Consider the following 106017-nt stretch of genomic DNA (forward strand, 5'->3'; position numbering starts at 1 on the left):
AAAATTTTTAAGATGTTTAACTAAAGTTGCGTTATTATTATTATTATTATTATTATTATAAGACAAATCAGTGTAAATAGGGTCCACAAAACCGATTCAGAAGAGCATCGAATGAGACCAACACACTTAAAAAGGCATTATGAGAAATTCATAAATGTTTATTCTACATGCCAAAGGTCCTTTTATACTAGTGTCATCTTTGTGCACTTATATTTGGTGAATACTCATAACCAACCCTTAGTCCAAGTTCGAAAAATAAGATGCACCATGCAATTCATAAAAAAATCATCAATATCTTATTCACCACCTTCTTCTCCATTTTTTCTTCTAAAAAATGGGCATATTGATAGAGTTGAATGATTCAGCTTTGCGATAAACATAAACAAATTTACTTGTTCTTCTATTGGAGTCGAGTGCCTGGTTAAAATCTGGCTACTTAGCAAGGTCACATGCCACATGAGCATATTCCGCAGCTTAGGAATCAATAAGAGACAAGTCCATACCCTCCTGTTGTTAGCTATGGGGAAGGATTCTCTTTCGACACGAAAAAGGGGAAGGAGACGGAGACTAATTCTTAACAACTAGCTTTTGTGGGACAACAAGGAGGGAGGGAGACCCTTCACCTTGTTTTGGAATATGATAGGGGAGGGCTAAGAGCACCAAACTTTTAATTTAATAATTTATTTTAAATTAAATAACTTAAAATTTTATTTTATTATTTATTTATATATTATTTCTGTGATGAATATGTTGATTTAACCTTTTTTTAATTAATTTAAATAATAAATAAATATATTAATAATAAGAAATTGAGTGATTTGGTTGGACTTGAAACAACTCCCTTCCATCAATTATATTTTAAAGAAAAAAAAGTAAAAAAAGAGGTGCAGCGTGCGAGCTGTTAATTATGGTAGTTTCTCGTTTACCAAAAAAACAAACGGCATCGGCGTCGTTCTTTGACGGAAGCCTGAGGCTTGACCGACCGCCGACAATTCTCCCTTCGTTGCTCTTCTGAGTTGCGCCCTTCTTGGGGGGGATTCAGAGAGAGAACTGACGAAAATACATTTCCAGCTTTTCCTTATTTTGTTGCTTTTATTTATTATTATTTTTTATTTGTTTTGGGGACGACGAGAAGGATAAATGACTTCAAATTTTGATTCGTGGGAGAAGGATCCGTTTTTCCCCGCCGCAGAGGAAGTTCAGGATTCGGCTGACAGGTAGGACGGTTTTGAGGCATATTGTTTATCAAATTCCGTGCAGTGGCTTCATCAATTTTCGTTTTTTCTTTTTCTTTTCTGCTCTTTTTATTAGCTTTCATTGTTTTCCGAAATTTGATTTTAGGATCTTGTGTCGTTTATTTTCTTAATCTTTTGAGTTTTTCCGGCGTTACTTTCTCTTATTTATTTCGTTTGGGGTTTTCTCTGCGGATTTGCTGATTAAGACGGGGTTTGTTTATCTGCTTGTTGCAGGATGGAATCTGTTTATAGAAAGTGGATTCACGATAGGAAAGCTGGGGATTCTGAAGAGCTTCGGACGGAGCTTCACACGGTGCTTGGCACGGCAAAATGGCAGGTAAATTTTCTTTGTCACAATCGGCTATCGTTTCATGATTACGCATATATAGAATCATGACGTAAAGGTATTGAATTTTTGTGTATATTGATCTTTAATGTAGTTGGAGGACTTTCAGAAGGCTGTGGAGTTGTGCTCGGCGAAGGAGGCAAGAGTACGACACCAGCAGTTCGTAGTTGCCATTGACAATCTGATATCGAGGGCCGAAAATTCATTAAAGGATAGGACTCTCACGGAGGGGAATACGGAAGTGCCTTGGGTGAAATTAAATGAAGGAGAAAGAGATGAGCTTGCCCTGTTCCTCACTGGCTCATTGCCATATGGCAGTAGCAGGAAGGACGAAGAAGAAGGTAGCTCAGGGCATTCGCCCGCCGAAAAAAATCTCGATTCTGGTAAAAATTCATTTCATTCGGTTGACTTGGGTCCCCAAGAACCGAGAGAGGAGAGGGATGGACATCGGCGGACGGTAAGTGCCTCTGCAGATTTTGGTAGCTGGAATATTGCAATTGCTGATGCTGAACAGACACACCGTCTCCCTCCAAGGATTCCCAGTTTATCCTGTTTAATGAGAACCGCTGAATCCTCGTCTAAACTGAAGTGGGCGAAGAACGGGTTCAGAAAATGGAAGGTTTCAGATCGCCTGCAAGCAGCAGAATCTGAGGTTTTACAATCTCTTCAACCAAGTGAGGTGAGTGTCATTTCTTTCCAGTACCATTTTTTCTTGGCTGCTAAAAAAACAAGTACTTTTTGACGATCTGTTACCACTTTTTTTTTTAAGGACACCAATGCTTGCTGTGAAAGAGGTAAAAGCTGCTGCCTGGATACCTACAATGATGAGTCCTACAATAAGCAGCTCCATGGTTGGCTCGGATCAGTTCAGAGGCAGATTCAGAGGTCGCAGTATCAAATTCAATACAGTCGACCGACTCAAATGACCTTTTGGATTGTTCTTGTTGTTTTCTTAATTGGTAACCCTCCTAATTCACATGTTGTTGCAAATCTTTTGTTTTCTTAAATGTTTACATGTTGTCTAGATTAGTTAAGTTTCTGAACGGTAGTATATACTACTTTTCAAGTAATGTGAGGTTGATCAATGACATGGTAGAGGCATTCTTCTTTCTTTTTGCAAAGATAGAAATTAAGATTTGCTTTAGATTCCATGTCTTGGTAATGTACACGATCTAGAAAAGCATTTGTTCATCAGTGTAGGTCTGTGGAAACACAGCCATGTATCCTAGATCTATCTGGAAAGTTTGGAAACTTCCCGATGGAACAATGAAATTTGTAAAATGTAAGTAGCTGCCACTTGAAGCCAGTCCATCCATACCTTGTCTACTGATGATTTCCATTTAGAAACCTAGGAAACTCACGATAGCAAGCAGTTTGACAGTCTAGGAAATAGAAAGGGCACTATAGTTGCCAAATTGAGGTCAAATGCTTGGTTGTCAAAAGATACATTAATGGCTTAAAACAATTTTTAGGTCGTTTATAACTTAAAAAATTAAATAATTTTCTTACGTGTTTAGAAATAAGTGATACATCAGAATGAATGAGCAATAACCTTGTTAAATTCAAAATAGGACAATGCTTTGATAATAGTGATTGAAGTGTTCATTAGATGGCTTTTAGTTAGTAGACTGTCCACCTTCTTTTGTATTGGTGGTCTGATGAGAAAAACACAAACATATTATTTCTAGTTTAGTTTTTTTGCTTTGTTTTATATTTTTTTTAAAAGCTTTCATATCTCTCATAGTACTGCAGTTCTTGCTTGAATCTGGGTTCAGGAATTGCAGATTGATGGATTGAGCCTTTCAGGAATTGTCTGGCATTGCGTGCTAGCTGATTGTATGGTCTTGTGTGCTTTGATCCCATTTTTCATGCAATTGAACTAAGCCTTTAGGGACGTTTCTGTCTTGCATTTGATGCTGGAGTAGTGAAAAGTTGGGCAGCACTTTGGTACAGCATGCTAGTGAGCTGAAGCATTCATGTTATACCCCCACGGTTCAAGGGTGGTGAACCAAAGTAGGGGACAATTCAGTCTGAATTAAACATGCTAGTAGAGTGAAGCGCTAGGGAATGCTAGCAAGCTGAAGCATTTCATGATATGGTTCTGGCTTTCTTGCAATGTTCATTAAATGTCTACATGATTGTCTCTTTAAGGGTTATTGCCACACTACAATTGTTGCATGTATGTCATACAAAGAGCATGTGAAGAGTGATGCATTGCTCTGTCATGTGTGTTGTAGAGAAAATTCCGGGACCTTGTTGTGAAAAATCCAAAGTGCTCCATAGTACATGCTATTGTATGTTGGAGCATGTAACCTGAAGGGCATCTTTGTCACTTTACTTAGGTCATTTTTGGTACTTTTTTGTCCTTGTTATGAGTCTTTATGTACTTAGTTTTCTCTTGCTTTATTCGTTTATACACTGTTTTTTTGTAATTTAGGGAGAGGGGTTCTTTGGTCTATTTACTGTAATCTTCACTTAAGTGATATATAAGAGAGATTAGGGGTTGAGCTTGACCATGGGCTTTCTGTCAATCTCCTGCTCTCCGTAATTAGTCATCTCTGCTCTCTTTCCTATACTCTCTGTTTCTCCTTATCTTCTTTCAATTTCACATAGTACCAGAGAGGATTTTGATTGTCTGTTAAACTTTTATGGATTTTGTTCTTATACTCTCCTTGTGTCAACATTTTTTTGGGAAAGATTCAATCCTTGTTGTGCTGAGATTTTTTAAGGTATTGTTCTTCCTTATTTCTGTGACACAAACTATAGGTTGATGGTTTAGGGGGGATTTTTAATTCATATATGAGCAGTTGGTGCCCTGTGTTGGGTTAAATTTGAGTTTTTGTGCCCCTTTCAACCATGAGGGTTCTGCACAGAGTTACAGGTTTCATGTGTTGGGGCACATTGCTGTTTTTTGTTGTGTTGGTTGCTGATTATTGGTATATTGAAGCAATTTCTGTGGAGTGAAGATCCTTGGTTACTGGGGTTGCTGTTTATATATCATTTATGAGCTGTTCTTTTCTTAAGTCATTATGTGCTCTTCACAGTTTTAGGAGTTGATTTGATTGAACACTCTGAAAGTTGATGTTTTTCTAGAAAAAAAAAAAGTTGAACACTCTGAAAAATAAAAGTTGGTTTTATGAATTCATTGACTTATTGTGTTGTATATTCAAGAATTAAAGTGCTGATCGTATGATTTGATGTTTTTCTACTGGCTATTGGTAGCACTTTAAAAAAACAAACGTATTCTATTTTGTACTCTTTAAGTTTTCAATGTTTAATTAATAAAAGCTAATTGTCATTTAAAAAGACAATTAAGTTATTGCAAAAAGGGTATATTTGGCCTACCCTTGTCCTTGTGCAGTACCTTCTTTGTTAGTCCCAAAGAAATATGGTACTTGGAGAATGTATTTTAATAGTTGAGCTATAATATTATTGTGAAATATAGATTGTGTGGCAGCTTTGATGAAGTGTTAGATCAAATATGTGGGGCACAAATTGTTTCTAAAATAAATTAAAAAAGTGGATATCATCTAATAAGGGTCAAACTAGGTGATGACTTTCAAAACAAAGGAAGTTTTGTTTGAGCTATTAGCTATGCCATTGGACTTTTTAGATACTCCCTCAACTTTGTGTGAGCCACGGCAGAACTTCTACAACCCCTTATTGGGAGGTTTGTTGATGTATATTTTGATGATATTTTGGTGTTTAGTGCTTCTATTAATGAACTCTCACAACCTATCTGAGTTGTTTTTTATTTTATGCAAGGTGGAATATGTTGGAAACCCCAACAGTTAAGGCTCTTATCGAATGTTGTATACCAAAAATAATTACTGAAATGTTAAGTTTCCATGACTTCACTTCCTTCTATTGCTGATTCATCAATGATTTTAGTACCATCCTGGTAATTTTAACCAATTATTTTAAGACGTAAGGCAAGTTTTTATGGACTTCAGAGGCTCAACGAGCATTTGAAACAATCAAGGCCCAGTTAATGGCTGCACCATTTACGGGCATTCTCTAACTTTGATCTTCTTCTCGAAGTAAATGTGATGTTTCTAAGGTAGAAATAGATGTCCTCATAACACAGCTAAAAAAGTCCATATCTTAGTTGAGTGAGAAGTTTTGAATTACAACACTATGAGATAGTGTTAATGGCTGTAGGAAGATTCTGAAGCATTGGCCCTTTGCTATTTCTGTTAACGAGCAAGATTTACTTCTCTCATGTAGAGGAGATAAAAATGTTTACAGATTATTTGCTCCTGTTTATTTTGATTGTGTGGCAGGTTTTTGCAACTAGTTCATGTAATCATATATTTATATTTTTGCAGTTTTTTTTGTGCTACGTGCAATTTGAAGGAGTAGCCGATTCATTCTTTGAAGGGACAAGAGTTGCAGCTTCCTTTATGTGGCTTCTAACGGAGGCATCCACAATCTTTCTTCCAAAATTTTATCTAAGAGACGTGAAGCCAATTTCGGTCTTGTAAGCTACAGATGATTAAGAAATCATATGTCAATTATCAGATGTTTAGTAGGCATTTGCTCGTCCCATAGGCACCATCAACAATTCCCAAATCCCAACTGTACAAATTAGTGTCTTGAAATGCTCTCGTTGTGTTCTAATGAATTGCTGAGTGGAGAGCTTGTGATAGTAGAATGTTCAATTCATGTATTAGTACCAGTGGCTGGATATATCCATCTTGCTGATGGGTGTTATGTTAATGTTGGCTAAGGGCTAAATTCTGTATTTGCAGGTGTCTTTCTCTTTGCATCCGAGCGTCTGTGTTTGGACATTTTGTGATGTAAATCAGGTCAAGATATCTAATGGTGGCGGCTACACCCTTCTGAGACGGTTTGCATCTGCTGTCAACCTTAAAAATTAATTGTCAATAGAGAGATTTTCTAGGGTACTTATTATTTGTTTATTTTACTCTCTCACTCTTGAATTCAGAGCAAGTAAATTGGCGATTACAATGCTGAAAAACCCTTATTAATCGAACTAGGGTTCAATTTGTGTCTCCAGGAGGGAGTTGCCCTTCGCCTTCTTTTCTACTCAAGGCATTGTTGAGCTTCCTATGGATAATGGAAGGGAGGGGGATCCTCCCTCCACCTTATGTGCTCAACAACTAATAGGGTTGAATATGAAAATATGACCAATTATATTTTATAATTTTGAGTAAGACCTTGTAATTAAAATCTAATAAAAAATTAAGATAACACCTTTACTAGATCTTAATAAAAAAAAACTACTTAAATTAATTTTAAGTAATTTATTTACTTATATATTATAATAAAATAATAATTACCGAAAAATACCACTCATGTTCTCTCTTGCATCCAAGGAGAAATAAATAGGAGGGGTTGATAGCGGAGCCAATACACCCAAAAGATCGATCTATTAGGTGCGGAAAGTTACTGTTTATAAGAGTGGACGGAATCACTCTGATACCCACGTCGCCCATTTTTAACCGTCTCTCACGGGATTCGAACGTAGGACGTGGTGTGCCTAGCTCTGATACCATGACAAACGCCTAGCCAATACAACCCAACAGACTGGTATATTAGGTGCGGAAAACTACCGCCTATAAGAGTAGACGGAACCACTCTGACAGTTCTGATACCATGACAGTGGCTAGCTAATACACCCAAAATACCGATTTGTTAGGAGCGAAAAGCTATCGCCTACAAGAGTGGACGAAACCACTTTGACAGGGGTAGCTCCTCCCCCTCTCTTTTATGAATAAAGGGTAAGGTGGTGATAACACCTCTTTTTGTATAAGAAAACTAGGAAACTAAAAAAAGAAAGAGGAGGGGTACCCTACCCCCTTCTACCCTCTTCTTTGCCCGGCAAGATTTTTTTTTTAAATATTAAATAATTTAAAATTTTAAGTAATATTTTAACTTAAAATTTGACTAAATTGATCATCTTTAAAATTACAGCATTTAAAATGGTTACATTTAGGGAAAAATGAGACGTACTCCATTGCCTTAAAAATAACCTAGTCCACATGACCCACCAACCCACACCTAGCTGGGCCTAACCCTCTAATGAGCCCACAGGGATGGACACCCATTTGGAGTATCTTCCTCGTCGTATCTTCCCGCTTGACCCGTACCTTCATCATGGGTTCCGACCACTTTCCTCTTCGTCTTCCAATTCAGTTTCCCCGGGTGCCTCGACGTAGATAGATTTCGCGAGATTTCAGCTAGGAATAGCACCTTCTTTTGCATGACGAGTGCTTCCGAGCTTTTCCACAGTAGGAGGTCCCGTGTGGGCAGGAACGTCGGGTCGGAGCTTGCTTCTGCACTCGATCGAAATCTTCACCTCCATAGCAGTCATCGCCATCATGGTGACTATCATCATCAGCGTCGTATTCGTCCTGAGGATGATCCCGATCCACTTCGCAGACCGCGGCTACACTCGCGGCATCTTTGCCACAGGGTCTCTCAAACGGTAAATTTGATTGCTCTCTTCAGAATAGGGGGTGGAAACCCCAATATCATGCGCCTGATTAAATGGTAGTTATAAATTTTCAAATTTGGAAGTTAAGTTGGAAAATGGCTGTAATTTTGGATGCGGTTCGGTGTTTTCTCAGTTGAATCAAGAGGCTTTGTTACTACCACATCTGGTTCTTGAGATGATATTGTTTGGGTCAAAATCTCATTATGTGGAGTTTTTTTTTTTTTTTACTGTTATCATCTCAAAGGAAAAAGAACAAGAAAACATAACTAGTGCCTCCATGTCCTTGAGCACTGCTTTGCTATGGTCAATTTTGCTTCTTGTACTTTTGGTCGTTGCGACTGAGGTGTGAGGTATCTGTCCACCTCAAAAAGGATACCATTGCTGAAGGCAAAGGTGTTTGTATGGACCTCCACGGTCTTGGCGTAATTTAGGTCTCCACAGAACTGATTTTTCCATTTTCCCTTGCTTAAGGTCTTTGAATGTGACTAGATGAACAAAGCCCTATTGATTCCCTTTTTTTTTTTTCCAGACGGCCATCCAAAGAATTACCATTCCTTCGAATGTGAAACAGAAAAACTCATACATTGAATGACATAGTAAAGTTTCCAAACTTGTACTGATTTGGGTTTCTGATGATACTCTTCTTCATTTAGTAGTAAAATAAGTGTTTTTAGAAATATAGTTATATGATGCCTGTAGGAAAATTGCTGACCTAAAGTCACTGTCAAGTAACTAGTATTTCAAATTAATACTCAAGTCTCAGTCCAAAGTTCGATAAAGGTACTGATTACAGAGGACTGGTCACTGGATTTGAAGGAGCTGGGTTATTTTGTGCAGTTGTTTTTTTTCCGAAGATGTGGCTCAAGAGTCCAGTATTTTTCATTGTTCTTGTGAAAGAGCTTACTTTAAAGCAATCTAGGCAAGGACATTCATAGCATCTGGATTGTCTTGAGAAGGCAGAAATCTATCAGTTTTAGACTTGTTGAAGTGGTTTTTATGTATGCATTTGGGAAATCATAAATTATATTGAGATGTTGCATTTCAGAGTATATTTTAGTGCTTATGAATTTTTTTTTGGAGGGGAAGGAGGGGGTATATTTTTGTTAGAATCACACTGTCACTGGCCTTATATTGCTGGGATACAGTTTTCCAGAATGAAATGTTCTAAAAATAATTTGGAATTTCAGAGTTATATGATCTTTAGCTTTTCATGTTTTCAAATAATGGAATTTCACTGTTAGTTGGTTACTTGCAATTGCTAAAGGAATAGTCATTAGAGGACTTAATTTTGTTTAGCAAAACCAAAATAATTATTTATTTAGTTATATGAAAAACTTATTATTGTATGTTTGTCAATATCTATGACAAATATGAAAGGTACTTAGTTATAGGTCATGCGTTCATATTCATTATTTGACATAACATGTCAAAAATAAGCTAAAAAGAGTATTTTTCCATTTCATGTCAACAGTATTGAAGAAGTAGGATATTTCTTTGATTGCTTATGATATGTAAAAAATTAGGTTAATAAGGTTTTTTTGGCTATTTACTGTGAAAATTATAAAGACAGGTTTTTCGTTCTTCTGTACGAAATGCATGAAAGGTTAGGACAAACAATATTTGACATTACTTTATGAAAAAGATGAAAAGAAATAGGTCAAAGAAGTAATTTCGTTGTTTATGAGGTATGTATGAGAAAATGCTGATTTATATTTTATTATATTATGAAAAAATGTGTTAGAAGGGAGATTTTGTTATTTTACTTGGGATGAAAAAGGTTAGTCAAATGGGTGTTTTAGTTATTTTTTGTCAGAGAGGGCAAAAAAAATTTGAAGGGCAGGGGAACAGTAGGTTTCTCAGCCTTAAATTATTTCATTCCATTCTTGAAGAAAAGAAATTGAATTCCACAACTAAAAATGGTGTTCGAGTAATTTCAATTGAACAGTAATACCACTTATACTACTTCTGGTTTGTAGTATTCCAATTCCTCATCAATTCTTTGTTTTTTTTTTTGAATTTGAATTTGAATTCCTCTTCAATTCTTAACACACTAACCCTGCCCAGCCCCCCAAGATTTAAAAATACAGAGAGAATGCCCATGTACATGTTTCAGCTTAGTCTGTCGAAGGAGGCAGACAGGGAAACCAACTATTAGATCGTAATTTGTTATTTAATCTCTCATGTTGCATTGACTTTTCATTTTGAATGTCCCTTTTTTTTATATGGTATGGAAATCTCTAGCCAAAAGAAGCATGGACACTCCTCAAGTGTTCCTACCTTCCATTTGTCTGCAAATTGTTTGCTTCTTCTGGGAATTAGCATTTAGTTTCTCTTCTTGCTTTGGAAAATAACCTGATCAGCCTTCTAAAGTCTGATACTGTTTCCCAGTCCCAAATAAACGTTCTTGCTGTGCATTATAGTTCATAGTGCTTCAAACTTCAAGCTTAACCAATTCCTTGTTCTCAAATTCATGGAGTCATCTGTTATTCATGTATTGCTTGAATTTTTAGAATTAAGCTTTTTGCTCTTCTGGTCAAAAGATTCGGAATACACACACACACACACACACACACACACACACACACACACACACATATATATATATATATATTTATTTACGTGTATATATGTATGTATGTATATTTTTGTATATGTATGTAATGTATATATGTATTTATATATGTATGTGTTTTTATATACGTGTATGCAGATTTGCTTCTTCTTATTTGAAAATTGATCAATATGTATGAGGTGTCAGTTTTGATTAAAAAAAAAAAAAATCAGCCTTGGTGGACAAAGGTTATATGGCAAAGAGGAACAATAAAAAAGATAAAATGAGTTTCAGAGAAATGGTACTTCAGGAAGAAAGAACAATGTCAGAATCTTATGCAACAAAATTGATTATACATGGTGAGATAATTTTATTAAAGAAAGCTAAAAACGTTCACTAACACTTTGTACTTTTACTTCTGGCTATAAGATGTGGAGAAAGAAGCATAATCCTGCTCTCTTTGCCTATAATTTCTAATGAAGGTGTTATTTATTTCCCTTTTTCTCTATCAATTTATAATGACTAGAAATTTAATATGACTTTGAGAAGATAGTGGAAGCTTTGTTGAGTGGCTAACCGTATACTGTGGATGCACCACATTCCAACTCGTTGTTGTTGTATTACTCATTTGAAAATAAATTATTCATATACAACACAGTTCTTTATTTTCAATCTATGTAGGGTCACTTGATTGTTATTTATTCTTTTTTTTTTTTTGTATCATCAAGTGAAATTCTGTGTTCTATTTTTTCATATCATCGGATACTATTTCACCTTCTTGCATTCTATCTTGTCATGTTTACCTAGACACAGGTGGGCCCTGAATTTCTCTTGTTAAGAAATGCAGTTTGGGCTCCTCAAATGGTTCTGGTGATTAAACTCTATTAAGTTGGGTCCAAGGCCCATCCCAAAATGACTAACCAATTTAGGAAACCTCTTTACCAACTAATAAACGCAAGATCTTTGTACTCACTAATCTATGTGGGATTATTCCCTAACACTCCCCCTCACGTGTAGACCCTCTTTTGTGGCTCTACAAGTGGATAATTTAGGAGTAGGTAGTTTAGGTGTAGGCTCTCTTTTGTGGCTCTATAACTGGATAGTTTAGGTGTAGGCTCTCTTTTGTGGCTCTATAACTGGATAGTTTAGGTGTAGGCCCTCTTTTGTGGCTCTACAAGTAGATAGTTTAGGTGCAGGCCCACATATGAGAACCTGACTCTAATACCATGTTAAGTTGGTCCAAGGCCCATCCCAAAATAACTAGCCAACTTAGGAAATCTCTTTACCAACTAATAAACTCAAAATCTTTGTACTCACTAATCTATGTGGGACTATTCTTTAACAAACTCAACATAAACCTCATAAGGAGTCATGTCTTTTGGTCCTGAAGCTCATATACTGACTTAAACATTCCTCTTCTGCTTATTTTCTTCTAATGTTTCAGCTACATAATCTGTCAATAAGCATAAGCCTTTGTTCCCCTTTTTGTCCTTACATATTACTCTTTTTTAACACCTTGAACAGTATCGGATGTTTGATGATTTAAGTCATAGATGGAAACCTTTTTCACTTCTTGATTGTTGAGCTATATAATTTTGTCTTGATGATTGGTTGATGAACCACATAATAATGTCATCTTGCAATCACTTATACTTGTTCTACTTGTACAGGTTGCTTTGATATAAAAAACAGATTGAAAACAATTGATTACTGATCTTAGGCTTAAATTTGACATTTTCAGGAACGTGAATCTATTAGAATGGGGCTAGGTCCAACTGAACCTGCCACTGACAACTTTGGCAACTTGGAAACTTCTAGTAATCGAGCCAACAATCCAAGACTCACTATGAATAACCGACTCCCTGGAGCAGTGCTTCAGGCAAGGGCAAGGCTTCTTGAGAGATTGCGAGGTCTTACAGCAAATAGGTTGGTGCTGATATGTTTTACTCTTCCCCCGAGTTGTATTGTACTTATCTTGTTTGAGTACATTCTATGGTACAGTAGACGTTTACTAAGGGCACTGTAGAGTACGTAGAATAGGTACAGTGCTTCTTTTGGTTGAAAAATCGGAGCACTTTGAGTGGCATATCTAAAAATTTACGAGTAATTGAACATTCCAGGTGAAGATCTCATAAGAGCGAATGATATTCCAAAAGACCAACCAAATAATTCTTGATTCTTGACAGACTGGGTGACTATTCGTCAAGCAAACAGGATCAAAGTCATAGTAACTTGATTGGGCCTTAAAGACCATATTCTTTTTCAGGAAAAAAATAAAAAGTAAAAGTAAAAAGAACCATGTTGGGTATCTTTTAGTCAGTAGGTCTGGGTTCTATTTGAAATTTGTGGTTAATCTAGCTTCTATATCTTGAAATCATGGATGATGCATGTATTGATGGTACAATGTTTTTTACTAAATTATCTTCCACAGCAAATTGGAATAACGTTTAAGTTTTTCTGCTTATATTATCCAGGGAAATCAACACAGTTTCAGGCTTTCCTTGGCATGAGTTTGCAATGAATGATGATCCCAGGGTTGTTGATGGGGAAACAATTGTCTGGGAGAGAGAAACTCCAAGGGAGGCCTTATCATCTGCCCCTTATATCGCAAACTCTGTTTTCCAAGAAGAGCAATCCTTGGACCAGACGCACCTAAATCAAAAGAAACCCCCAGGACTCAGCCGGGCTGCCATCAGTGCTCTGCCTCGTGAAGTTTTCGACATAGCTCAAGTGGATGGGCTAGCTGAGGAGTGCTGTATATGTCTAGAGAGATTTTGGGAAGGTGATGGACTGATTTGTCTTCCATGTGGACACAGGTTTCATCCGTTGTGTGTAGATCCGTGGGTTCGTGCCTGTGGCGATTGCCCCTATTGCCGAACTGCTATTGTGGTCAATTGTGGAGCGAGCAATGCTAAGACGTAGTGTTGTGGTACTTGCAGGGTAGAGGTTTTTTTGTTTGAACTTAGGGTATATTTGGAACCCCTAGAAATAGAAAAGAAAAATTAAAATTTGACCATTATTATTCTCCAAAATAATTAATGAAAATGAGACAATGATCAAATTCTTGTTTTTATTAACTATTTTTTACAATAATAATGATCAAATTTTTATTTTATTTTCTTTTCCATGGGGATCCAAACAACCCCTTAAAGAATGTCTCCCCAGTGCACAATGTATATCAGTTTTTCCGAGCTTTGACAGTGGCTAACAATGTGTGGTGCATGTAGTCTTGACGGTGGCTAACAATGTGTGGTGCATGTAGTCTCCCGCCAGTTCTGCATAACTGGAAAGGTGCTAATTTCAGACTCATCCCATGGTTTGTTTATGTTGTATTGCTGAATTTTTTGTATTGCCAAATTAAATTTTTTGCTGAATGGAACTTTGCAGTCCCATGCGTTCCTCTTTCACTTCCTTGTCGAACTGGTTTAATTCTTCTCTAAATAGGTAATAGTTGTACTAAAGTTGCATTTTTAGTCCATCCAAAATGTCTAAGCAACGTTAGAAGGCTTTTTTTCTGAAGTAATAAACAACTGCAAAAGAAGTATGTTAGATTAAAAACTCTTTACGGACAAATCTTTTAACAAGAACACAAACCCTTCCAAAATGAAATAAAAAACTAAGGAAAATATGATCTCAAGGAAAGCTGAGTCTTTTAAGTTCAAACAGTTGATTTCCTACCCCTCTTCTTTTGATGAATTTGTTATTCAAATACCACTTTGAGCCGAGTATGACCCTGTCTCAACAACAAAAAGAGGAAAAAAAAAAAAAATCAGATCATTCGCTGGAGGCACGTGCACGCGCCGACAAATCGTCATTGTACAGCGACCACATGTTATGGTCATAAAGAAAGCCTGAGCGCAGAAGGTAGCCAGAAACAGAGAAAAGCAGGCGCAGGCGGGAGAAACAGAGGGTGGCATGCCGACGCTTGCCTCTCTCGCCCCCCCGCCGCCGCTGCCTCCTCTTCTCCTTGGACGGCCTCACCTTCGCTTTGTTTCTTTCCCTCGCGCTCGTCCTCTCAAAATAACACATAATCGGCTTTGCAAGCCTCTACTCGTCGCTGCTGGTTCTTTCGATGGATTCAGTGCTAACCGGAAATCACTGTCCGAGGTGAGATTTCTATTTTCTTAATATTTTTCTATCTTTTTTTCTTATTCTGTGGAACTTTGGCTTCCTTGCGTTTTTATTTTAGCTTCTAGAGTAAATGGGGATTTAATTTAGTCATTGTCCTAATATTCTCTTCCTGTAAAACAAACCCTTCTTAAGGATGCCAGAAGCTCCAGAGGCCCTTTAGTGTCTTAGTTACTTCCAAAGTAAAATACTAAAAGATAAGTATTAGGACAATTGAACAATTGAACATAAATAAAATACTAATATAACTAAAACACTAACTGAGACTTTTCCGTAGACCTTCTTCCATGAGACTCTTCTATAAGATTTCATTATATTAATTCTAACTCTGTGAGATTTATTGTTGTTAGAGTTATGTAAGACTCTTTTATACCTACCCATCAACACTTTCCCTCAAATTGAAGTTTATAACTTTAGCTTGCAATAGAAAATGATTCTTGGTCTTCAATAAAAAAATTTCATAGATGTAAAATCTTTTTCTTTTTTTCTCTCCCTTTCTTGAACATTTTGGTTACATAAAAATTACCACAACATGTAGAACAAAATACCTCTTTCTTATATTTTTTTTTACTTTTCCCCGTCAAGCTTGGGATAAAAAAAACATAGAGACCCAACTTGGACAACATAAAATATAAGAGAGTAAATTATTCCTAGCCGTATGACAAAACTCTGTACACTAGTCAAAATGGTCATAGTCCAAAACACACTCCGCTCAATTTTAAAAGTGGAAAAATGATCTAACTTTAGGGCACACCAAAGAGACTACTCACATTGTAAGGGTAATTCAAACACAAATCACCTCTTGGGTGAAGAATAAAAGACTTGGCACGAACTGGATGTTGGGCACACGTATATTTTTTAGGTAGTGGGTCTAGACATTGCTTTGAAGTGATGAAAACACAAGATGACAAACTGAATAAATACTAGTGAAAAATAACTTTAACTGGAAGGAGGCGATTATGTAACTCTCATACTTCCAAACAAGTCTAGAATGTGACCTTCTTGTTTTTTTCTTTAGAAAAAACTAAGGGAAATTATAACAATAGAGCTGTAAACATAACAAACAAGTTAGACCAAGTATGACCTCAAAGAAATTTCTAGGGAGTGAGCATAGTTTTTGGAGATAACAATGCGGAAGATACATAACCAAGTAACAAAAACGCAAAAAAAATGAAAACAACATCGAAGCAAGATATCGCATACTTTAGACAAACACATCATGAAGTTATCACGTCAAAGGATGGAGAGACAATAGGAAAAGAAGACTTATAAAAAAGGGATGAAATTCATAAAGGAGACTAAATTTTGACAATTTTGATAACCAAAAAAAGGGGAAAGACATTGATCTCGACATAAGTGGTGATGGAACATCCCTGTAACTGATGTCCCCTCCGATGGATAAAGAAACAACTTTTGCCTTTGATCAAGTATTTTTTGAGGCTCTAGAAATGCCATTTAGCTCAATACCATTATGAAATTTAGAGCCTCATAGATGATGAGAGTGACGAGATGGAAAGAATAATGAGGGAGAAGAGACGAACAAAAAAAAGGAAGAGGGTAATAAGGAGATTGAGCATACCTCCTTGTCTCCTTATTCATAATTTATAGAAGGGATTAGATTGAAACTTCACACTTATTTAAATCTACTAGACTCTGTATTACAGATTCTATTACATCCAAGCTTTATGTATTGTAGTAACAACCAGACTTTACTCAAACAGTGTACTTTCTAGTAAAACTTCAAACCTTGGCCGATGCTCAAGGTTAACTGGTTTCCTTTCGATTGTTTTCTAATGTAAAGATAGAAGAGTTCCGGATCTAATTCGTTTAATCGTTGGTTTTTCAGGAATCAGTTCTCTCAAATCTTATACAAGAGATCGAACCTTTGGATGTAAGTGTTATCCAAAAAGATGTTCCAGCTGATACGGTGGATGCCATCAAACGGACCATATCAGGAATGCTGGGTTTGCTTCCTTCTGATCACTTCCATGTCTCAATTGAGGCCTTCTGGGAACCGCTTTCCAAGCTGTTGATCTCATCCATGATGACAGGGTATTGTTTACATAAGCTTAATATATCTACTTCGTATAATCTGCTTTGCAAGAGGTGAAATTTTTATGTTTATTTATTTATTGTGATGTCCAGCTTAGTGAACATCTTGTTCCCCTCTTTTACACAACTACTGGCAAATTCGAAGCACAAGGTTTTACATAACTCCCAGAGGGTAATCATTTTAAAAAATTAAATAAAGAATCATTTTGCAAAAGAGGACCTCAGAGGCTTGTACTTCTTTTATCTCTTACTGTGATGGAATGCTAAAAAATTCAGTGTGTCTATTCTATATATATATATAATGGATAGCTCATATATGTGGGGTGAATGTTGTCTAGTATGATGGACCAGTAAATAGCTGACGCATCAAGTCCATGTGGAGGTTAGGGAGTATATAGAAGTAATTGTATGTCCAACCAAGTGATTCTGCCAATTGCATAATTCGCTTCATGCAAATTCAAGGTGTTCAGTGAATAATGATTTTTATTGCAAGCATTAGATGGTCATCTTTCATAATTTTTGGTCCAGGAAATCCATAGTCGGATGGATGCATGGGTTGGCACGTTCAATTAAAGTGGTTTGCATCTATGTTTGTGCGATATTGATTCTGTAAATTGTTCCTTGCTTCACATGGTTGCCGTTAATCTCTGGGACTCAGACTAGCCTATTCTTTCTGTAAAATATACGGGCGAGCTAATTCCAGGTGAAGCCATTATTTGATGAAATCAAGACCCATTTGATGAAAAAGACCCTACAAACTGTACTATACGTCTCAAACTAATGACTCTTTCTCTTCATTAATATTTTATTTGTCCTTCCATTACTCATTCTTGTTTTCTGTGAATCGTGAAGATTTCTTTCAAAAGAGAAGGAGAAAGGATTTACAAGACCAAAGCTAGCCTAAAACTAGGGTCAGCAAAAAAACCCCAAAGGCTAAAAACAGCTGAAGAAGAACAAAAGATAAACAAAATAACTGAAGAAATGATTATCCCAGAGTTATTTGACTAGTGTTGCTCTCAATAAGTTGCTGCACCTATCCTTGTGAATGAACCAACTATCCAATTTGCACATCTAAGAGTGTGAAACCACGTCAACTGAAGCTTTTCACAGGTTGCTACAGTTCATCAAGAAAATGGCAAAAGCTCCTAGGAGCCCGAGTGGCACTCAGCCAATGATCACTTGGGAATCAACCTCTAAAACAAGAGGAGACAGATAATTCTGAGGAGAAGTATAATTCTGCCTAAAAATGCTCATTCCATAGAGCAGAGCTTGAAGTTCTAAACCCCAAAGGAGCAGTATACATACTTAAAACCTGCCCTAAATAATCATGAAAAATAACAATGTCATGTGGAACCTGGATTTTTCTAGAGATCCCATCAAAGTTTAATTTGATCCACCCTTCTAGGGGAAGGGTTCAAGAAAGGACCAACTACTTATAGAGTCAATAAAGCAACCACATCTCTCCAATGAGATCTTATGACAACACTAGTTTGGAAGGAGAATTTTCCTAATATAAATTGCATATAGACTATTCCAAAAAAAAAAAAAAAAAACTGTGTATACTGTAACTCACTCTCTACTACCCTGCCAATAGACTGAGAATGATTCTCAATAGTTCTACAATTTATTTCTTTCCGTAAAGCACAGAAAGTTGTGTACAAAGCTGCCATTGACAAGACTTTCCTTTGTTTTGAAAACTTCTAGCAAAATCTTGAAGAAGCAAGTCAGGAAAAGAGGCATGAAAACATAAATTAAAGTCGAATCTTGTGCTGCATGACGCTCCAAGGGTCAAAGGCAAAAGGGCAATGCATAAAAATATGATTTTTTGTTTTATCTACGGAATTTACATCTATTATCCTGAATAAGTTGACCATAATGAACAAACTAGTCAGGTGGGAGGATCTTATCTTGAGACTCACAACACAAAAAGTTCTTCACGTTAGGGTGTGCTGGGCTACTAGCTAGAGCAAAAGCTGGGTGGCTTTGAACTACAGGAGAGAAAAATGGGTATAGAATGAGGCCATAGTGTTAGATCTTGATGTACTACATATCCAAAGAAGCTGGTCCTTCCAACTTCTCAACATGAATCTAGTATCAACAATGAAAAGTGCAGAATTTGAGTCTTAGTTGCATTGTCTGAATGAATTTGGACAATCACCTGATGATCTCTGGCTATGCTAAACTGAGAAAAAGGAAGAGGACAAAGATGCAATATTAATTGAAGTGTTGAACCAAAACCTGACCCTATTCCTATGTCTCACATGAAATTGAATGCTTTGCATGAACATATGTTCTAACCCAAGGGAACCAAGAATCAATGGGGTATCGGTACTTTGCTAAAAGGATTCTTCTGCAGAGGGAATTGTCCTCAATGAATTGCCACTACCATTCACAAAAAAGAGTCTGATGCATTAAGTGAATGGAATTAATGCCCAAGCCTCCCAATAGCTTCAGAAGGCAGACCTTTAGCCAGTTTAAGTAAATGATGATAATTTGGAATCCCAACATTTGCAGCTTTTGTGAGCGTTGTCTTGTTGCAGGGTTTAGAATTTTACCATTTCATGTAGAGAGGCACCTTTCCATTTTTTCAACTACTGTGTACCAACCATATCATATGACCAAGGAACAAAGGAAGCTCTAAGTACTGAACCGGTGAAGTCACAATTTTACAACCTAAAGCCTTTGCAAGACAAGTCTGATCTCTAATTACTATTTTGTGTCTATTAAGAGTAAGTCTACTGGAAGGACATATGTGAATAATAATTTTGTATGAGTAAACTTTTCGAACTTAAAGAGTGGAATATAAACAACTTGGTGTAAAAAAGAAACAGGAGGGTCAATAGAAGAAAAAAAGCTCTTTTTTGGAATGTAGATCACTTTTCCCTTTTCTGCATCACTCTTTATTAGCTGAGTAAAATGTGTTTCTGTTCTTTATGCAGCTACACCCTTCGGAATGCTGAATATAGGCTCTGTCTTGAAAGAAACCTTGATATACAGGAAATGCATTTTGAGAAACAGAGAGGAGCATGTGCAGAACATGATGATCAAGAAGTTTTACAGGAAGGAAAAGGAATAGGCTCCAATTATGCTGAAAGGAAAATTTTATTACCTGAACATGAAAGATTTGAAAAAGATCTTCTTTTATTTGAGAGCCTTAGTGCTCAAGGACTTGGAGAAATGTGTTCTGAGGCTCAGGAATATATCCATCAGCTGCAAGCTCGTTTATCTTCTGCCAAAAATGTATGTGCCAGTTTTGGAGTTTAATTTCTTGGTTTATGTTGTTGATTATAAAAAAAATTTAATACTATCTGTTCTTTATGAATGTATTATGTTTTCAGAGGAACATTTCTTCCCATAATTTATACATTGATCATAGATGCTGTGAACCTTGACGTTCTTGTTTGTTTCTCAATAATTTCTGTATTTATAGTCATATTCCTTCTCTTTTTTTTTGCATTGTTTTTTGTTTTTGCTTTTTTTAATTTTTTTAAAACTTATTGGGTTTTATGGCAACTAGTGTCAAGGACATTTATTTTTTATGGAGTGTTGGTTGTAGTGTTTAATCAAGGCCTGCAAGTTTGACTATGTCATACCTTGTCTTATCTGTAAAAACTCTCACTTGCTATATATCCTACCTTGTCATTGGGAAAGGAAATTTTTTTCCATTGAAATGGATCCTTTGATGTATGTTTAACTCTATGTAAAAAAAACTACTCATCCACATTCTCGTGTTTATTGAGCCTAAAAAACCACCTTTTTAGTGGAAGGTGGACTAGTGTCAAGGTGGCTTCAATTCCAGTTTATTCAGATCATTCTAGAGCTCATTTGAAGTGGATGGGGGTAAAGTCAGCTAAATAGAAGATAAAAAAGAGATTATGAAAATGTCTGATAAAGATGAACTTGGATCCATCTAACAGTTGGATCTAAATATTAAGTCTAGTCCGGTTCCGGCCATTGGGTAAAGTCCACCCTCAGCTTTTGAACCTTAACTCAGAAATTTGAAGGCGTGTATGCGTGGGCTGATGAGACAATTAGTATTATCTTATTATAGTTCTCAAACTCATTTTTAGGAACAACTCCAGTTTGGGACTAGTACATTTCTTGTATGAATTGTTGATCCTCATCCCATTTTTCTTATTCTTGCAACATGCTCAATGTATTTTGCTGAAGAAATCACTACTGATTTTTGTTTTCTTTTCTTCTGTCTTTTGTGGCTACTGTTCATAAAAGTGCCTAAGTCTTAGATTTCAACCAGGATCTATATACCAATGTTCACTTTGCATGTTATACAAAAGCCTCTATGAGGACGTACATAATGTGAGATACCATACCTGCCTTTTTTGCCTAACGGGTATCTTTAGATGGTGTTTTATGCATGTACTGTTCGCTTGGTTATTCTTGTGCTGTAGATCGAGTCTTGCGATAATATTGCTCTTGCAAAATATTTGAAATTTAGATGATGTTTCAATCATGTTGTAATTGTTGACTTGCATTATTCTTTTTTATGTAAACTAATCAAATCTTCTTTTGGCATTAGGAATTGCATGACTTGAAGAGGAAAAATGCTGCACTGCAAATGCAACAGTTTGTTGGAGAAGAGAAGAATGACTTATTGGACTATCTGAGATCCCTAGAGCCAGAAAAGGTCCTTCGTGCTGTTTTGACGTTAAAACTATGGGTTATTTACACATTAGAGAAAATAGGATTTTGATATACATCTTAGAAGGTAGCCATTAACCCAGAAAATTGTGCACTCATTAGCCGTCAAACCATATGAGATAACCTGACATTAAAAGATGAAAAATACCGCCAGCCATGATATCTTTTGCATGATTTTAGGCTTCTTTTTTTTAATTAGTTTTGCATAATTTGCATTTGTATGCTTGTTTTTTTAAAAGCAGGCCCATACATGTGACATGGGACAAATTCCACTTTGGAGCAGCAGTCCCACAACCACTAATCAAGCCTCACAATAGTGAGGATTCACAATTCTTCATTATTAGGGACAACAGCAATGGGTTTTGAGACAGATTTTGCAAAACCTTTCTCCAATTGAACACAACAACTAATTGAACTTGGTCCTTTGTCCGGGTCAGCCATGAGATGAGTCTAAACTAATCTGGGTTGGCCATTTCAACCAATGAACTGACTGACCTAGCCCGATCAATTGGGTTGCTCATTGTGCAAGGGAACTCTCCTGCCCAATATAGCAGGGGCACCTCTCTCATCTGTCTCAGGCAGGGAAGGAAGGTGAGGGCTTCCTTGCCACGCAGAAAAAGGTATGAGAGATGCAGCAGTCCCCCTCCCTCTCCTGTTACCCTCACTCTGCAAGAATCAAAGATAGGGGAAAGAGGGAAGGGGGCTGTTACCCTTCTGCTCCCTTTTTCCTCTTATTGTAGATGATAGGGGAGGGATCTCCTGCCCTCCCTCACTGTCACACGATGTCTGGGAGGACTGGAGATCCCTCTCCTGTTGAGAAAATTTAGCAAGGGAAGTGGGAGTGGAGACCCAACCCTCCTATTGGCTAGGAGAGGATTGTTACCCTCTATACCATGCAGTATCCACACGGAGAGGGCAACAACCCTCTCCTTGTCGGCAAGAGGGGCGAGGATTGGCATTCTGTCTCCTCCCTTCTGTTGATTGGGGGAGAGACATCCCCACCAGATATAAGTTTTTTTATATATTTTTAAAGAAAAAACATGTTTAACATCATACCTCCCTCCCCAATTTAAGCGGGAAAGATGTGGTATGTTCCCGTTCCACCTTGCATCCCTAAATGTTATTGTAAAGACAGTTTTTAGTGGAGTGTTTCATTCTACGTGTCTTTGTTTGATTTAATTAACAGAAAAAGATGGTTAAGAGTGTGTATATGTGTGAGCCCAAGCACGCGTGTGTGTGTTCTTGATTTTCCATGTCAATAATCTAGGACTCTGGCACGACTTTCATTTACAGGTAGCTGAACTGTCAGAACCAACATCTTCAGAAGTGCAAGAGATAGTTCATTCTGTGGTTCATGGTCTCCTAGCCACTCTTTCACCAAAAATGCATTCAAAGGCTGCTCCTCAATCTGATAATCCAGAGCGTGCAACACTGGATACAGCAAAAGAAGACATTGCTGAACTTGTTGAGGATGCTTCCCTTCACTTCCAGCCACTTATTTCAGTTACGCGTGATTACCTGGCCCGTCTTTTATTCTGGTGAGTGTTGGACTCCTGAATACATCTGGTTTCTCTTGCATAAAATGGCTTTTTTAAGTTGGGAAGTTCTGAGACTCATATACCATGCTTTCAGGTGTATGTTATTGGGTCACTACCTTAGAGGTCTGGAGTATCGGCTCAATCTTATGAAGCTGTTGTCATTATCCAGAGGAGATAAATTGCAGTCTCAAGATAGTGGACAGGGTGCTTGAGTGCTGGTAAGCGTTGTTCTTGCAGTAACTGATGCTTGCTGTGTGTTGCTCATGAATTGGGGTTTTCCAGCTTCCCTTTATCCACTGTTGACAATAGCTCTTACCTCACTGATTCTTATGTTTCGTTTCGACCATACCCAACTGTTCTTTATAATTGCAACTATCTAATTTATTTGTACAGACATTGAGCAGTAGTGGAGTCATTCTGGTGGAGTAGATGCACCAAAATTCCTTGGATTTGTATTTTATGTGTCAATTGTCATCCAAAGTTTCCATGCTAAATGTGTCAAATTGTGGTGCATTGGCGTGTGGAAAAGGGTAGAAAAGGACAGACCTAGTGTTTATGTCTGAGTCAAATGTTATAAAAGTCATCCAAAACACTGATCTTTGCCTAGATCCAATGCCAACATTTATGTTCCAACCATAACTTTCAAGAACAGTTATTGAAGTTTGACCCAAAAGAAGAAGGAACAAGGGTTGAAATTGGTAAACCTTTTCATTTGATTCATATGACATAAACCAACCCTCTATCACTTTTGATAGTTACATTTATTTATTTTTTGCCAATTGTTTCCTAGTGTTAATTTTGATTTATTATATTAAATATTACAATATTAATTTGGTATTAACCAAAATTAATTAACATTAATTAATATTAAATTAAACGCTAAATACAAAATATATAGTAAATAAAAATAAATATTAGAATTGAATAAAGTTACTCCTATTAAATTAATAGTATACTTAAATTACTTTGTTACATCCATATTTACAGAAAATATTTAATGGTATAGTATATATAATAGTATATACTATTAATAAATATATTTTAAAAATAATTTTTTTAATATTAGTTAAGGAAGGGTGTGCTTGATATATATCATATGCTTATGTACCTGATATATATTGTGTAATTAATATTGTAAAAATTATAGATCTAAGGATTCTTAATAATAATATTTTAAATTATTAATTATCAATATTATATAAAAATTGTGTACTATATGTTGAATTTATGGAAAAGAGAAATAGTTTATTGACTTATTGTAATCAATGTACATGAACCTCTATTTATAATAGAGGAAGGTAGTAGAATCCAATTATAACAAAACTATCTTTGTCCTAATTATACCCAAATTCTAATACTTAAAGATAAGTCTTAGCATAATTAAATGACCCAATATTGATAAAAGACAAACATAAATCAAACTAGAACTCTTCTTGGACGTGATATAAGATAAAGATGTATTTGTGAGTCCTTCTTGATCTTCCAACTTATGTGATAAGGATGTCAGCTCATGGTAATCATTATAGATGCTTAGTGATTTGAACTCCATCCTATATTAGGACAAGGATGGCAACATGGTGACTAGTCACTTGGCCTAAACCAACCATGCATATGACTCTTGCATCACTATCTTGGGATCCAACAAATCAAATAGCCTACCTTGCAACTCAAACTCGAAACAAGATATTGTCGTACTAATTCAAGCCAAATCTTTCCATCAAGCATGACATCATCAAGTTGGTCACATTCTCAAGTACAAATCTTAGTCGGTTCTATGATTCACACAACATGATTTTTTTCTCTTCTGAAGTATATCTAGAGGATGATTCATCCTATCTTTGAATGGGATTCTGATCTAATTAACGTATGGCTCACTTGTGAAAAAAGGAAGTCATTCACAGCAATTGAAGATATATATAAAAGAAAGAAGAAGAAAACTTAAATACACCTATTTATGTTTTTGTAAAGTCGTTGTATTAGGAAAATACTTTATTTTGGTACTATCCCTGTCCACAAAGTAGCGTGATCATAAATACAATAACTCAAAATAATTTATAATATTTTAGGTATGTTGTATCTTATTTTTAGTTTAGTCTTCTGATTTGATATCTATGAACATTTTGCGTTTGTTCTAAAATTATTCGACGACTAGACTTAGGTCTCCTTGATAAATTAGTGGTTTGAACTTATTGTTGGCTGTTGTATGACGAGTGACGAGGGAAATTTGATCTTGCATATATATTTGACTGGCCAATGAGGTCTGGTGGAACCGTAGCTAGGGTGTTTGCTTATTGTGAGGTCCATAATAGCTTCAAGAAAATTTAACAGAGTTGGGGTAGAATTTTACTTAGTGCTCTATCAAGATTTGGGCAAAGTTTTTGACTTTTTTTGGGAGCTCTAGTGACCTTCTGTGTCTCTCTGGTCCAATAGTTTCTCCATCAATTTCTCATCAATTTATAGGGTGGTGGGCGTGTTTCAACCACCTCTCCCCATGACTAGTTCTACATTCAAGGGAAAAGAGACACTTAGCTTAACCTTTCTTCTTTGCGGGAGGTGGCACCCTCCTACAAGATCAATGTGTTGGTGATGTGCCACCTTCTTTGCTTAGGTGATACTCTTTTACAATGCCACATGTGGGTAATGTGTCACCTCCACATGGTGCCATGTGTTGATTTATAGGCCCAATTTCAAATTGACTTTATCTGGAAGGCTGATCTTGATCTAGACATTCTAGAGAGTGATCTAATGATTCAATTTGACTTTCATGATAGTTTTATGGTCTGGGTTCAGTCGGAGCTGTAGTTTGGGGTTTAATTTTGATGATCAAAATTTTGTGCCTTCATGTACGTTTTTAGATAAGGAGAGTAAACATAGTTCCATTTTAATAGTTTATTACTTTGTCAAAGAGTCTTGAGAATTTTATTTAAGAAACTATGTGGGTAGTAATTTTCTTTATAAGTAGTCAATTTAGAAAAGTAATAAAGTGTTCATTGTTAGTAATTTATATTTTAATTAAGTATTTGAATTCTTTCTTTGCAACTATATTTTAATTTGCGAGTCACACATTCAATTATAATTAAGAGGCTTAATCGTCGAAAAGTTCTATTTTGGTGATGTTACTTATTCTCAGAAGCGTTAAATGTTTTAAAGTTTATAAATAGGTGAATACGTTGTAACTTTCAATAAGTTTTGAAGATTAATATAAGTGTTTCTTTTTAGTTATCGGACTTCTATTGTTTCTTCTTTCTTTTGCAAATAATAATTTGTGAATTTTTCTCTTGTGCTAGCAATTGCTAGTTATAAAACATTTGTTGAAAATTCATGTTCTGAAAACTATGAATTTCTGAAAGTTGAGAAGGTCAGGTATCTCATATTCTATCCTTATTAGTTTGTGGTGTTAGACTCGAAAGAGATTTTCAGACAATAGCCGAAGATATATCTCTACAAGACCGACCAAACGAATTAGTTCATATTCTTCGTACCATTTTGAAGGTTTGCAATAATAGTGGCCTCAATGATGTGCCCCTACATAAACATGGAATTGTCACTTCCATCTAGTGTAGATTGTTTATTTCAGCTTGGAACTAGCGAGTGGTGAGGCTTATCAAGTATATTGAATTAGGTGGATAAGAATAAAAGAGAAAAGGCCATGAGGTGATATTGCAACATCCAAAAGTGAGTGTGATCTTATTGGTGATACATGGAATTGGTAGAATTGGTAGAGCATGATTGATATGATTGATATCAAACGACCTTTCTCATTTCGCCAAATCTCTAGAGTCTACCTAGCAAAATTCATGCAATAAAAATTTGAATTTTTATTTATTTTTTCTTTCATTTTTAAAGAGTTTATTTTAATATAAAGTTGCCCTAAGATAGTTGATAGATGCTAGATTCTGACATGAGAACTAGGTTAATTATAATTGAATAACCCTTATAATTGTATTATAGGTGGTTATTTATCAGTTTTCACTTGAAACATGCATTTATTGAATTTGGCATTAATAACTGTCGATATTGCATATTTTTCTCTCCTGAATTATATTTCATTGTTTTTAAGGTTTATCTCTTCCTGAAATGCTTTTTATAGATTGAATTATGGAATTTCAGGAGAATTATGGTGGAGAAGGAGATATTTACCAAAATACCCTTCTTGAAATGGAGGTAATTTCTAGGGCAAATCGTTTTAAAATAAGAAAAATCTTATTTAAAGGAAGGGGAGGCGCCCGAGAGAGAAAAGGAAAGGAGCGTGAAGAGAGGAGGGCGTAAAGAGAAGAGGAGGAGAGAAAAACAGAGGACTTTGACCAGAAACAGGGGAGGACCCGAGAGGAGTTCCCCACCGCTATTCGCCGGCCAAGACCTTTCGCCACGCCACCGTCGTCCACCGCCGTCCAGCAACTGAGAACAAACCCGAGGAGAGCTCGATAGAGTCTCCGTCGAGGTGAGTTCGACAGTCGCTCGCCAGGCCGGGAGGGGATCCGAGAGGGCTTCTCCGGTGCCACTTCTTATTTCCGACCATCCTCCGGTGTCGTTTACATATTCCGACCAGTCCCAGAGCCATTCCGACTCCAACCGAGACTCGAGAGAGCCGGTTAGAGAACGTTAGCTCTGTTTCGCTCTTCGCCGGACGTTAACAAAAAGGTCTTTCTTACTGAGAATGTAAGCTCAATTCTGAAGCATAACACTCCTCCTAAAGTTAAAGATCCTGGATGTCCCACAATTTCATGTGTCATTGGTGAACATACCATCCAGAGAGCTCTTCTTGACTTAGGAGCAAGTGTGAATTTGCTTCCTTTCTTTGTGTACCAGTAATTAGGTTTGGGGGAATTGAAGCCTACTCCCATCACACTTCAACTAGCTGACCGTTCTGTCAAGATACCACGAGGAATAGTTGAAGATGTTTTGATAAAAGTGGATAAATTTCTGTTCCCGGTTGATTTCATTGTTCTTGATACAGAACCAGTAGTCAATGTGACCAACCAAATTCCTGTCATCCTAGGACGTCCCTTCTTAGCCACATCTAATGCTATCATTCATTGTAAAAGTGGTGAGTTGGAGTTGTCTTTTGGAAATTTTAAGGTCTCATTGAATGTATTTAATGCCGGGCACCACCCACTTGAGTCTGATGATCTGAGTCCTGCATTTAATATAGAAACTGTTATGCTTGATCACGAATCCACTCTTGAATCTTTTGAGTCTTGCATAACATCTTTAGACATGGACTATTTTGATGAGGAAACATATTTCCAAGAGGTTAATTCTTTACTCAATTCTGTACCTCTGTTGGAGGAAGCTTATGAGGTTATCACAATTGAACACCCACAGGAGCTTCCTCTTGACTTGGACAAACCTCTTGAAACTTCCAAGCTAGACCTTAAGCCACTTCCTCCCACATTGAAGTATGCGTTCTTGGGACCCATGAACTCATTACCAGTCATTATTTCCTCTTATTTGAGTACTGAGCAGGAGGAACAATTGACTGAAGTTTTACAAGCACACAAAGAGGCATTGGGGTGGACTCTTGATGCCTTAAAAGGGATTAGCCCCTCCATATGCATGCATCGTATTCATTTGGAGGAGGGGACTAAAGCCTCACGTGAGATGCAACGTAGGTTAAATCCCCATATGCTGGAGGTTGTGAGAGAAGAAGTCATCAGGTTGCTTGTGACAGGAATCATTTACCCTATTTCCGATAGCACCTGGGTGAGTCCAATTCAAGTTGTCCCTAAGAAAGGGGGGATAACAATAATGAAAAATGAGAGTGGTGAATTGATTCCCACAAGAACTACCACCAAGTGGCGTGTCTGCATTGACTATAGAAAACTTAATTCCGCCACTAGGAAGGATCACTTCCCACTACCTTTCATTGATCAGGTACTAGAGCGATTGGCCGGCCACAATTTTTATTGCTTCTTAGATGGATACTCCGGCTACAATCAAATTCCCATTGCTCCAGAAGACCAGGAAAAGACCACATTCACGTGTCCGTTTGGCACTTATGCTTACAGACGCATGCCTTTTGGTTTATGCAATGCACCCGCCACTTTCCAACGGTGCATGATGAGTATTTTTTCTGACATGATTGGTGAATTTTTAGAGGTCTTTATGGATGACTTTTCTGTGTTTGGCTCTAGTTTTGATACATGTCTGCACAATCTTTCACTCGTATTGTCCCGTTGCATTAAGTCCAATTTAGTCTTGAATTGGGAGAAATGCCACTTCATGGTGAAAGAAGGAAATTGTTTTAGGACATGTAGTGTCTGAGAGGGGTGTAGAAGTGGACAAAGCCAAGGTTGACCTAATTGCCAATCTGCCACCACCTACTTCTGTGAAGGGAGTGCGTTCTTTCCTTGGCCATGCTGGGTTCTATAGGCGTTTCATTAAAGACTTTAGCAAAATTTCTCGTCCTTTGACGAATTTACTTGCTCAAGATGTTGCTTTTGCCTTTGATGATGCCTGTATTCATGCTTTTGAGACACTGAAGAAATGTTTGTCCACTGCACCCATTGTCCAACCCCCTATTTGGTCTTTGCCTTTTGAGTTGATGTGTGATGCCTCTGACTATGCATTGGGGGCTGTTTTGGGGCAAAAGACGGATAAAATGCCCTGTGTCATTCAATATGCTAGCCGAACTCTTCATGATGCTCAATTGAATTACACTACCACTGAGAAGGAGTTGCTAGCTGTTGTGTTTGCCTTGAACAAATTCAGATCATATCTGTTAGGGTCAAAGGTTATAGTGTTCACTGATCATTCTGCTTTGAAGTATTTATTATCCATCAAGGACACTAAACCTCGCTTGATTAGATGGATCTTGCAATTGCAAGAATTTGACCTTGAGATTCGAGATAAGAAGGGTTGTGAGAATGTTGTTGCTGATCATCTATCTAGGATATGTGTAGTACCTCAGGAAGGATTCCTTCCTTTAAATGATTCCTTCCCTGATGAACAACTTCTCCAAGTATCCCAGTTGCCTTGGTTTGCTGACATAGTCAACTATCTTGTAACTCATAAGATTCCTGATTATTGGAGTAAACAAGATAGGTTGAAATTCTTTTCCCAAGTCAAACATTTTTTTTGGGATGATCCTTATTTGTTCAAGGTGTGTTCTGACCAAGTCATTAGGCGTTGTGTACATGAGCAAGACTTTGCCAACATTCTTGAATTTTGTCATTCCCACGCATGTGGTGGACATTTTGGTGCTAGAAAGACCGCAGCTAAAGTCTTGCAATGTGGTTTCTATTGGCCTTCATTATTTAGAGATGCCCATGAGTTTTGTCAGGTGTGTGATAAATGCCAACGAACTGGTTGTTTGTCTAGGAAGAACATGATGCCTCTTAACCCCATTCTTATTGTTGAATTGTTTGATGTGTGGGGTATTGACTTCATGGGTCCTTTTCCTGTCTCGTTCGGCTATTAATACATTCTTGTTGCTGTTGAATATGTCTCTAAATGGATTGAAGCTATATCATATAAGACAAACGATCACAAAGTGGTGGTAAAGTTTTTAAAAGAAAATATCTTTAATCGGTTTGGTACCCCGAGAGCGATCATCAGTGATGGGGGATCTCATTTTTGTAACAGAGCATTTGAGACCTTATTGAAGAAATATTCCATCACTCATCGGGTGTCCACTCCATACCACCCGCAAACTTGTGGTCAAGTGGAAATCTCTAATAGAGAGATCAAACGGATTTTGGAGAAGACGGTTCGCTTTGATAGGAAAGATTGGTCCACTCGATTGGACGATGCCTTATGGGCCTATCGAACCGCTTATAAGACTCCTATTGGGATGTCTCCATTTCGCCTAGTATTCGGCAAAGCATGTCATCTACCTGTTGAGCTTGAGCATAGAGCTTATTGGGCCATTAAGGCTTTAAATTTTGATTTAACTCAAGCGGGTGAGGAGAGAAAGTTGCAATTGAATGAGTTGGAAGAGATACGTCATGATGCTTATGAGAATGCCAAACTGTATAAGGATCGAACAAAGCTTTTACATGATAAATCTATTTTTCGTAAGTCTTTTACTGTTGGGCAGAATGTTTTACTTTATAACTCACGATTGCATTTGTTTCCAGGGAAGCTAAGATCCAGGTGGTCCGGTCCATTCGAAGTTACACAGGTGTTTCCTCATGGCGCTATTGAGATCCGCAATCACGGAGACGGGTCGATCTTCAAAGTTAACGGTCAGAGGCTCAAACCGTATCTTGAGAATGTCCCCACACCAGAGGAGGTGATGGTGATTTTCTTGGAGGAACCTGTCCTTTCATCTTGAATGCGTCAGAGTCTTGCTGACGACTATAAACTTAGCACATTGTGGGCAATCCCCACGTTTCTATCCCTTTGTACATTACAGTTTTATTTTTATTTTTATTTTTATTTTATTTTTTGGTTTATTCATACTCTCTTACCGGCTGAGAGCATAAATGGTTCCGGTAGTCGATGACCAGACTTTTGGTCCCTAGTTTGAGAGGTCTGTACTCAAACAACCGTTCTGGGATTGACCAGTTCGATCTTGAAGTATTGAATGAAAACCTTATGGTGAGTAACTTAAGGACTTGTGTTCAGCGCGTGATTCCTGCTGCCTTCAGTGGCCAGTCACACGGAGATTTCTTCAAAGTGTGATGTGGGATAGCGGTTTCATCTACGGATGATTACCTACGGGTACGGCTGATACGAGTAAACCTTCTTCGAGGGAGACTATGTATCATTCCTGGGGGTCTTTATTATTATTATTATTTTTATTTTTTTTGTAGTCGTTATAGTGTTTTAACTTTTCCCCATTGAGGACAATGTCAGGTTTAGGTTTGGGGGGGAAAACGACTCTTTTATGTCTTAGCAATAATTTTCTTTTGATTTCTGTTACCGGTTTTCAAATTACTCCTCTTAGTATGTGGTTAACATTAGTAGAGTTAAAATAAGTTATTCAAATGTGTTTCAAAAATTTTCATAAAATTGTGTAGAATATGCCTATTAGAAATCTGATATCATTTGTTGTGATTCATGAGAATTCAATGGGATAACTTACTATTGCATTAGACTTGGAACTTAGTTGCAAAAGAGAACATGTAAATCTAGTGTTGATCTATGTTAGTCTAAATAGTCTTGTATGCCTGTTTGAACTCAATCTTTTTTATACCTCAGTGAAATTCCCTGTTGTAATGTAAGAATGCGAAGGGAAATACTCTTGCTTGCAAAAGACAGATAACTTCAGAAACAGCCTGGGTAAACCCAGGGACATGCACCAGAACAGTCGGTTACTTAAAAATAAGTGCATGTGCAGTGAAGACGAATACAAAATGGTGGTAATACCAAAAGTATTCAGTGAAACAAAAATTGCGCTGGTAATAGCAAAAGTGCGCTGGTAATAGCGTAAAATGGTTTTCAATCTGGAAGCAATGAGTTTCTTAACTTTGAAGATGAATTGTAATTTGAAAGAAGTTGCAAGTCAAGATTGAAATTGGTATATTTCTTTTGTGAGATTGTCAGACAACAGGCTTACTCTACTATTTTCTCTTAATTGTGATGTGACCAGGATTTTATTGTTATTTGTTGCCTCTTTGTTCTGTTGAAGTAATTGCTTATGGGTCACATTGGTTCAGGTGGAGTAACAATGAGTGTATTTGGATTGATAATAGGCTATATTTTACACAGGTTTTCAAATTTCGCAAGATCTCATATGATTTTCAAATATTTTACGATACTAAGTGTTAGTCATATGCTAATGAGGAGTAAATTTTCTTCAGTTTTTTTTTTTTTTTTTTTTTTATATATTATTGATTTAGATGAATTTTGTGGGTAAATTCCATACAAACCCTCACGAGACACAACTCGTCCACTACTGTAAAGTAGGGGTTTAACGGCTTGTTGCATGCGCTAAATGCAATCGTGTTCCCTACGAAAGTGGTATTTTGTTTTCCTAGGCTTAATTTTTGTTATGTTGTTGTTTTGCTAGGGACTAGCAAAGACTTAGGTTCGGGGGTGTGATAGATGCTAGATTCTGACATGAGAACTAGGTTAATTATAATTGAATAACCCTTATAATTGTATTATAGGTGGTTATTTATCGGTTTTCACTTGAAACATGCATTTATTGAATTTGGCATTAATAACTGTCGATATTGCATATTTTTCTCTCCTGAATTATATTTCATTGTTTTTAAGGTTTATCTCTTCCTGAAATGCTTTTTATAGATTGAATTATGGAATTTCAGGAGAATTATGGTGGAGAAGGAGATATTTACCAAAATACCCTTCTTGAAATGGAGGTAATTTCTAGGGCAAATCGTTTTAAAATAAGAAAAATCTTATTTAAAGGAAGGGGAGGCGCCCGAGAGAGAAAAGGAAAGGAGCGTGAAGAGAGGAGGGCGTAAAGAGAAGAGGAGGAGAGAAAAACAGAGGACTTTGACCGGAAACAGGGGAGGACCCGAGAGGAGTTCCCCACCGCTGTTCGCCGGCCAAGACCTTTCGCCACGCCACCGTCGTCCACCGCCGTCCACCGCCGTCCAGCAACTGAGAACAAACCCGAGGAGAGCTCGAGAGAGTCTCCGTCGAGGTGAGTTCGACAGTCGCTCGCCAGGCCGGGAGGGGATCCGAGAGGGCTTCTCCGGTGCCACTTCTTATTTCCGACCATCCTCCGGCGTCGTTTACATATTCCGACCAGTCCCAGAGCCATTCCGACTCCAACCGAGACTCGAGAGAGCCGATTAGAGAACGTTAGCTCTGTTTCGCTCTTCGCCGGACGTTACCTCCGTCCGTCGGCTTCTAACCGTCGTCGCCGGCGTCGTCTCTACCTCCGGCCACTGACTATTGCTACCCGACGCCACCAATTTCCGGAAATCACAGCACCCGTGAGAACGAGTTGCTGCCCGAGCGAGAGGAGGAAGAAGGGGAGTAATTCGTCATTATTGAGTTTGATTTTTTATATGGTTTGAACTTAGGTTTTGAATGTTAATTGAATTTGATTTGATAATTAATTTTATTTAAGACTTGTTTTCTTGATATTTGATTAAATTAGTTAATTAGGGTAAGATTATAATTGAGGAGATTTTGGTATTTTGATCCGATTTCTGTCTTCAACTCTAGGCGCCCGAGAGGGGCTAGACGCAAGGATTGAGAAATCCGGATTCGTGGTTACGTGGCGCTCGAGAGAGGCACGAATCACGGTAAAATCCAGAGTTAACGTTTCCTGTTGTGCAAGTAGTTAATTAAATATATTGCTTGATAATTTAGGATATAATTAGTGTTTAGTTCATATTAATTCATCATATTTGGTTAGGCTAGTTGACTGAAGAATACACGAAATTCAATCCTCCCTGTGGATATGACCCTCGCTTACTGCTAGATTACATGAACGATTCGTACGCTTGCGAGGTATAAAAGTCGATGTAACTAAAATTCTACATCAATAGTCTATGGTCCCATGAGGGATTAAACTACTTATTTTTCTTAATTGATGATTATATCCATCTAATGTTTATTTTTTGTTTTCTTAATCTAATATGCAGGGTGTGTTTGTGTCAATAGAAAACCATAAGAACAGAGTAAAAACAAACAATTTTTCACTTGTCAAAAATCTTTTGGTATTTGCATTCAATGCATGGGGATCGAATTACGAAAGTTTTTAACTCCAATTCCTCTTGTCAATACAAAGTTGAAATGATATAAACAATTGAGTTGTAGGAAGAATGAGTTTTCTTTTTACTTCAATAGGAAACAGTTGAAAAAAAATTGTTTACATTTTTGCTATTTGTAAAACTTTTCCTTTCGTCTCTAGTAAAAAATATTTTCTCTATGTTTTCATGATGCCGTAATGCAAGAAAATCGATCAAACAATTGTTTTTAAATAAATAAAATTTTAATAAAACCAGTAAAAAAGTAATAATATCCTTTTTTTTTCTTACGATGGCACAAATACTCCCCAATGCAAAACTTTACTCACTTAATCCCGTAACCCTAAACCCTAAACTTGAAATGATAGAATTCATGTATGATGATTTTCTTACTTGTTGATTGTAGTAGCAATCGACATAAGACCAACCATCTATTGTCTTCTTCTTCAACTTCCCCTCAAATTTACAAGTTAGGTAAAAGACCTAGATGAAAACGGTGAGGTCGGGTTTTAGTCAGGTTTGATATAAATATTTTTATTCTAAACAGGCGATCGGATTTTTCTTCATCCTTGTCTCATACATGAAATTTTAGAATCGAATTCGCGTAAAACCTGATCCAATGCCCACCAATATCTTGCATGCTATAGTGAATGCATTAGAAACAGGTGGACATGAAATGAAAATGGGTGAGTAGAATTGGTAGGTTGAATAAGACTTGTTTCCGTATAATAATGTGTACAGTTATTGGCCTTAAAATTGAGTGGAGTAGGAAAATCCTCTAAATTTGGAGGAAAAAATAATATCTCATTGAATGGAAACAAAATTTCTACATCTCTTGAAAGCATCCTAAGAACCTCCCAAACCAGGTCACGTCTTAACATCCATCATCAAATTCCCCCAGCATTAAAAAAAAAAAAAACTTGTTAGATAGCAGAGACAGACGTAAGATTTACAGTCACCTACTGAGAACGACAATCTTTTAATAGGCTACGGCTTTCCACTACAAATACAGATCTTCTTCTCCAATGTCAAATGGCCATCGGAAAAGCAAAGATTGGGATTTGAATAATTTCAATGGTGTAGCTGTTGTGTGTCGAATGGACCACAATCACCTACGAAGCTTTTCTATTTTCACTGGCGCATTTACACAAACAATTGTCATCTTGTCGCAGAGGTCCGCCAGTTGCCACCACAGAATGCAGACGGCAGAACCCAGACAAGCCTGCTCTATCTTGTACAGTTTACAAGCACGAATTGTATCTCTTCTCTTTCCTATTTTCACCTATAGACTCCTCAGACATTAATTTAGAGCCCGAGTTCACGTACGTTTTTTTACCATTGTTTTTCTCCCCCCTGAAGCTTCATCTCTTCCCTTCACCACCGGACAATGCCGCAACCACCATGCCCCATTTCTTGGTTTTTTCTTTTTTATTGTATCCTTTTGTAGTTTTTGACCCTTTTGGAAGCACTGAATGCAATCGTCTTCTCAAATCTTCTTCTGTTTCAATTTCACTGTTCGCAGTATAAAAATGACGAGTCTGACCAGAGCCCACTGAGAAGGGTAGAGCCGGCCCCCCATAACTACAGGCTCCAGCTATAGGAATAAACTTTAACAAGTCTGCGGCAGCCTTTTCTAACTTTACTTCTTTGTTTTACGGCTCTTTGCCCTCCATACGTCTTTCTTCGAATCCCACTACCTGATTTTCTGTCTTCCTATAAATTAAAATCCCTGCTGCTGTCGTTCCTTGACCCACGAAGAAATTCCGCTCTCATGGAGGATAGAAGGCTGACCCAGGCTGGTGATTACTGTTCCGACTCCGAGGAGGCGCTGTCCTTGTCGGACCTCCCCGTGGCGACTGGCAGTGGCTCTGCGGTGTTGAAGGAGAGCCAACCGTTGGAGACGGAGGATTTCGAGTTTGCGTTGTGGGGAGGGGTGATGTCGACGGAGATGTGTGCGGCGGAGGACGTGTTTTACAAGGGTCAGATCCTCCCGCTGCGGCCGTCAGTCAGTTGCGACGCGGGTAACCGGACGGACTGCGGATCCAGGTCGGAGTCCATGGATCGTTCCAGCAGCTGGGGGTTCAACAGTAGTCGCAGCAGCTCCAGCAGCCGCAGCAGCAGCTGCCGCAGCGACGCCCGTTCGTGCAACACTTTCTACGCCCACCCAAGCCCCAAGCCGCAACTGGGCTCCTCAGCTCGATACAAGACAGTTGGTTCATCCAGCTTGAAATCAAATGGGTGGGGGGTTCTTCGTCTGGGCCTGGTAAAACCGCCGGAGATCGAGCTGGGGGATTTAAGGCAGAGGAGGAGGAGGAGCGTGACGAAGAGCAACCCCGAGAAAAAACAAAACCAGAAGAAGAAAGCCCTTGGATTGCCGAGACTTTCGTCCTTCAGCTGCAAATGCTCTGCAGCATCAGAAACTGTTCCTTCCCAGAATGTCGTCACTCGACGCAGAAGCCAACCGACGGAGGCAGAAGAAGATAGATTAATTCAGGAGAAAGAGGCGGCACACCGTCGTACGTTCGAATGGATAAAGGAACTATCCGTGGCGGATGTCCCACAGACATAGCAGGCCCAGCTTCTTGAGTTGTTCCATCCTCGAATTGTCTCTTTTACTTTTTCTTTTTCTTCTCTGTTCTTTTGATAAATTTGATTATTCAAAGTAAAGCTCTGGTCTGTACAAGGGGAGTGCAGAGCTTGCTGCTGACAGAGGTTTAATCATTGTAAGAAGTGGAATGAGTTTGAAACTGTTTGCTTGTTCAGGGAGCTCATTATTAAAGAACCATCCTTTTCCTGTGCTTCAACTGAAGCTTTTTGTGCCAAACGAGGAACACAGATTAACAGATTCTTTAATTTAATAAAAATGAGTGAAAGCCAACGTTGCTTTTCTTGCATCCACCATCGATTTGAATTGCTCCTTCCAAAATGATGAAAGAAAGACCACGCTTTGTTTTTTTCTCTGGTCTCTTTAAGCTCCTTCCATGGCGCTTTTTGTTTGTGGAGCTCCGCTTGCTCATGTTCAGTAGTCTCAAATTTAGTCCAATAAAAACGGAAACAATCTCAATGTTCAGCAGACTAGATGAGCAGAAAGAAATTTATATATTTATCTGATCTGCTTCTGAGTTCGTGGAGATTTCTCTCTCCTCCGCGCATCTGGGTACAGCTCTAAAGCATTTCGTACGGCGATTCATGCTTGTTCAGTTATCTGATCAGGACCTTCTTGGTCAAAAACTGAATCCGATACTCCCACCATGGAAGGAAAAGTCTTAAATCAACTTTAAAATTTTTATACGGAATGTTTCGGAAAGCAGAAGCATTTCGTGGATAAACACAAATAAACCTCTTCTTCTAAGTTTCCATAAAATATAAAAGAAATCTTTCTTAGAAACGGAAAAAAATACTTTTGGTAATTAATTCCTTCAGTTTGTGTGAACCCTTTGACAATAAGTCAAGCTTTGTATCGTTTATTATTGCCTAATAAATTCATTATTGTGAAAATATTTCAGAGTCGTTTTGAACACAAGGTCATAGTCAAATTCCTGAAGGTTCACCAATAGAGAGTCAAAATTTCTTTATATGTAAATTTTAGCCAATAGAGCATATTAGTGATTTTTTTTCCAAAAAATGTTCTTGGACGGTGATTACTATTAGAAAAACATCGAAAATAAAAAAAATCTTGATATCCTTGTGGTATGTGCTTTCTTTTAAATTTTTAAGCACTTAATTTTTATTTTATAATTTTGATTCACCCCAATTTTGATAAGCCACCTAGGCCAACAAACTACTAACTCAAAATTTAAATGCAAAGGATAAGGATGGTTGTAGATGCTTTGGCCAAAGTGCTCCATTATGTTTGAGGTGAGAATAACTAAAAGAGAAGAGTTTTCCACATTCAAAAAATTGAATCTTTGCTCTTAAAAAAATGGACGTTTTGTCCTTTTGAAAAATTTGTTCAAAACAATTAAAGTTTACGAGATAATACTTTGAAAATTCTCCTTGAGTTGTTAAACACGTAAATAGGTCACTCACACATTCTAGAGATCTATCTTAGTCGGATCAAACTTTAAAGGTTTCTTCTACAACCTTCTCGGCACCTTTATTTGAACAAAATTAATTTGTTTAACATCTCTATCGTACAACTAGCTTCTATAACTCTAGTTCGAGCACCTTTTGTTTGAATATTCCTTCTATAGCATGGTTTTTGTCCTTGAGCAATGTTGGAACACTTCATTTTGTTTGAATATTTCTTCTACTATTGGAGCTTTTGTTAATGAGCTTTTCTCCAAGCCTTTTTTTGTGTTCAAACAATTCTTTTCTGTTGGAGCTTTTGTCTTTAAACTTGGTTCAAACATTTATTTTTATACCAGAGCTCATTTTGGTGAAGTTCGTTTGAGCATTCACCTTTTTTTGAACATTTTATTTTCTTTCTTGCATTACTGTTAGAGAACCTTGTTTAAAGTCTTAGTCTCAAAGTCCCCGTCCAATGGGATTTTTACGGAAGCAATCCCTTGATATTAATGTGTGTGCTTTGAAAGAATCCTTGAGTAGCCAACTTCAAAAGAACAAGCTTTGACAATGCTGGATGGTTAAACAAACCATTTTAATAGAAATAGCACAACAAGGGCAATAGTCAAACAAAAGGGAGTGTTTGAACAATGTGAGCCAACAAAAGCTCTAAAGGTGAAAAGACTAGTCCAACGAAGCAAAATATTCTAACAAATTGTTTCAATAAAAAGTTCTAGAGAAAAGACGATGTTTGAGCAAAGGAGGATGTTCGAACAAACCGCACCGATAGATGGTTTGGTAGAAAATGCAACATTCAAACAAGAATGGTTGTATGAATAATAGTGCACCGACGATAAGTCTGATAGAAAATCAAATATTCAAATAATGCCAATTGTTTGAATGAAGATTTGAAATAGAAACCTTGTGAAACTATGAAATATTCGATCATAGAAAATTATTTGAACAAATACCACAACAAAATCTCCAACCAAATATGAAATGTTTAAACAATAGAGGACTAGAACAAACCTACTGAGTATAAGCATGTTACAAATAAAAGATGTTTGAATAAACGTGCCTACTTAAATAATATTGCCTAGAATGATACTAAAAAAAAGCTTTTGAAGCTTGATTTGTCAACGATAGGTATTTGAAAATTATAAGCTATGTATATGTATAATTATAGCTCAAAAAGAATATTTTAATATTTTCTCACAAAATTTTATCAAATTTTTAAAAGCATAAAATATCCATTTATGAGCTTAATGGTCCAATTTTGAACATTGTGTTGTTGTTTATTTAAGTTAGTTTTCCCCGGGCCTTCCCTATCACTGCTAGGCACATATACTTTGAAATCATATTTGAAATTTCCATTCGTCTCTTTGAAAAGCCATTTATCCAATGACCAAAGTACTTATGCTCTATTACTTTTAAATCTTCGTTTACTTATCTTTATCCTTTCTACAAGCATTGAACCATTACTTTGAAATCAAAGTATTTAATTTAGCAAAAGGATTTGAAAGTACATTTGAATCGTATTAATGATATTGGATTGAGCTTCTAAAATCCAGGTTTTTATGTGCATATAATTTGTTATCATTGGGTTGAATTTGGTCAAGGAAATTGAACAAGTGATCTTTTGCTTGGAAATTCCTTGTATAAACCATATAAAACATGCTATAAAACCGTATGAGGATGTGATGTATAAACTGGTTATTGTGACCAATTGAATTATATAAGTCCCTATATGAGTAACAATGTTATTTGGCCCTTGAGGCTTCTTGATGTGGGTGTTGTTAGGCCTTGATTTGGAGGATTTAATTTCGAAATATGAACACTTTGGGACTAAAAGTAGTAACCAGTGTTTGTGTCTCAAACCAATATGAATCTCCTTGTGTTCATTGTTGATTTAATTTTTGTAAGCAAAGGAAAAAGAGTTTGAAACGAGGACCTTTCTGTTTTTTTCACTTTCTCGTTTTGCTCCTCATAAGACCTAACATGAACATATATCGATGGTCCATCAGTAATCTTTCAGTGCTCTTTTGTTAGAAAGAGTTTGTTCGAACTAGAAATCGAGCTTATGTTTCTTCGTTTAACGCTAGATGTTAAACATAATTCTTTCAAAGCACTCAATTAATCTAAAAGGGTTGTTATTATTAAAATCATATCGAATGAGGATATTAAGACTAACATCTATTATTAAATCTCTCCTTATTTAAATTTTTTTAAAATAAATAAATTAAATAAAAATAAATAATTTAATAATTTTTATTTCTCCTTAATATATACAATGCCTAGTGGATTCTTAAATACATATTGCTTCATGGTGGCTTGGGAGTGAGTAGTATTTTCATGGTGGGCTTGGTGCAGTACTCTTAGCCCAGTAGCTTACTCAGATGTCTCTTTATTGGGCCCGCTTCCTGAGTCCAGATCTGAGGCGGTGATGCTAGGGCGTCTTATAATGTCTCGTTTTGACCTTCTGCGACCTCTCCTCCTTGCTTTTCCTGTGCGCAAGAGCAACAAATTCGCAGCCGACTGTTCTGACCCCGTTCTTGAAGTCTTCTTCTTCAGATTAGTGAAGGTATGTGCGATAAATCAAAGATGCGATTTTTTCTGTTTAAGGGTCTTGTCCTGTGTGGAATGAAAACTCTTTGTAAGGTTTGATTTTGTATACGTCTCCGTTCTATTTAGACTATTTAATCGAGGTTGTGTGTTGTTATCCTTACTTTTTATTTTTATTTTTTATCTTTTGATTTGGCGTCGGAACTGTGTTACTGGGGTTTTCGTTTCTTTGCTATGACTATTTGTTGAGGTTCATGGATCATCAGCGATTTTTACTGCTATATGTGACTATGCTACTCTCCGCCAGTTTTTTTTTTTTTTTTTAGTGCCTTATACCAGCTATCAAGTAGTTAATGTCACTACGGTTTCAATCCAGAGAGAATCCTGCTACTTATTGGAGCTTCTAATGGGCTTTTAACAAATTTCTATTGGTGTGTTCTAGATAGAATGTGAAGGAAGATAAAGCATTCTGTCCTCTAATCAACTGAGTATTCATCAAGGCCAGGCTAAAATGAGCTTTACCTATTACATCTTTCAGCTTGATGCTCATTCTGCAGAGCAGAAGGCTGCAAGCATACCCCGGCTTCATTGCCAATTTCTGGGGAATTTTTCCCATTGACTGAACTTTTAGTAAACTTGTCAAGAAATAAAAATGATCAATCATTGATTGTGCAGGATTTTAGAGATGCTGATGGGAGTTGTTATTTGTTTCAATTGTATTAGATTCAATGATTAATGTCTAAACATCTTTCGATTACAATTTGAGGGTTTTGGACTGACAGAACCCTATGCAATCTATTGGTATAAGCAATGATTTTGATGGGTGAACTCTAAAGTCCTCCTTGATCAGTTTTATTTTCAAATTGAAAGTTGTGGGGAAAAAGCCATATCATAATATTGAATATGAGATATGCTCTTGTTGATTGCATGCTCATTTTGTTAGTTTCCAGTGGTCTCTATATTGCTTTGTCAGGTCGAGTTGCATCTTTTTGTGCACCAACATTCTTCTCTTGTTGCCCACTTCATATATGAGTTCTTTCCTTAGTATCAGTCTTTCTCCATTCAAAACTGAGGAATAATCTCTATTGAATGAATTTGTTAATCTTCTTCCTTGTTGAGTGTGATCGACCAATCTATTCAACAATATTGCCCTATAGGCATGTAGGTTACTCTTTACCTTGTTATTTCTGTGCTAACTAATGTAAAAAAGACATCATCCATTGGTTATTCAGATAGATGTGCTCCCTTGCCATGAGTAAAGAGGACCCCTCAAGTGCATGGACTCGTATTTTTGTTTCCAATCAAGAAAATGCATTTATCTTTATTAAAAAAAATCTCTGTTTGAGGAGTATGTGTACAGGGGGCTATTATCGTTGAAGCTGCTAAAAATCTTTCTCATTTATTTTGAGATATGTAAAAGCTGAACATTTTTTTCTCTAACTTTGTCTGGAACTGCTTTTATCGTTATCAAAGATATCTATTCATCATCACTTTTAGCTTGTTGGAATGAGCTTCTGTTCAAGATTATATATCTTATTCATGGTTTACAAATTAAGTTGTTTTACAAAAACTTAAAATTTTCTTGTTATGCAGAGATGGGTCATACCAATGTGTGGAATTCTCACTCAAAAACCTATGGCCCTGGTTCTCGTGCATGGTGAGTTCTTGATTTCTGTTTGTCCTTGTATTATCTCTTTACAATGTAGAACATCACAAATCAGAAAATGAAATAGAAATGTACTAGGACCAGTGCTCTTGTAACTATAATTTTAGTAGCATTTCAGTTCATGATACGAGTCTGGGATCTAACTGAAACTCAATTGTTTTCAATGTTTGAGGTTTATACTAGGTATTCCATGTTGAATTGAAAATTTTGCTATCATAAGAACATTTTATCTTGTGAAATGTCCACTCTCTCTTCTTCTTTTAGTTCTATTTTGCAAGATAGCTTCAGTTATTTTTCAATATGTATGTAGGATATATTCATTTAAGCTTAGATGCGCCCGATTTTTAATTTAACCATCAAACTTGAATAGATTGACTTTACAATTGATTTTTCTTATTTCACGAATATTTAGTATCTCATTCATTAATGTTGATGTTGTCAAATGTTAATGATAAAAAAATAAATTGCATTCTGTAAATATAATGAAGTATTTGGAAGAATAATTTTCAGTAGGAACAAAAATTTGAGTAAAGCCAAAGTTGGCTGGACTTGAGTCCAACCTCCTCATCCTCTTTAGGAATGGTATTCATATTCCATGACCTTCATAACGTAACTGAGACTGAAATCATGGTTGTTGTTTATTTGTTGATTTCAGCCGGGTGTGTGGAAATGGGCATGGGCTCATCCGGAAGTATGGGTTGATGTGTTGCAGGCAGTGCTTCCGCAGCAACGCGAAAGAAATTGGCTTTATCAAGGTGAGTTTGATTTTGTAATTGATAAAAAAAAGAGGCAAACCTTGCTTACCCTTATCTGTGTAGAAACTGAGTATTTTTTATTTATTTATTTGCAGTACCGTTAAGTAGAGTCAGATTACTTGGGAGGAGCAATGAGTTCTACTCGAAAAGTGCTGCTTGATTGATAAATGCACTCCCAACTTGAAACTTATCCGTTTTCATTATTTTTGTGGAAGAGCCATTCGAAAGACTTGTTATTACGTTGTGTTATTTTCAGACTCTAGATGTTCCTTCGGATTACATCTTAAAATTTTAAATCTGATACAATTTACAGATAATTAACAGGTTACATAGCGATGGATACTACTTGTGATTGTTCACATGTTCTCCTAAGGTAAGGGATAAGGGGGACACACTTGTACACAGTTCAGGGATAGGGTTTGGGTTTGGTCAGGTTTTTATTAACCCGATTTTGGCCGAATAAGATGGTTGAATGCCTATGGAGTTTAATCCAAATTCTACAAGGCAAGTTCTACAAAAGAAGAGGGGGACCCTATCGTAATCACACAATTTGAAGATTTTTAAAGTGTCTGCGCTAAACTAAAGCTTTTAAGTTAGTCTTTTCTTTTTCTTAGCAAAGTTTGATAAAGAAACAGATTTTTAGGGTTGAATGTTTGTAGGGACATGATTATAATTTATATTATTTTTAGCTGTAAAGAGAGACGTATCTTAATCTCTCCTCATGTCTTTTTCTTCCTGCAAATTCTTCTGCAAATTCCAATACCATACAAAGTGTAGGGATGACATTCAGAAAATAGGTGAGAGAGTAGACGGTGAGATGATGAATTAAACTCTTAACCATCCGCGTTGTTGGTCTTCAAAACCTCGTTCAAAGGAAGTGCAGTTGGTCGAACAGGCGGCGAGAGTATGACCCACATGGCGGAGATGGAACAGCTATGGACTACGCTGCTGGTATTTTCTTCTTTTTTTCTCTTCTTTTCCTTTAAATAATTCTCCGGGTAGTAACGGATCGTGTTTCCGTGTTCCTCGCCTCTTCCGCCGTTAGTCACTTCAATTATGGCGTGATAGATCTCGTGACTCCGATCCTATGGCTTCTCCTCATTGGCCTCCGTCCCTGCTGACTCCCTCAGCCAACCTGAACCCGTCAAACGTCGTCAGCCGTAGTCGTCGCTGCGGCGCTGTTGACTGAAGAAATTTCTGATAAAAAACATGGAGTGAAGAAAAAGGAGGCGGTAATATATCAAAACCCAACAACGATTGCATTACACAATACGCAATACGCAATACGGAATACGGAATACAGATCCTCCCTCCCAAATCCCATCCTCTTATTCAGGTAGAAGTCAATGGAGTGGTTTCCCCTTTCTCCGTCCCTCTGATCTCTCTGCCACCGGTCTTGCTTCTCTCTCCCGTTGAATTTGGGCAGTTCCTGTCATGGGCATGAGAGCAAGCTTTGTACTAGGGTTAGGGTTTGGTTTTCTTCTTGTCCTTGTGGGGTTCGCTGCTGGCCAGGATGTGAGAGGCAGAGAAGACGACATCAGATGCTTGCAGGGGGTAAAATCTTCCCTTCAAGACCCACAGAAGAAGCTTGGATCCTGGAATTTCTCAAACTCTACCGTTGGCTTCATCTGCCGCTTTCTGGGTGTCACGTGCTGGAACGAGCAGGAAAACAGGATCGTCGATCTGCGGCTGCCGGGGTTGGGTCTTGGCGGCTCGATTCCGGCGTCTTTGCAGTACTGTCCGTCGATTACTACACTTGATCTCTCTAGTAATGACTTGTCGGGGCCTATCCCTGCTAACGTCTGCGACTGGCTGCCGTTTCTTGTCCATATTGATCTTTCCGGGAATAGGTTCTCTGGGCCTATTCCCATGGAACTTTACAACTGCAAGTATCTTAACACACTGAACCTCGATGATAATTCTCTTTCGGGTTCTATTCCTTACCAGCTCTCGCGTCTCACGCGCCTCAACAAATTCTCCGCTGCCAATAACCAGCTTTCTGGCACCATTCCCTCTTTTTTCAACTCGTATGATCCTCAAGGCTTTTCTGGAAACGACGGCCTCTGCGGGGGACCGCTGGGGAACTGCCGCAAGCTCCAACGCAAGAATCTCATTATCATAATTGCTGCTGGGGTGGTTGGTGCCGGCGTCTCTTTGCTTCTTGGTTTCGCACTCTGGCGCTGGTACTTTGCGGTGCCCAAACGAGGCGCCGCCGGCAATCGAGATCAGTCGACCGGGTGGACTGACGTGATTCGTGCACACAAGCTTTTTCCTGTGTCCTTGTTCCAGAAACCCATCGTTAAGCTCAAGCTGGCGGATTTGATTGCCGCTACGAATAATTTCGACCCTGCTAATATCATTATCTCTAGCCGGACAGGTACTTCATACAAGGCCGTGCTTCCTGATGGCTCTGCCCTTGTGATTAAACGGCTTCAGGCTTGCAAGCTGTCCGAAAAACAATTCCGTGCAGAGATGAACAGTTTAGGTCAACTTCGACACCCTAACTTGGTCCCGCTATTGGGTTTCTGCGTTGTCGAGGACGAGAAGCTATTGGTGTACAAGCACATGCCTAATGGCTCACTCTCATCCTTCCTTCATTCTGGTTCGCTTCAATCGAGCCCACTCGATTGGCCTTCCCGCCTCAGAATTGCTATCGGGGCGGCCAAAGGGCTCGCATGGCTCCACCATGGTTTCCAACCACCCGTGCTGCATCAGAACATAAGCTCCAATGTTATTCTTCTCGATGAAGACTATGATGCGAGGATCACAGATTTCGGGCTGGCTCGACTCATGGTTCCCGTTGATGCAAATGCAAGTAGTTTCATCCATGGCGATTTTGGGGATTTTGGATACGTGGCGCCTGAGTATGCTAGCACTCTTGTTGCATCACAGAAAGGTGACGTATATGGCTTTGGTGTAGTTCTTCTTGAGTTAGTGACTGCACAAAAATCTCTTGAAGTTACAAATGCAGAGGAAGGATTTAAAGGGAATCTGGTGGATTGGGTGAATCGGCAGTCAGCAGCCGGAAGGATTAAGGATGTGTTTGATAATTTTTTGTTGGGGAAGGGTGATGATGACCAAATTTTACAGTTTTTGAAGGTAGCTATCAGCTGTGTTGTTTCACGGCCAAAAGACAGGTGTTCAATGTATCAGGTTTATCAGTCATTGCGGTCTATAGGTGGGGAACAGGATTTTCCTGAACAGTTTGATGAGTTCCCACTGATATTTGGGCGAAATGATACAGATGGTCAGGAACAGCTCTCTACTAGCCTGTATTGAGTATAAATCAGGTATGATTTTCTCTCATTGGTCCTTGCTGTAGTAGAATCTTGTTCTGAGAGAAACTTGTATTATAGAATCTTTCATTGAACTATAGCTTTGTCCCTTCTATGAAACTCTTTGTTTCTCTTGATTCTAAAAGAAGGATGTCTGATGTTTGTAATATGATCCATCACATTCAAGATGGTTGTGGAGGAATTTCATGGATTGTTACATGAATATGATGTTGAACCAATGTGCATATGTTCTTTTCTTCTTTTTGAACGACTGTGCATTTTACTTGATTGTATGCCTGTAAAACTGGAGGAATCCAAGTGTCTAATGGAGGTTCTTTCTGTTTGATTAGTCTTTCCGTCCAGTTATCTCTTAACTGGTGGTACTGTGAGGCAAAGTATCCTCTTTAATATACCAAACCTTTTTCATTTATTTGTTGAAAAGGAGTACTCTTTCATTTGTTCTTTTTAATTTTCTTAACTCAATTAGACCATGTGTTTCTTTTATTTTTATTTTTTTTAATGCGAAAGTTTTCTGTTTTGCTCGTTACTTTTTGTTGTGTTAGAAACCTCTATTTTCTTAAAGAGGCAAATTTCATTCAGAGCCTAAGCAAGAGAAAAAAAATTACAAATTAAGCAAGAGAACAAGTCTAGGCTGTTAGATCTAAAATACTTAATATGTTGCTGAAAGATTTTTTATGTTGCAACAAATTGCCTGATGTGTTGTATGCTTTGGTCTCTGACTTTTATCATAAACGAGAGCAGGGTTTGTTGGTTTTAATTTTCCGTTCTCTTCTGGATAAGCTGTTTGTTTTATATTTCTATTCCCTTCTGGATAACTTCAGCAACTATATGTTATACTGCTACCGCCTCTGTTGCTTACGAGAACAAATCAGAAAGCCATAGTTGATGTTACTTGCTGATATTGGAGTGCTGCCGATTCATCTCTCATGTCTTTTCTTTTATTCCTTTTCCCCATTCCTCTCCCATCCTATGCTCTGGTATCACAACATGATTGTTGGTGAGTGTGGATTACTTTGGGTGCAGACTGCAATGCTTTTCTAGTTATATTACTATTGTGTCAGAATGAGTGTATGATAGGGGTTTTTCACCCCAGGCAAATCTGTATGTTATCTTAAGCAATACCAGATTCCATGTTTTCAACGTGCATGGCTCAACTCTAGAAAAGTAGACACTTTAAAGAGTTAAGCACATTTAAATCTTGTGGAGATTGGTGAATAGTGAACTGCAAAGGGTGAGCTGGGAGTTTATATACCAACTAGAAATTATCTTGTGTACAAATACACAGTTTCAGAGGTGATGTTGGGCATGTTAGAAAGCCCTCTGTATTAAGGGCCAGGGTGTCAAGGGTCACGTTGGGCATGGCTCAAGATGGTTACTGGTAAGTAAGATAGTCCCATCGTGGGTTGGCTTTGGAAGTATGTGATGTAGTTGAGAAGAGATCTCAGTGAGTTATTTTGTGAGGGGCATCAATTTGGCTTCAATATATCAGTGCATACCAAGACCTACACTTAATTCATTCTCCATCATGTATGCCGGGTTATTTTATTAGGCCTCGACGTTAAAGGAAGTGTTGGAGAGTGGAAAGCTCAGCATTAAGCAATTGGGTGTTAGGGACCCACGTGTGCATGACTCAAGCTGGTTACTTGAACCTGTCTTGGTTGAAATGTAGTCTTAAATTGATTTGGCTTTAGAAAGATCTTATGATTATTAGTTGGAGATATGCTCCCTAACTTTGTTCAATTAACATTTAGGATAGACCACTTTCTATAGAGAAAAAAATGGTATAATCTTTTCGTCTGACACATATAATTAGGGTTTTCTTAGAACTTTTTTCTGGCTGCATTATCAATGAGATTATTTTTGAGTAAAGAAATGCTACTTGTAAAATGTTAGCTTTTCTTCAGATGGTCTCTATAGTTCTCTAGGTTAAAACAAAGCTAGAAACTGAAAAACTGCAGTCAAACTGAATCATGCTGGCAGCTAGTAATTTTTGGGGATTGTCTTAAAATTGTCTGTGGACATATGCTCCTCTACTTATCTTTTTTCCTAGTCGTTGACTCAAAAAAGATTCTTCTTTTAGAAAATTTTATTTACATATTTATACTTCAAATATTTTTAAAAAAAGTGTCAAATGCACAAAAGCTACTGGCATGTGACTTCATATCCATTTTATCCTCTTTTTTGTTGCTTTATATTTTTCTTTTTTATGTATTATGTAACTTTTATTTTGAAATACATACAATATTAAAGTATAGATAGAAGTAAATAAAATACAATACAGATAGAGGTCACCTGCTAAAGCAAAACAGATGCCTAAAAACAATAGGCACGAGAGTTGAAAAACAAAAAAGAACAATAGGCACTGCAGTTGAAAAAAAAAGGAACAATAGGCACTGCAGTTGAAAAAAAAGAACAATAGGTTCTGCAGTTGAAAAAAAAAAGAACAATAGGCACTGCAGTTGAAAAAAAAAGAACAATAGGCACTGCAGTTGAAAAAAAAAGAACAATAGGCACTAATCCATGTTCTTGGTTTATTGTTGGCTACCACAAATTCCTTAGATGTCAGCGAGTTTAGTCATTTAATGTTTATATTATGGTAGTTTAGTCATTTAATGTTTATATTATTTAAGCCATCGATTCTCTAATAACTTATGACGGATCAGTAATATGGGAAAGTTTCTCTTTGTTCCATCTGCTCGTTTGGCATTAGCAATAACCTTGTTCAGCGAGTGTTCAAATCAATGTCGGATTAGTTATTGTTTACACGAAAGCAAGATTGTATTTTCATGAGCTGCAATCATAATTAATAATTTCAGGACTATTTCAGAAGCAGAATGGCACTTGGAGAGAATTTGTGGGATGCTGATTTAATGCAGCAGTTGTTAGACATTGGGGGTAATAGGGTAATTTCGATGTATTTGGGATATATGGGTATTGTAGATAAAGAACTGGTAGTATACTAATGTTATTCTAAGTAGGGTTGAGGAGGGCAGTTTAGTTAATCAAAAGATAGAAAATTTGAAAAAAGGGTGTCTCACCCAATAGGAATTTCATTTTCCTAATCTAAATGGTTTCTCTTCCTAGTTGGAACAAAGTCTAGCTTATAATGTCAGAGTGGTTCCGTCCACTCTTGTAGGCGGTAGCTTTCCGCACTTAACAGATCGGTCTTTTGGGTGTATTGGCTAGCCGCTGTCATGGTATCAGAGCTGGGCACGCCACGTCCCGCGTTCGAATCCCGTGAGAGGCTGTCAAGAATGGGCAGGGTGGGTGTCAGAGTGGTTCCGTCTACTCTTGTAGGCGGTAGTTTTCTGCACCTAACAGATCGGTTATTTGTTCAAGGAAAGGGTTTATGGGGTCATATTGATGGGAGTGATCCGGCACATGGCGATGCTGATGCATTGTCAAAATGGATCATCCTGGATGCTAGAGTCGTGACCTGGATACTTGGATCCAATGAGCCTCATCTAGTCCTTAATCCGAGGCCCTACATAATTGCAACAGATATGTGGAATTACCTCCACAAGGTTTATCGTCAAACCAGCACGGCCTGTCGATTTCAAGTTGAATATGAAATGGTTAATTTCACCCAAGGCAGCCGTTCCATTGAAGAGTATTTCTCGGGCTTCCAAAATCTGTGGCTGACCACACTGACATTGTTTATGAGGATGTCCCTGTTGCTGCTCTCTCTGTTGTGCAAGCTGTACATGAAACCAATAAAAGGGATCAATTCTTGTTGAAGCTCCATCCAGAATTTGAGATTGCTCGATCACATCTGATGAATTGTCATCCAATGCCGTCACTGGATGCCTGTTTGAGTGAACTTCTCTGGGAGGAGCAACGCCTTGCTACTTAGGCTGGCATGGAACAATGAGTTCATGTTGATGTCTCGGCTCCTGTAGCTTATGTGGCACAAGGAAGAAATAAGGGTCGGGACACGAGTTTTGTTCAGTGCTTCCACTGCAAGGCATATGGTCACTTTGCTCGGGAATGCCCCAAGAGGTCCTGTAGCTACTGCAAGAAGTTGGGTCATCACATCGCCGTTTGTCCTACACTCTTGAAAGGAGGAAGAATACAACTTATCATGCCTCCACCGGTGCTTCTAGTTCTGCAGCATTGCCGTCGGCCGTCCTAGTCACTACCATTCCAGTTCCATCAGCACCTGCAAGTTCAACTACCCTCACTCCTGAAATGGTACAACAGATGATCATATCTACCTTTTCTACTTTTGGTATCTCAGGTAAGTAGAAACTCTCTACTCAACCATGGTATTTTGGTTCCGGTGCCTCTAACCACATGACCAACAATGTTGTATCTCTTTCGAATGTCAGAAAGTATGATGACAACCTGCACATCAACACTGCTGATGGTAGGACTTTGCCTATCAATGCTATTGGTGATCTCTTTTCGTCTTTAGCTGATGTCATTGTGTCTCCTCACCTATCGACAAACCTTCTGTCTGTTGGTCAATTGGTTGATAAAACTGTAATGTTCAGTTTTCTCGCTCTGGCTGTGTTCTGCAGGATTAAGCGTCGGGGAAGGTGTTCGCGAAGGGGCCTAAAGTGGTAGGCTATTTTCACTTAAAGTTTTTCTATCCACTGTTATTCCATGTTCTCCTGTACTTTCTTTTGTTTGTAATGTTGTTGGATCTGGTTCTAAGATGTGGCATAGACGTCTAGGCCACCCCAACTCAGCTGTACTTCGTACATTGTTTAATCGGGTTTATTAGGCAATCAAGACTGTACTTCTCGTGATACTTATTTTGACTGTTCATCATGTAAACTTGTCAAAAGTAAAACTCTACCATTTCCGCATCATACCTCGCATGCCTCCCGTTGCTTTGACCTTATTCATAGTGATGTCTGGGGAATTGCTCCTGATGTTTCGCATGCACAAATTAAGTACTTTGTCACCTTTATTGATGACTTTAGTTGATTTACCTGGGTCTTCTTCTTACGGGCTAAGTTTGAAGTTTTTTTCGTTTTTAAGAGGTTTCTTGCACTCATTGAAACACAATTCTCTGCTCACCTTAAAGTACTTTGCTCTGACTCTGGAGGTGAGTACATGTCGGCGGAATTTCAGGAATTTATTCAAAGCAAAGACATTATCTCTCAACGTTCTTGTCCCTCGACACCCCCAACAAAATGGTGTTACTGAGCGAAAAAAATCGTCACCTTCTTGATATGGTCCGCACCCTTCTCATTGAATCATCCATTCCTCCTAGGTTTTGGTGTGAAGCTCTCTCTACCTCCGTTCATTTAATCAACCGCCTGCCCTCGCCTATCTTGCATCATGTCTCTCCCTTTGTTAAATTATTTGGTTATTCTTCGTTCTACATTGATCTTCAGACGTTCGGTTGTGTTTGTTTTGTGTTTCTTTAATAATGGCACATGAGTGTTGGCAAAAGGCAATGCAAACTGAATTAAGCGCTAGAGGAGAATCACACCTGGGACATTGTGGCTTGCCCTCCTACTATTCGGCCTTTTGGAAGTGAGTCTTCTCTGTCAAGCTGCGTTCAGATGGATTGTTGGATCGGTACAAAGCCCGCCTTGTGGCCCTGGGGAATAGGCAGGAATATGGGATTGATTATGAGGAAATTTTTGCATCAGTTGCCAAGATGACCACAATCCGTACTATCTTAGCCATTGCAACATCTCAATCTTGGTAACTGCATCAGATAGATGTGAAGAATGCCTTTCTCCACGGTGATCTGCAGGAAGATGTCTATATAAAGCTTCCCTCGGGTATGTCTACATCCTCTCTTGATCATGTCTGCAAGCTACGTCGTCCTTTGTATGGGCTTAAACAAGCCCTTCGAGCTTGGTTTGAAAAGTTTTGCGGCACACTTATCCTCCACTAGTTTACCCTGAGTCAATATGATTCATCTCTCTTCTATCATAAGTTTGCCGCGGGCATGGTCATTCTCTTGGTTTATGTGGATGACATCATCATTACTGACACTGATTATCAAGCTTCAAAAGGTGTTGCATGCCACTTTTCATATGAAGGATCTTGGACAACTCACATACTTTTTAGGGTTGGAGGTACATCACACACCCAAAGGTATTTTCTTAAACCAGCATAAGTATATTCAAGATTTTATTACTCTCACTGGGTTGGAGGACACATCTTTGGTGGCTACCCCTATGGAGGTCAATATCAAATATAGGAAAGATGAAGGGACTCTCCTTGATGATCTGACTATCTATCGACGACTGGTCGGGAGTCTCATATACTTGACTACTACTCGCCCGGATATCTCCTATGTTGTTCATAAGGTCAGTTAGTTTATGTCATCTCCTCGACCTTCATCTCGTGGCAATTCGGCGCATCATCCGCTATCTGCGCGGCTCCCCTGCTTGTGGCTTATTCTTTCCTACCGGCTCTGCGCTACGTCTAATTGCCTACAGTGATGTTGATTGGGCAAGGTGCCCCGATACCCGCCACTCTACTACAGGCTGGTGTATGTTTTTAGGGGATGCACTGATTTCTTGGAAATGTAAGAAACAAGACCGGGTGTCAAAGTCATCTACCGAGGCCGAGTATTGGTCTATGTCTATTGCGTGTTTTGAAGTTAATTGGCTCCGCGGTCTTCTTGTTGAGCTCCAGTTTCGTCAGCTCTCGTCTACCCCGCTTTATGCAGATAATACAAGTGCTATCCAGATTGTGGGCAATCCGGTTTTTCATGAGCGCACCAAGCATATTGAGGTTGACTGTTACTCCATCTGCGACACTTTGGAGCGCCGGGTAATATCTCTTCTGTACATTTCTTCGGATCTTCAGGTGGCTGATGTCTTCACCAAAGCATTGTCTCAATCCCGACAAAATTTTTTGGTTGGCAAATTGTTGCTGGTTGACTCACCAACATCAATTTGAGGGGGGATGTTACGATATGTTAAAATGTATATTAGATATAATTTATGTTCATAATTGTTGTATAATTTGGGTTATGTACATAGCGTTATTAGATTAGGTTTAATGGGATGGGTGGTATTGTATTGGGCCCATGGGCTATTTTGTAACAGGAAAACCTAAAGCTTAAATACATAATGAAAACCTTGAACAAAAACATTTTATTTTTATCAAGTGTCTCTCATGTTCGTTGTGTTCACCGAGAAACCAAAGAGCTCAACGCTCTCTCTCGTTTGGTGATTTGGACTATTCCGTCAGTCTCGTGAGGTAGAGGTGGTTTCGTCCACCATCGCGAGCTCGATGTGCCGTCAGCCGTTGAGTTCCATCGGATCATTGGTTGTCGGAAACAAATCTTAACATATAAAACATCTATAAATAGGTGAATGGACCTCCTTGAGGGGCAATTAAATTCTCCAACTTCGTTTTTCTTTGTTTCTCTGTTTATTTACTACCACCTCAAATCTGTCCAAGATTAGGAACTAACCTAGGTTCCTAACAGCAGCAGACATTGGAAGTGCCATAAGATCTGGGTAGGTACAAATTTTCACCTGTCATTTGTCTGACATGTATCCATTGCTGATAGTCAGATTCCTCCCTGATGCATAACATTCATAATGAAGTTTTATTTGTACTATTTCTGTTTGAGCCATTTATTCTTGAGATTGCTTCTCTCTTTCCTTTCACGAAATCTAGATACATGGATCCAAAATGACAACTTCAGTATCACAAGGTTTAATGAAAAGCTTAACTGCAAGTCCAAGCTAGTTTGATAAATTACATTGTGTATAATATAGCGCATGTTGTCATGGAAGCAGCATGTAGGATGAATTCACATATCAGTCTAGCTTACCACTTCATAAATGGAGTGTTCCATGAGTTGAGTTACTTACTAAGGGCATGCATGTTCCTATGGGGGCATTACATTCGATAAGAGGAATGTTGGAGGTTTGTGTATTTTTATAGTAGGTGTATCTCATGGGAAGCACCTATTTAGTTCAAGAGAAGTCATGAGAGCTGCCTTTTAGGAAACTATACAATGGGGACAAATCTCATTTGTGTAAGATGCTATTTGTACTCGTAACCACTTTCTTTTTCAGTTAAGTCGTATAGAGGGGAGCCAGTTTCATTGCTTCTCTAGTTCAAATTTCCTCTCTGTGTGTTGCTTAAGTGCAACTAGAGGGAAGACTGGATTGGATTGTGCGATTTGAGTGGCCAGTGAGCGCTATTCCTTGCACAAGTCTTATGCAGGGGCAATGCATTGACCCCATGACCAGTGATATCAGAGCTTTGGTGGAGCAACCTCATTTGTGTCCAGGAAGTGACCCAGATTACTCATTAGCACGTAAGTGCGGATTATGTCATGTGAGTTGATTTGTGCAGTGCAGACTATCTCGAGGAACGACATGACTTCATTTGCCGAGAAAGACAAGGTCAGGAAGAAAAAGGGCATGCTAGAGATGGGGTAGAGGTTGCCATGGAGGCTAGGCTTGTGGCATATGAGGAACGAGTTCAACAGATTGAACTGGAGATGTTAGAGAGAGTGTTGCAATCACTAGACGAATTGTTCTGCGGGGAAATAATGTCTTTTGGAGTTTTGAAGATAGCATGTGGGCGGGCAGTGTTTCATGTTGGTTTATTGTGGACACCTTGTAGCCAGATAATGTATGCGAATTGAGGCTATGCCAATCAAATTCGTAGAGCCAAGATAAAAGTGTTGGGTCAAGCTGTAGCAAATGCTTTGCCTTAAAAAATAGAGCAATCAACACTAGAGGTTCCTGTAAAGAATGTGTCGAGTTCACTCAAGGCAGAAGAGAGAACTCAAAGACTCGATGCGAGTGACGGACATTGGGTTGAGGATAAGAAGACAGCAACAGTTCATTTCCTCAATACCATGAAAGTATCAAGTTGCAAGGTGAATATGGCACCCAAGACTAGATGGTATGCAGCCATGGAGGCATTCAGCAGGTACTGAATCTACACAGTTCAAAGGCAAAGAGCTAGATCATGTCATAAAGCATGGAGGCCAAGGAGTTGTCCAATGATGGGCTGTGTAAATTCCCAACGGCATTAAGCACAACAGATCACCTAGTTAATGGAAGAAGTGGCCTTGGGGATGTAAGAGTGGATGCAACATGGACATCTGCATCACTACGTGAAGGAGAGTGTGTCACATAAGCAGCATGTGAGATGAACATTTGCTGGCCTACTGCTCCCAAATCAATCAAGTTGACCAGCTCATACCTTGAGTGCCCCTTGAGTTGAGGTAGAGTTGGCCAAGGGACATGTAGTTAGTATAGAGGCATTACCCTTGCAAGGATTATGTCTAGAGTAGATGTGTCTGGCGGTGAAGCGTCCGTTTAAGTTAGGAGAGTCATGAGAGATGTCCTTTAGGAAACCATATAGGGCAGCCGCATTTGTGTAGGGTGCTTTTTTACTCTTTGTTATCATTTTCTGTCTATAGTGAAATTTTAGACTGTTCTAGACTTGCATCGATTTTCTTGCTAGAGGACATCCACTGAACCCATGTCTACTTCCTCTTTGTATCTGTTAGATTTGCATCAATTTTCTTGCTCACTTTTACCCCATGAATGGTGAGAATTACTCAAATTTCAAAACAGCTATTCACCAAGCTTAATAGACCCAGTTTCATCTGAACATTGTGATTCTGTGAAAGCTAAAATGTTTGTTTATTTGCTCAGTGTGAAAGAGTTTTATTAAAACATCTTTCCTTGTCTATCTTCTAGATAGATGGCCTTGCAGTCGGACCTTCAAAACTTTACAGGTTTATATTGATTTCCTAGTTTCGTTTTTCTTATTTGCTTCTGAGCCTTCTACTCTGAGGTCCATTAAAGCGTCACAGTGCCATGGATATAAATTGTGGAGAAAGGTCCGCAATGTTGAGTTCTCAATATCCAATTGAAGCTGGGTGAAATCGTGTATTAAAGATTATGATATTGCTAAAAGGTAAAGAGACTTTTAAACGCAAGTCGCAAAATCCCTGCAGTTGGGTTTACAGTGTGGAGTTTCTAACAGAGTGATGATCTGGTAAATCAGGTGTAATTTCTTGATTCTGGGCTAACATGGTAAATGAAAGTAGAAAATTATTCAACTACAACCGGTGTTGCTTGTATCAATTATTTTCTTTCTTTCATGCTTTTAGAAGACTGGGTTAGTAACACCTAACTAAACTTCTTCAAAGCTTTTACCATCAATTTTTTTTATTTTTATATAACAAAATATATCTACGATGAAAGCTCTATCGGAGCTCCTCTGCAATCACTGGTTGTCAGGGATATAGTCTTTTTTTTGTTAATATAAATACATCTTTTTTATAAAAAAAAAAGTCTATGAATCCACTTTTCGATGTAATAAATATTTTATTAGTTTTTTTTTTTTTTACAAAAAGAAAACGTAGTTGAAATAAGCTTTAATCTTATTAAAAGGGGACTTGTGACCTATCAGAGCTTAGACTTCATTCTTTCACCTCCAACCTGTCAAAGCTAGGTGGTTCCGGTCAATTTGGGTTAAGTTTCGTCTACCCCTGGTCCACTGATGGGTTAAGTACTTGGTTTTTCGCACTTAACAGACCGGTCTTTTAAATTATATTGATTAGGCATTTGACACAAACTCAAATCCATCCGAAGTTAAGAATTAAGTTTGTTCCTTACAACATGCTCCTAATATCTTCTATACTTTTGATAGCAAACTGCTCTATGTTGTTATCTTTAGTTGAAATAGTGCATCATGCATAAAGTGCAAGAATGGTTGCACTTCTCTATCAACAAACGACAAGTCCTTCTCTTTGGATGGTTTTAGTTCCTTGGCGGATCCAATTGGTCTCTTTTATCTTGTTGCCTCCCTCAAATTTTCATCTTGTTTCATCTCAATTGCTTCATAGTCATCATCACCTTAGTTCCATGATGCCATGGACTCTTTCATTATGGACCTTTTTGTTATATTTGCTTCACTTTCTTGCCTTGTTGTGGATTGTTCATCTACTTCTTAACTTCTATTGGACATGTTGGTCATGCTCAATATTTAATTTCTCTCTACCCATTGTATTGTTTCATTTTTAGAACTCGGAGATTAATGCTCTTATCTTTACATTTTTTAGAACTTTTGAGATTATTATGTTCATAACTTCAACTTGGGTTGCTTAAATTTTCTAGTACTAATTCAGCATAATTTTTCAAAAAATAAGATCTTTTGTTGATTAGAATCCTTATGGAGAAAGAAAATTTTGGTTAGGTTAGAATCCTTATTTAAAAATAAGATTCTAGTTTTTTTTGTTAGCTAATCATATCGGAAATTTGTTTGGTTATTTTAGAAATTTTAAAATCGATCGGTAATCTGTTAAGCACTTAACTAATATTACCCAAAAGACTGGCTTGATAGGTAGTGGAAAGCCAAGTTACTTAACCCAGGATTATAACATAATCATCTAAATATTTTTGTTTGTCTCACTAATCACTCAATTACTTTTGAATTAATGGAGAAATAATGGAATGGTTTAGATTGGAGGTAGATTTCATGAATGGGAATTGGGAAGAATATGCTTGGTTACAGGTACAATCTCATTCCTTGAAGAGGAGAAGATAGTTCTCATATGAGAGCTCAATCAATTTTTTTTTTGTATAAAATGGGTTAGGTCGAACCGAATAAATGGGTCAGAATTGGGTCGGGTCATATTTTGTTACCATTACTCTACGCGGCCCAGATCCTATACGATGGCAACCGATAACCCGATCGGACTCTGGTACACTGCCCTAACTTCGCAGAACTGCTGTTCTTCGCCCTTTGATGCCCGGGGAATTATCTTCTCTGCCGATACGGTTGCGATAATCTGTCGTAGTTTCGTCGCCATATTCTAGAGAAATTTTGTTGGAACTTCTGGAAGCCACGGCTCTCAAGCCCTCCTAGCTTCGCTGCCATACTTCAAAGCCAAACTCGAACATCATAGAAGGAAATCGCGAGCTCAGGGTGTTTTCACGACTTGAGTTTTGTAACTCCTCATCATTTCTGAGGTTGGTGCGTAAATTTCCCAGTTTCTTCCTTTCTTTACCTTTCTTGAACTACTTTATGGCCCATTCTTGTTGAAGTTTTTTTTCTTTCTGAAAATAGTTGAAGTTGAAGATGACTTTGTTTAAAATTTTTTTATTTTAATCGCTAGCACGTCCTGGTGTTTATCTCTATGTTGTTGGGTCTGCAATACGAAGGTATACTTCGCTGTCTGGTGAAGATTTGACATGAAATATTCTGTTATCGGTAATTCGGGCATTACTTTAGGTTAGCTTATTCGTTATTCTTTTAAGTTTTGATGTGTTGAGTGCGATCCCTTTGTATTTCTGTTGAAGGAAAAAGTGCTAGATATCTGTATGGCGAGTGGGGTGCAAAAGTTTTGGTTCGTAAATATATTTATTCAAAAAAAAAAAAACTACTGGGGTGTGGATTTGGCTGGTTATTGATGTAAATATTTTATATTTTTATTCCATTTACTGGCAATGGTTTAGTAAACATTATTTTCTTTTTAGCTTGAGATGTTTCTTGATTGTTTTACTGGACCTTTAGCTGTGGCCTCATATAATTGATGCTACGGCATCTCTAGAAAATTACCTTCTATGATATAAATGGGCATCTTTAAACCATGAAGCTAGAGAAAACACGTAAATCCATTCAGCTTGGGATTTGGATTTTTTGGACTTCGTTGAAATTGTAACGTGGCCTTGTTGCTGGCATCAAAACATGCCACAATTGCCTTGCAGGTCTTGTAATCCTGGAGGCAGTTCTGCAAGTGCACTAAAGGTTGTGATGGCAAATGGTGGTTTTTAATACACTTTTAAAAAAAATTGAATATTTATATACTCTAGAATGGCATTTCAAAATTTTCACTGGGAAGGAGCTTCCTGTTTGCTCCTCAGCCTATATGATCCCGGAGAGACAATTTGATGCTCCTGATAACAAGGTTTCTAATGTTTTTTTTATGTTCTGCTGCTTTTTGTCTCTCCTTCATTCTTCTTTTGTAAAAGATGAGAAAAAGGAAGAAGTATAAAGATAAGTCACCATGACAAAATCACTGGTTATTTATGCAAATTGCTGTAGATAGGTTTTGAAGAGTATCTACAATGCCAATAAATTAACTCTATGTTATCATTTAAATGGCTAACTCGTCTTCAACAGATGCAATTTCATCGAGATAATTGCTATTATTTTCTAGAAATAGTTTTAAACAGTGTGCTCTGCTGCTGTATGGTGTATACTTTATTCAGTGAAGCAGTTGTCTCAACTCCTAATTGTCACTTTATGTCTCCTTTTGATATAGACCAAATTATAGACTGGATAGAATTGTTGAAAGAAAGTGACATAATGATACATGAGATGTGACTACAAGCTTGGTGTGCAGTTTATCTATACTTTTTCCTTGTCTCATACATTTTTATTGATGTTGATTTCAAAGAGGTTTTTATTTATATTAGCTTTTGATGATAAAACTGAATGAATGATGTCATTGTAAATAAACTAGATTTAGTGGCAATGTTAAAAATAATCATTCTTTTTTCAAAGAAGGAAAAATTTGGGTGCAGCCACCCTTGTCTAGACTTCATCCTGCTTCCTTTCCCTATCTCAATTATTTTGTCTTGTTTAATTACATCAACATCTCTCTTGCAGGTTGCGTACTCAAATGGATAATTCAAAATCAGCTGTAGCAGAAGTTCAGTCAACAACAACCATGATTGAGCAGCTTGGTGTGGTCTTTGCAGAAATTGAAACTCACAGAGAAACTTCATCTGCCTGTGTTGTTCCATGGAAAGAAATTGAAGGTTACTTTCTCGATCTTGAAAATTCATTCAAAAAGAAGCTTAGTGAGCTGGTAGAGAAAGAAAAAGCTTTGGAGGAGAAGGAAACCAAGACTTCAGAACTGCTTGCGCAGAGAGAGGCTGAAGTTGTGGCCAAGGAACAAGCTTTACTGGATCGGCTTCAAGAGCTGAAAGACTCTGCTGTCTCTGCAATATTGGAGGCCCGCTCAAAGTATGATGTTTCATCACTCGAGTCTACAAACGTAGAGGAAAATTCTGAAAAGAAGGTAAGCAGTTCCTCCAATGGAGAAGATCCTTTATCTGCTCCCGACGAGAAAACTCTTGATAACTCAGACCCACATCCTGAAGCTGTGGCTGTTGAAGTTAAGCCCCGTCCTGAGTTAATTCAACTCTGTGAACAAATGGACATGAAAGGGCTTCTGAAATTTATTTCAGAGAACCGAAACATTCTTTCTGCCATACGTGAAGAAATGCCCCTTGCACTGAAATGTGCACCTGAACCAGCTCATTTAGTACTGGGTTCATTGGAGGGATTTTACCCTCCAGACTTGACTACTTCCCATGAAGGGAACAATAGGGACGTGGCCCTGATGGGCCTGCGGAAGTCCTGCATCCTTTTGATGGAATCCGTGGCCCCACTTCTGATGGGTATGGAAACAGAACATACTGTGAGTGCTGAAATGAAGCAGCAAGCGAAGGCAATTGCTGATGAGTGGAAGCCTAAGGTGGCTAGTGAGGTGGAATTGGATGCTTCCAATGGGGGTGCACTGGAAGCCCAGGCTTTCCTTCAGCTCCTTGCAACATTTGACATTGCTGCAGAGTTTGATGAAGATGAACTTTGCAAGCTTGTCCTTGCTGTCTCCCATCGGAGGCAGACTTCTGAACTCTGTCGGTCTCTTGGCCTAACTGACAAAGTTCCAGGTTGGTATTAATTCTATCAACAGCCCTAACAAGGGTTTGTCATCCACACTGCCACACTATTAAATTTCCATAGGTTGTCCATGAGTGACATAATACTAATTTGTTTGTTTAGGCAACAAAGAGAGATTTGTTGATGAGGACCAGCTGAAATCATCATCTGGCCATTGATTTCATGCATCAGTTGTTTGATTGTGTAAGGTCCTTGTGCAGGTATTGTTGAGACATTGGTTGGCACTGGGAGGCGAATCGATGCTGTTCATTTCGTTCAAGCGTTTCGGCTTGCTGAGACATTTCCTCCCGTGCCACTTTTGAAGACATACTTGAAAGATTTGAGGAGAAATTCCCAAGGAAAGGGTGGGACTGTAGGCACAGCAAGTGTTCAGGTGAAAAACGTTATTTCTGAGCCAAAAGAAATTAAATGCATAGAAAAGATTTTATATTCAGGTTACAGTTTTTTGTTTCCTGTCTGGCTGCCCCCTACTGGGACTTTAAGCTAATGGCAAATCATCGTTGCTTGAAGGCTTGGATACCCTATCTAATGAGCAGATCGAGCTTGCTTAGGTGTTTTTTGGATACTGTGCTTTTTGAGCCTTGATCAAGTGAACAGGATCAAATAAAATTAGTATTTCATTCTTATCATGCGGCTTACAAGCTTATACTCATGTTTGCCACTTGTATCATAGGCTGCCATATGTAATTACTCAATCCCACCCATCTTTGATTTGTCACATTATTGCTGCCTATATATTCCATTTGATTCAAGTTTTACTTTTCCGCTTTTCTGTGGAAGCAGAACAATGCAAATGCACAGGAACTTGCAGCACTGAAGGCCGTGATTAGGTGCATAGATGAGTATAAGCTTGAAGGAGACTACGAACTCAGTCCCCTCCAAAAACGAGTGGCACAGTTGCAGAAAGCAAAAACTGATAAGAAAAGGATTGTTGATACAGCAAATCCTTCTCCCAAGAGACTTCGAGCAAGTGGAAGATTTGGATCCAGCAGACAGCCCCCTCCTATGTTTTTTGAGAGGGGAGGATACCATGAAGGCCCTGACAGGTACCCTGACATGGGCCCTCCTAATTATGGGTATCCACAACCTAGTCAGGCTGTGAATGGACAGCAGCCAAGTTACCAGCAATTATACTTCTATCAGGAAGAACAAGCTCCTCATGGCGTGGCTGGTCCTCCAAACTACAACAGATACCCTGGAGGTGGCTTCCAGGGAGGTGCTCCACAACCTTATTATTACCACGATGATCAAGTCTCCGCTAACCCATCGGGTGCTTCGTCGACCTATGGCAGATATACAGGAAGCGGATTGCAGCCCACCCACTAATCTGATGTCTTGCGACTTATGCCAGGATGAGTCAGACTCTGGCTTTTGCTTCCATTTTGATGCTTATCAATTGAACAATTAACTGTCTCGCTTCAGTTTCTCAAGCTGTTAAATGTCTGCTTCTTTGACTGTAATGCTTTTGGTTGCTGTAGATGCTTCCATATATCCAGAAACTGTACTTGACAAAATGAAGCTTAATCTGTCATTTTTAAAGTTTTTTTTTTCTCCTTTCGAATATAAAGAAGCCTGCATCAGTTCAAAAGATTGATACATCATTCAAACTATAAATGAAGATTTGTTTATGTTGCCTTCGTTTGCTGTAAAACGTAGAGAAGAGGGAACTCCGGCTTTTGGGGTCTTGAAAGATCAAGAAAGTTTCAGCTGTTCCTTGATCGAGTTAAACATAATCACCTTTTTTTGTTAGTGCCACTTGATTGCATTTGGTGAACAGTAAGAATTGGAATCTCTGATAGCAAGCGACCTATGAAAAGACATGTAAGAGATATACTTCAGAGTGAAATTAACGAAATTTTCAATTGGGACTAGGGACCTTTTAGCTGGTTTTAGATGACCCATTTTGTGATAAATATAATTTGATATTCTGTTTGACCAAATTATCTGTGTTTTTTTCTTGCTGGAAGTATCTGAGAAAATTTTCTGATCGATTATGTTTGTTCAACAGATTACAATTTGTCTGGATCGAAAACGATTGGAAAACCAATGCTGTGTTCAAGCTGGTTGGAAGGAAGATCCCCCTCTTACCTCTTCGCTCTGCAAAGTTCCAATAGAAAACAAATGGAGCAGAATAATATAATCGATCACTCCTCTTCCCTCAACTGTTTGGTACAATTTTTTTTCCTTGTTAGTGGGTTTAGAATTATCTAATCGATCAGTCCTCTTCCCCGAGGCTTTGTTTCTCAAGTAAGTGGGGAAGAGAAGTTACATATTGGAGTTCTGTCATTCTTTACATCATCGTCATGCAGACCCACCAAGCCTTGAGGAAATCACTGAACAAGAAAAAACTTATTAGAGATGGGGAAATGAGAGAAACGTTTCCAGGCCATGGAACAAATTTTCACTGTGGATAAGTACAAAGTTAGAGCACCGACAACTCATTATCGTAGCCACAAACATGGCCATTAATTTCAGAGTCTTATAACTACAACGACAGCTACATTAACCTTTTCTTTCACATCCAAAATACAAAAAGGTTGCCTCATCTCCATCTGTAAAATATAGCTCCCTGGTGATTATAACACTGTCAAGTATCATCCAATGCGCAGCACCGCCACCAGAGTATTATGCACATCAGCCTGGGAGCAACACCACCAACTGCTACTGGAATGAAGCACAAGAATTACTCAATCTTAGCGTGTAGAAGTGGCCCGGTAGATCGGTTACCCTACCTTACAACAGCTGAAATGTGTGCAGGCCCCCCCTCCAAATATGATCAATATTTTACAGCACTCGGTCTCGATTCAATTTCCAACATTGGAAAACATCTTGGGAAGTGTTTGAGTGAAGCAAGAAGAGAGAGTGCCATCTCGTAGAATCAAATAGATAATAAATGCCAAATATCCTGTCGTCGCTACTGCCACGGTTGAGCCCAACCATGGACCGTTAATTTCGGAGAAGAAGAAGTCCAGCAAAAGATACCCATTTATCACCATCACTAATATAGCTACTGTCCATGCCACAATCTGCAACATCAAATTCATAGTTTGTATAAGGTCGTTAAACAAACAGAGATGATTCAGTATGGAGAACAAACCATCGCATCATATGTATAATTTTACCCTAGCCAAGTAATGAGGACTGCTTACGAACAGTCTTCGAAGACGTATAACTTGTGCCTTTCATGGGCTCAATGCAAAGTTTTCATTCACCTTTCTTAGTGACATTATTTAAAATTTGAGGATGCATGCTACTGTATCCTACTTTGAGGAGCATCCTATAATATTAGTTTAACATGCACAGAAATACATATACTCAGGTGAAATCACTTGAATGACTACAAAGTTTCCTAAATTTCCTGTTTTTTGCATTCTCTTGTGTTCTGAGCAGTTCTACAAAATTTTAGAGTTAACCAACTATAGTCCTCAATATTAACCACATTGACTCTGCCCACCACTGCCCTCAATATTAAGCTACTCTGGCCAATGGAATCAGTTAATAGAACTTTTGGCAGTCGCTCTAACCATAATGGAGATCATTTCACAGTTCCAGTTCCATCTGTAGCATCTTCAGAAAAGGGAAAAGAAAAAAAAACAGGCACATACTACATTTAACACAGAAATCTCTAACAAATATTATTGACAGATACGTTGCACTAGCATAATTGTGTTCTAGATACTAAAATGTAAACATTTGAGCCATTATAGTAAAAATTTATAAAGATAAAAAACATAAAGTAGGATTAAGCATTAGAAAGGAAGGACAAAATGGCCTAAAGCTCCATGAGGAAAAAAAACTAGTAGTTACAAAAAATAAAAAAGTTTTGCCAAATTATATAGGGACCTAAAAGAGAATTTATAAAAACTCCTCTATATTGATCAATATACTGCCTATGAACTATCAGCAGGTTGGCAAACAGTTCCGCTTTCATTGTTTTCATTTCTGATGGTCTATGAGGGTGTTTAGTGATACATAAAAAGCAATACAGTAGCTGGTATATATAATCTTTTTTTTTTTTTTGAGAAAGTTATTGTTTATACATTTTCTGATTATCTTTAATTTAAAAGGCGGCTTCCAAATGAAAGGAAGAGAAGCCCATAAAATCCAGCCTTTTGAGTCAAACATGAAAGAAAATTAACACATATTGTCAATGGTCCCAACCCCTGCCAGGACCACTAAAATGAAGGCTAACCAGCAAGCTTTTAATGAAGAAAAGATAAAGAGAAGCCCATAAATTCCGGCACTTTTGAGTCAACATGCCTCCTAGGTGCCTTTCTAACGAAAGAAAGAGAAGCCCACAAATTCCAGCACTTTGGGTCAACATGAGAAGTTTTCGAAACAATTCAAGGGATTAAAAAAAAAAAGAGGCTTAGCACAAGAGAAAAGAGAAGTTAGCACTTACTTTAAGGAAACGACCAATCCGAAAAATGCCCATGATGTCCTCCTTGGACACCAAACAAAGAAGGGGGACGACTGCAAATGGAATCTGAACCGACTGAAGCACATTGAGCCACTCATTCAGAACATCCAGAGCTGAATCCGAAGTCTCAAAAACAAGTGCAACAATGATAGTGGGCACAATCGCAAAACTTCTAGTGATTAGCGACCTCATCCATTTCTTCATCCTCAGGTTGAGAAACCCTCCCATTATGAACTGGCCTGCATATGTACCTGTTATGGTGCTACTCTGTCCTGCTGCTAATAATCCAATCCCCCAAATATACAAAATAGGAAAGAGACCCCCTCCATACTTCTCTTGGAGATACTGGCCCGCATTTCCAAGACCAATAGAATCAGCTATTTCTGTTCCATAAAATCCTTTTGCAAAGACCGTAGTTACAAACAAATTGATCATGAAGGAGATTAAGAGGGCTGCAGCAGACTCAATTGAGTAGTAATTAAGAGCCTCCTGGACACGCCCCTTTTTGCTGCTGTCAATTTTTCTTGACTGTACAAGAGCAGAATGCAAGAAGACATTGTGAGGCATGATCACACAACCCACAATACCCACAGCCTGTCGAATGGTTTTTGAGCCGAGTTGTGGGACCAAAACACCTGTAGAGAGAAAAAAGGATAAGCTTTCCTTTTTGTATTATCAGTAACCTAAGCAAGGATTTTGGTTCCATAGTTGGTACCTATCAGAAGTTCCTTGCCATTGGGTTTAGTGTCACCAAACATCCAAGCAAAGGACAGAGCCATAGTAGCAATCAGAACTGCAAAAACAGCTTCTAACTTCCGCACGCCATAGTTTTCCAAAAAAAGAAAAATGAAGCTGTAAGCAATATAGAGAGCAAAAATTAGGCACAACTGGAAACAAACAAGCCAGTTAGAGTGGTTTCATAATGCAAGACAATGGAGCTGTTGGTATAAACAGTGGTATTGAGTTTAGAAATTCTTTTAGAAGACCAAAAAAATTAGACATAATAGAGGTTAAGCAAAAGAACAAGCCATTTTTTTAACTGATGGTGATATGAGTAAATTAAACAGGAAAAAATATTGATTGAAAAGAAGGGATAAAGATCTTTCAACCCCCAAGAGGCAAGGATGCACCATCAACAAAACATGGCAAAAGAACTTCTGCCACATAGTTTATTTCATTATTGTCATAGTTTATTAGACTTTAGTCCCTTATTTATTACATGTGGTCATAGGAGAGGTTTATCTGTGATTTCAGATGTATTTGAGACTTCTACATAATTATTTTGATAAACAAAATTGAACATGCAAGACCAGAATTATTTTCCAATTCTGCTCGTCCAAAAGAAGATAGTGGCTCTCTTGAAAACGCACACTGCTTTCTATCAGATCTCCTTATTCCACCCTTACTCTCTCACTTATCCTTTTTTTTATAGGTTAAACAAACAGTATCCGGAGATCCACTCTATTTATAATTATTAAATATCAAATAATCCAAGCACCACTCCACTAAATTACTCATAAAAGTGAAGCCCTGGATCAAGCAACTTGATGTATGCCCTCTTATAGAAAATGAAGTAACAGAAACAAGAGTATAGTACAAACAGCTACATAAGACAAAGCGCGCACCAGAAGCCTGAGGCACCAATGAAGCCTGAGGCACCAATGAACGTGGTACGAGAAGGAAGAAGATAAAATGTTGTAAAAAAGATATCAGGGAAAGAGAGCTTTAAGAAAATAAAATAGGAAAGACCCTATACAATTTTTTCTTTAAAAGATGGCTTTCATTACTTTGAAAAAACTTTCAGGAATTCTGAATTAAATCTAAAATACCTTCCACTTGAGGAAAACAGGAAAAGTCTTTAGACTGGATAAAAGCATTCAAACTTGAACGCAACCACAACCTGCTAGAATTTTTTTAAGAACGTAAAAGAGACAAGCACGGTGAGAATCATGCTTGAAAACACGATACTTTCATACGAGCTAAAAAATTTCTTTAGTCAAAACAGAAGCTTTCACCCTGACTAGCTTCAACAAAATATATTTAGGACAGGTAAATCTTAAAAAAAGAATATCATCACGCACTATTCGCAGTTACATTGTAGTTTTCACGTCAGCTTGTGTTGGAAGTCACATACTTTAGCTATTAATTAATCGCGTTCAGAAATCTTTAGAAACACGAAAAAGCCATCTATTTCAAGCCCTAAATAAAATATTAATGCCGAAAAGAGAAACCAATAAAGAATTACTATTACGAATGAATTTAGATCTTACCAATCAAGGGCAGTGATGACGACCCCGGCCCAGAGCGGAAGAACCCCATGGCTCAAAATCTTGATCGCAATAGCGCTCCCGATCACCTCCTGTATATCAGCTCCGATCAGCGCAATCTCGGCCATGATCCAGAGGAGGAGCCGAGCCCAGCGTGGATACTCCTCCCGGCAGAGTTCAGCGAGGTGGCGACCCGTGGCCACCCCCAAGCGAGCCGACAACAACTGAACGAGGAGACCCATGACAGTTGCCCACAAAAGAAGCCAAAGAAGCGAGTAACCTGCGACAGCCCCCGCCTGCAAATCGCCCTCCAGGTTCCCCGGATCGAGAAACGCGATGCTCATAAGAAACCCTGGCCCTGTGAAAAGCCAAAGTTTCCGCCAGGAGAATGGTGGCGTGACGGAGGGATCCCCACCGCTCTCAATGTCATCTTCGTCGCTGGTAGAGATGCGAATCTTCTCTTCCGTCTGGTAGGCGGCTTCCTCCTCGGAGGAAGAATCCTGCTCGTCGCCGGCGACTGGAGACCGGAAGGGTGGCAAAAGGCGTCTATCCTCTTCTTCCGGCTCGAGGGGAGCCATCGTGGCAAGCCCCCTGGTTCACGATCGAGCTATCCCGATCCCTGATGCCGACTGTTAGGCCGTGCCTCTACGAAGGTTTCGTGATAACAAATCTGTTACACGTAATCCCTCTCCGATTTAACAAAGACACGTCGAGAACTGCTAAGGGGCTTATTAGGGGACCCCAGCCAGAGTGAGAGACAAAAGACCCCTCTTCACAGGGGTAATTTTGACATTTCAGAAAAAAACCGTAATTGGTAAGCTTCGTCTAATCGTCTCCTGGACCACGGTGAGTGCCTCGTTTTCACCACCGGGAAGAACTCCACCGCCGTCGCCGCCAATATTCTTCTTCTCCGGCTCTCAACCCGACAAGAAGGAAAATACGATTTTCGCTCCGGTTAGAAAGAGAAGAAATTGTTGCACCTGCGATTTGAAGTTTCCAACAGAAGGAGGAACCGAGTGTCGCCGCCGGCGATTCGTAAATCTCCGTTACGGGAGAGAGCCAGACTCACAGGAGCAGAGAAGTTTGTACGTGGAAAAACACCGAAGATCAGTAGCCATTTTAAAGGGGACGATAGTGGGCCCATTGGATGTGGTAACACTACCGGCCCAAAGAATTTCAATTTATTGATATTTAATGGGCCTGAAAATTATTTTATGATATCCCTTTCACTCTTCCTAATTATGTCCTTATTTTAATTCTTCAAAATATTTTCAGTTAAAAATAAAAATAAATTTATAAAAAAATAAAAAATCGAACTAGATTATTTCTAAAATTAATTTATTTAATTTCAGTTTGCCTCAAAATAATTAAATATTTTTTAAATTATAATGAATATTTTTCTAATTATAATTGAATCAGAACCTCATTTCCGACACGTCCATGCTCGTTCCTCAACCGTGGCTTTCTCATGGGGGCACGTTCCTGTAATGCGCGGCCTACTTAATGAAAAGTGGGCACTATATACCTAATATGGTAGAGTACAAAGGGAGGTCTCTAATTACGATAGTCTTCTATTTATGTTGAGTCATTTAGTTATGTTAGGACTTGACTTTGGGCATAATTAGGACAATGGTACTTTAATTATAATTACACTCTATTATTTTTATCCGTATACTCGGATTACAACAACTCAATGAAGTTTTTCTCTTTTTCATAAATTATTATTTCTCTCAATAATCCCTTTCATTTTTGCCCTTATTACGAAGGGCTTTCAAGCTCAATCAGAGTGTGGATCTTGACTCTTTTGTTATCGTTTTGGTCATTGTTCGTACTGCTGTAGTTATCTACGCTCATCAAAAGAGAATTTTTTGTTAAATTGAATAATCTTTTATGAATGGTGCAGAAAGCAACAAGGCTTGCGTTCTGCTAGCATCAACCTAATTCCGTTTCCCACCATTCATAGTGCTGTTCCATGTAGAAGACCGAAAGGATGCGGAGTCATTTTATTCCATATGTTTTATGACAGATTCATCTTTATCTTTTCGTAAGCTCGTGGGATTTGAATAAATAGGAGTTTGCCGATTTGAATAAGAATTTTTTTACCTGGTAATGGGGTTTTAATTCGCCATTTGAGAAAGCTCTTCTTGTCTTTGTATTTACCTGGTATTAAATACACATTTTTGGCTGTCTTTGCTGCTGAGAAAAACTTGATATAGGATGTCCTCATCATGAACTCATTTTCTCCTCAGTTTGTCTTGTACAGCAGCTATGATCTGTTACAATTTTCACAGATCTGACTTTAGTACCCATCTGCTCTCTGTTCAATGGGTATTCCATCGTCTGCTCTCTCTGTTGATTGTCAGATTTTGTTTTGTATGCTTCCAGGCCTCGCTTTAATCAGCATCAACCAAGCACCAACACCCACAATGGAAAAAGGAGAGAAGACAAAAGGATTCACTGTCTCAGAGCAGTAAAAGCTGGAGGCTCAGGCGATAAGATCTACCTGCTAAGCAACTGTACAGCAAGAGTAAATAGCATCTCGGTCCCAACTCTTTTTCATTTATGGTGAATCATCATCTTCTGCCAAAAGAAAGAAAAAATGCCATTTCTGATTCATTAGTCATGGCATGAATGTCTTTTCCTGTGTTTGATTCTTCGCAGTTTTTTCTCCCCGGAAGCTTCGACGAAAGGCCCTTCCATTCTGTCACGGACCATTCGTTCTTTGTCCATATTAAGGAAGAGAACAACTCAGGAACAAACCGGAGTAAATGTGTCCAATTTCTTTCCACAGATGCATAATCTTCTTATGTTAAAACAGTTTTCGACATCTACAATCTTCTTATCTTAAAACACAGTTCACATCAGTGTCAAGAACCCTTCTGGTCAGAAAGAAATATATTCTCCTTCAAATGGCAAACAATCTTCTTACTTTATGGACGAGTCTTCTGCAAATTGGGCACACCTTGTTCTCCCCTTCCGTGATCCTAACAAAACCCATCCCATTTAGAATTACAGTAAGCAGCTTACTTTAAAAAAAGAAGAAGAAGAAGAAGAAAGAGGAGGAGCTTCTGCTGGAAAAAAAGGGAGAGGGAGGTGAGTCCCCCCTCTTTCCCTTCCTTCCTGATGATGGAAAGGGAGGAGGGGAACTCACCCCTCTCCCCCATGGAAAAATAGAAAAGAGATGGGAACCTGTTTCCGTCTCTCTCATGTGAGGTGCAAGTGAGATACTAGCAGAACTGAACCCACTAGTGATCTGGTTAGTAAAAATGAAGAGGTGCCTCCTCCCTCACATAAGCCTCACAGGAGACATATTTGTGGATGATCCAGTCTTTTTGGTATATTTACTTACTTCTGAGCACAGGTGTAGCAGGTAGCAGAGTGTCCACAGGGAATGAAGAAGCAATTTCTCCTCCCATCGTAGCAAATCACACATATCTTCCCATCATATAAGTCCATGGGAGAGTTACAACACAAGCTTGAATCTGAATCGTCTTCCATGGTTCCATATGAGCATGGAGCTTCCTTTTCTGACATTAGAGGGTTCGCCTGGCTTTCGATATCTGGTTCAGCTGCCTCCTCAGTGCCCCACTCACTGCGGAAAACACCAAGGCATTTGAAGAGGACAGATACAACAATAATAAGAAGCCCTGCAACATAAGAAGTTTTCACCACCAAAAATCAAGAATCAGGGCTGAATAAACTCCTGAAACTGAGAGAAAATATAAACATGTAAAAATTTCATTTGAGATACCTAGAATCAAGAAATAAGTAACTACTCGAGCCATAAAAGAGATCTCTATATGCCCCTGCAAGGAAGAATACATTGGAAACCCAGTTGCTATGAGAAATTCATGACAATATCAAAAGTAGGAAAATATTTATGAGAATACCAGGTTCAAAAGCTTGTTAGTGCAAAGCTTAGTTCAGAACGGAATTCACCACCTAGAGTACAGAATCTAGTGTTTGAACTCAATATTTGCACTACTGAGATTAACTGTTTCACCAAAAAAATTATCTTTTCTCACCTTATATCCTTGTGATCGGAGGAGACTAGCCCCACTGCTAATACAGATACTAGCAAATCTGAACCCTATTAAATCCTTATTCTTACTCAAAACAGTTGTAATCACTCCCTCTTTTGATTGGGAAAAAAAGGTTTGAAATAAACAGTCTATAACCTCTCCATCGAAGAACTTCTGTATAGACAAGACGCTATTCTGCAACTTTAGGAATTTGATCGCTATGGTTGGAGGTAAGTTTTCATGTTTACATTTTATATTTTGATTATGAATTTCATGATGTATGATAAAATTTTTTTTTTCTTACATGAAACTCTTAAAAATTATAAAAACGAGATGGAGTTAGAGGACACACATTATTGGTAGTAGATAAGACCAAACAGTGAACGCCATTTGCTTTAATAGTGTCATGTAGCTTTGATGGTAGATCAGGCCTCATTCTCAAGGTTATGCTTTGAATGCAAAGACACTACGAGACCACAGTTCTTGTCATCTTCCGCAATAACGTAGTAGCTTCTCCTGTCACTTGGAATAACAAAAAAAAAAAAGGAAGATTTCAAGTTAGTTTGCCACAACCATGACTAGGAGATTAAAAAAAACACCGATGAAGATTAAACTTTGCCTGAGAAAAAATTTCAGTTGAGACAGAAGAACGAGAGAGCACGACTGTATCGTAAATACTACCCAGCTGTAATATAGCTTAATGTATAGCTTAATGAATGGAAAAGAGGAAACTGACCGGTTTGTATTCCATATCAAAGCCTCTTCCCTGAACTTGTCACTTACGTAGCTTGTCTTGAAGACAGGTATCAAAGACAACGGAAATTCCTGTACTACGAGGATCATGCATGGAAGAAGGAGAAGAACGAAGGGAAAAAGCATTACATGTCACAAATACACAATATCAGGGGAATGAGCGAGCGAGCGAGAGGCCAGAAAATTTGATAAGAAGCGATAGCTCGAGAGTGTAGAGAAGAGTGAGGAGGATTCATGAACGGTAATGGGTAATTAAGTGGAAGCAAAAAATGAAGCAGCAGGTCTTCGAAACGGGGGAAGAGAGGGACGATGGAAGACCGGTAGCTGGTATGTGTGCACAGCTGACTGGTTTTTGATCTGGAGATGGGCGGGAGAGACGGAACGGTAGGTGTGGCAGGGAAATACTTAAATAAGGCCAGGGAATAGGGATCCCCACCCCTTTAACCCTTCTCCAATGGGGAGAGATCTTCCACTCTCAGCCATTTATGGCAGCACCCAGCACACACCCCACCCCCGGGGCGCAATAGGTTGTAAATGGTGACCAAAGGGAGGGATCAGGTTTGGTTGAACTAAAATTAATTTATTGATTTATGTAAATCAAGAATTTAAATATTATGGAATTGTTATCATTAGGCTGATCAGGCTCATTTTCTTCTTCTATATCGTATGCTCATATTTGATTAATTATCCAATTAGTGTTTCTAAAACAGGCTTAGTTGGGTGTTCAAGAAGAAGAGAACCCTAACTTTTATGTGAAAAAAAACTATAAAGTAATAGATACAATGGTGTTGTAGAAAAGATATAAGGGACTAAAGTAATTTTTAACGGACCCCTAGAAAAGAAAAAAAAAGAATTTGACCATTATTAATCCCAAAAAATAGTTAGTAAAAATAAGATAATGATCAAATTCTCATTTTCACTAACTGTTTTTTGGAATAATAATAGTCAAATTCTAATTTTTTTTTCCATGGGGTTCCAAACAAACCCTTAGGCTCTAACAACTCGTTTTAATTTGATCATCAGATTTGATCTATATTTTCTTTTTTTTTCATGGGGTTCCAAACAAACCCTTAGGCTCTAACAATTGGTTTTAATTTGAACATCAAATTTGATCTATTTATCCAAGTTTGTGCCTCATCTAAATTTGATGAAGGTTGCAACACTAGACACGACCTATACAAAATCAGTCATACACTTTGAATTATTACTTTACACAATATACTTTGTTAGGAATTAGACGCCCAAATTCCAAACTAACAAGATCAATAATAATAAATGTGGAAGAAAGAAAAACAAACACCAAGATTTATACAGGTTCGGCTCAAGGTGAGACTATATCCTGTCTTGCGTTGTTGCAATAATCCACTATAAAGATGAAACACTTAGAGATGTTTTCTCTACATATAATGAGAAAATTAGGGTAACCGCTTTACAAGACTAAAATTTCCAAACTACCCTTAATAAAACAACAGTTAATATATCGTGGACCAGAGCCCCCACACCCCCGAAAGGGGGGCTTCCCGACCCATGACGACCTTACGGTGAAGGTCGATCCGCGTACCGACTCAGCATAGGGCATTGATTTGGCTCCACAATTAACAATCTCCCACTTGGAGACTAATCCATCATCAATATCTCCTCTGTAGCTATAATAGCTTCTCAATCCTCAAGGAGAAGTCCAACTGAAGTTGCACACAACTTCAGTTTCTCAATCGTAATAGTTTTTGTCAACATATCAGTCGGATTTTGACTTCCTTGAATCTTCTCAAGTGCTAAGACTTCATCATCCAGAGCCGATCTGATGAAGTGATAACACACCTGTATGTGCTTTGTTCTAGCATGATAAATAGGATTCTTGGCTAAATGAACAACACTCTGATTGTCACAGTATAACACATTCTTTTCATACATGAGACCTAATTTTTCCCAGAAAAACTGTAGCCATACCATCTCTTTGCTGGCTTAAGTCACGACGATATATTCTGCCTCAGTAGTGGAAAGAAGAATTATCTTTTGCAACTTAGAGACCCAGCTAACTGATGTAGCACCCAATGTGTATACATATCCAGTGGTACTCTTCCTGCCATCAATGTCTTCAGCCATGTCAGCATTTACATAACCCTGTAAGCCCAAGTCTGACTTTCTGAAACATAAAGCTAAGTCTGTAGTGCCTCTCAAATACCTGAGAATCCACTCCACTTCTGCTCTGTAGAAGGTGACTGATCCTTAGATAACCTAAAGTGACTAGCTAAAGGAGTACTCACTGGTTTTGCGTCATTCATGTTGAACATGCTCAATACCTTCTTCACATATTCTTCTTGTGAAGGTTTCAAGACATCAATATTTCTAATAATCATTATCCCAAGGATTTGTTAAGGATTTGTTTTGCAGCACCCAAATCGTTCATTGAAAATTTCATGGACAACTCCCTTTTTAACTTATCGATCTCCTGTTTGCAAAAACCTGTTATCAACATGTCATCAACATATAGCAGTAAAATGATGTAGGAGTCATCAAGCTTCTTCACATAACAACAATGATCCGCCTGGTACCTTAAGAAACTATTACTACTCATAAAGGTGTCAAACTTCTTATGCCATTGTCTTGGAGTTTGTTTAAGACCATACAAGCTCTTTTGAAGTTTACATACCATTTTCTCCTTGAGCTTTGAAACCCTATGGTTGCATCATGTAAAATTTTTCCTCCTAATCACCTAAAAGAAAGGTTGTCTTTACATCCAACTGCTCTAAGAGCAAGACTTCCTTCGTAACTAGTCCAAGCACTAATCTAATAGTAATCAATTTCATTACTGGAGAGAAAATCTAAATATAGTCAATGCCTTTTTTTTTGTTGAAAGCCCTTTACCACCAGTCTTGCCTTGTACCAGCGTAAGGCGTTGATTAGACTCTACAACTTAGCATCTTAGGTAGCCTAGCGAACTATTGTAAGTCCTTTTATGGGCAAATTGCTATAGTTGGCCTTTGTGGCCTCTTATTGTAAATGTCTTTTAGCTTCTTATATAGTGGATAGAGTGAATGTAGCAAGCTGAGTTTGGATTGTGAACCAATATGATATCCTTGTGTTTTTATTGGTATTGATATTTTACTTATTAAAAATTTAATTTTATATTATTTTTCAATTGGACTTGAAAAGAGTTTAAAATGCTAATTATTATTCAAAATCCCATTCAAACCTCTCTAGGTTTGTGCCCCATGAAGCCTAACAAATGGACTAGTGGAGAAGAGTCATGGCTCATGTGGAATGGCTTGGTTGGCTAACCTAAAGATGGCTAAGATGGAATGGAACTTTATCTAAGTACCTTGGTTGGAGAGAACCTCCTCTAGATGGCTGATCACCTTTGATCCATTATTAATTTTTAATTGCTTGGGTGTTGGCAACTTTTGTAATCAAGTTTTTCTCATTGGTTTCAAAAGTCAATTACAATATAAGGAGGCAAAGGCCACAACAACAACGACCCTCAAAGGTTTTATAAGACAACCAATGCCTATTAGATAGTGAATATAAAACTTACTGCAACACCAACAATTCAATCACAACCAAAAAGGTTTTACAAGATATGTCAATTCAGGTTTAGACAAGCTTACACAAAGCATGTCCAATAACAATTGCATGAGTTGCTTTTAGAGATTAAGCAAAATAAATGCTTCTAGATATGCATATATTAGCAAGAAAGATTAAAATTGATTACACCTAGACCTACTAGCGCCATCCAAATGCGAGGAGCCACTCAAGACAATGATGACTAAAGTGATTTGAAACTTTCTAAAACTTTATGAAAATCAATCAATGATAAAAAAATGTACCCCCTTATTAAATCAGCTCAACGGAGTAAATATGTAAAATTATGAGCTTGGAAACGATTATTGAATGTAATTGATTATTTGAAAATCAAGTGACAAAGGTTTAACGTGAAATCAAATAAGTACCAAGATTTAAAAATGAAATATTTGTTGTAATTAGCCTTTTGAAACCTTGAAGGAATGGCCTTTGAATCATCAATTTGATCTCCACAAAAGATTTTCTAAGTGTGATAGTGCTTTGGGGTACTTCTTAGTCATTTAGTCACTTTGAAATGTGGTAGAAAATGTCTTAAATAATAGAAGTGTAATGTTCAAAATAGAGTAGTTGGGTTTGGAAAATGACCTTTTGTCATTTTACAAAATCCGTTAAATCTTCCATAAACACAATGGTAGGTCATTGACAAAGTTTAGAGACCTATTTTGGACAAATCAAAGCTCCAAATCTCGTTCTTTAGCTTTTTGCGCAATCACTATTCCAATGGTCTTGCCATTTTTTTAACAGCCTCTTGCCTAGAGCCTTTTGTTTGAATAGACTTGGAATTTCAGCTCTCTATTGAAGGCACTATTTAAATCCTCAGAAGAATATTTTAGTCCATCTTCTACAACTCTTCATGCAATGCACTATTTAAATACATGGAGAACCATTCGAATAGTCTTCTTTTCCAACTTTTTTGTTGAATCCATCATTCTAATACTTGATGCTCTATTCAAATGGTTTATATCACAATCAAGACAGGTGAAATTATACCAAATTTCAAGGGATCTCGATTAAGTTAGAGAGTCTTCTAAAGAATGAACTTTCCTTCTATAAATTTGGTGCCAACTATCATTCAACTCCAGCCTTTACTTCCCTTTTGTTCTCTTGAATTTTTAGTCAAGTAAATCCATAACTCTATCTCAATGTGGAATACTTCCAATGTGAGAAAAAAAACATGTTATCTTCTTCAAAAACTTTGAACCATAACTTCAACAACAACAAACATAAAAGGTACTTCAACCTTAAGGACTTTTAACCCCTGCAAGCATAACCTTTTTTTTATCATAAAACCATAAAACTAATAATAAAATGGCATGGCCTCATTCAACAAACAATAACCAGCATTCCACCAGCAACAACATCATGAAAAATTTCCAAAGAGAGCATGGATTGAACACATTGAAAAACTACGAGGTTGAAGTAAACATATAAGATACGGTAGTTCTAACTTTTCTAAACAACCCATGCTAAAAAACATCCAACTTTCTAAGACATGCACCAACAACCATCTTCAAGAACAAAAATAAGAAGAAAGACTTATCTTTTATGAGGCAAAAGACTCAAGATCAATCCTTTGATCAACACCTCAAATCCATCGAGGAGATTAATAAAAAAACTCAATCAATCAACACCATAACTTTGGGATCCTAAACCTAATGTTCTGATAACGTGTTAGATTTAGGATACCTTGCTGTTTTTAGCAAACGAACTAGATTAAAGGTGAAGAGAGTAACGAGGGAGAGAGAGAAAGAAGGGATGAATAAGTGAAAGGACAAGGAGAAGGAGAGAGTAAGAGAGGTCGGCTAACAGAGAGAGAGAGAGAGAGAGAGAGAGGAAAGAGGATTAGGTTAAGTGACATCCTAATCCTTGTCCTCAATATGTATTTATAATAATGAGAAATTTAATAATTACATCAATACCCTTTACCATGAGAAGGGAGGAGAAAAATAAAAAAATTAAAGATAATTAACATCATGCCACTATAACTCGAGCTTATCTTCCAACACTTGCGAAATTGATATCTCCATCTAAAAAACACAGATAGATAATTGGTTTGATAAGGTAGAAAATAGAATTACAGATATTTATTTTGACATATAAATCTCTATATAAAGTCTCGTTCTTGATGGCATGAAGCAGTTGAAAAATTGAAGCTTTCTGTTGTTGCTCGAATCTTTCTTGCTACTTGACCTTTGTTACTTCAAATATCAGTTTCTTTTTGTAGAAAATTCTGATTGCCAAAATTTATTTTGATTTGGAATTTTGACTCAAAGATCTTTTCGTCAATATATAATTTGAAATATGAAAATTTTATTATAGAGGTGTGAACACCAAGAAAACAATGGGTACAGGGACAAGAGAGAAAGAAAAATGATAGAATATGAAATTAAACTACTAGAGATGATAGATAAAAAACGATCACATTATCTTTGTGGGTTGACCGAATTAACTCACAAAACCTACTCTGATACCATATTAAATTTTTGGAACAGAGAAATACTCCACTAGCTTGTTGTAATTTGAGTATATGAGCCTCTATTTATAGTAGATGAAATAAGTAGAATCTAATTATAATTAAACTTCCCTTATCCTAATTACACCCAAAGTTAAACACTAAAAGATAAGTCCTAGAATAATTAAACAACTGAACATAAACAAGAGATTAACATAACTAAAACACCTTTAACTAAGACTCTTCGGTGAGACCTCCTTCCATATAAATTATGGCTATGTGAGAGTTCTTACTGTAAAAATCATGTAAGACTCTTCCATATCTGCACTGCAACACATTAGGTACAAGATCAAAGGGTACTTAAGGAGAGGGAGGATAACCAACCTCAGAAACTCCCATAGATGGCACTAGCGATGGTGGAGGCAATGGAGCAATGACCTTGTTAAATGTTGTAGATGCGGAAGTGTCACTACGCTCATAGCATGACACAATAGGCTTAGACATATTTGGAAAAGTAGCAGCCTTTGATTGAATGGAGTTGAATGATTCATCCTCAAAAAGGTAATGTTTGCATTAATGGAGATTTTCCACAAGAGATGGGTGAGAGGAAAAAAATTCCCTTTTGAGACTCAAAAATAAAAGCTCTTCCATAAAATTTATTAAATCCCTTTTGAATCTCAAAAATAAAAGCTCTTTCACTTAAGAGCTCTTATATCAAATTTATTTACGCTCGAAGTCAAACAATGGACAAAACAAACATAGCTAAATACTCAATAAGGTAGAGGGAAAAGGGTTATTGTCAAAAAATAAGGTGTTATATGGGGTTTCAATATTAATGACTCTAGAGGGCATCCTATTAATGAGTTAGCGTACCATGAGAACTACATATGGCCTGTAAAACTAAGGGATGCAAATGGACAAAACAACAAAGCCCAAACAAGTTCAAGTACATGTTTGTTTTTATGTTCAACCACACCATGCTATTGAGGCGTAGACACACGATGTGTGGTGGAATGCCATTTTTATCACAAAAAATGTAAATTATGATAATAATTATTCTTAGGCCTCATCTAAACAAATTTTTTGACTTTGGTACTAAATGTTGAGAGGGAGAAGTAAAGTGTACTACTAATGGTGCTAGTTTTGACCTATAGTAATGCATGTCCAAGACTTTCCGAGTGTATTAACCTAAGGTGCTACCCAGAGAGCCAAGCCTTCTAAATACAACCAAGTATTTCTCAAATCAACAATGAATAGCAGTCGATTGCAAGATAAGTTGGATCAAGGCAAGTTGAAATATCTATAAACTGGTTGAAGAGTGAAGCAAGAACATTGTTGAATCCTCCTTATTTTAGGTTGTATCCAACTTTTTCCACATAAAGTATTCAAATAGTCTTTTTTTTTGCAATTTTTTTGTTGAATCCTCCTTATTTTAGGTAAGGAGGATTATATCACAATCTTCTTTAGCCCCTTAAAGCATTGACCGATATCACACTTAAGGAGTTTATGAATCCTTTCGAGGTAAGTCCATCTTCCCCTCTTGTATTTGGTCTACCATTTGATACTAGGCCCATAGCTCTTCAAAAGGAACCTAGGACTTGTATTAGGTCCTCTACTTCTCATCCTATATCAAATTTTGTTTCTCATCATCGTTTATCTTCTTGTTGCTATCAATTTCTTGCATCTTTCTCTTCTATATCTGTTGTACAGTTGCTTCAGGAGGCTCTGAGACATCCGGGGATGGAAGGAGGCAAAGGAAGAGGAAATAAATGCATTATATGAGATGGTTATGTGGGCTATAAATGGGTTTTTACTATTAGGTACAATCCAGATGGTTATGTGGTTCGCCTGAAAGCTCATCTAGTTGCAAAGGGTTATATGTAGTGCTATGGAGTAGATTATGAGGAAAATTTCTCCCCTGTGGCCAAGTTAAATTTGATAAAAATCTTATTATCACTCACGGCTAATTCCTCTTGGTCAGTATAACAATTAGATGTGAAGAATGCATTTTTAAATGGTGATATTAAGGAAAAAAATTATATGCATCAACCACTTGGATTTGTGGTTGAGGGGGAGTCAATATGCAGATTAAGGAAATCTTTATATGGCTTAAAATAGTCTCCTCGGTCTTGGTTTGACAAATTTAGCCAAACAATGTTGCGGTTCGGATTCAATCGATGTGCAACATATCATTTTGTCTTTGTCAAGAATACCTTAAAGGGAAGTGTATTAATGGTGGTTTATGTCGATGATATTATCTTGATTGGTAGTGATGTAGAGAGTATAAAAAAATCAAAGAGAAAATATGCAAAGAATTCAAAACAAAAGATCTTAGACTTCTGAAATATTTTCTGGGTATTAAGGTCTTCCAGTCAAAGCATGAGATCATCTTATCTCAAATGAACTATATTCTTGATCTACTTGAGGACAAATGAATGATGGGATGTCAACCAGTAGATACTCCTATGGATGCTAACACAAGTTATGTGCAAGCTCTAGTGAAAATGTTGATATAGGTAAATATCAAAGACTTGTGGGAAAACTTATTTACTTCACAATGAATAGATCAAATATATCATATGCAGTAAGTGTGGTTAGTCAGTATATGCATAAATCACAACTTACCCAATCGTTCGCTTTGGAGATGATCCTTAGGTATTTAGAAGGAGCTCCAGGGAAGAGATTTTTGTATAAAAATCATGGTCACTTCAACATTGAAGGTTTTGTAGATGCCAATTGGGTTGGATCACCTGATGACAAGATGTCCACTTTTAGGTATTACACTTTAGTTGAAGAAAACTTGGTTACATGAAGGAGTAAACAGTAAAATATTGTTACAAGATCCAGTGCATAAACATAATACAGAGTTATGGCCCATGCAGTCAGTGAGCTTCTATGGATCAAATCCCTCCTTACTGAATTAGGGTTCCACAAAGAATCCCTTATGGAACTATATTGTGATAACCAAACAACTATCCATATTGCTTCAAATCCAATCTTCTACGAAAGAATAAAACATATTGAGGTAGATTCCCACTTCATATGAAAAGATTTCAAGCCTGTGTTTTATCTCTTAGACATGTCTCATCTCAAGGATAGGTGGCAAACATACTTATAAAACCAATCACATCCAAGATCCAGACAACTATATGCAACAAGCTAGGTATCTACGATGTTTTCTCTCCCCCGGCTTGAGGGAGAGTATTGGAAGAAAAGCTTGAGTTATAGTGGCATGATGTAAATTATCTTTGATTTTTGTCATTTTCCCTCCCTTCTTAGGGTAAAAGGTATTGATGTAATTATTAAAATTCTCATTATTATAAATATATATTGAGGACGAGGATTAGGACGTCATTTAACCTAATTCGCATTCCCTCCTCTCTCACTCTCACACTCTTAGCCGACCTCTCCTACTCTCTTCTTCTCCTTCTCCTTTCACTTGTTCATTTCTTCTTCTTCTTCTCTCTCTCTCTCTCTCTCTTTCATTACTCTCTTCACCCTTAATCTAGTTAGTTTTTTACAAACATCATGGGATCGTAAATCAAAACAACAAGGCTCAATGGTCATGTTGGTCAAAGAAGAAAGAGTACTCAATTCGGCTAGATTACATAGTCCAAAATCTACTAGGTTCTTTCTCTCAAAATAACCTTATTTTGCGAGGAAAAATTGTACTTGAATGAAAGGTATCAAAGACTAGTTGCATAAAGAGTAAGTTTTATGTCAATCTGATCTATCTATAAGGAGATATTCACATTGGAGTCTACAAAGGTTAAAGTACATGATAAAGAAAGTAAAGAGGTCATAACAATTCAAGAACGAAGTTTTTTATGTCAAAATAGGTATCATAAGAAAAAAACAATTTTTTTATTCTAACCTATATTATGGGAGATTGATATCATAAGTACTAAAGGTCAATTCTACCAAAAATCTTTTATTTGTCCTATTTTAGCTCTTATTATCTCTCCATGCATTGGCGTGAATTGAGTTTTCTTTTCTCATAGAATCCTATTTTTTTAGCCAAATTTTTCTTCTAATTAAAGTGTTTTGACCAGAATTAATCGCTCCATGATCTTCTCCTTCAATGTGTGTAAAAATTTCTTGCTTCAATGTTGTTTTCAAGTTTTACGTTTTTGTTTCTTGGTAGTGTATCTTACGCATCGTCAACTCCAAAAATTGTGAACAAATCCCTTCCCCCCAAAAAAGTTATACTTGGTTAAATTTATTAAGTTTTACCTTTATAATCTCCCCTAGTTTTTTTAAAGGTCATATTCTAGATTCGTTTGAAAGTATGAGTGTTGCATAGTCGCCTCACTTTAAAACAATGCCTAGACCAACTACCTAAAAAGTATAGGAGTGTGACCAACATCTTGTTTGAGCCAAGTCTTTTATTCTTCACCCAAGAGGTGATTTATTTTTTAGTTACCCTTCAAAAGTGTGTGTTAAGCCATAAAGTTTGGCCATTTTTCTACTTAATAAAATTGAACGAAGTTTGTTTTAGACTATGACCATTTTGACTGGTGTATGGAGATTTGTCATACGACTAGGAGTGATTTTCTTCTCCCACATTGTGTTTTGTCCAAGCTAGGTCTTTATGTCCTTTTTTATCCTCAACTTGAGAGGGAGAAGTACAAGAAGAAGTAGAAGAAAGAGCCAATGAAGATTGAAGACTAAGAATCCTTTTCATTGGAACCTGAAGGGGAGTGTTGAAGAGCATATATGCAACAGTCTTACATGACTCTCATAGCAAGAAGTCTCATTGAACCAAAATTAATATGGAAAGATGTCTCACAAAAGAGTCTTATTTAAAGGTGTTTTAGTTATGTTAGTCTTCTATTTATGTAGTGTTTAACTTAGGGTGTAATTGGGATAAAAATAGTTTAATTGTAATTGGATTTTACTTGTTTCCTCTATTCTATTTATGTAGTGTTTAACTTTTGGTGTAATTGGATTTTACTTGTTTCCTCTATTATAAATAGAGGCCCATGTATTCAAATTACAACAAGTTAGTGAAGTTTTTCTCTTTTCCATAAATTCAACATGATTCAAGGACAAACCATAATTGATTCAAGGACTCTAGTATATAAAACAAACCAAGAGAAGGAATGAGAAACTAAGAAGAAGTAAATAAAAAGAGTTGCAAGAAAGAAAAAGACAAGGTGAGAGAAGAGAGAATGTGAAATAAAAAAAACGAAAAAGAAAAAGAAAGAAAGGGAAGGAGCCTAATGTTAAGCTCTTCCCATAGTGGCCTTATTTATTGAGTTCCTTGGTACATTGTTATGCCCATTTACATAATACCTAAAGATAAGGGCAGAAATGTTAGTAAACATATTAAAAAAACACATAAATAAATAAGTCTATGAAAAAATATTTAACTAAATTGAAGTGGTTAAAATCCAGTTGAATAGGGTTTAACTAAACCCAATCACTTTATTAGATTATTGACCAAGTCGGGTTTATAACATTGATAAAATAAAAAATAATTAAATAACATGGGGAATAAATGTTGTCATGCTTAAATTAAATTCCATTACAAAATATAAAAGTACTTAATTGTATAGATATACCTTAATTGTACAGATATACCACACCCTTGATTGTTGTCCATATTAATTATATATAAAAAAATTACCAAATATATGTATGAAGCGTGAAAATAGTCCGAAAAAGTAGGATATAACTTTATTGCACTAAATTAGCAACAATCACTAAAATATATGAATAGAAAACAAAAAAGAAAACATGATAAGGTAAAGCTACAAGAACTCAAAAATACAAATCCTTAGAATTGAAAAACACGACTTTCAAAGTCTTGAAGTAGCGAGACAAAAATCACTAGACCCTTGTCTAACAAAAACACAATAATATGTAACAACAATTGCTCAATTTATCTTGTCTTCTTCATAGAATATTCTTCCATTTATCTCTCTCTCTAGAAAATTTTCCAATACTCACAATTCAATACATCCAAACCCGTTTTACCTCATGCTTTGTTGTCACTCGGTCAAAATTGATTTACTCATATTGTATTTTGTGTATCTCTCTCATCCTTGACTGCATTATAGAAAATGAGATTAAATCTCTTTTTTTCAATTGATGTTATTATTCTACTTTAGAAATCCTAATATTTGCCTAAAACACTTATTAAACTGTAAGGAAGAAGATGTATCTAGTAATTATTGATAATACAACAGTATTAAACTTCCATCTACTACTTAAAAAAAAACTAGTGAAACTTGGCTATGAAGATGTTATTCCTGAAGGTTAAGGATTAGAGATATAAGATTAGACATTTAAGACTAAGACCTTCAAGAACAATCTTGCCACTTGTTTGACAAGAAAAAGAGGTAAGGCCATACGTGTGAAAAAGATTCCACTATTCCATCTTTATCCTTCTTAGACCGACTTCATCATCATCTGTCATCAAAATGGCCTAACAAAGACAAACTAGTTATCTTTAGGGGTTTTACCGTTCAAATGACCTTATTTTTTCTCCTCTTTCTTCTTTGTTCTTCTACTTCTCATGTTTCTCCTTCGTTTTAGCTCCTTTTTTGTACAATAGCTTCTTACTAGTGCTAGATACATACAGGCATTGTTCAACAACTTATTCATTTGCTACTTGTAAAGAGGGGTATTGTGAAAGAGATGGGAAGAGTCAAGCTTCAAATCAAGAAAATCGAGAATACAACAAATAGGCAAGTGACTTATTCGAAGAGGCGAAATGGACTCATCAAGAAGGCTTATGAACTTTCAATTCTTTGCGATATTGACATAGCTCTCATAATGTTTTCTCCCTCTGGAAGGCTCAGCTTGTTCTCTGGAAGTAAAAGGTTGTCGACGCTCTTGCATCGTTTTTACAGGGTTTGATTTATCCAAAACAAATGTAGGTTTCCATGTTTAATTAGCAATATTTTTGGCTTTTGGTTTAGGATTGAAGACGTGCTTGAGCGCTTCGTCAATCTCCCAGAGCATGAAAGAGGAAGGTACAAAGAAGACTTTTACCTTAGGTGTATTCATTTTATTTCTACCTATTTGGATCTAACATGGAGTTTTTGTTTTCTTTTTTGATCATGTTAAACCTGTTTATTTTCTATCATTATGAAGGTTTAAAAATCAAGAGGTAAAAATAGTTTTCCTTATTGCCTGTAATTTATTCTTAACAAAGAGGATTTCTGGAAAAAAATTTCCTAACATGTATCTCTCTCTATGTTGTAGCTTCTTCAAAGAACACTACAAAAAATGAAATACGAGAGTGACCTAGCTCAGTTGTCCAGGTTTGAGTTGCATTTGAATTATCTTTCCTTGGATTATTAGATTCAATTGTGCATCTTATTTTTTATATTTCCAATTATTAGCTTCCAAAAATATATTGATTAATTTTATATTTATTAAACCATGGCAGGCCAAACATTGTTACTTCTCAAATAGAGGTGGGTTTTTAAATTTTTTGAAATTATAGTTCAAAGTTCAAAACCTTCCATACATGTGTAATTTTTTTTTGCTAATGACCAAAGCAATTTCTTGGGATTACAGGATCTTAAACTCGAAGTCAATAAATTTCGAAATAAAGTGGAGGAGCTAGAAAAAAGATTAAGGTAATATAAATGTTGTCCCAAAAATCTCAATCAAGTTTCATCAATAATTTACTTGGATGCACAAAACAAAGGTTCAATTAGAACTACCCATATTAGAGAAACTTAAGCAAATTAACATAAATGTGAATTAAGAAAGACCTCTAATGGAAATAAACATATAATATATTAGAATATGAATAGCCTAATTGAAGCAAACTACAGAAAGCAAGAACCTTAAATTTGTTTGTCATTGTGATTAGGATTTTTGAAGGTAACCCACTTACAATAGCATCACTGCACCAAGCCGAGTATCATGAACATATATTAGAAGAAGCACTAAAGCGTGTGCGAATTAGAAAGGTATGATTTTATCAGATGTTTTATTCTGCTTTTTGGCTTTTTTTTTTATTTGTTAAGGCTCAAGTCTCATGTCTACCAACAGGAAGTGTTGGAGCAACAACAAGTTCTAACAACAAGCCCTCCAGCTAATGGACAAGTAAGTCACATTTGAAATGGAAAGAATTATTGCATCTTTTCCTATCCATTAAAGTACTTTCAAAATATTTTTGTTGAATAATTATGGATCATATGTTTTTACATTGGTACAAAAGATTTATATTGTATGCATTTATATCCTTGGATTGACATTTTGTCTCAAATCAGGTTTAAATACTTTATTTTTATATTCTAGATATTCTATCATTCACAAAATGGTCATAGTAATGGATTCCTTGCAACCAGTCCGAATCAAATTTCAGAGTGGCTTTCTCAAAGAGACACTCAATCAGAGATCTTCAATTTTTTGGATTCAAATGGGTTACTTCCTCTAAGGTATTTGTTATAATTCTTACATCTAAATTTGATGAACTAGTTGAATGATAAGGCATAATAAAAAAAATATTTATCTATTGCAGGGAACGAACACAATCCATTGCAGAGTTTTTGCCACCAAATTCATCAACATCCTTATCACTAATTAGTGAAAATGGGATGCAACACTCCCATATTTTGAACAATTGCAACACAACTAGAGCAACACTCGACAACAATATGCACCATGTTCAATACCATGATCCTAATATCAACTTGTCAAGTTGGCCTAATCACTACCTTAATGGTAGTACTGATCTTGCAACCACGCTTGCTTCAAGCCACTCTCCATTAGGACAAGTAAGTTGGGAGCAACCTTGATGCCTATGTGTATTTTAGTATTTATGTATGTTTATACACTTTGTATATCTGCATCTCTTCTCTAGTAAGATAAGTGGTATGAAACTCATTAATAACCAACTCTAAACAGAGAAATATAGACTACAAAGAGAGAAAAATGCATCATAAAAACTGCTGAAATAATATATTTTTGAATATTTTTGGACTTTTATGTTTTCCATATGCGTTTTAATTACTAAAGGATATTTCAGGGTATCACTTATCAACAATTGCAAAGCCATGATGAAGAGCTATCTTCCAGTTGTTATAGTTCTGGATCTGATGGTGAAATGCCTTCTACCTTCTAGAAGTGGAATTGTATGCCAAAAAACATGTAAAAGGTAGATACTAAGTATTATATTTCATAAGATTGTCTTAGTTGTAATCCCCACCAGTATGTTGGAATAGGGAATAAACTCTCGTGATACCCTTCATTTTCTTTTATATCATGTATGGAGACCCGACTACATGTAGGTTGACAGAGAAAATATATTAGTTATGAGCTTTCAAATATTATATATGTGGTTTAACTTTCTTTGGAATGGATTTGCAATGAAGGGAATAACTTCCTCTGTTATATTTGAATTATGTACATGATTCTTATATTTTACTTAACAAAGATCAACATATGGTGTATTGTGATTCCTCTTCTAGTTCTAAATCATGTACATGATTCTTATATTTTTCTAAATAAATATCAACATATGGGGCATTGTAAACTACAATGTTGTTTTCAAACATTATTTTTAAGATTTTTGTGATCCATTATTCAATCATTTAGTATGATATTTGAAGTCTTTATTGTGATAACTCACAGTTCCATACTGAAGTTTGCACAAAAACTTAAGAATTATGTTAGGATGTTTGTAATTATTTTTACATCATATGCTAATTAATAGTGTTTTCTTATAAAGTTGTATTGGATCTTGATAAAGTTTGTTACTTGATCTCAGACTAATGACAACTTGAATTTATTAGGTTATGAGAGGACCAATTAAATAAGGTAAAAGCGTTTTTTTAATAAAATGCAAAAATGTAGGATTAAATAAGTAAAGGTTTGGATACTATTAAGTGTCCTTCTACTCAGTACACACTTTGGCTCTCTTAATGGGTCACTTCTACTCATTGCAATTCGCCTAGTTCAACTCGTTATTAAAATAAATAAATAAATAAATAAAAACTCAATGGGAATGAATTGGAATCTCGGATCATCAAAGCTAGGCTGACATTGGTTCCAGCCAATGTAATGCAAAATCTTTCAAAAACCTGGTATAATAGATCAAATTGTTTAACAATGACGGCTCAAAGATCATGGCTCTTGTGTTGAGTTTCATCCTAGTTCTTGAACCAATTAGCAAGTAAAAGCTGGCTCATTTTTAACCTTCGATTAAAATATGACTATGAACAAAAAAATCCAACACATTTTGTAAAATAGTATTCTTGAATTCCTCAATTCAACTCAAGGGGAGTCCAAAGAGACTGTAAAATGTGAAAATATCGCATAAACAAGTCAATGTCAATAAATAAATTGACCAGTTCTTGATTGTTAATTTTTCAAAAATAAAATATTTAAGGTATCCAATTCTTCTTCTCATTGATTATAAAAAAAAATTGCTATTGTGGGAATTAGCTACCAATGAATGAATATATAAAATTTATTTGTGTTGTTTGGTCTTCTTTCATTCTATTCAACTTCAAATAACTTCAACACTTAGCAAAAATTTGACTAATAGTTATATCAAAACGATTAATGAAGACAATATTAATGAACATCATTTTACTACATAATCAGATGTTGATTGTGAGGAAAAAGATTAAGAAAACCTTTTTATGTTACAATAGAGATCCATAAAAAATACAAATTGGACTTTGATCATGTTGAATTACAAGCCAAAGGCAGGATGCTGACCTCCAGCCAAAAGTATTGGACAACAATGCATAATTTCCTAAGAATCCTACCTCACCTAGGAAACCACCTATATTCCTTACCAAAATCAGAGATAACAAGTTAGGAAGTCTACTAATTACTCTTTATGTAGACAAGGCTGTTTTGTCCTTGAGTTATCTAATTGCCCATTTTCCTATAAGGGAGTTAATCATCATCATCCATGGCACGGCATGGTTTCATCTGAGATAACATGAAGTTTATTCAATCTGGTTGATTATTCTCTAGTTACTCCTCACATATGTGTGTGGTCGACTCATTTCATTGTAAGTGCTAGGCTTGGAAACCTCCAATAGTATTCCTCAGGTAACGGTTTTCATCACTTTGGAGTAATGCTTGTAGATCTAATTCTTCAAGTAGCAAGAGTTCACTCGAAACCAGCTATAGCCAAGTCGAGTTAGTTGGTTCTTCACCCTTAAATGGGGTGAATCCGTGCAACCCTTAAAAGTGGGTTGTGCTGCTTTTGTGTTTGAGTAGTGTCTCTTAATTCAACTTAGACCTAGTTTTTCTCTCTCATATTGGTCTATCCAAGTTGGGTTTTTTTGTGTCATGGTTCCCTAGCTTTGAGGGGGAGAAGCACGGAGTATTATGGTGGTGTTTGTAAAAGCATATAGGGATGGCAGGTATGACTAATAGTGACATATTTTACAAATTTTCAAAGAGTGGTGATGAACTGTTGATCAAAGTTGTTGACAAGAGTGAAGTTTTTCTAAAGGCAGCAAAGTATTGGGGAGAATGGAGGATGACAAATGAGTGTTTAACAATAGTGAAGTCTCGGATTGCAAGACAAGTTGAAGCTTCAGTGACCCTAATTGTGTCTTCTAAAGTTTTGAAGATTGAGCCAATTGAAGACGAGAGAAATTTTTTTTGGGGCAAGCTGAAGTTACAAATTCTAACTTGTGGGAGAGTACGAAAGAGGAAATTTTGTGGTGTCTAAGCGGAGTCTAATTCATTAATCTGATCTTCTTTATGACAGACCATCCATGGAGGACTGTTCTCTGACATTTCTTCTGCATTCCTTAAGTGGTTGTTTCTTAGGATCCTTACACATAAAAGCTCATGTTTACTTGTTGCATTTAACTGTTGTAGGACGCTTTGAAGAAGACAATTGAATCCTATATTCTCATCTAAGGACTGAGAAGCAAACAAGTATTGGAAAAGGTAAGGATTCAATTGTCTATCTCATGCTTCTAGCAAATCTCTCCAACTCCAGTTGCTAGTTTCAATCTTTGCTTGGTTAGTATTCACATCAACCTAATTGGATCATTTTTTTTTTGTTTTTTTTTGTTTTTCAGTGGCAGATTCACTTCTTTGAAGAGATAATAAGCAGAGCTTCATTACAATCTTAGTGTTGGCTGCATTCTATTACTTCTTTCTTGCATCTGGCTATACTATGGTGACTGCCCAGTTCAAAGCTGATTACATATTAATCTTTGATTTGAAAGGAGTGGGGATGTGGACTATCCAAGCTGAATATACATATTCAAAGTGCACTTATCAAGATCTGTTTCTATTGATAGAAAGGTGATGAAATGGTAGCATGGATTACCTTGTGAGCCAACTTCCATGTATCCTCTAAATTTTACAAAAAAAAAAAAAAAAAAAAAAAAAAAAAAATCAATGAGGTTGCCTTCTTATTTTTTAGTATACATGACTTGAAAAATATCATAAAATATTTGTAGACTATCGGTACTTGAATATATCTTAGCACATATATCCCAAATAATTTTGGCTGTATCAAGATGCACAACATTATTAGTCACACTATCTACCATGCTATTGATTAACCAATTTATAGCTAATGTAACTTCTTTGAAGCACATTTTATAATTTTTATCTTCCTCATTAAGTGGGGAAGGAAATTTGATAAGGTCATCAACAAGATCTTTTGTAATATTAAACCTTTTGATTGACTGAGCCCAAGAAAGGTAGTTCGAAACCCTTTTTAGGTATGGTGGTTATTTTAAGAAAGTTAGTTTTCCTAAGATCTAAAGAAGGAAAGTAAGAGTATTGTAATTTTCCTTCCTTTTTTTCTTCTCTCCCCCTTTTTTCTTTCCAAATAGAGAGACCTCAACCCCTAATTAGAAGCTCACAAAATTTGGGATTTAATTTAGGAAAATTCCTTTAAATAGTACAAGGAACTCAAAAGGGAATACTTTAATTCAAGAACGAATTCTAGCCATAAAAAATGACAATTTTTACAAAAGGGAAAGGTGGGACCTTTTAAGGCTGAAAAAGAAAAAAAATTAATTAAGAAATGTGGTTGAGATAAAAGAGGCAACAAATGGGATTTGAGCCATCACATTGATCTTTGAAGAGGGGAGTTTTCCATCTAAGAAAAGATAAACTCCTGGCATGAGATAGAGCAAAAATAATTTCAATCTCCTCCTTAAGAATATTGTGAGCAGCCTTCAACCAATGCCTTAGATCATCAGCTTTGATACGATGTAGACATCTAAGGCTTTCTTCACACAAGGGTCTAAGGGAAGAGAGAAGAGGGAAGAAAAGAGGAGAAAAGGAGAGAGAGATCTCAAGCTCGTGAGGAGAGGAGCAAGGACGAATTGAGTAAAAGTCTAGAGGTTTGAATGTTCTACCCCATGCCTTAAGGCTGTATTTATAGTTATGGAAATGTGTTTACAATGATTACAATGTTCTTAGAACTACATGCTTCAAAGAGAAAAAAGACATAAGAGGATATACACTATCTTGTATAATTATAATATTATGCCATCTCTATGAAAGTTCTTTTTATTTACTAGCCATGCCACTATTACACATGGGTGACATTTTAAGAACATTGAAGTTAGAGTCGAGTTTCATTTGTATAGCAAATTTTCCAACATTAAAAAAACTAGCCATTATGAGTGGATAAAGTTATTTTTGGCATTTTACAAAAATAGGTGAAAACTTGCTCCAAAAGTTATATGAAATAATCAATAAAGCCTATTTTTCCTATTGAACATGTTAGTAGATCCCTTTCAATATTTGGAGACCTAAAACCCTCTGAATCTACCTCTAACATTTTGAAAAGTTGAATTTCTGTAGCAAAGGTTAGAATCAAATGCCAAGGATTCAAATCCTTTCCTTCTAACGGTATCATTTTGTAGTCGAATTGACTTGTGGGTTCGACTCCTTAGACTTCTGCTTCCTCCCGGGCTTGAATTCGTCATTTGTGCCATAACATTTTGTAACTTGATTTTGAATCAGTTTTGTCTTTTTTCATCTAGATGGGGTTGAATCCACCCAAGGGTTCGACTCCTACAATTTGCATCTTCAGTACTCAAACCCACTTTTAATTCCAAAACTTTCAATAACTTGAGTGTGCATCCTTTTTCTTTGTCTTTTTTTGCTTGCTTGAGGATTCACATCCTATCACTTCCTTGGATTCAAATCCTCCTCCCTAATGAGATCGAATCCAATAGAGGGTTCAACTCCATTTTAATTCTAAAACTTTTTGTAAGTAGGTTTCGTATCTTTTTTACTTTTCTACATTCAGATTGGTTCGAAATCGCTTTTCAAAAATTATGGAAACACATTTTTTTTTTACAAAACTCACATTCAAGGATTAGTGTAAAATATATATTTTTGTTGTCATCAAAATTCAGATACTTAGAGAAGTCTCGAACCTCTTCTTTTACAAGGGTCCCCCTTCTTCAACTAGATAGAGGGAGAGGGAGCTACCCTCTCTCAATGATTTTCCAAAAGGGGGAACATCAACTAGACTATTTTCTATTGAATCAAAAGGAATTCTGCATCAACTACATGCCTATTTATTAGTTGAACAGGGATAATTAGAATCCTTGATAAGGATTCGATTTTTTATTTAATAAATCAAATCAATCAAAGTATTTTCTTGATTTTAGAAAATAAAAATAATCTTCTTAATTTTCTAAGTATCCATCACTCGACGCTTGATCGATTGACAGGACCAGCTATTTATTTGATGAAAAGACTGCTCCTCTTCTATATATAAGCAAGATTTGTCAATTTTCTTTCTAATTACAGGAGGAAAGGTTATTAAACAATGAAAGAGACTGCTATGATCAGGGAGAAGGATGATACCGAATGATTAATCTTGCCTGATTATGAAGACCCAAACTCATCACTTTGACCCCTTCACTGTCTAGGCTTTCTCTATCATATTATTGATTGAATCTCTATGCCATGTCTCCATTTTTTAGTTAATCCAGCTTTATGGACTCCACGGTGAAGTTGGAACTATGATAGACAAACATGTCAATGGTTGGATTGAACCATCAATAGATACCACTTTGAAGAGTAGGGTTTTGATGCCATGGAAGCTAGTCGTATCCTCAGATGAAGATGGACTCTAGACTGATAAAGAATGAATATGGGTCAATTGAGTAGATACCCATATTGTCTTAATTAGGGAATTATAAAAACCCTAATTAAACAATATAAATAGGATATCAAGGTTGTGGTCCCCAACACACTAAATCTACCACGGTTTCTCTTCTTCCCATCTGGAAGAGTCACGACGGTCCCATAGTGGAATAAAGGAATTTAGTTCAAGAAGATCATAAAACCCATTCTTCATTCTTCTGTTCGTTACAGTAATGCATAAGAAAAAACGTAATTTTGGAATGGATCCAGGTATGTATCCTAAATCCTAATATTCTAGTGTGATGAAAATTTTGGATTATAATTTAAGATTAAAGTTTTCTAACAACCTATGCTCCGACATGAAAGGACGAAAGACTTCCAAGGAGCACAATGGTAAAACGACTCCCCCTAAGTGCACCATAAAGACAAGAAATAAATGCCGGATGTCCAGTGAATCATCAAGCAGGTTTCAAGATTACAAAGAAAAATTGGAAGAAAAAATAGCTAGTCTACGAGACCTAAAGTTCCGTAATGTTTAGCCACCTGTAACTGGAACAGGTGATGAAGATCATCATCTACTTACCTACCTTGTGTGTTTGCTAGAAATGAAGTTTATATACACTTAAAACGGTGGTTAGTCCTCAAACGATCAAAACAGAGTTTACAGAATGAAAATGAAGCAAAAGAGATACTTACAAGTCATGGGTTCCGTAGCAATGGAGGAATGGTGAGGAGATTGTATGGACTCATGTATTAAGATTTGCCAACAGTGTGGCAGACAACTCAGCCAAGGAGCGCACCATGTTCCAACACCTCATTGCGAATGTAGACCCACCCTTTGTGTTCATTTTTTTTTTTTTTTTTTTGTGGAGTAATCATGTCATTTTACTTTTTCTACGGGAAGCTAATAAAAAGAGGAGCTCAGCTGGACAGAAAGTCAGCCAATTTCCAACAAATTGTCCTATGTTCAAAACTGGAAGACCTTGTCTTCTTGAATTGACACAACTATCCACAATTCTTCTCCATGATTCTTCTTACTTCCATCACCTTCTCTTTAATTTACTTGTGAGAACATATCAAAAAGGAGAAAAAATTTGATCAGTCTTTTCACTAAATAAATCCAAGTGACCCTAGAGTAGTCATCCACAACTGCAAAATCAGAATCCTGTGAAAAATTGAGATTTGTGGCAAGTTGAGAGAGGAAGAAGAGCTCTCTTTGATACAGAGTTTATAATCCAGATTAGGGTTCAAGTCGAATTCTAACTGGTTTAAATGCATATTACATAGAGAAAATACCCATCATACTATAAAGCTAAGTCGCTTTCAGTTAAGTGACTAAACTACCCACACTAGTCAAAAATCATAAATAAAAGGCTTCTTTTTTTAGGGAAATGAGTAATAAATAAAAGGCTTAACAAATACAAATATTAAATTAATGCTACCTAGAACTTGTATCTATCTATACTCCCCCTCAAGCTAGGCACATATCACATAGAGCCCAGCATATTACATAAGGTAAGAAACACCTTTGCAAGAGCCTTTGCAAAAATATGACCAAGTTGATCAACTGGTCGAACATCAAGTGTAACCATCTTCCCACTCATAATTCCATTACACTTGAAGTGACAATCCACTTCAATGTGCTTAGTCCTCTCATGAAGATAAGATTACTAGCTGTGAAGATTGAGGTTTGATTGTCACAATACATCTACATGGGGTTGTCAATAACAACAGCAATCAACCATAAGGGATTTTATTCACATCAACTCACATGCAGTGTGTGTCACTGCCCAATATTCTGCTTTTGCACAAGATCTAGTGACAATTATCAACAACTTACTCTTTCATGTTACCAATTTACCACCCACAAATGTGCAATAACCACTAGGAGACTTCTAGTCTAGTCTACATTCTGCATAAGCTGCATCAGAGTAGCCAACAGCATCCAAATATTTTTCTGGTGCAAAAATCAATCCTTTTCCAGGTAAGCCTTTACGATACTTCAAAATTTCAACAACTGTGAACTCGTCTAGGATCATCCATAATAGACTGACCACTCCCACAACATATGAAATATCCGAGCATATGACGATTACATAAAGAGTAATTTCCCAACCAGACTTTGTATGGAGTTTAATCCTTAAGCTTCAAGTTATCAACATCATGCAATTCAAAGTGTATAGGCGCCTCTACCAGCTTGGCCCCCAAAAATCCTATATGTGATAGAACTATCGCTTCTCTAATATGTACCACCTTTATTCCAAGAAAATATCTCAATTTGCCCCAATCTTTTATCTGAAAATTCTGTTTGAGAGGGTCTTGGTGTCTGCAATCCCCAAGCTATTGCTCCCTGAGATGACAATATCATCTACATACGCAATCAAAATCACAATCATCTTCTAACTAATGCAAAGTGATATAAATTAAGGCATTTTTCATCTCTAGTTGATACAAATGTCACCCCTGGTTGACAGCAATTGAGATAATACTAACCGAACTCACTATAGCAACCAGAGACTTGTTAAAGGATGATGAGTACAAGATCTTACGTGCAATGGGAAGATCAGAATCAGAAAGCACATCACTAGGTGGATCTTCAAACAAGTTGGGCACCAGTGAAGGAACTAAGAGAGGTGGAAGATTATGCTGACTTGGCACTACCAGCAATGAATCTCTAGGAGTTTTTTAACCTATCTTTTTTTCTCTTCACTTATGAACCAAGTCATGGAAAAATTTATTAGTTCCAGAATCCAAATTCTCATCTTCAACCTCAACCTATTCCAAACCTAAAGTACTCAGAAATAAAATCACTTTCTGATAAAAAATAATGATAAAAGAAGGAAGAAGACACTGGCACTGCTCCATTAGGTAGGGATTTCTTGAATCAACCCAACTGGATTTGATGTGTAATGCACCAGAGATTGCTGCAGAGTTGTGCAACAGACTATACTCTTCAAGGAATTCTTTCCCAAAGAGATATGCGCCAAAAATAAGAAGAAAATAGCCTAGAAACCCTTTACAATACTGTTACTAATGCAAAGAAACAGGAACAAAAGACTTGCCTACACAGACTCAATGCTTGTAAATGGCAACCCTTCCCATGCTGAAACACAATCATTAGTTTTCAAACAATCCTGTAGGGCTCTAGAATCTGCTCTCATACCATGTTAATTCTAGAGCCCCATGAGATCATTAGGGAGGACGAAAGAACAATATAGAGAGTGAAGGAAGTAAAGAGGAAAAGAGAGTATAGAGAGGTTGTCCACTCTCGACCCAACATTGTTTTATTTATAATCTTTATACATCAAGATATCCTAGCTTTAGTAGTATTCAAAAAGACTTCCAGAATACAAGTTTCTGTCTAACTAAGACTCATCATAAACCTAGGATTCTGATTTCTCACGTACTCGAAAAAAGCCATGTTGTAGGAGATTTTAGGGCAAGATGACGAGAAAAGAGAGAAGACAGCAGAGAAAAGAGAGCCTACAAGAGATGGTGCAGCAGTTAGGGTACTGAACAACCCTCTCAGCCATCCTTTTATATTAACTTTTAGTGAAAAATTACAGAATGACAAAATATACCCCTTCTCTCTATTACACAAAAAATACAATCACACTACAAAGAATACAATTCTAGGAAATTAATCAGAAAAATAAGTAGATAACAACCACATTATAAGCCTATAAGAGAAAGAGAGGACAATTACTAACCGACCATAAGTAAAATGACTAAAAACCCTCCAGATTTACAGTATTCATCAAAAGCAAGGATACATTTGGTATTTCCATCCCACAGACAGATCATGCAGATAACTATGAGAGTCTTAACATTACAGAAACTGAAATCAAATGGCATCATACTCTATGAGAATAGCACAACAGTGTCTGAATTTACATGTCACACAGCAGGCCAGGTAAAAACCCAGTGTCTAAGCAAAATGCAGCATCCTGGTAATAGTCCACCAGTGTTCAATATTATTTACAGAAAGTTCACAGGAGCACAAGCAGACGTTTTTTCAAAAAAATGTCCTTGTTGGTCTTCCAAAGTTTCACACCCAAGGGTGGACATGAATCAGCAAAATGAATTTATTTTTACCACTTTAAGTATACTCTCAGCCAATTTTACCTCAAGTTAATAACATTCACAAGGTAAAGACAGGTACTATGTTGAAGCAATGCAAATGTATCATCTGCCATACCAATGTATGTACAATCCTTCACAATATCCAAAAGACCTGCACCAACAAATCCTAGTGAGGGACAAGAAGAAATTCCAAGGACATATCATTCAAGATAATATTTTAGCCTGCTGCCCTGCAGAGCCTTTGGCCCATTTGGATAGTAACCACGCAACCAATGAGAACAAATAGACCTTTACAAGGTCGACCAAACATCTTTTCAGGGGCTCACTAACGTGGAGCACATCAAGCTAAAGCATTCTTTCATCTCTAAATAATTTGAAGATAATCCTCCAAAGAAGCAAAAGATCCAAAAGTGTCACCAATGGTCAAAGAAACATCAAACTGATAGAAATAAGTCAATTAGGTTTCTGAAGATCGGCAAGGTTGTTTTGGCTCAGACCAATTATAAAATCCAAATCCACGAGTTTTTCAGAAGAATTACGATGTTCTAGATGCCTGAGGGTTTTGGACACTCGAATAAAAGTCTAAAAAGTAATAAATTTTCATCTCACCAAATTTACTGTTTTTATTAGAAAGGACGGAAATATCAATCTAGTCTCACTTTGATGAAATTTCACCTAAATTCAGTTTTTTTATATTCCAACTTTTTTCTCAGCCATCAAGAAGGCTCACTTGAAGTTTAGCACAAGTCAGAAACAAGGAAAGTCACTAAAAGTTGCAGTTCCCTGAACTTGGAAGAAATTTTGTATTTTGGACTGTTTGCTGAGGAAAAGACATAACTTGGACAATACAAGTCTAAATGAACTTATTTTCAATTAGTTAGCTTACTTAATTTAAAATCCAAAAATGAACATATGAGTGAAATTTTGACCTACCCATACCCTTAGCACTGTACAATTTTACTTTTAAGTGTTTAAAGATAAGCAAGTCCAAATTAGGGTATGACTGGATTCTCTGCAATGTGGTTCAATATAAACCCCAATGTGGGAGAGGGTATCTATTTGTTTGTTTGAAGTTCAGATATAAAGTTTAGAAGTTTCTCTGATCCTGAAGCTTTCCTACTTGGAAATGATGTGAAAGCTTTCTAACTTGTTAGTTTTCTAGTTCTTCATATCTCAAAATTTTTTGTCACATCCAACTTGGACAGTGGTAACTGGCTTTTTTTTTCAATCCAAGAATGTTTTATACCCTTGATACATCCCACTTTTAATAAAAACTTTAATAGCCTTTAAGAAGTTATTAACATCCGAAGCATCCCCTTGCCAAGGGTTCTTCTTCCTTTTGTTTCCTTCCTTGGACAGTATCTAGCGTTTTCACTTGATTGTTTTCATTTTTCTGTTTTTTCCCCCAAAAACCTGGTTTGCATCACTCACTTTGTCCTTTTTTAAACAATGAAACATCTCTACCTGATAATCTCATATCAGTACTAACATGAAATTAGCTTACACATCCACTCTCCCAACTCACCAGAATGAGTACTGCAATCCATATCACTGAGAAGTTCCTGGATGCTAGTTAAGCTCGCAGCTTCCTTTGGATTCCTTCTCTGTATTACAGCATACCTGCATATGAAGCTCGGAACAAGCAACTGAAAGTGAGATTGAATCTACTTTTGTCAAAAAAAATAAAATAATAAAGAACAATTAGAGAAGCATATAAACTTAAATGAGATAATCACAATTGCAGAAGTAAAAGAAATTTGGAATATTGTTAGTGGAAATGACCCCACATAAATAAATGTGAGGAAAAATCTAGTGGTTATTAGTTGGAAAAAAGGTCTCCTAACTTTGACTAGTCATTTTAGAATGGGCTTGGACCCAACTTTATCATGGTATCAAGTCAAGATGCCTGTTATATTGGACCTAGTGTGTTTCATTTAACTCATACCCTGTTTGTGTTGTTCATGTCTTTGTCCGTTTGTGTAAAGCTGAACACATAGGAAATGTGAGTGGGACTAAAATTTGTTGAGAAATTTTGTTGACAGAGGTGTTAATAGGAATAATTTTGTTGACAGAGGTGTTAATGGGAACAATTTTGTGGAGAAAGGTGTTAGTGGGAATAATTCCACATAGATTAATGTCAGGAAAATTTTTAGATGGACATGGACACGAATTTAACAATGTGAAACAAATAAAAAAAGTAAAACAAGAGAACCCTGATCCTAGATCAATAATAGAAAGAATAAAATCCTCTACAAAGTGATGTTTTAGTGTAAGAATACTGATAAAATGGTATAGATCAAGGGGAAGAACTGAGCGTAGGGATCCTCATATCAAAAGAAAAACCAACTGAGACAATCTAGTGGTTTTTAAGATCCAAACGTCAATTTCACAACCTGACAAACTTGAACTAGCCAACTTAAGGAAGATTTTACTAGGATGAGATAAAAATTTCAAAATTTTACCACTGAAACTGCAAATGAAACAAAGGTGCTCTCCATTTCACCAGGGTTTCAATAAAGGCATACTACAACAAGTGCTCTCCATCTCACCAAGGTTGGGTGGAAGCTGAAGCGCTAAGGTCCAGTCCAGAGCCGTTTGGACCTTAGCGAGGAGTCACAATCATACATGGTAGCCTCCGTGAACTAGTCGATGAAGGAGGCACATGCTGCAGTTGGGATGGTGATGAAGACACGTCGTACCCCAGTCTTCACCGTCACCCAAATGCAGGGAGTAGCACGAAGGGCTACTCGGGTGATCGACGGTGTGGTGGGGCCGTAAGTGAAGCAGAGCGGGACAATAGAGGTTGGCTCATCGTCTGCTAATGGTGGTCCAATCGGCGCCGTCTTCATCTTCTTCGGTCCTTGAAGTGTAGCGCGGAATGCCAAGCCGAGACTTCCTCGCCTCGTCGTCATCGTTGCGGCGATGAAGTGAAGTTGGAGCTCGGGCAGGTCTACGTAAGTCTTCAATGCTACTGTCAGAGGGTCGCCGGAAAAGAGAGTCCGACAATTCCGCCGGGCTTCGTCCTCGACTATGATGGGGAGGACGCCGATGGTGGCCACCACGATTGGCGGTGACGCTTGTTTCTCTCCTCTCGCCTCTCGTCTCCCATGTACCTCTAAGAATTAACAACATTAGGAATATGATTACAACTATGAACAAAAGGGCTAGCAAGGTCTTGATTTTCAAAAAAAACAACTCCGATGACACCTAGGCGGATCAATTAACTGTCAATTAATTACATAATTACCCCTAATTAGTTACAGTTTACATAACGCCTTATATCTCCCTATTGATTTACTCAAATTACATCAAATTTGAACTACAAATAAAGTTAAACAGGCTGAACAATAAAATGTCATCTCCAAAAATTATAGCTAAAATAAAAAATGACCAAAATGCCCTTCTACTGGGAACTCTTTCTAATTCACTTAAGTTGTTTAGTAAGAAGATTAGGGGTCAACCAAACACCCTAACAAGGATTTGCACTTAGAAAGAATTTGCACACCTCTCTTGTTCCCCAGTCCGCACCAACTGGAAGATTATTGCTTAGATGTTTGTCCCCTTTGTCCTCGACGAATTGCTATTTGGGAGCCTCCTCACACCTGATATTATAAGTTAAACTTTGACAGTAGTGCCTTTGGCAACCCGGGTTTGGTTGGTTTTGGTGGGGTGATTTTTTATCCGAACGACACTATCATACTCTCTTACTCTGGCCCTCTCGGAAACACTGACTCAACCACCGTCGAGCTCTCTGGTCTCCTTCACGGCTTGCGTATTTTTCAAGATCGCTTCAATGGTCTCTTTATCGTGGAGGGAGACTCCAAGGTCGTCATCAGATGGTGCTCCACCTCATCCCTCCCCCCATGGAGTTACTAGTAAATTTTTCTTGATATTTTGGACATTGTTTCCACCATTTCTTGTACTTGGTCTCATGTACTCAGATCAGCCAATTCGACTGCTGATTTGTGTGCTAAACTAACCCCCCATCCTTCAATCTCTTGTTGTTAGGGGAGGTCTCCCTTGATGTATCTTCTTATCACCAGTTCAAAAAAAAAAAACTAGACACCCTAACAAGATCGGCATTAAATACAGTCTCTTTCTCGCCTCTTCTTCTCTTTCTTCTCTTCTTATTCTCTCTTTAATCTTTCTTCTTCCTTAGTTTAGAACTTTCTATGACATCTCTCGATATTATAGCAAATAGATTTTTCAATCATTCTCTCGTTTAGGCACATCATTAAGCTTTCGTGTTTCTAATTCTTTAGCTCAATTGAGACTTACTTTACAACACATGGTAGTGGGTAATACATTCCCATCAAATACAGGTTGAGCTTAGTGTGATTTGGGGGGTAATACATTCCCATCAGATACAGGTTGAGCTTAGTGTGATTTGGGGGTGAGCTTGTATGTGCCTTTTGTGCTCCTTTGATATTCTTTCTCACAGTGAAATTGTCACTTTACTACAAAAATAAAAAAATAATAAAAAAGAAGAAGTTTACCTCTGAAAAAAAAATTATGTTCACAAGATCACCAGTCACTATGGGGAAACCAACATTATCATTCAGTATTGAGCCCACTTGAAGTCAGTTTCCATAATAATATAATGTATATCAAGGTAATAATGGAGGACATGTGTGCCCAATCAGCCAGACAAATATGAGAAACATAAACTTCCAAGAAACCTATTCAGAGAATAATAGAATTCAAACATGACTATACCGAACAGAGGTTATGTCAGGTTTTTTATGATGTTTTGAAGCTTGCTTAGCTTGCAAGTAGACATGCATTCTTCCAAAGGGATACTATGAATCTGTTTGAATGATTTTATTGACAGGAACTTTCTGAGATTTTGACCCTATATAAAGATGAGAGACAGGAAATGTAGAGTCAACCGTGCAAGAGAAAAATAATCAACAGACACTATGAACAAAAAAAATATTTGTTTCATAAAATCACATATTTTGATAAAATAAAAAATGAACCACAGTACCCCAATTACCAAAAGGGGAGGGCCTTAGTTGGGCATCTTTGGTTGAATTTAATAGTCCAGCTATAGAGGGATTTATTGTATATGGTGAGAAATAAAACCGAGACCTATAAGCAGTCTCAAAGGCAAAGTACACAAACCCAACCTCATTCTAAGCTCAGGAATACCTGGATGTGGGATGTCCTTGTTGTATTGGAATTTTTTAACTTGGATTCCACTTCCCTTTGTATGATATCTATAAGACTCTCTTGATTCAGAAGGCTTACCTCAAAATATTAGAAGCTTGAAATAACCACCTTTAAGGTTCTAAAAATTATTTTCTATAGTTAATAATGAGACAGACCCACTTACTTCAAATAGTTTTTATATATTAGTAAGTGAAACTAAGTATTTTGTTAATCCCTGACCAAGAATGATGCTGGCCATAATTCAATTAAAACTTAAAAGTTGTTTGAGAATTGTCACTTTGAGAGATGAATGAGCACAATTTGACAATATTATTGTTTCCAATAAAAAAAAACATGGATCAATCCATCTAGTCAACATAGAACCAAAATGGGTCAGCCCAAGTATTTGAAACAGCAAGCTCAAGTGACAAACACCAATCCTTGTTGAAACTGACACACAAAGTCGGAAAAGATCAATTCTCAGAAGCATCTAAGAAAATTTCTCCAGCAATAATTGCCCATACTTTTTTAGTAGGACCAAATACTAAGTGTTAGAGAGAATTGTTAAAGAATAGTCCCACATAGATTAATGAGATCAAAGATCTTGAGTTTATTAGTTGGCAAAAGAGGTTTCCTAAGTGACTAGTCATTTTGGGATAGGCCTTGGACCCAACTTTATATAAGGAGTTACCACCTTCCCATGCATAATTGTATTTCTAATGAAGTGGCAATCAACCTCTATAAGTTTTGTCATCTTGCTGGAAATAAAAATGACTGCCTGGTTATCACAATCCATAACCATAGGAGGCCCAACAGAAAAACCATACAGGGTCAAGTAACGAAAAACCAAACTCAAGAAGCACAAACTTAACCCACATAAGCTCACTAACTGTATGAGCCATTGCTCGATACTCGGCCTCTGCACTGGACCTAGCCACAAAAATTTAACTAAAGATCAAATAAGACATTCTCTATCTAATCGCCATACTATAAGAGTAAAATGTAATATAGAAACTATAGAAAATGACCAAAATACCCTTGAACTTGTATTTTAACACTTCTCCTCAAGCTGGAGAATAGATATCAAACAATTCCAACTTGTCACTAAAGGATACATATACGTCTCCACAAAGGTTTGGTAAATATATCTCCCAACTGGTTTGAAGACCCAACACAAGTTAATAACAAGAAAATCCTATGGTTATTAGTTAGAAAAAGACCTTCAAATTTTGACTAGTCATTTAGGATGTATCTAGACCCAACATTAAATATGTTATCAAACTATGATTTCTATTCTATTGGGCCTCCTAATTGTTCACATCCGACCCACTGTTCCTTTGTGTAGACCTGTTACATAAGGGTGATTGTTAGTGGGAATAATCCCACATAGGCTAATATTAGAAAAAATCATGTGATCATTGGTTGAAAATGACCTTTTAACTTCAGCTAGTCTTTTTGGCATGACTTTGGATTCAATTTTAACACTAGATCCATAAGTTGGGTAACATATTTTATTCAATTATATTTAATATGGGCTAAAATTAAATGGTCTAATTTTGGTAAGCTCATAGACTGCTAAAGAATGAATATGGGCCGATTGAGTAGATACCCATATTGTCTTAATTAGGGAATTATGGGAACCCTAATTAAGCAATATAAATAGGACATCAGGGTTGTGGTCCCCAACACACTAAATCCACCACAGTTTCTCTTCTCCCCATCCAGAAGAGTCACAACTGTCCCGTAGTGGAATAAAGGGATTTAGTTGAGGAAGATCATAAAACTCATTCTTCATTCTTTTGTTCGTTACAGTAATGCATCAGAAAAAACACAATTTCGGAATGGATCCGGGTATGTATCCCGAATCATAACATTCTAGCGTTATGAAAATTTTGGATTATAATTTAAGATTAAAGTTTTCTAACAACCTGTGCTCCGACATGAAAGGACGGAAGAATTCCAAGGAGCACAATGGTAAAACGACTCCCCGAAGTGCACCATAAAGACAAGAAATAAATGTTGGATGTCCAGTGAATCGTCAAGCAGGTTTTAGGATTACAAAGAAAAATTTGAAGAAGAAATAGCTACTCTACAGGAACTGAAGTTCCGTAATGTTTAGCCACCTTAACTGGAATAGGTGATGAAGATCATCATCTACTTACTACCTTGTGTGTTTGCTAGAAATGAAGTTTATATACACTTAAAACGGTGGTTAGTCCTCAAACGATCAAAACAAAGTTTACAGAGAGGGGGGGTTAGTTAACAAAACAGAAATTTGAAGTTCATCTTCTTCTCCAACATGAAGTTCATGTTAGTCATCTACATAAACTTCATCTTCGCACTTGGTGTTAGTGTTGACGACTTCATGTGCACTGGAAAACAGTTTCCAGTGTTAGTGCCCCAACATGAGAAAAACATAAAAAACAAGAGAATCCCTAAACCCTTACAATACACTTAATTAAAACATAATCCTTAAACCCAAAATTAGGTAAAACAACCATTATTACTACACGAATAAGTTATTTAATATATAATTAAAATATATTAATATATTTATTAATTGAATTAGATATTTTATTATGCATTAATATGGTAATTACGTCAGCCAATGAAATACGCTCATGATTAATTAAAAGTAATAAATAAATAATATTATAAATAACAAAAATGAAAGTAATACGTTTAGTTATTAATTTATTAA

At 37.1% G+C, this 106017-nt stretch overlaps 10 protein-coding genes and 1 long non-coding RNA gene across 13 annotated transcripts; 8 read left to right on the forward strand and 3 right to left on the reverse strand.

Annotated features, from left to right (window-relative positions):
- Window positions 1-926: 926 nt before the first annotated feature.
- Window positions 927-6475, forward strand: LOC137953782 (uncharacterized). The gene is made up of 5 exons (XM_068801289.1): window positions 927-1217; window positions 1470-1572; window positions 1676-2260; window positions 2351-2540; window positions 5910-6475. The coding sequence occupies exons 1-5, from the start codon at window positions 1141-1143 to the stop codon at window positions 5933-5935; spliced, it is 981 nt and encodes a 326-aa protein (XP_068657390.1). The 5' UTR covers window positions 927-1140; the 3' UTR covers window positions 5936-6475.
- Window positions 6476-7716: 1241 nt separating this feature from the next.
- On the forward strand, window positions 7717-13978 carry LOC137953807 (probable E3 ubiquitin-protein ligase RHY1A). The gene is made up of 3 exons (XM_068801322.1): window positions 7717-8032; window positions 12334-12518; window positions 13067-13978. The coding sequence occupies exons 1-3, from the start codon at window positions 7808-7810 to the stop codon at window positions 13512-13514; spliced, it is 858 nt and encodes a 285-aa protein (XP_068657423.1). The 5' UTR covers window positions 7717-7807; the 3' UTR covers window positions 13515-13978.
- A 392-nt stretch (window positions 13979-14370) lies between these two features.
- Window positions 14371-23685, forward strand: LOC137953295 (uncharacterized). The gene is made up of 6 exons (XM_068800624.1): window positions 14371-14699; window positions 16567-16772; window positions 19712-20012; window positions 21310-21417; window positions 22725-22969; window positions 23064-23685. The coding sequence occupies exons 1-6, from the start codon at window positions 14508-14510 to the stop codon at window positions 23179-23181; spliced, it is 1170 nt and encodes a 389-aa protein (XP_068656725.1). The 5' UTR covers window positions 14371-14507; the 3' UTR covers window positions 23182-23685.
- A 12568-nt stretch (window positions 23686-36253) lies between these two features.
- Window positions 36254-37403, forward strand: LOC137952926 (uncharacterized). Its single transcript, XM_068800040.1, has one exon. The coding sequence runs from the start codon at window positions 36353-36355 to the stop codon at window positions 37148-37150; it is 798 nt and encodes a 265-aa protein (XP_068656141.1). The 5' UTR covers window positions 36254-36352; the 3' UTR covers window positions 37151-37403.
- A 3655-nt stretch (window positions 37404-41058) lies between these two features.
- Window positions 41059-43886, forward strand: LOC137952927 (small ribosomal subunit protein uS14z/uS14y/uS14x-like). Its single transcript, XM_068800041.1, has 4 exons — window positions 41059-41167; window positions 42742-42805; window positions 43470-43569; window positions 43665-43886. The coding sequence occupies exons 2-4, from the start codon at window positions 42744-42746 to the stop codon at window positions 43671-43673; spliced, it is 171 nt and encodes a 56-aa protein (XP_068656142.1). The 5' UTR covers window positions 41059-41167; window positions 42742-42743; the 3' UTR covers window positions 43674-43886.
- Window positions 43887-44614: 728 nt separating this feature from the next.
- LOC137952925 (probable inactive receptor kinase At1g27190) lies at window positions 44615-47063 on the forward strand. The gene has a single exon (XM_068800039.1). It carries the CDS (start codon window positions 45004-45006, stop codon window positions 46846-46848), a length of 1845 nt encoding a protein of 614 aa, XP_068656140.1. The 5' UTR covers window positions 44615-45003; the 3' UTR covers window positions 46849-47063.
- Window positions 47064-58541: 11478 nt separating this feature from the next.
- Window positions 58542-63733, forward strand: LOC137952535 (FRIGIDA-like protein 3). 3 transcript variants are annotated; one of them, XM_068799617.1, is made up of 5 exons: window positions 58542-58798; window positions 60441-61510; window positions 61721-61893; window positions 62304-62876; window positions 63529-63733. In XM_068799617.1, the coding sequence occupies exons 2-4, from the start codon at window positions 60454-60456 to the stop codon at window positions 62844-62846; spliced, it is 1773 nt and encodes a 590-aa protein (XP_068655718.1). In that variant the 5' UTR covers window positions 58542-58798; window positions 60441-60453; the 3' UTR covers window positions 62847-62876; window positions 63529-63733. The 3 variants fall into 3 exon arrangements, with proteins under 3 accessions (XP_068655718.1, XP_068655717.1, XP_068655716.1); XM_068799616.1 differs by lacking the exon at window positions 63529-63733 and having other exon boundaries at window positions 58542-58802; window positions 62304-63090; XM_068799615.1 differs by lacking the exon at window positions 63529-63733 and having other exon boundaries at window positions 62304-63090.
- Window positions 63734-63854: 121 nt separating this feature from the next.
- LOC137952536 (metal transporter Nramp3.2-like) lies at window positions 63855-69283 on the reverse strand. The gene is made up of 4 exons (XM_068799619.1): window positions 68211-69283; window positions 66656-66792; window positions 65923-66575; window positions 63855-64546 (listed from the first exon to the last, which is right to left on the reverse strand). Exons 1-4 carry the CDS (start codon window positions 68783-68785, stop codon window positions 64325-64327), a joined length of 1587 nt encoding a protein of 528 aa, XP_068655720.1. The 5' UTR covers window positions 68786-69283; the 3' UTR covers window positions 63855-64324.
- Window positions 69284-70373: 1090 nt separating this feature from the next.
- LOC137953973 (E3 ubiquitin-protein ligase APD1-like) lies at window positions 70374-73233 on the reverse strand. The gene is made up of 5 exons (XM_068801550.1): window positions 72966-73233; window positions 72582-72745; window positions 71959-72013; window positions 71557-71854; window positions 70374-71191 (listed from the first exon to the last, which is right to left on the reverse strand). Exons 2-5 carry the CDS (start codon window positions 72663-72665, stop codon window positions 71113-71115), a joined length of 516 nt encoding a protein of 171 aa, XP_068657651.1. The 5' UTR covers window positions 72666-72745; window positions 72966-73233; the 3' UTR covers window positions 70374-71112.
- A 12422-nt stretch (window positions 73234-85655) lies between these two features.
- LOC137953536 (MADS-box transcription factor 3-like) lies at window positions 85656-88101 on the forward strand. Its single transcript, XM_068800964.1, has 6 exons — window positions 85656-85840; window positions 85940-85993; window positions 87002-87080; window positions 87276-87415; window positions 87499-87754; window positions 88006-88101. The coding sequence occupies exons 1-6, from the start codon at window positions 85656-85658 to the stop codon at window positions 88099-88101; spliced, it is 810 nt and encodes a 269-aa protein (XP_068657065.1).
- An 8219-nt stretch (window positions 88102-96320) lies between these two features.
- Window positions 96321-101201, reverse strand: LOC137954025 (uncharacterized). Its single transcript, XR_011112469.1, has 4 exons — window positions 100628-101201; window positions 99691-99785; window positions 98208-98316; window positions 96321-96450 (listed from the first exon to the last, which is right to left on the reverse strand). It is a non-coding gene; the product is annotated as an uncharacterized lncRNA (long non-coding RNA).
- Between the last annotated feature and the right edge of the window lie 4816 nt (window positions 101202-106017).

Source organism: Aristolochia californica, unplaced genomic scaffold, assembly GCF_029961685.1.
Source record: "Aristolochia californica isolate CCGP_79_NKW_82.1479 unplaced genomic scaffold, dmAriCali1.0.hap1 SCAF_16, whole genome shotgun sequence".
NCBI classification, from domain to species: domain Eukaryota; kingdom Viridiplantae; phylum Streptophyta; class Magnoliopsida; order Piperales; family Aristolochiaceae; genus Aristolochia; species Aristolochia californica.

Bases quoted from the DNA above. Each gene is read 5' to 3' on its own strand.
- LOC137952536 (XM_068799619.1), bottom strand. From the start codon at position 68,785: ATGGCTCCCCTCGAGCCGGAAGAAGAGGATAGACGCCTTTTGCCACCC. The intron at 66,576-66,655 runs GTACCAACTATG...TTCTCTCTACAG, and splicing joins TGGCAAGGAACTTCTGATAG to GTGTTTTGGTCCCACAACTC. The intron at 64,547-65,922 runs GTAAGTGCTAAC...TTGATGTTGCAG, and splicing joins GGATTGGTCGTTTCCTTAAA to ATTGTGGCATGGACAGTAGC.
- LOC137953295 (XM_068800624.1), top strand. From the start codon at position 14,508: ATGCCGACGCTTGCCTCTCTCGCCCCCCCGCCGCCGCTGCCTCCTCTT. The intron at 14,700-16,566 runs GTGAGATTTCTA...TTGGTTTTTCAG, and splicing joins ACCGGAAATCACTGTCCGAG to GAATCAGTTCTCTCAAATCT. The intron at 20,013-21,309 runs GTATGTGCCAGT...TTTTGGCATTAG, and splicing joins GTTTATCTTCTGCCAAAAAT to GAATTGCATGACTTGAAGAG.
- LOC137952927 (XM_068800041.1), top strand. From the start codon at position 42,744: ATGGGTCATACCAATGTGTGGAATTCTCACTCAAAAACCTATGGCCCT. The intron at 42,806-43,469 runs GTGAGTTCTTGA...TGTTGATTTCAG, and splicing joins GGCCCTGGTTCTCGTGCATG to CCGGGTGTGTGGAAATGGGC.
- LOC137953973 (XM_068801550.1), bottom strand. From the start codon at position 72,665: ATGAGGCCTGATCTACCATCAAAGCTACATGACACTATTAAAGCAAAT. The intron at 72,014-72,581 runs GTGTGTCCTCTA...TCTTCCTTGCAG, and splicing joins TCTTATCTACTACCAATAAT to GGGCATATAGAGATCTCTTT. The intron at 71,855-71,958 runs GTATCTCAAATG...CTTATGTTGCAG, and splicing joins TACTTATTTCTTGATTCTAG to GGCTTCTTATTATTGTTGTA.
- LOC137952535 (XM_068799617.1), top strand. From the start codon at position 60,454: ATGGATAATTCAAAATCAGCTGTAGCAGAAGTTCAGTCAACAACAACC. The intron at 61,511-61,720 runs GTTGGTATTAAT...GTCCTTGTGCAG, and splicing joins CCTAACTGACAAAGTTCCAG to GTATTGTTGAGACATTGGTT. The intron at 61,894-62,303 runs GTGAAAAACGTT...CTGTGGAAGCAG, and splicing joins TAGGCACAGCAAGTGTTCAG to AACAATGCAAATGCACAGGA.
- LOC137952926 (XM_068800040.1), top strand. From the start codon at position 36,353: ATGGAGGATAGAAGGCTGACCCAGGCTGGTGATTACTGTTCCGACTCC.
- LOC137953536 (XM_068800964.1), top strand. From the start codon at position 85,656: ATGGGAAGAGTCAAGCTTCAAATCAAGAAAATCGAGAATACAACAAAT. The intron at 85,841-85,939 runs GTTGTCGACGCT...CTTTTGGTTTAG, and splicing joins TTGTTCTCTGGAAGTAAAAG to GATTGAAGACGTGCTTGAGC. The intron at 87,416-87,498 runs GTATTTGTTATA...TATCTATTGCAG, and splicing joins AATGGGTTACTTCCTCTAAG to GGAACGAACACAATCCATTG.
- LOC137952925 (XM_068800039.1), top strand. From the start codon at position 45,004: ATGGGCATGAGAGCAAGCTTTGTACTAGGGTTAGGGTTTGGTTTTCTT.
- LOC137953782 (XM_068801289.1), top strand. From the start codon at position 1,141: ATGACTTCAAATTTTGATTCGTGGGAGAAGGATCCGTTTTTCCCCGCC. The intron at 1,573-1,675 runs GTAAATTTTCTT...TCTTTAATGTAG, and splicing joins TTGGCACGGCAAAATGGCAG to TTGGAGGACTTTCAGAAGGC. The intron at 2,261-2,350 runs GTGAGTGTCATT...TTTTTTTTTAAG, and splicing joins AATCTCTTCAACCAAGTGAG to GACACCAATGCTTGCTGTGA.
- LOC137953807 (XM_068801322.1), top strand. From the start codon at position 7,808: ATGACGAGTGCTTCCGAGCTTTTCCACAGTAGGAGGTCCCGTGTGGGC. The intron at 8,033-12,333 runs GTAAATTTGATT...TGACATTTTCAG, and splicing joins GCCACAGGGTCTCTCAAACG to GAACGTGAATCTATTAGAAT. The intron at 12,519-13,066 runs GTTGGTGCTGAT...TATATTATCCAG, and splicing joins CGAGGTCTTACAGCAAATAG to GGAAATCAACACAGTTTCAG.